Below are 144179 nucleotides of genomic sequence, written 5' to 3' on the forward strand. Positions count from 1 at the left end.
CACCAGGGAAGTGATTTAATGCATTGTTTACTGTTGAGCCCTGTTTAGAAGGCAGCTCTTGCAGACAGCATAGGATGCTAGTGTGTAGGAATCTCCATGGACTATGATGTCGTCTAATGATATTGTGATCTGTAGTGAAAGCAGGGAACAGGTGGAGGAGAATCTAGAGGCGTGGAGGTTTGCCCTGGAAGGGAGGGGAATGAAGGTTAGCCGTAGTAAGACAGAGTATCTGTGTGAGAAATGGAGGGACCCAAGTGGAAGAGTGAGGTTACAGGGAGAAGAGACCAAGAAGGTGGACGAGTTTAAGTATTTATGGTCAACAGTCCTGAGCAAGGGAGAGTGTGGAATAGAAGTGAAGAAACGTGTGCAGGCAGGCTGGAACGTGTAGAGAAAAGTGTCAGGTGTGAAGTGTGATAGAAGGGTTTCAGCTAAAATGAAAAGAAATGTTTATAAAACTGTGGTGAGACCAGCGATGTCGTTTGGTCCGGACCAGACAGTGCCACTGAGGATAAGACAGGAGGTAGAGCTGGAGGTGGCAGAGATGAAGATGCTGAGGTTCTCTTTGAGAGTGACCAGGATGGATAGAATCAGATAATGAGTTCATTTGAGGAACAGCATATGTTAGAGGCTTTGGAGATCAAGTCAGAGAGGCCAGACAGAGATGGTTTGGACATGTCCAGAGGAGAGATAGTGAGTGAGTATATTGGCAGAAGGATGCTGACTTTCCAAATGCCAGGCAGGAGGTCGAGAGGAAGACCAAAGAGGAGATTTACGGTTGTAGTTAAAGTGGACATGAATGTAGTTGGTGTGAGAGCAGAGGATACAGAGGACAGGGTGAGATGGAGGCAACCGATTCACTGTGGCGACCCCTGAAGGGAAAAGCCGAAAGGAAAAGAAGATGATTGCTATAAAACAAAAGAAAGAGTCTCTTCTTTCTTCAGGAAAAAAAAAAGTATATTTGCATCTGTTTCCATTTGGCAGCAATTAACATTAGAATATAGCTAAGTTTCGTGAGTATTCACATTCTTGTTGAAAACACTGGCAAAAGAGAGCATGTTGGAACATGGCACTGGCTGATCTCTTATACTCTGCTGCCACCTGCTGCCCGTTTTTTGTAATAGCTACTATTGCTCTAAGCCACCTCTTCATGTCAGAAGCTGCATCAAAGCCTTCTGTATGCTCTTGAATAAAAAAACATTTATTTTATTTTTTTAAACGTAAAAAGTTTTTGGGAGTGAACGACAACAAATTAAAAAACATATTTACACATTTTTGGACTTGAATGAGTTTTAAATGCACGATGAGCACTTCAACTAAAGCCTGGATGAAGCTGTGGCAAAGGTGTCTCTCAGCCAGATGGTTCTCTTCAACGAGACAGAAAGGTGGCGATGCCACGCCCGTATCTGCATTTCTGGCCAGCTGATCCTTACACATATGTGGATTTAGCGCGCTTTTTAAGTGGAGCACTTCTCAAGAATGATCAACCCGGGGAAATGTGGCTGCCCCATCCCAATACTCCAGCGGATGTGTGCATTATAGCTCCTCGTTGAGAAGAGCCAAGTGTTTTTGAAGACGATCAATACCGCAAGACCAGGCACACTGACCCAAGTATGGGGTTCAGCCTCGTTGTGCGCCCATGCAAAGTCTCCAGAGTCACTTACATCCACCAGGCTGGAACCAGCCTCATCCCTGGGGGCCCCATAGTGGAGGAAAAAACACTGTAGAGGAGAACAAATGAACAATAGGGGATAAAAGTCACCACAGTGATCCACTTCTGATAAAATGGTCACTTTGTTATAATTTACCTTTGTGATGATCACAGCTTCCACTGGTGCACTCTGTGGTAGTGCACCAGTGGAAGCTAAATCGAACCCGCACCATCCGCACAAAGGACAGCAGCATGTACCACTTTCCCACCAAATATGTTGTTACGTTAAAAACACTTATAAATGTCAATTATTATCCGGCTATGCCTTGATGCAATTTGCTACCATTTCAGGTGGCAATTTTGGTGTATCCTGAATTATAGAGTGGTGTCATATGTTTTGAAAAGAACATACCAAACTTCAGCAGATTGGAAGCTAACCTTATTAAGAAAAGAATGTCAAATGTAATTCCTGGTCTTATGTATGGCAAAAAGAAATTAATTATCTAGGCATGTGACCCGAACAGGCCTGCCTACAGTGTCTGGGTCATAAATCAGACAACCGATAGTAAAGAGCCACCTGGTCTTTTTTAACTGTCCAGTGCAAAGTCGCAAATCATATCCTCTTTTAAATGAAGCTTCACAGAAAATAAGTATAACATACCTTCCGCATACTATCCCATATAGTTTAAAATAACCCCCACAAACCTCAGGCGGGGAACTTTTGGAAACACTGTTTCAAGATGGTTTTAAGGATGAGACAGAATAGTTTCAATGTTTTATTAATCTCAAATCAGGGAAATTCAGTTGTGCCAGTATACAAGAACAAAGCAGTAAAAAGAAAATAAGAATAAATCGAATATAAGAACAATAAATAAATTAATGGAAAATACAGTGAACAATATTGCAATATTTATAATACAGTGAATACACAACAAATTTAATAAACTACTATCACCAATGTTGTGGCATTATATTTACAATTTTAATAAGTAGAACTTTCTGACTATAGAGCACAACTGAATATAAGATGCACCCACAAAATTTTAAAAAGTAAAATATTTTGTACCTAACCCACTTTGAACTACAAGCCTTGTTGTAATATGGGACATACACAGAAAGACTTTCTAAACTTTGGATTAACACACGATTAAATCGCCCTTCAAAAGACATTTTCTTTTTGCACTTATGTATTATACAGTCCCCTGACTTGATTTGAAATGGGACACCCCTTAAATTAAGAGAATTAAGAGCCTTAATTCACGTGAACATGTACAACTGAGGGCGGGTGAAAATACTGGCACCTAAAATTCCAGAAACTAATTGCATCATTGTTAAAGCTGCAGAGTTGAATGAGTGTGGGAAAAAAATAAAAAATATATGGTACTTTTTAGTATTTTTATTGGAAAACAATGTGTTGAAATATACATAGCCTTAATGCACCTTAATATTTTATTGAGATGTTAAAGTAAAAAGTGTAACTCAATAAAATAATATTGCCTTGCAGCAATGCTGCTGTTGTACAATGTAACAACTATTAGTATCAGGGTCAGGAAGCTGTTATAAATACTGTAGTCTGTCTCCACAGTCTCTGTTAGGGAATGAGATGGATGGTCCACAACTGTTGTCAATTACATCCTCCAAATTGGTGGTGCTTTTCTGTGGAGAGAGCACAACGGCAGAGTTACAAAAACAATAATTTCCCCATATTGTATAAGGGAAAAGCCGAAGAGGCACTTTTTGTATTGTTTTATTATAAGCACATTAACTGATCCCTTGTATACAGTAAATTGTATATGTAGGATACGAAATTAATACAACAGTATGACCACAAAGCTTTCAAGTTATTCTCGACTGTATGTCCTTGAAAGCAAATGCAAAGCTTTGTTTGCTGAACTTGCTTCCTGAGTTTCACAGGACACACACTCACTCTGCCTCCTGATGCCTTGAGGCAAAACTGACAGAAGAAAAATCATTGGCACACCTGCAACGAGTCATCCAGTTGGCTTGCAAAAAGAATAAACACATAGGTTAACTACAAAAACTTGTCTTGACAAATTCTGAATTGGTGGCCAACGTACAATCGTCTCATTTAGGATGAATTTCACTGACTTGACAGAAACATGACAGGATGAGCTTTCTTGGAAATGTGCAAGCCAGTCATTTTTGATGGGCTATGGTGAGTGATCAACACTCTAAGTGACAAGTGAACTCAATCACAGGTTGAATGCGACTTCTGAGTCACTTCCCACATTGGTTACTAACATGGAGATGTTGGTGTCTCGTCTGGAAGAATTCATCGCCAATTTGGCCAACTAATACTTCACTGAGAGCTACAGGAAAAGACTCAAGTCTGAGCAAAATTATTGTTGGCGTGTTTCTAAAGCAACCATTATTTTGGGCTCTTCTTCTAGGTGTTGATGCTGTGCCGAGACTGTCTCCATGGCAATGAGACGATATGTTTTATCATATCATATGATCATACAACGCAAACTCAACCCTATTATCACCGCCTTTGAATTGGCTCTCCGCAACAGCTTACCTGCCCCCAGTGACAGCCCAGGTGTCCTGTTAATGTGCTCGCCTTGAAAAAGGCTGCAACTGCTGGACAGTGTGTCAGGGATGTGACGTTAAATCATTAAAATGATTTGTTCATAGATCCATTCGCCAATTTGCTCAGTGCTCCATCATTCAGTTCATGATTCAGCTCTGAGTTTTCGCTCCGCGACACGTTCACTTACTGGGGGACAATTCACTCACGGACCATAGTACCCACTCAGTCGCAAGAGACACTGGGATGGGCTAGACTGAGCATTTAGAATGTTTGTATTTACTTTATCATTACTTATCTGCATCATTATTTTAAAGATATTTGAAATCATCATGAAAAAGAGCCGAGTAGACTTGTTGCCTACCCTACACATTCCCATTAACTAATTGTGCCGCCTGTCCTACTTATATGCTCATGAGTCTCACTCGCTCTTCTGTCTCTCGTATCCTTATCACTTAATGTGCAGTCTGTTAAGATAATGGGTTCAAGTCCTTGTTTTCATGTGGGTTGACTCAGCATCAACCGTTAGCTTGGAGAAATGGATGCCAGTGAAAGTGTATCCCCACAAAAAGGAAAGCATTAGAATGACCCAGGGCAGAATTATTCCCTGAGTGATATGTTGTTCATTCTCAGTGAACAAATCACTAAAAGGGCAGAATCAATAGGCGTGGTGGTTGACTGAGGGTTACATGTCGTTCATTTGAAGTGAATGAGTCACATTCGCTCAGGTGTCAACAATCCCTCCCATGCACACAAGCTGGCTGCGTCATTCGCAGTTTCAATACCGGCAGCAGAGCAACTGAACAGAGAAAGGGTCAAATCAGTTCATGGAGTGAGTTTATTCAGTAAGTTCAATCAAAATATTTGTTCATATAAATGAATCATTCATGAACTAACAACACGAAAACAGAGCCCTGGAGAGTTTTTATTGTGCCAAAATGTCAATAAGGAATTTTATCGATTATCACTTATTATAATGAAAAATGCAACCATTTGTTTTAATTATATGTGGGTAGTTAATGATTTATTTGGGTGAGTTTTAGATACCAGGGAGGAATCAAACATCTACGGCACCTCTTAACTCTTTCACTGCCAGACGTTTTCAGAAACGGATTGTCCCCACTGCCAGCCGATTTAAGCATTTTGAGTGATCTTTCAAGGTCCACAGAAAATGTTGTGTTTGGACTATGGAAACACACATACTACCAAATGAAAGATTGGACTCTCAGCTTCCATCAGAAAAAAAAAGTTTGTTTCTACCTTATTCCGTTTTTCAGTAATCAACAATAGAAAATGGTTACTTTCACCGAAATTCTCTCTTTTGAAACAAAAAACGGAGAAAAAGAGCTTTTTGTGAAACGATGTTATTTCATGCACTCTAGTGAATTGTACACTTCTTTTTGTCCATGAATGATGCCACAAACACCTAAATAGTGCTTTACTTCTGTAAAACGCTTTCACCAACAATGAAAAAGTGTTTTTAAATTGCAAAATACGTTTATTTCCATTCAACAGTGTAACAATTTGACAAAACAATTTTGCAAACTATTTACAAATGTGTGCAACTGTGGTACTACTTACAATTATGTGGATGTTTCAAATACAGTTTTTCCTTTTGTAACGCTCTCCTGCGTGCAAGGAGACGCCAGGACTCGCACAACAGTTTACTTTCACTTTCACGTTGGTCCGTTTTGCGTGCAAACGTTACACTTTCTTGACGGCCTTTTTTTCCGGGGAATAAAAAGCAAGTAGCAGACTGTACACACTTCCTCCGATGAATATGCATTGGACTCGGGGCACTCTCCGTCGTCCGATCGAACGTCCGCCTGTGCGTGCTCGGTTGTGTTCCGCGTTACGACACCGTCATAGCCGCCGCGTCAGCGGTTCCAATTTCGCCGTCAAGCTCGGATTCACCTTCATCATCATCGAGGATGATCACCGTCATCATCAATGTACTATTTTAGCGTTGGTCGATGCCTTTCGTCTTGTAAGTGTAGAGCTGCTTGCAAGCGCTCGCCATTGCCCGTTCCCTCCTCCATCTAGCTCCATCTAACGTCTTCTACTGCCGCGTCAATGCTTCTCAACCATGGAGTCACCACCCTCATCTTCATCATCGATGATGATCATCGTCGTCAACAATGTGCTTTTTCAGCGATGCTTTTGGTCTTTGAAAAAAACGTCTCGGGCGTGAGCTCCTCGCGACCGGCCGCCATTTTTCCTTTGTCTTCCATTCTCATCTCCTGCTCGACGTTCTAGCTCCGCCTCTACTGACGCCCACCCGATCTTGTCAAAAGAGAGTCATCGCTGCCCTCTAGGGGCCAAAAATAGTCATTAGGCACAACAGACAGACTGGAAACTTTCACCAGACATGCGGAAGGGTTTCCTCTACCCGTTTCAAAAAAAAATTAAAAAATCATTGGATGACGTCTTTTGACGTCATTGGCAGTGAACCGTAGGTTTTTACTTGACGTCTTTAAACGTCAGTGGCAGTGAAAGAGTTAACCATCATGTGTTGGACAATGATATATAGTAGTGTGAATGTCAATGCTAGATATTAACACAGTAAAGCATACATGAGAGTTTAAAGGAATAATTTCCTTGAATAGAGGCAAGAACTTTAAAAAAAAAATCACATAAGTAGAAATGTTATGACTAACTGGTTGAAAGATCCTAAACCTACGACACAAAAGCAAGGAGTGCTAGTTTCATGAAAATAATCCAAAAGTGAAATAAAGTCACATGTAATGTGAGAAAGATTTCTTTTTTCATACATTCAGCATTTGCTGCAAAAGAGCTGAGCCACTCTTATATAAACCAGAATGAAACATTCATAAGAAAGCCATCGTGTCACACTCAACCCACCGGGATGGTACATGAATGATCCATATGGTGGTTTGGCAACTATCAGAAACTCATCTACAGCAAATGGGGCCACTCTGACATATCCAAGAGACACTGCAATGTGATATGCAAGTGGGCAGCAAACGCAACATTTTTTTATTGATGTGAATAAAACAATGTCACGAAGCCAGAGCAACCAAGGTTAGATTCAAACCGGGTGGAGAAGTGTGAGAGGACAGAGAGGAAGCTGGCGCCATGCACATAATGCATTCCTCAACCCCTTCACAACAAAGTGCTTGACCCCCAACCCTTGCCCTGAGCTGGACCTAAGGCCAGTTGGAACCTTAACCCTTTCAACCTCATAACGCAAGTTTACTGAAGTGTGCACATTCACAAAGTCTTTAGCTCACAGGCATTAAGTGTACACACAAGTATAACCACGTGGTTATCTGTGTCTAAGTGTGTATCTGAGATCATAAGAAAGAAGCTGTGCTGCGGGAAGCTGTGGCCCCAAAACCACCACCCTTACCGCCATAAAGAAATGAGGACTTAATAAGCTGTGGGCTTCTGTTGTGGTCTCTTCAACTCTCTTGTGCCCTTTTTCAGCTCCTGCTTCTCACTCTATCTCACTTTCTTGGTCCAATGATCTGTTACACTCCCCCCACTTGACTGAATCTGCTTCCCTCTTTATCCATCACAGTTTCTCTCACCGATATCCATCCCCATTTATTTTACCCTCAATGCTCAAATAATAAACTTAAACATCAGGTTAACTCTAAATATGCTAATTCAGGAAGCTATAACATATTTAAGTTTATGTATTTTGCGTTCCTGCCCTTTTGATTTACTGGTGGTGAGGGATACTGTAAATTTTGATATCAATCTGATACCAAGTAAATACAGGGCCAGTATTATCGATACTGATATCGATGTTGATACTTTTCAAAAAAAATTGTATATATTCATGTATCTTAATTAGGGTCATCATCAAAGGTATCATCTAATTGCTTAATCACAATAAATGTTCTACCTTTAAGTGTTTTTGTTTCCTTTTTAAACAAATGACAAAATTAGGACACAGTTTGTTGATAAATAGAAATTATTTCATCAATGGGTTTTTTCAAGCCACTTTGTCTATCCCCATACATAAATGTATACTGTTTACATATTTTCCACAAGATTTTAGATCAAACTTTTGATCAAGTTTGATGGCCAAACTGTTCAAGAAAAAAAGTTGAAAAAAGTCAAAGAGATCAAATAGAACTACTGTAGATCTATTTGTCATGTGTTGGTTTATGTCCTCCAGGAGTAGTTTGGATAATTGAATGAGAACCTCCTGGAAGATAAACCACACTGCTGTGTGATCATGCCATGGAAGACTTGGTTGAGGTTTCAGACCTTTCTTGTGGTCACTTTGGTCTTTGGAGCAATTCTTCCTTATTATTTTTCCAGCACCCCTCCATGAGTTAACCCCCTGTATCCTTCTCACTCTAATCCATTTTTCCTTTGTTGAAGTGCGTAACTTCAATGGTTTGAGTGTGATATGAGCAAAAACTAAAACTTATGTCCTTTGCTTGCAAGTTTCTAACCCCCTCCCCTTTCTTCTCTGCCTTCTTGTCTCAAAGTCAGAGAAGAAAAAAATATCACAACTTGATGTTTTAATCTTAGTTAGTTAACACAAAGAAAGCCAGATCGCGACTATAGCATAATAATTCCATTGTCACAAACATGTGCACCTTTCTACATTGAACCGCACACGAATACTGTTGCACTTAAACACACATGGATTTTGTGCCTTCGTAATGACGCCGAACCCACAACTAGAGTCTCCTTAGTCTGTTTCCTCAACATCAAACTCCCACTGAGTGCCTCTTAGTCAATTAAAAACAGTCAAGTCTGGATTCTGACTTCAACTTCAAAACTTCAAAAACGTCTTTTGCCAGAGCCCTTCCTGCTCATTCTGGTAATGGATGGGTGACCTTTGACCTCTGAATACATTCTATGACTGCCTCTGGGCTCGCTGTCTTTTTATTTTCACCATCTTAATTTTTTCTCTATTTCCTGTCTATCCATCTCACTCTCAATTTTTCTTCCCTAATGAGATGGTGACTGTCTTTCCCTGTGGGGAGAGAGGTCAATGCCCCTTACATACACACACACACACACACACACACACACAAATTGCAAACATGCATACACATGCAGACATACACATTTTCATGCAGATAAAAGGACAAGCCCCTATTGCTACCCTTTCCACACACACACACGTACGCACATACATCAACACACATACTGACCCAGAAATCCCATCTCTATTATGCAGAACATCAGTTAACTGATGGCGGAGCTGATTATGCAGCTACCCTCCACTAGCCCCCAACTCCCACGTGGATAGCTTCCTTTAAAATCCTGATCCCAAATGTCTTTTTAGCATATCAATAGAGAATGATATATCTGGAAACAGTAGGATTTATACCCAATCATTTTTCCACAACTTTCTCATCAGATTATGTCAAAGAAAGAGGCTATGTCAAACTAGACAAAATTAGGCAAACATTTTAACAAAGAGTATCAAAAAGAAAAATTGAGCTGTTAAACAAATGCTGTGTAGGATAACCACCATAATGGACAATTTGGAGTGTTCAATTAACCTGCCATGCATGTCTTTGGAATGTGGGAGGAAACCGGAGAACCCGGAGAAAACTCACGCAAGCACGGGGAGAACATGCAAACTCCACCCAGGAAGACCGAAGCCCGGACTCGTCACCGTGCCGCCAGCATGTATACATAAAAAATAAAAAAAAACATTAATATCATTTAATATTGTATTTTTTGGACTATATTAGTCACACCTGTTCTCATACACTTAACAAAAATATAAACGCAACACTTTTGTTTTTGCTCCCATTTTTCATGAAATGAACCCAAAGAGCTAAAACTTTTTCCACATAACAATAGCACCACTTCTCTCATATATTGTGCCATATCTGACATCAGACATCCCTCCAATAAAACAAGACTGCACTTTTCAGAGTGCCCTTTTACTGTGGGCAGTCTAAGGCACACCTGTGGACTAATCATGGTGTCTAAACAGCATCTTGATACGGCACACCTGTGAGGTGGGATGGATTATCATGGCAAAGGAGAAGTGTGCACTATCACAGGTTTAGACTGGTTTGTGAACAATATTTGAGAGAAATTTTAATATTGCGTATGAGGAAAAAGTTTTAGATCATTGAGTTCATCATAAAAAATGGGAGCAAGAAACAAAAGTGTTGCATTTATATTTTTGTTGAGTGTAGTTTGGTTAGTTCTGCGATTTATACTCTGTGCAACTAGCTCAGGATTATTGCATTACTGCCGGTGACTGCTTTTTTTTACCATGATTAAGGGAGTGGCGAAACTGCACCAAAAGTATTTGACAACCACCAAAAGAAAGTCGAAGAAGAAAATGGAAGAAGTAGTACTCGTGGCAACTCCAGTCGTGGAGCTCTATTTTTTTTAGTCTCGGTTTTTGTAAAATAAATTACCCCCCCAAAAATGTGACGTATACTCCAGAGCGACTTATAGTCTGAAAAATACAGTCTATATCATAATTATTGTTCTAAAGTGTATTGTGGCCTCTGTCTGCATCTTGTCAGCGTACTTGCAAACTCCACACAGGAAGGCCGAGATTCAAACCCAGGCTATGAGGCTGACATGCTAACCACTACTAACCATGCTACCTGCTGCTTCAGTCCTAGTAAAGCTAATTACAGACACTTCGTGGGATGGGAGTAGAAAATGGGACTTGTATTTGAGGTATGTCAGTTATACAGTATTATTTAATTTAATTGTGGCTGACTATTTCATGAAAAATATACACAGTATATAGCATTGCATTCTGGTCAGATTTGTCACTTGAGGATGTATCATTGTGGAAGAAGCTTTGTACAAGACTGTTAAGTGGCTTTAAAGCTACAAAGCTTATGGAAAAGTATTTGTAAGAAATAATTTAAGTACTGTCCCAGATTTAGTAGTATTATAAAGATTATATTATGCCTGTCGTCAAGCAATTTTGGGCACATGGAGGCTCATATTTAAAAGAAATTTAAGCTTCCATTCTCAATGGAATGGTTTCCACATGCTTTTTAAGTGGTTAAGTCAACTTTTAAAGTGCATATGTAGAATGGGGGAAAAAAATCATTTGTTGCTCGCTTAGCATTGTGGGAAGGATGATTGGCGCTTTTGCAGTGCAGCAGTGTGAAATGGTGACCTCCACAAAGATTGCTTATTTGGCACATAAGCAAAATAAGGTGCATGTTTGTGCATGCTAATGTGCTTATGTATTCCTCTGCATATGATTTCGAGTGCGTGTGTACGCATGTGAACTCGTCTGCTTGCTAATAAGCAGCTAAGAATGCTCTTGCGTTCATTGATAATGCCATGCATTGCATTTCTGTATGTATTAGCTGGGTAATTGAAAGGCCATCTGTGGCCTACTGGGGAGGTTTAGTAAAGGGTAAACTATGAAGCTCATTATTTTTTAGGAGAGGTATGCTCCCCACTGGCCAAAACAAATTAGTTTGTGTCCAGTTTAACCTTCACAAAAACTTAATTACTGTAGGTAGGCTGTTTACATGCACATTATTCAGACATGTTATTTTGGAAGTAGAGCAAACCCACAAACCTGATTCGACTCATTTTTATCGCAGTTATAAATACCACATGTTTACAACTGGTTTACACTTTGTTTGTGATGTACCTGTACACTATGTTTTGTAAAGTTGTAGGTCTTGTGTGGGTACGTCAATCAGATGATTGCAAAGACATTATAACTGAATGCCTAAGCCTCATGTAAAAAAAAAAATAGGTTGACTTGTGAGATGGTAATATGTCCAACAGGAAAACCCTAAAACCGTGTCCACTATCCTTCAAAAGAAATGAAATCAATAACACACTTAAGACTGTGTGAGCTTGTGTGTCTGCTAGGTCCATAACTTTGAAAAGAGACATGAGCTGCATGTCTCAGCAGTTTCCTGTTGTAAGCTGAGCTCTGCTGCGTGTCCCTCTGGTTCTCCCGTCACTCGCCTGGTCTGCAGAGCAACGCTCGCCACGCTACTGCTTGTGAGCCAGCACATATGTGCCGGTCGTCACATGCATGCGTGTTTCCTCCTGTCTCCTGTCACCAGCAGTCCCCTCTGCACCATTAGGACCTGTTAGGGTCAAGGGCCATTGCTACAAAGGTCAAAGTTCACCCTTCCAAAGTTGAAATGTTGCGATGGTTACTGGTGGTGTGAAGTGACAATGGACAAGCACGCAGCTGCAAACATGGCATGGATTTTTTTTTAAGCTTTTCAATTACTTTCTATTTACTATTACATCATTGCTTTGAAGGCCCTTTTATCATTAACTCATTCAGTGCCAGTGACAGCTATAGACGTCAAGAATCCATTTTGACTGGGCTGGCAGTGAATGAGTTAAATTAGAGAATGGTTGTGTAGACCAGTGGTCCTCAATCACTGGTCACAGATACACACAAAAAATATTTGAATGATCATCAGGTTCTGAAAGATGTGTTAAACCTCTCGGCTGGGATACGGTATATATATATAAAAAAGTAAACCCACTAGATAGAAAAAATTGAGTAAAAAACAAATATCTTCCTTCTTCAGAGAGGGGAAAAGGCAAACTGATGAGACAGAACAAGACTAGTTCCAAGAAAAGAAAGCGGCATTTAAGAGACAAGATTGCCAGAAAGCATAGTAGAGTACATTCAGCATACTGGTGAGTTGTGTTCTAAATCATTTGCTTTTCTTGTTTTTGTGTGTGAAAATATTGTTTTACGTGAAGACCCCGTACACAAAAAATACAGTTTATTTACAGTACATGTACAGTATTAAAAAAAAAAGTGGCATAACTGAAGCCCTTATAGTGACATTCAGTGATCCCTAGCACCATCTAGTGGTCAAAGAGTAGCATTAGAAGCACGCAGGAGCATGCAAACTACGGTGGCTCAGAGAGACCACATTTTGCAAGCCTAACACCAATTCTTATTTTGCGTGAGCAAACGAGCATCTTGGCGACTTGGCAACCGTTATGAAAATCGGCGAGTGACGCCAAAAGACAGAGTGAGCCGAAATTAGCTGGAGCAGCTAACAAGAGCGGCTAGCGGGAGTTAGTCGGAGCCAAAGGCTGTAGTGGCTTACAAGAGCGGCTAGCAGGAAGAGCTAGTCCAAATAAAAAGCTATTAAAAGCCTGTGAGAGCAAAGCAGAAAGTGACAAGGTAAGCTGCGGTCGACCCACTGGGTCCGACACTCGATGCAAGCACCACCCGGGCTAACTACATTTGCGAAATTGTCCTTTGGGTACCCGTAGCAGGAAGATGGCGACGAAACATGGCAGCTCTAGAAAGGTGAGACTACAGCCTTGTAATATAGTTAGTGATTACTAGACCTACGATTATATGAAAATAATATATATTTTTATGCAATACAACATATTTTTTTTGCATACTATTGAAATAAACAGTCGGTTTTTAAAATGAATGAATTATTAGTTCACCACTAGATGGCGGTAGGGATCACTGAATGTCCCTTTAAAAATGGTCCTAAACCTCTAATGCTATTTAAGAGCAGGGGGGCGTGACATAAAAGTGTTTCCTAACAGTATTTGTTTTGAAACCAACACAATGTGGTTTGACCAACCGATCACATCGTTTTCAACATAGAGGCTTGCCAGATCATATTAAGGGTTTATGTGCTGCAGTTGCATGCAGCAAAGGGACTTTATGCGTGATAAACATCAGTGTGAGAGCTGAGTGCCTGAGAAATGACTCAGTTAAAAATAACTACTGTCAGTCTGTGTAGAAAGACTTGGAAAACAGGAACATCCAAGTTCACCCTGGATTTAAGGATAGGGGCTGTTTGGTGTACACAGATTTTTGCTGACATATGCACACTCTCACACAATCGCTCTTTGGCACACACACACACACACACACACACACACACACACACACACACACACACACAAAATGCCCAAACAAATATGTCAACCAAGCACTAAGACAACATATTCACCAAGCTCCAGCAGTAAAGTTTCCCCTCCAGGTAAACTCTAAAATGTAATTGCATGTCACCGTTGTAATTCGGTATTTTCTATTTTCCATAACCTGGGAAGTCTGATTGTTTAAATACCACCATTAAGCAATGAACTGACGACTAGAAAACTAAAAGCACATTGAAATTGTACAGATGCGTGAAACTGCCATTGTGGAGTAAACATTTTGACTGGCGAATACATTCAAATGCATTTGCAAGTACAATCGAACAGTATAACAGTAAATACTGTATGGATTTACGTATACGTGTTCATATACACGTTTGAACGTATTTGCAAGTATGTTTTAACGTATTTGCAAGCATGTTGAAATGCATAGCCCATGGTATTATGAGAACAAATGCTGATCTGAAGTCATGCACTGCAAACATAGTAATAAATCATCAAAGATATGTAAGAAATAAACAAATAAACAATTTTCATTTACTTAATTTATGTACATTGGTATAATGAGGCCAAATGCTAAAAAAATAAAACATTGACTTGTAATCGTCAATATGCTGTGGCATTATAGGAAAAAATGCTAGGTTGTTAACATTTAGCCTACAACTACGTTGTATTTGAAACGTATTTGAAAGTACTTTTAAACATATTTGCAAATACGTTTAATTAACATATGTGTGTAAATATGTTCAAATGTATTTGCAAGTATACGTTCCAACGCATACCCGCGTGGCTAATGGGAATGGAAGTCATGAACTGCAAAAAAAATAAAAAATATTAAAGATTTTGAATAAACAAGGTTTAAACTTACTTAATTTACGAACATTGGCATAATGTAGGCCAAATGCTAAAAGAAAAATCAACCTATTTTTTTTAGCTTTTAATCGTCAATATACTGTGGCATTATAGGGAAAAATGCTAAATTGTTAGCATTTAGCCTTCAAATGTATTTCAAAGTACTTTTTAAACATCTTTGCAAATACGTTTAAATATGTACGTATTTAAATACGTTTAAATGTATTGCAAGTATACGTTCCAACGCATACCCCGTATCATCGTGGGGGAAAAATGCCAAACGGAAGTCATGCACTGCGGACATAAAAATAAATTGTAAAAATTATGAATAAATAATGTTTACTTACTTAATTCATGAACATAATAGTATAATGTTGTAACCTTGAGCTGCAAGATGAATTCTCGCGGTATTTGTGAGTTCACAAACTCCTGAGAATACATCTTGTATCAAGCCAGTCGATTTCCACCGATCCGAACGGACCAATCACAGAACGACATTGTGTTTGGGGCGTGATATGAAGCTGTGACGAAACCAGGCCTAACATGGACGAATGGACGCTGCAATCAATTCTGTTCTTGCAGAATTTCTCACCGTTTTCTTGAGACGCTTCATGCATTTTTAGCTGGTAAATATGTTCGTGCTTCCCCATGAAAAATAGAGGGGGGGTGGGTAAATCACACTAGAAATAGATGATATGATGTCTTAAATTTACATTGAAGCCATTAGCTTCTTGTCATGACATTTTGCAGTCTTTTGAACACTGATTAAAAAATGTCTGGCAGAGCACTTTAAAAGTAAGTGTCAAGTTCCCCACATGTTGTGTGACCGTAAATGCGTTTAAATAAAAACTTTGCGGACAAACCGGTCGAGGCAGGGGTCAGGTAAAATCATTACGTGGTTTGAGTCAGGATCCAGGAAATGGATATAAGTCATTGCAATGTGCTCTGAAGTGTGCTGTGCATATGTATGAATTTATCCATCCTCTCCCTAGTTGAACAGGATGTCAGAGGTCAAATAAGAGGGGTTAGAGGTTAAAGCCTGACTAAATAATTACAAGATAGTGTTTCCAGTGTCAGTCACACAAACACAAAGCTCCATGACCAACCATAGAGGTTGTTATCTTTGAGGTGTCTGGACAGTGTCTTCCTCTGTGACCCCCCTTAGCAATACACAAACATACACTTGAACATGTTCTCCTTCCTCTCCGTCTGCGTGACGTCCACACACCCACTCCTCATGCAAACACACATAATGCCCCAGCATGAGAGCTCGTCCTTTTGACAAGCAAGCAGTCAGGAAACTGAAGGGGGGAAAGCAAGAGAGGCCCAAGCGGGAGCGGCAAGGTGGCTATATTTAGCCTGTCAGTCACAGAGGTCGAAGGTTAGCTGAAAGCCTACTGACACCTATACACTCACACAGCACATGTACACCTACACACACATGCTGCAGTGTTCATCAAAACAAGGTCAAGAGTGGAGGGCAGGCAGCTGGCAATAGGTTTACAGAGCGAAGGTGAGAGCAGACAGCTGCATAGTTTTACTGGTGTCTGCCCTTTAAATTAAAACCGGAGAAAAGTTTAAAGAGGACACGTTAAAATTTACAGCAGGGCAGAAGAGTATGATGTACTGAAAATATCATTGTCATCACCTGAAACCAAATGATTTCTTTTTATGGCCTGTTGGGGGCCTGCAGCATACATTGAGCCCTAGTTTTTTGTTTTTTTACATTGATCCTGACATGTCTCCTCTTCAAAATAAATCTTTGTCAATTACTTTTTAATTGTAGTTAGACGCTTACATACACTCATCATGGGTAGGCACGGGAATCAAAAAACTGTTATTTTAGTTCCCGGCAACTCGTTAACTAGTAATTGCTTGCTTGCTTGATTATCCCTCTTACCTTGCAGACAAGTGATGAGCTCACAAACAACAAGTGTACTTTGGTTTGCTAACATGATGTAATGAGCACACTAAATTTAGATCATTTCTCTTCTAGCTAAATATATATTTTCCATTCACGCTCACATTCAACTATGGGCAAATGCGAGTTTTCAGTGACCCTACCATTCATCTTTAGGGAATGTAGGAGGAAACCATTGTACCTGGAAAAAACCCTCAAAGACATGGGGAGTACATGAGAAATCCGCACAGGAAGGTGCAGGTTCAAGTACTGTAGATAGTCAACCACTGTGCTGCCCAGTATCATTATTCATAAATAAAGACAAGCAATACAGAACAACATGGGTGGGCAAGGTAAGCAGAGTGGCCAGGTGGGCTAGTGGAAAGTGGAATGCATTGTCAACACAACAGGAGTGGACATTTCATCCATGGACACACACACACACACAAGCCCAAACACAAAAGCACAGGTGCACAGACCAACTGATAGACCTAATGATAAACATGACGCATGGCCAGCCAAACATGGACCCAAGGCCACGAGTCACATGAGCCCGCCAAGCATTCAAGTGTAAAGAGAGTGATTATTTGATTAGAGTTAGTTAGTATTAGTTACCTATCAGGATTGCTTAAAACGTCCAATTTTGAGGACATTTTGTGGAGGGGTGGCACGCGTATCAACAAAGAACCCCTTACATTTTATCGGGAATCTGGATAAAAGTGATGACTTTATTTTCACCATTTCTCTGGGTTTAATGTTGCAAAAACATGCAGTGGAGGATAATTGACGACTTTGAATTGTTTGTAGTGCGTTTAGGCTTCAACACACCCGCGACCCTAATGAAGATAAACAGTACAGTGCATGGATAGATGGAATTACTATGGAATTTTCCCCATCCAACAAATGCAGTTGTACGGCTTCGTTCATGGATTCACTTCTGTCTTACAGCACACAGTGAAGTGGCTCCAGCAAAAACGCCAGCAAGGGTCAGAGAACCAGTTTGGCCTTGGCAGAGGTATGTGCTCCCGTCCAGTGAGCGACATTCAGATATTTCCTTAATAGATGAATGGGTGGATAGAAAAATATTGGTCCATGGAGGATGGTAAATATTGCAGCCACATGCAAGACACCCGTTTAGCCTTGAAGGAGGTCCCTGCATCACTCATCAACTGTACAGAACCAACTGTGACCCACGCAGCCTCCTGTGCTCATGGTATGCCTTAACTCCAGAATTCCCACACTAGGATTGCATTTTAAAAGGCAAACTCAGCATAGTGTGGCATTTTCTTTAAGATTGTCTGTGTGTAGAAAGTGACAGGAAAACTGGCCACATGGGATGAGCCTCTCATGCTTGCGGGTTTGATCATGACTAAATTTGGATGCTCTTTGAGTTCTGTCTTTAATGTTATGCTGTCTTGGTTATGTACTTCTTTTAACCACTCACAACGGCACATTCCTTGGTTATAGTCTTTACGTTATTTCTAAATCCTTGTGGCAGAAAGATGAATAACAACGGGAAATATATATTTTTCAAAATTTACAATGAAAAATGATATGAAGCTGTAGCTAGGGGTAGGTTACCAAAATCGGTACTTTTTTTATACAGACCAATTTGGGTCAGTATTACCATGTATCGATTCACGTCAAATCAAATGCTTTAGAGTCTAAACTGATCCTTGTAAGTGGTGCCTGTGCGGAAGTGGAAGTGCTTGCGATTTTCCATTGCGGACTTGAACGCAGCAGAGAACACACATCAGTGTAACGACATCGACCACTCACACACAAATGTAGCAATGTATGTACCACATCGGCTGCAATCAAGTGATTCTTATTAACTTTATTCTCGTTCAAATTCTCTTCCAACCGTCATTTTTTTTAGATGGTCTGGTCCAAGTTGGGTTCAAATTCATCGCGCAGCGTGCAATGGGCCATTGTGTTGTTGAGAAATAACTGCACAAGATAAATAAAAGAAGATTAAAAAAACAACTATGAATATGAATACGCAAATGCAGTTACAGTAGGATTGTTTGTGTTATACTTTCATTGTTTGTATTGTACTTTAATTATTTGAAAATTGTTAATTTTATATATTTTTACTCTAACCTTTTTTTTGCTAATTTGTTTTAAACTCACCAATCAATCAATGAATTAATCAATCAAACTTTATTTATATAGCACCTTTCATACATTAAAATGCGACTCAAGGTGCTGAGCAATTAAAACATCCATAATACAATAAAAAGAAAACCCACCCCTCGCCCCAACATCCCCATGATCATACCCACAAAAAACAAACAGACAAACAAACAAAAACTTATGATGTTGTTTTGGTATTTATATTATTATTATATATATTATTATTATTGTTATTATTTTTTAGATGTTATTATTAAATAAATTAATCTGTATTACCACAAACACACCATAGTACCAAAAAATGGCACCATTGATTACCGGTATTGATTCCCAGGTTTCGGCACCGTCCCAATTCAAATGTGAAAGAGACCAGTGCCTCATTATAGCTCACAATCTGGTGGGCAGGGAAGCGATCGTTATCAAGATCAATTATATTTTATATAAGGCGCACTGCAAAACCATTCATCTTCACAAGTAATTTCACTGCATGCTTAGTTTTAAGCGTGGGAGGGGGGGCTGTTCTTAATACAGCAGCTGCCCCGTCACAGTTTCTAATAAAACTAGGCAGTATCCCTCCCACAGGACACACATGGAACATATTGCTCTTGTGGATTTTTTTTTGTCATTTCAAATGCACATTTCACTAAGACACCAGTACAGCCACAGATGAACTTTTGGGTCAAGAAACAGACATTGTGATTTTCTTGCCACTTTCATGTCATTTCACTTCTTAATAACATAGTGCTATGCATAACTCTTGTCTTAAACATACGGTATATGTTTGTGTGAGTATATCAAATGTGAGCAAACATCTTATTACAGCAATATTGAAAAAATGTGAATCACAAACATCTAAACTAAATTAGGAAAGTAATGGAAACGATATGTATGCACGCTGTCGTGATGGTTTCATTCAGATAAGAATGAGACCTTTCAATAACATTTTTTCACATATTTTACATCTGGTAATGCACACTTGCTTTGCCCTAAATTATAGGACTCGAAAAGTGCAACATAGACAGATCTACCGTTTCGACGGGAGCACTGTTATCTGCCTATTCATGTTCATCTGAGCCAGACTATAATAGTGCATTATTACCATGTGGTGTCACAATCCAATCTGATGGCAGGAGAAACTCCACCCAACCTCAATGGTAGTAGAAAGATTGCACGCAAACGGCGTCTCTCTCGCTCAATCAGATGAGGGGGAAACTACACACAATGGGCCTGTTGTATTATTAGCCCCCTTAGAGGAAGCGCAGTTTGTCGGATCACACTCCCCCCAAAAAGGAGGTCTGGGAAAATATCAGCTTCCTGACTAAGTGTTTGCCGTTTTGCCTCTCTGGCTGCTGTAATCACTTTCTAACCCTGTTTTGCTTCTCTCGCTCGCTCCCTCTCTCACCACAGATCAATCTTCTCGGGGAACACAAAGTGATTTTAGACAAGCACGCACTCATTTACACACCAATCAAACTTAGCTGGCACTGAAGCGCCGTTAAACATCGCTGATTAAGAAATAAATAAAAATAAATGAAAAAAAAAGAAGCTGAACCAGTATCTGATTCTCACAAAAAGCACTAGAGATCAGGGGAGTTTATGGTGTCATAAATAAATCACTGTGTGCACACACTGAAAATTGGGTTAAAGATGTGAGGGGAGGCCAAGAAAAGATGATGGAGGAAGACAGCGTTTCATTTATTACCGCTTTAATATTATTAGCTCTGACATTTAATTTTCCAAAGTTTCTGCTTGGCCTCCATCGTTTAATAGGAGCAACATGTACTGAGACAATAAGAGCCTTCTCTGACTGCTGTATCTGCCTGACTCGGCACTCTCAGTCCGTCTGACCTCGACTGAACTGTTTGCCATCGGTCGACTGGTTGCTGATTTTCAGCTAAAGGTGCAGTAGTGGGTGCCAAAGACACAACAAGACAGTCCTGACTCTGAAGGAAAAGCAATCCTCCCTTTAAATTGCTTTCTTAACTTTTCAGCTTAAGTGGTACAAACTTTTTTTTCTACAGCAATCAACTCTACTACTTTCATCATCATTAATTTAGTCACCAGCTTTATACCTGTTAATAATAAAATTTCATCATTAATAATATAAAAAGGTACATTGAATCTATATTTATATTTTGCCACAGAACTTGTCTACAACACCAAACCTCAAGTCAATTATAGTGAAGACGATGCATTAAGGGCAGTGGGGGCACACTTCCACCAGATGGTGCTTTCTTTATTCTTCTCATGCATATTTTACATTGACTACAGACCAGTGATTCACTAGTGATTTTTTAATTGGGCTTTGGGGTACAAATGATTATGCTCCAAAAATTCTGCCCAGCCACATGTGGCTAGGCAAACGCGTGACCGGCTCTCGTTTATTTTAGTTGCTGCATAATGTTAAATAATGTGTGTTGCCTCTTCTACTTAAACAACAAATGACAGCAAAATTGGAATAGAAAAAAACACATTAGAAAGCAGTGTTGCCACAGTTACTTTAAAAAAGTAACTTAGTTTCTTTGTGGATTACTTGGTCTTAAAAGTTACTTAATTACTGATTGCGTGATTTTAAAATTTTAAATTAAAAAAATTTTAAAATTTTAAATTTTTTAGTAATTTCTCAACACAAGTGATCAATGTAGATACTATCGAGATCTGGAGTCAGGTTTCTGACCAAGATTCATGTTAGGAGCTAGTTGATCTCTTGAATAATATTATTAACAATAATCATAGTAAAATGAGGATGGTCTTAAACCTTTCCAGTCAGAAAAGTGAGATAACTTGTATGGTAATAAAATGTAAACATTACCATCATTAACCAGCTAGCTGGTTTAGGTCCAAATATTGTGTATGTGAAAATCTGTGAAGGCTGACTTGTCAGACATCAAGAGGACAGATTGACAGAATAGTGAATGGGCAAGAGAAGTAAAGGCAGTTAGAGCCATGAGAGCATGGGTGTTTATAAGCCATATAGTGAAGGGAATGATAGAGTTGGCACCTGCGAGCAAAGGTAGAGACGGGAGTGATGAGTTGGGCAGTAAAGTTCAAGAAAGGCCTTGGAGCTCATCAAAAAGTGTTTTGGGTCTAGTTTTTCAATTCAGCTAAAGTGATGTTTCACTAGATACTTTCTCATTGCTAAGCACCATCCTCAGTTTGAGATTGCGACTCGCTTTGAGGAAAGTACTTCTTTGTGGCCTTAGATGTGCAATTCCTGTGCAGCTGCAGCTTTTCCAAGTAAGTGGTGAAAAACAAGCTCACAAAAAGTTAGGGATGTTCAGCTTTGGGGTGAAAATTCAAGATGAACCTAAAATGCTCCATAAACTTTACAGATGAACTTCATTTGAGCTTCTTTAAACGATTGAATGCACGTCCAACTGCTTAATGTTTTTCTACAGCTCGCTTTTCTTCAACAAGGATGGCAAAATTTATTACGGGTGTTCCATTAATCGACCAAAACATTTACAAGGACGTCCATGTCTATGCCTTTCTGCGACTTTTCCAGTCTCTGTTTTTCTGTTAAAGCCTACTGATGAATCTCTGCGACACTAAGATCAGTGGCCACGAGAACATCCCATTTGAAGCCTCACAATGGCGAGGTAATGTTGCAATTTTTAGGTGCCATCTTGACCTCATGATGTCAAATTGTCCCGTTAAACCAATAAATGTATTGGTTATACATTACATACATTATACCATGCTGCTTTGGATGATAGAGTGACGATAAGAAAATATTGTATTATTCTCTTTCATTTGTATTTTAATGTGCCCTTTACTAACTATTTATACCTGGTCACGAGTTCTGTTTTTTTTGTCAAGTGTTGTTCAGTTTTGTTTCATCTTATGTCTTGTTTTTGTTTCTGTCAACCAATAAACTCCTTCAGGCCACTCGGGTCTTGTCCAAGTCTACATCCTTGTCTTGTCAGTTTGCTTGTATTTACTTCGCTGGTTTCTTTCAGTCTTTGCTTGTTTATTGTGCTTGTTGCTTCTATTGCTGTGCCTGTTTGTACTTAAGTAGCCTATTCATTGCATGCTCCTTGTTATATTGATTCTGGTCCCAGTATTGATTTGTTCCTTTATATAATTTTTTTTTTTATTAGGACTTTTGTCAATGTAGTATTTTCGATAATTCCATGTTCCTTGTTTGAGCTTTTTTTTCCTTCAACATAAATTATTTTTTTATTTTTTTATTTTTTTACTACTCAGGCTCCGCAGACTTGCTTCCCTGCTTCCCTGCTCTTGAATCCTCAAATATACAAAACTGTGACATTTTTACAATCTATCTAGACATCCACTATGGAGCTCTCTTTCATTTGACAATATATCCATCCATTTTCGGAACTACTTATTCCTCACAAGGGTCGCGGGGGTGCTGCAGCCTGCCCCAGTTGGCTTCGGGATGCACCCTGAACTGGTTGCCAGCCAATCGCAGGGCACACAGAAGACGAACAACCATTCACACTCACAATCAACACTTAGGGACAATTTTAGAGTGTTCAATGAAACTGCCATGTATGTCTTTGGAATGTGGGAGGAAACCGGAGTACCCGGAGAAAATGCACGTAGGCATGGGAATAACATGCAAACTCCACCCAGGAAGGCAAAAGCCAGGACTTTGACAATATATATAATTGTTAAATACACATAAAGTGATTTAAAAATATATATATAATAGTCGTATTAATAAGAAGGTGGCATTCATCAATGTTTGTTTGCATAGGCACACTCAAAAACATAGCTACCTATATTGGACTGTTGGGTTTACTCCCAATTTTTATTAAAGTCAGCATCAAAAAAGACCTTAAACAGCAGAATTGATCATGTGTAGATTGAGAATGCAAGTTTAAGAATTCAACATTCATTTCACATAGACGTCGGTGCTGCACTGATTAAAATGGTCAAATGTACTGTGTATGAAATTTTAAAAAGTAGGGATTTGGTGGAGTTGTCCAAGTATTCGATTTATAGGCCATTGTTGCAGAACAGAAAATCTGAAATATCCTTAAGTTGAACAGTCTGATACATCAAGTGATAATGATAATAGTGATTGAACGATTGTCACCGTATGCTAGGAAGACACCCTGATGATCTATCATAACTGCCTACTGGCCATCGAAATAATCAACTTATGCTATAAGCTATTTGAGCAAATAGGGGCTGACAGCTCTGCGCCGCCGGAAGAAGCGAAGAAGCAGTCTAACGTTCATTTGAAGTTTCTCAACAGCATTAGGACATCATGTGGAAAAAAAAAAACATTTAAAAAGTCATGTTGGCTCTCACATGTACACGTGCAGTGTGGTAAGCGTCTCCCACATGCAATGTATGTGGCACGTCGGCAAAGTCATTAGACCGCACTTCCTCTCTAAGCACAAGAAAGAGACATGAGGGCTGTCTTGCATGAAACATACAGGAAACGTGTGGGCGGGTCACAGCCTTTCAGTTGCTGTTTGGATTTGCACACGCATGTGTCCTGCTCTCACGTTCTGCCCTTGGGGCTTGCGACCAGTCGTTTTGTAATTGCTCCTCTTTGATTGCCTTCATTGAGTAGACAACTGCTACAATTACAGCCCATTAAGAATGTGCGCAGGAATTGCTTGCTCTGCAGAAAGAGCATTCATTTGTGGGGTCAGCAATTTTTCTAAAGCATCTTGTCACGTGTTTTACTTCCAGATGATAATAATTTGTTGTCAAATCCAATAAAATAATAATAATTGTCACAGTGGATGGAAGCGCTCAAAAAATGTGGAGTGGATCATAGTGCAGATGTGCATAAATGGAGTGGACTCTAAAAGTTTCACTTCTCTTTCTAGAAAGGTACAAACCGTTAGCACTTCTGCTTTTTAATCATTTGACTTATTTATGTGTTCCCTCCCGATGTGTGCTACACGTGTCTTCCCTCACGGGCTTAATGTTGTTTTCTATTGGGGCCCCCCAAACCAGTATCAACAGCTTTGAATACACAATCGTTTTGGATATCTACTGAAGTTCAATGACCCGAATGACAGAAGGCGGTGTGCTTTCTTGTATTTACTAAAACATCGTAACATTCACAGATAAACACAAAAGCAGATTAAACTGGACATAGTGTCTCAAAATAACTTCCCCATGGACACAAGTCACCTGCATTTGTTTTCTCAAATACTGACATTTTGTTTCTTCACCATTCTTCTACATCTCTTCTGGGGCAATATACAGTATTTATCTTTATATGTATAATACTCTGAGTGACCAGATTTTCCAAATGTAAAAACTTGGGCACAACAATTTTGCCTAAAGGATCTTTGTGCAGTTTGTCAATTTTTTTTTTTTTTTTTACTCGCCACTGCCACCTCTGGCCCAAAGCGTAACTGCAAGATCTGTGTCAGGGTCGTTCATGGTGCGAGTACGTGCACGATTTTAAAGCGACAGCCACAGTTGACAAACGAAGACATGACTTCAAATGAGGTAAGAAAAACTCACCAAAGAAACTGTGGAGCGTGAGGGTCCGCACACTCTACTATAAAGGGAAGATAAAAGCTGATAGGTGCAGTCACAGTAAAACATTCAGGGCTCTTCATACTCATCTGGGCATTGGTGGAACTGCACAATGCACTTTTAAAATGACTTTAGCTAATGCTAACTGCTATTTTGGTGGACAGTTCAACTGCTGCGCTAAATGCACTCGCCATTATCCAACCTTTACTCCCGGCAGCTATTGGAAGCTGGCTGTGCCGTTTACCTCGCGCCCCCTCTCACATTGTAACATTGGAAATATGCTGTCCGAAAACCTTAGTTTGCATTGGGCCTGACTGGCGACCACCGCATTAGGCAAGAAGGACTACTTTTCCCATGATTCTTAGAAATAGACGCAAGAAGTAGTTCTAGTTCCTGTATGACGAAAATTGATCTGCCAGCAATTAGATGCCGATTTGAATGAGAACGCAAATGTGAATGAGAAAGAAAACAGTCCAATTTTATTTTCATTGGTTTATTGTATGAATCGCTATGACAACTGTGTGCTTGACACACGTTTGGGCCATTTAAATGTCAGGCACACAGCTAGCTAGCTCCGTCCGTCCGTCCGTCTATATCGCGCACGTTTGGGACTTTAGTTATTGCTAGCTTTTGGTAATCATGGTTAGGTAGAGAGTAATAACGCAGCCCAAAAGTTAAAGCGGACATATGGAAAATGTACACAAATAGTTGTGTAACTGGTGTATCAAGTATGAAATTACACAAGATAAATCTTTTGAGCTGCCGATTTCCAAAAATATATCTGTACATGAGAGTGAATAGTGAATTTTACAGAATTTTTTAGTAATTTTTTTAGTTACAACTTTGTACAATTGTTTGGCGACACATACAAGGATGCTGCATCGCAATGGGTGATGTTTTTGTGGGGCCTGAGGTCGCTTTAGTCCACTCTTGCTATTTTTTTATTTATTTTTTTAGACTTGTTGCTCAGCAAGTAGTCATACCCCATCTCCATCATACCCCTAGTCGTAATGGTATTAAAATCCATTCTCGGCACTGGTTTTACAGTTGAGGTGAGAGGATGAGCAGTGACTCATTTCCATGAGTCAGGGACATCCCTTCAAAACAAACTGGTTTTAGCAAGGAAAAATATATTGGTATGTCCAATGTTCTGTAATTATTTTTCTTTTATACGTATAAAATATGCTAAATTTCATCCAGTCTTCAACTTGCTTCTTGTCACATTGAACACAGTTTCATATGAAGCTGATCCAGATTTCTCATTTCCCAGCAAATTCAAGTTAAATGGAAAACAGACAAAATGGCTGTGTTTAAAGCGGGATGCCGTCACAACTCTCCCGACTACAATTATGCTGCTTTTAAAGACATTGCTAGAAGACTATCAATTTACCTTAATTCCCTCGAACATTCCAATTGTCGGTCTGGAGCCAGCCAGGATTCCTGCAGTGTTAATTAAGCATCTGTCTTGGAGAAAATTAAGGTCGTGATCCCCCGGACCTCATCACTCCTACAGTCCCTAGGAGGAGAGACAAAAAGAGACTTAATGAAGGAATAAAAGGATGATATGACTTAATGAACAGCTTAATGAGGCCTGTGTATATTTAATATGTGCTTCTTAGAGCTTAATTAGAACAATATCGGTCTTCATTGGAGATGTTCATTGTTGATAGTTGGCTGGCGTTTCTGACAGTTGCAAAAACAAAAGCTATGTCATTTTGTAGAAAGGATCGTCCATTGTATACAATGACACAGTCTTTGTATTATTCATTTCACCACTGATTAAATCAAGAATGTACTAATTGAATAACTATGCGACTGTATGATCTAAACCCTACGATCATCATTCAGAATCTGATACAGTGAAATTGTTTAATGGACCGTAGCGAGCGAGTCATATGGTTTGTGTCACTGAAATAATTTCAGCTCCCCGAATGCTTCCAACGGTATTTCCTCTACTCATCATGACTCGCGCTAGTCAGAGGTTGAGGTGCATTATGCCCAGAGGCAGTGTTAGGGAAGACAATTGAAGAATCTGACACAGTGACATCATTACCCCTCAGAGAAATGACTCAAGCATCACAGCGTGTTGTTTCCCCACACAAGGGCTCTTTGTCTGCATGTGGGAGTCATTTATTTTATGACCGAAATCCAGATTGGTGATGCCCACAGGCCCTCATTTGCGGCTCAGGATATTCAAAGGTCCCAGTTCAGCAACCACAGAGTGACCATGTGAGGGCCTCAGATGACGCAGCCAAATAATAAAACATAATGAGTCATGAAGTTGAGGGAATCCCAGTTTCCAAAATAAAGATGGACATTTTGAAAATGCCAACCAAGGCAAGAATTATGAGATTAGCAGTTGTGACCATGACATTTTTTCCAAAAAGAAAACATATCGTAAACCATATGAATGGCAACATGATTGCCGAAATGGTGCTGTTCTGCATCTGGAATCATAAAATGCATTTTCCATGATTAGATATCTCACTTTGCCACCTGAGCTACACAGCCAGTAAATAGTGCATTTTGCAGCATCCTTCCTTTCTTTCTGTAGTTGAGGAATTACACTGAGGAGGTGCACAATAACACGAAGTCTCAGATAAATACATGGGCTGAGCACCGACTGAAGCACGTTCATGTCCGTGGATCGGGGTGAGTAGATACAGTCCGTCTCATTCTGTGTATTTTTGGAAGCCTTCGCGTCACAAAGCATTTGCCGAACATGTGGAACCACGCGCCGAAAGGTGGGCATCGTCATCGACGGAAATTCACGATAAAAGTGTCCAGCTCTGAAAATGAGTACACCTAGACTGCACTGCACAATACTTCAATTAAAGATAATATAAAAAAAAAATACTCTGACACTCTTTTAACTGAGTGTTATTTGACATCAAGTGAGGTGGGAGGAGCCTATTACACTTGGAGCCTTTCAATCCATATTGACTGAAACAATGTGAGACGACTCAGCAGTGCCTGTGTTTATGATTTGTTATTTGTCCTTTTAATGTACGTGCACTTTATTTCAGTTTTAAGACATTATACATTTGTAAAATGTATTTAAATTTATTGTATGTGTAGTCTTAGTTTTAATGACGTGTGTTGTTGGCCTCTTGTCCAGGTCACCCTTGTAAAAGATCTCAATGTTTTTTTTTATCTGGTTAAATAAAGGTATTATATAAAGGTTATGTATGGAAGTGTATTGCTATCACACTAACGTGATAATTTAAACCTTTTAAAGTGATAACTTATCACGTATTGTGATAATTAACACATTAAAATGTGATCAATTTGACCTACACGTTCAGCAAAACAAAACCAAGATGGCATTATCTTGGCTTCATCGACGTTTCTGTTAAGAAAATAACCTGAAACCACTTTTTTCCCCGATTCCTCAAGTTGTTTTCAATAAAGTTTGTATTTAAAAAAAAGCACAATCGTCTGCTCCATGTACTCAGCATTAAAACGTATCTTCATTCTCATGCTGGGGTAAATCTAGTCTACCGTGTTTGGGATCCCATCACGCCTCACTGGGCTGATGCAAGCATGCAAGCACTGTGTGTGCTTCCACTATCCTGATTTTAATGGGAATGAGGGGAGCCGCTTCGAACGGCCGGATGTCGGCTGCGTTCCATCTCACAATGGTGCAAATTAGAGTGTGGAATAAAGGGAAGTTGAATGAGATACCTAAATATATGTTTAATTGGGAGCGGACTCGTGTCAGCAGAGTCCTTCCATAATAATACAATGACTGAATATATCATAATAGTCCTACAACAAAACAATCAGTACATCAAATGTAAGATGCCCATTATGAATTGATTTAAAAAAAAAAAAGTGACCTCTGTCGAACTAACAAATGCAACGTAGCTGTGAACCATTGCCATCTACTGTAATCCTAAATGTGTAATCTAAAGAATACCCCACCATATTTTGTGCTTGTATACCTAAAAAAGTGGATTAATTCATTATCGGCTTGTGGTGGGTTTAAAATGGTTTAGCTTGGATGTGCACTAAAATCCACATACTCGCCAAGAAAATTATATGATCTCTAAAATGTATACTCTATTTTAACAGAACATGTGGTAAAACTATCTCTTCCTAAACCTAGTGGCGCATATAATGGAGACTGGTTGTGGCAGAAGGCTTTCATCACATTTATCTCAACACTGAATAAGTGAAAGACTTTTTTTTTCCTCTCAGAGGCACATCTTCTACCTTCCATACACGCAGACACGAGCTTTTCCTGGAAACTGCTGACTGCATACAAACATGTTTTTCCAGCACTGTGGTCATCATTTCCCACCATGCCCTTACTTTTAGGGTGGTAATCCATGCGTGCAACTCCAAAACACATCCACAATATGTTAGTCACTTTGCATGAGCACAGGCAATAACGAATGCTGCTCTTTGCTTTTAATTCAATGCCATTTGGAGGATTCCTTTGAGAAAAGGTGACAGCTCAGCCCGGCTTCCTCATTTCATTAATTTGCCCTTGCAAGTGAAAACTATTTGGGAGGTTTGCTGAGGCTTAACATGTTTGTTGCGTTTGGGGTTTTAATCTTGAGTGTTTTGAATTATTTTCCCCCTCAAATGTTGATCATTAATTTTAAAATGTGCTGCCCACGTCTGGGAATTTTGTCTGTGAGCCCGAGGGCAGCCTGAAATCAAACTCTAGAGGGTTATTAAATGACTTTAGTGTTGATTCTTGTAGAACATTGCACAGAAATGTGGGACAACGTTGCATAAGGAAGGTCTGAACATTTATAGTCGTAGTTCATGAACCGTGTCTCTGGTTCACTGCTGTGCAGAATCACTTTAATCCCCTCTCAAAGTTTATTTCGAGGAAGCCAGACAGCTGAGTGCTTCTGTGAAAGAGCCAAAGATTTCCACTGCTGTCATTTATTCCACTTGTGAAGACATATGTCTATCCCTTGTCAGGATTAGAGATTCTAGTCATTGTTCTGAAACATGAGAATAATGTCAGCCTTCCTTCTGGCCTTCTGTGACAAATTTGCAGAATTGCATTTGACAGATACTGCAAAATGACAACGGGTGACTTTGTTTTATGGTAAATGCTACTTCACCTTACAAAGCCCTCAAAGCGCTTTGCATTCGACTACTCATTCAACTACTGATGACACAGCATCAGGAGTAACTGGGGGTTCAGTATCTTGCTCAAGGATAGTTTGACGCGGTCTCAAGGGCATGGGAACGAACCCACAACCGCTGGGTTGGGAGATGACCACTCTACCACTGAGTCGCGGCACCCTAAAGAAAAGTGTTTCTATATTAAATTGCAAATAGGTCCGTTATAAGCAGGGAACAGAATGATGTCAACCTTCTAATTGGTCTATGACTACGTTTACATGCGGCCAGTAACTCTTAGAAAACAAAAATATTGGCAATATTCGGGTTTTGAAAGGCCATGCAAATGGCCAAAAACCCAACGTGCTCTTATTCAGGTTTAAACCCGGAAATATAACAAAATAAAGGCATACAATGTTGTGCAAAGGGGTCACTGTAGGACAATTTAGCAGTATAATAATGCATATTTGTGGGAGTCAAGTTGTAATTTACAATTTCAAAAAATGCGTACAAATCCACAAGTTGCTTTTTGTTTAAATATGAAAAGAAAAAAAATATGTCACTGATGTTCAACATGAAATGCTAATGCTATCTAGTGGCAGAAAAATTACTTCAGTGTTTCACACCCCTTTTTACTGTATAGTGCATCTTTAAAAAAAAAAAAACTTTAAATAACTTTATGAATTAGTCTGAAAATACTGTATTAATGAACAAAAAGACACAACCATATTTTATTAGGTTAACATATTTTTCCACTTATTAACAAATAATAATAAATAATCCTGAATGATTCAGAAACTGGAATTTTTACCTTAACCCAAATATTGACTGCATGTAAAGGTAGTGTATGAGGGTGTGATTGTGATGATTGGCAGTGTAGTCTTGTCGTGATAAAAGCAATGATGTAATCCCCCTTTAAGATGTTGAACAGGAGGAGGTCATGACTTTACTCTTTGCCGGAACAACCAGTTCTTGTACGAGCTCAGCAGATTTATCATATCTAACACAAACTAGTTTGCTGAGAGGAAGTATACAGTACAACAAAAATAAACATGTTTTGGGTTTGGAGTACAATCTCCCATCATTTTCACACACAAAAAAAAAATCACAAAAGATGCACTTCCTAAAAAAACACATCATCGCCATTGTTAATCCCATATAATCTTATTTGATTCCCTGTTTATATTGCATTCAGGTTCTTCTTAAAAAATGTTGCATTGCCTTTAGTGATCTTGCCATTTTATATAACTGACTAACTATAAGGACATAATTTTATCTTGCTGTGTAACTTAAAACTCAATTAAAAAGTATTCTAAACTTTTGCTTTCAGTTAGCACTATTACGATAATATTCAACTTGTATGTCCATCCAGCCATCCATCCATCCATCCATCCATTTTCTCTGCCACTTATCCACATTAGGGTCACGGTCTCGTCAGTCAATCACAGCAATTTTGTTGTTGTTTCATTAAATACAGTTTAATGATCCCTACTGAGAAAAGGTCTTTGGGTTCAGCATATTTTGAAACCCTTTCATATTATGTGGTGTTTTTCTTTTTGATAAATGTTGACATGTGAATCTATTTTGAGATTTTATTAGCATGAATGTTTGACTCCAGTATCTGCTTACTTTGCCCCGAATATGTGTTATACAACATATGAAATACTGACAAGGTTAAACCCTTGACTTTCATTGGAAGGGATCGTAAGCTGTTCAAGCTGTTTCAACATTAAACAGCTGACTGTGCCAGAGTGTAAAATGATTTTGCATGGAAGAAAAGCAATCTGAATCTTAAAATCAATTTCTTTGGATTCATTATGGAGGAGCCCATCAATACTGGTGAGAATGTCAGCATGACCGAGGTATTGTATTAGATGCAACATATAGTAATGTTGCATGTGCATATGAAGATGCTCACCTAGTTAAACAGTGGTAACCTCACAGTTCAAACACATTTTATAAATACGATCTTAATTAAAATTGTCAAATTGTCACAAGTTGCGAATTGCCACTTATTCCCATTAAGAAATATGGTGATTTTGTCATGTTTGGTTTCTGTTTTTGGTTATGTGTCTCCCTTGGTCTTGTTGAGTGTAATCCTGCCCTTCTTTTTTTTTTTTTATAGAGTATTTTTTATTAATTTTTTTGCAGTTTTGGTTTATACTGCCAGGACGAAATGTTATTCAAATGAGAGGGCGGTCCTAAGCGTGTACTAGGTTGGACTCCGTCAAGGCAAACTGCCTTTCATTTGTCAAGTGAGCGGGTCGGCGAACAAGGAATTCTCGCCAATTTGAATGTAGACCAGGGTTATTATAGTTTTGGAATTTTTCATTTTAGTTAGTTTTTATTTCGTTTTGAGTTTTGTTTTTTAAATTTAGTTAGTTTTAATCAGTTTTCAGGGTGGTTCTGTTAGTTTTTATTAGTTTGAGTTATTTCATAAATGCTTAGTTTTAGTTAGTTTCAGTATTAGTTTGAGTTTTTTATTAAAATGTGTATTACATGTGCGCAATATTTTAAAAAACACCATGGGAGCAACGTCATTTGAAGGTGCTTTTCTATTGGCTGCTGCTAGATGACGTCACTTTTGTGTGACACACTTTCAAATGTCCTTATTCTGGTTAATATCAAAATAAATCATCCCCAAAGGCTCATGCATTACATTGATTACTAAAGACTAAAACGAAGAACATTTTTGCTATAATTATAGTTAGTTTTGTAAACATAAAATGTCGTTTCAATTAGTTTTGTAAAAAGCATTTTCGTTTTTTTTAAATTTCGTTAACGAAATGTTTTTTAAATTTAAATTTTTGTTTTTTCGTTAGTTTTAGTTAACTAAAATAACCTTGATGGAGACTAGCTCCAGCAATGGACGACTATCTGATCCACTGTCACCTCGACTTGTTGTCGAGCAACTCAAGTCGCAAATTGTGGTGACAGTGGACAAGATAGTCGTCCATTGCTGGAGTTCTCCAATGCAAGCCGACGAAAAAAAGGCAGTTTGAGTCCAACCCAAGACACGCTTAGGACCGCCTCTTTATTTGAATAACATTTCGTCCTGGCAGTATGGAGAGAGAGAGAGAGAGAGAGAGACAGAGAGAGAGAGAGAGAGCAAGAGAGCGAGGGAGAGAGATATGTTTTTATTTTCGATTTATATATATATATATATATATATATATTTTTTTTTTTTTTTTTTTTTTCAAATTCAATTTTTTTTATCCGTTTTTATTTTCACAGTAATTTATTAATTTTGATTATAGATAGATAGATTTAATTAATTCGCTTTGGTCCTCTATAGCCCTTGGCATTCATCAGTACCCAAAAAGTAGGTCAAAGTTTTTAAGGGGTTGGTGACCCCTGCTCAACTAAATGTCTCAAGACTTCCATTTGTGTTCAATCAATAACGTGTTCTGTTAGCAAACTTGTTTAACTACTGAAGAATACTTTAAAAGATTCGAAGCACAAAGTGTAAATAATTATTATCAGTCCACTGGCACATGTTAGCTATTTTAATTGGTTTTGTTTTTAGCTGCCTCGCTCATTTCCTACATTTCCCTTGGTTCCACCCCAATGTGTTCAACTACATCCAACTTAACACAGGCCATGATGTAATTCTGCCTGAGGGGCTTTCCCACATCCATGGCTCAGCTGATAACACATGTGGTAGAGAATTGTAAAAACACACATGGGTGTGTAGCAGCTTCAAACTCAGAGCCCATATCGACCTTCCCTGAGAACCAAAACGAGGAGGGGGGCGATGGCAGTGAAAAATGTTCCACTCATTTTCAGCAACAGGCAGCTTTAAAGCTCATCTAAGCTGTGATTAAATTGGCTGAATACAACAACCCAACCCTTGTTGTTGCACGCTGGCTACAGCTGTGCTTCGCTACATTTAACCTCTTCTAAGTGTTCTCAATTGTTTTTCTTTAACTGGACTTATTAAAAGAAATACAAGTTCCACTTGAATAAATCTCCTGGATGCTTAGCCGGGCTTTTAAATGGTCAAAGACAGAATTCAATATTCTCAGAGACTGTTTGACATCAGCGTTGGCTGCGGTTGCACATTTACTGCACACTGCTGTGCAAACCAAACACCGCTCCAACAAGCCGCTGCAATGTCAGCTGCTTTCATTTAGTTGGACTGAGCAGTGAGTCAGTCAGGGCTGCTGGAGGAGAGTCTGCACATATACGATGATGAATCACATCTGCACAACTCAGTCTGGTCTTCACTGAAGCGGTATCTATTCATATTCTTTGGCGTAGCATATAGAATTGAAACAAAGACTATTGAAAAGTAAATAAGAGGCCAATGCAGCTGCAAAAAGTGATTAAAAGCCAATGCCGTGTTTGGATATGTGTGGGAGATGAGGGAACAGCAAAATAAGCCCTTCAAGGCCACTCGACAGGATAAGCTCAACCGATAAGGACTCTGGAGAGGAAGCCGGGGTTGTTTTTGAAGGAAATGACATCATTTGGTTGGATGGAATAGTGACCTCATGTTGACAAGATAATAGCTGTGTGTGTGTGTGTGTGTGTGTGTGTGTGCGTGTGTGTGTGTGTGTGTGTGTGTGCGTGTGTGTGTGTGTGTGTGTGTGTGTGTGTGTGTGTGTGTCTTTATAGATGAAAGGTTTCTTTAAACACCATAGCTGGTTTTTAAATTTTGTCTTATTTTAATTTCAGTATGTTGACTCACATATTATGACTGGATAATGATAAATCTAGCAGATGATGTTTTTCCTTTGTACCAAAACACAGATTATATTTAATATAATCTGTGAGTAAATTGTGACTTTTTTTTTTCTGTGACAATTCGTTTCCTTGTCTGTAGTGCCATGTTTACCCTATAAAGCCCAAGCCATGAAATATATGAGAGAAAATTCTGATTCTTTACAAATAGAGTATTTATTGGTCCTTTTGAACAAACATATTTTTGTTTTTTCAAAATTACAGTACAACTTTTGATTTGTGTCATATTTGATACATCCGGTCACAATGCTTTAAATTCGTACATTTATAACTGTCGAAAATATTATAATAAACAGACCAATCAAACATATTAGCATTTCCAAAAATATAAGTATATAAGTATAGGTGTTTCTCCTTTCTCAATTGGCTGGAAAAGCCATCAGATTGTGACACTGCCCTCTAATGGATTATCCGTGCAATACATGTATCAGATCATATACATCAGGGTTTTAATGGGGGGAAAATATTATATTCATGAAATAGAGGGCTCAAAATGTATTGTATTTACTATAATACATTTGGCGTTGTAGGGTTATTCCCAAATTTGTCATTGAATGACATATTAGCCATATGCCATGGTTTCATGATGGCGGCCTGTATCATGAAGTACAAGTTATAAATTAAAAGAAGAGAAAATTGCAATTAATTTCACTCACTTTTAAGGAAAATATTGGGATATATACAGTTGTGCTCGTAACTTTATGGGGTTATGTAAATTTTTTAGCACAGCAGGACATGTACAAAAGTTATAAGTCGCTTAATGACACAAAAATGCTCTGAATCATCACAATAATTCACATGTCGACTTCAACCTACTTAAAATATCAAAACAGTTGCCACAGTATTTAGGATTTTATGGGCAATTAGCCTTTTCTCACCATTCAGTTGTGCTCATAAATTTACATACCGTAGGGGTAGCACAACTGTAGGTCTGTCTTTAAAATTATGTCACTTTTTTCAAGAACTAGTGGTGTGAGTACTTAGTATCGGTGACTACTCGAGAGTTGAGTACTCATACTGGTATCAATCTGGAAAAAAAATCGAACATCTCTAGACTAGTGGTATACTTGCCTGTCTTTGGTGTACCTTTTAGGTAAATTTATCTGGAATAGACTCTAGCTCCCTGGGATACCAAATGAGATAAGCAGAAAAAAAACATAAAAAAGTAAATTTAAAAAACTAGCAACAAATATCCATTAAACAAATATGGGGAAAAAAATCAAATATTTTAATTATTAAAGTTAGGTGTGAAAATTATTCATATGGTGGCCAAATTGTAAAAGAAATAATTTTTCATTTGGTGAATATTTTAACATCACGATATTTTAAACTCTTCCACAGTTAACTATAGGCATAATTAACCTTACTTTTGACACCATGGCGATGTTTATTTTTATTTTTTATGAGCTATTAGGTATTTTTGCTGGCTAGTTTTCTAATGCGGAAGTAAAACGGCCGGTTCAATATAATCTCGCGCCCCCTCTCGCCCGAGCCGGCTGCTGCTGGAGCGCTGCGTTCGAGCACTCCTCTGAATGGCCATGCAAGCCATCAACTCTTCAATAAACAATTGAAACAAAACGACTCCTTGCCACAAGAAATCGTAGTGGAGGAGGAGGGGAGGAGAAGGAAGAAGAGAGGGGAACGAAACTGGACCTTCTGCTTAGAGGGTGAGCGCACTAACCACTACAACATTTTTTCAGTTAGGTACAACAGCGCAAAAATTGTACCTGTAGTTTACACAAGTGTCAGCCACCATTCTGGGAATAAGCGAAGTGCGCATCTCGACTGCACGGTGCATTATGGGTAGCGGCGTGGTGCATTGTGGGTAGGCTAAACTGCCATACGGTCATGGAAAATGAATTGGATCCAATGCAATTAGCTCTGATTTCTAACATTTTAATCGCGGAAGTTGCTTTTTTATTTATTTAATGTATTTTAAACATGCATAGCATGTGGTTTACTGACTTCGGGGGTTGACTTGCAAGCTTTAAGGTGTACAGTTACGCAAAGACTGTCACCACTCTAATCTCCGCTATTCAAATGACGGTTAGTTGGTAGCCTCGCTCTTTTTTTTCACGCATGCGCAAACGTAATGCGCACTTCGCTTATTTAAGACAGCAAATTGTCATTGCACTTTGGCATTGCAAATGTAAAGAATGATTGATTGCTTTGAATTCATTTGGACAGAATGTTTACTGATCAAGACTACTTGTATCACTATCCTGCGAGCATGGAGGTCTGAGAAAAAACTATTTAGTCGCAGGACCTAATGACGTCATAGAGTGAGCACCCGCTCGTTTTCTTGGATTGGGAGGGGCTGGTGCTTGGGGAGTAGAATGACCTAGATTTTCTCGTAAAGTGGTGGAATGGAGGAAAACACCAGAATTTGCATTTTAACATGGCTAAAAGCTCCAAAAAGTTGATTTTTCACGTTACTGTCCCTTTAATTGGAACGAACACAAGAAGCAAATAGAGGTGTTGTGTTCAGTTATTAAGTTCAGTCATCATTCTTTTTGAGTTACATGTTCAAAAAGAAAAAAAATTTAAACTAAAAAAAGACTTCCTTAAAATTGTCTTTCATATTACTCATTTTCAGAATGCAAATACATGAAAATGGTTAAAAATGTACACTCAATACCGCTAAAGCAAAATTATCATAATTGTTTTCTATAGCAAATTTTGGGAAAAAATTATATAAAAAAAAAAGATTTATAACTTTTCCATTGGATAAAAAAATGTGAACTAATAAAAATAACATTAAGTCATGAGAGTACAGCAGTCTCCTTTGTATATACTGTAACCTGATGTGTCTCTTGAAAAAGAAAAAAAATACAACAACCTGCAGGTTTAGTCTACTAACAAGCACAATTGAAAATGAGAAAAGTGGCAATTGTCTATGGATCATGAGAATTGCATGAACTGAAACTTCAGCTTCACAAGCTTATTTTACTTGAAATCTTCATGGCAGAAAACACATTATATGTTTTCTTTGCACTTCATTATTGCGTAGCATTATGAATTTAAATGAATCCAAACACGGACATTGTGTGTTCTTGGAAAAAACATGACTCCACATGGATTTTGGATGCACAAGGTTTTCTAATAAAAATTAAAATAAGTAAATAAATACAGGCACCTATTTTCTGTTTTTGCTTTGCAACTTACACGAGGGACCGTTACAACTTCCAAAACAACTTTTTGTTGCTGTGAACTTTCTTTAAACTGCTTTGTGATGACCTCAAACTGTCCCGGGGATTAGGACAGCATGATTGAAAATACGATTTAAAAATAAAATATGCCACAAAAGGGTCTGTTGGCGCTTCCAAGAGAAGAGCTTGACTGAAGCTCAAAAACAAAGCTTTCGCTTGAGTTGAAGAGCTTTAAATATATGCTGGATTATGAATTACCGTATAAGTACAAAGTTTTATAGGAGAGAAATGTTGATCATGTTTGGTAAAACTGCCAGCATTCAGAAAGAAAAATAATGATTTTATCAATTCAATTTCCAAGAATAATTTAACAATTTCCAAAAAGGCAGTTATACGGTAGATTGATGTTTCCCTGGCATTTATTCTTTAGTGTTGGCTCACATTACATTGAAATGGTTACTTTTGGGTTAGGGTTGGTGGCTTTTTTATTCCCCTCTAGAAGCATAAGGCCAATTTGTATCAAAATACAATAACTGTCAGAAAAGGGTTTGCTAGATACCATCCAAACTCACTAATGGTGGCCAGCTATTTCCTGGCTAGAGCATTAGCAAATGTGGTGAATAATGACAGTGTCAGTTGAGGCTACCGGCAGGTGTGCTAACAATATGCTTTTGATGACTTTTTTCTGTATACATTTAATAAAAGTAGTTGGAAAAGCACCAGTGGCAGTTTCCATAACTGTATGTACCCCCATATATTGTGGATTACAATTCACATTCAATTAGCTAACGATAATGATGAGATGTGTAACCGGAGATGTGCAAACTAAGTAACTATGGTGAAAAATAAAACTATTCAAGATGCACAGAACTTGCAATAAATGAACCACAATGTAATGAAGGTTGATTGTATTGCAGAATCATCCGGAAATTTTATAAAAAGTTTATTTGACATTTGAGGAATTGGGTTCAACAAAACCATACAGTTTTACACATTAATAACAACTTTGTGTTGCCAATTATATTAATGTGTGCAAAAATTGGACACAGTAACCTCAAACCGGCACTTTTAATCCAATATAAAGCAGAAATGTATCTTATTTTAATATTCAAAACATTTTTAAAGGGCCCACCAAAGATGATCCTTCCGAGTGGTGAGGCAATGACGCAAAGGGAGTTTTTCCACACAAACAAAAATGGTTCCATCTGGCCTGATTAGCATACTACATTGCAAATGCTAACTTTTAATGATGTGATGATCTCACACACTCATTTTCACAGAATCCTTAATGAAGAATTAGCATATTAGAACAACATATTGTCTCCCACTAGCTCAGGGGGAGGCTGACAGGGCGTGGCGCAGGGGTGAGGGGGGATGCAATGTGGTGAAATATTTTTGTTTTGTCTTGAGCTGCATTTTGATAAGTAATATCTATTAAGCCGAATAATTGGGGGGGAAAATCACATTCACTACTTATTTTGTATTTTAATATGGACATGAATGCTTTTTTTTAAAATACCTGATTGATGCTTTGCATCAGAAATTAAAAAATGTCATTGACAATTTATATGTAAGTGTAGGATTTTCCCTCCTCTTTGTCCATGTGAATGAATGCAAACCTGCTTTATTAATGGGTGATGAAAACCGTATTTCCCCCTTATAATATGAAATTTAGAAATCTAATCAACAAACTCCATGGAGCAATGACTGATCCGCCCCTGACACACAAACCCGCCCCTCCACATGCCAAACAAGGTTCTCTGGAGAATCTGTTGAACTAAATATGGCGCCAATAGCAGAGGAGACATTTTGAAATAAAAATGCAAATATAAACAACAAGCCTTTAATGTTACCACAAAGGACATTCCAAGGTAGCTTGTGGCTGATAGATAAATACATTTTTTAGGTGAGTAAAAAGTATTGGAGCAGATCGTTGCCAAAATACACCGAAATGAATAGGAGAATATTTAATCATCATAAAAATTGCATCAAGCCAGAACCATTGTTCCCTACTGATGCTTTTCCAAATATTCACCACTTTCAGTTGTTCTGGGGTGTTGCTTTGTTCAATTTTCTGTTTGGCAGGTGGTGAAATGCATGCTCTATAGGATTTAAGTTTAGAAATTTGACCGACTTTAACCAAAACCTTCCACTTCTCGCCATTTTGACTGTTTTGGGTTGGGTCATGGGGTCATTATGTTAATTGATTCAATTGCTCTACAGTTACTATGTCCCGTAGGATGATAACGTTTGCTGATAATGTTAGCAACTCTTAATTTGTCTAGTCTTGTGCCGTTATTATGCTGCTTATGATGACATTGTCAGTTGCTGTGCAGTTGCTCTGTTCCTTGTGATGACATCGTCAGTTGTTATGCAATTGCTCTGTTCCTTGTGATGATGTTGTCAGTTGCTATGCAGTTATTGTGTCCCTGTAATATACTTGTTTTTGTCTAGTCACTCTTATTTTATCACATTGGATTTTATTCGATCAAAGAGAATTGTGTGTTGCTGTGGTGAGAGTAGTACGTCAAGATCTCTTAGCCGAGGTTTCCCTCAGCATATTGAGGTTTGCTATCCTTACTCTTCCATGCAAGTTGTTCATCCATGCCTACAGCCATGCTTTCTCCATCTTAACCTTTCTTAGGTCAAGGCTTCTCCGTCAAGGCCATCTGAATCCAGCCCTGCTGTCTGTTGTTACTTTGTATTTTTGTATATAAAGACTCCCGTGTCTTGTCTGCATTGGGTCCTAATTCCGCACCTCACCTGACACTCCAAACAGACCAACAAACACCTTTATTATTTTGGCAGTCATTTTGGTTCATCGCCTTGCTGCATGACAAAGAATCTCCCAATCAGTTTGATCACATCTTTATTCAAAATGGCAGACAATTGGTTTCTCTGTCTGATTTAAGTTACCTTTGGGAGAATCTATGAGACGTGCGGTAAAGAAAACCTGTAGATGGATTTAAGAAAGGTAGTAGCCAGGTGGGTTTGGTTGGTTTGGGTAGGTAGATTGATAAATCTGTTGATCGTTTATGTTGTATTGTCAAGTATTTAGATTCGATAGATACGTCGCTAAAGACCGACCGACAGGTCCAGTGAGCATCAAAGAATATGCAGGTCTTTTCAATCCAGAAAGGACGGGGGTGCAGAGGATGATATGAAGAAGGAGCATATATATTTCACCCCCATTCACCTGCTGACATGGCCTTTCACAGGAATCTTTCATTAAATTGTCTGAACTGTCAGCTTAGTGGGTCCAAATGCTGTCAATTTAGCCGCCATATTACACTGGCTCAATTTATGCTCTTTCATCGTGGGGATTTTTCATCTCATGATGTTCTTGAGGGGAAATTGGCAAAACAGATGCATGAGCAGAAAGCCTCAGAAGTCGAACCATCGGTTAAGTGATTTATGGTCTGCATGTTTAACCTGCACACCCTAAGAAAAGCATCTAAGGAAGTTATATCTTGAAAGACAGCCTTTTATCACAAAAAAAAAAAATGTTTCATTTGTATTGTTACAGCATTTTATAGTCGTTATGGTCGTTCTTTTTGTAGCACCCAAAAGAATATATGCCATAACTCGACTTCTTAACTTTGGCCTGCCAACATGCTAAACCTCCAAACTCTATAACAACATTGAACTGAAGTTTGAGAGGTGGAGTGAAACTGAGTTGAGCTTTGCTGCAGACATCTGAGGCTCACATATGGGGATGTCAATGGGTCCTTTCAGAAGGTGATAATTTCATCTGCCAACACCTTTTATAAATCATTAACTTCAATGAAAGTTAACCAAGACAGCTTATTTTATCACATTGGAAGAGGGGAATGTTAAAAGCAGACGGCAAATGTGAGATAGTAAAAGAAGGTCTACAGAGACTAAAAGCTTTCACCTTAAAGAGCACATAAATAACAGTCTCGTGTTGGTTTAGGGACTTCAGAGAATGGATTTTTTTTTTTCTTAGACGACCACTTCTCCCTCACACGGTGAAATGTTTGAGCCCACCCACAATCATACGCATAGAAAAAGGCTATACTAAAAATCAATGTCAGCAACCTTTCTACTTATTTCTTTCCAACCTCACCATGTCATATTAAACCTTCCTTCAAGCTTTATAACATCTATACAAGATTAGCCAATAATGAGGGCAAATTATAAATAAAATCAAATAAAAAGTTAAACATTTTTAACAAGCTGCCAACTTGGGATCAATTTTAAATAAGATTTGCAAAAAATATATATAAACAAGAATGACGTCTAAATATAAATATGTATTCAGTATATATTAAGAAAAACGATATATATTTAGATCGTATCTGTAGTATCCATCAAACCAGCGTGGAAGTTTGTGGGGACTTTATTTGGCTATAAATCAACCACAGATTTGATCCTTTTGGTCGAGAAAGAAAAGTCCTAAGGGGTTAAATAAAAAGCAATTTGGGTCAGAGAAGGCCACAAAGTTCTGAGTGCTGCACACCCTTGGAGACTTTTGTCCGCAAAGAGGTAAATGAGCATAAATATACTAAACACGCACAAACGTGCAAACCTTGGCCACCCAGGATGAGAACAAGATGGAAACTTTAATTGTGTTTATAAGCCAACTCTGGATTATAGGGTAGACTGACAAGAGGGAGAGTGAGGAGTTTCAGTTGCTCAGCTGTAAATAATTAAAACGCAGCCTCGTCTCGCACTTCCTGCCTCCCACAAACACACTGGATCCTAACCCACATGCACAGGAGCCTCCATTATCTTTATTATAACTTCCCTTGACGGTGTAAAGAATATTAGCTGTTGATTTTACACAGAGGTTTTAAAGAGCAAGCACAGTATGCCAAATTTAAAGTGTTGTCTGTGTGTTTCAATGTGGTTGCTAAGCGACAAGTCTCAGATCCTTCAACAGAACTTTGATCATCGCATACCAAGGATCAAAAATGTTTTGCCGTGTCGAGCTTTAGGATCAAATTATTTGCGGAAGGAATGTGAACTGGGTTTAATGTATTTAAAACAAAATCATTTGGGAAGTAACAGCTTTAGCAATTGATTAACAATCTTTCCTATTTTCATAATCTATGTGAGACATTGTCAAATGACAATATTCCAACCACAGAGTGAATCACACCAGACCCGTCTGCAGAAATAAATTACAGGGGGGCTGGGGGGGCACACTTCTTCAACCTAAATCTAATGTTCTTCAGGCTGAATAGTGGCGTTGTGACAACTGCAAAAGTGGTCAGAAATATTTGCTGTCACTTAAAAGCGGCAGATCATTCTGAAATCTAAAAGAAAAACGGAAAAAAAATGTGTAGTTCTGTTTGTAATAAAATACAACATCAAAACTTCCTTCCTGATTCCTTCATTATGTCAAGTATCAAGGATGCATGTTTTATATTGACAGCACGCACTTTACCGTTGACAAAAGTATAAACGTAATGAAAAGTGGTCGAGAATTTTTTATTGTACATGAATTGCCTTTGATGGGAATGTGCCACCACCAACACCGCTGAGCTAGGCTGCTATTGGACACTGTCGTATCACAGCAGTTGAAGCACTTATGCTTTTGTAACAATAGGGTAGCTTGCTGATAACTGACATGAGTAGAAAGTGGGTTACAAGTGTCCACATTAGCATTAGCGCTTCGCTTTGTTATGCCACTCGTTAAGCCATCGATAACCGCAAAGAGTTTCACAATGGGCGGGGCTTGCTGACTGGGTCTGTAGCGGACATTAGGGTTTGGTCGGTGTGTAGTACTTTCAACCATCAGTCTTGTATTTCTTTTTGTATCCACTTTATTTAATACAGCTCAGTGCAGAGTGTTATAGTATTCATTCAATATGATACCAGATTTATTCTTTGTGCTTTCGTTCTTCTTTTTTTATGTATGTCATTACATGTTGGATTAAACGGTGGCTTTATCAGAACAAGACAACACACTTGTATTGCTAGAATTGGTCAAACGGTAGACATTCCTAAATTTTACTTGAACTACTGTTGTATTTGCAAATATATTGTACAACCACCTTATGTTGACATAGATGGATTTACACTAAATCTCAGTCAGCTTACTGTATTCCAAACAAGAACTAAAAAGTTCTTATTAAAAAATTTCAGATCGATTTCCTTTTAATGGCTTAACAGTACAGCTACTGGAGCACTCACTTGACAGAAATACAGAGGTTTGACAATTAGCACTAAAACTGTCTTGACAGGTTATGATTCACAGTTTTTATGACTTTTGGAAGGAGAGGAAATCCTCTGCATGACCATGTTATTATGTGACTTGCCGTTTGATGTCAGAACCAAGCCACATTCTCTTGCTATTGCCATTAAAAAGTCTGTCTCCTCTTGAGCCTACATAAACAGAGACTTGATGGCGTTGCTTTTCTTTTTTTTCTCTCTCTTTTTAATGAGTCGATTAATTACTTTGGAGGAAAATCGTTCTGAAATAATAGCACATGATAATGATGAGACTTGCTTTGGCTTCAAAGTTGGAGACACAAAGCTGGGTGGCTGCCATAATAGGGATTCTTGAGATCAATGAATAAATCTTGTTGCATCTAAAGTTATTTGAAAATATTTTACCTCCATAAAAGTCACAATGATAGGGACTGCAAACTTATAGCAACGTCTTAGCATTACAGATGAATAAAGTGAAGAGGCAAAAAATAAATCAATTAAAAAAATCTGACAATACATTTCCACTGTATAAGATAAAACAAATTGACTTGGACATACAGTATGTGACTTACTCCCATCTCTGACATTCGCTACACAGTAAATTCTGTAGAGTAAATTTTCATCTATTTAGAAGGGGACCAAATAGACTCAGTTTTAGAAGAGGCTAAGATTTTCACTTGGATGAGAGTAAAATTTAAAAAATGAAAAAAAGAAATAAAAATCACTCAACGGTTGAGGAACAAACTCATGACATTCAGCTTGGGAGACGCTTGGGAAACTGTCACACTACCACCTGACCTATGCCCCTCCTACTGTTTGATTATCTCCAAGCAAACACATCGGTTTTGGTCTCTTGAAGTTAGCAAGATTCCAGCTGAAACGAGTGATATACTAACACAAAGCAGGAGCTGCGTGGCTCAGGTAGTAGATCGGCTGTATCCCAAGCTGAAGGTTGTGAGTTTGTTCCTCAACCCTTGAGTGTCTTTTATTTTTATTTGTTTCCAATTCTCTATTTTACTCTCTTCCAAGTGTAAATATTACTCTAAAACAGAGTCTATTTGGTCCCACTCTAAATAGAGTCAAATTTACTTTACAGAATTTACTGTGTACATAAGATACTTTCATATTTGAAGTATTGAGGATAAGCGGTTCGGAAAATGGATGGATGGATGTATCGTGATGCATTTCAATGACATTCACAAATCTCAGGAAAAGTCCATGCCCCATGATTTACAGCCAGCCTCTGAAATCAATGAATCGGGCTTGATTATTTTAGAAGGTTCTATTTTTCCATCCAGCTGAAAGCAGACCAAGATAAAGTTCACACTTAGCAACACACAGCACAACAAACACATACACACCAGCATCCTTGCTGTTTCCCGAATAGCCTGCCAATAGCAATGTTCTGCCTCAGCCAAGTCTTTGCACTGCTGGAGGTTAAGGGTTCAGCTCATGTCAAGCATGCATTGTACCAAGCACAAGCACACACACTGCAACACACCAAGTGCAGAGTCCAAGAATGGTGAAAACCTTTTTCAGTGATAAACATTGGATGGGAGCATATCATTTGACCGCAGAAATATAAATCACCGACTGGCCATCTACTAAATCACAACCAGTACATTTAGTAAATTTGCAATTTGCCTCCTCCCTTCGCTCATTTACTGTCACTGATGTTTCTACCTCACCTTCCCTTCAACCAAAATGATGTCGTTATTTTGAAAAAGGTTTTCTCTAGTCGCTCACTTCTGCATGGGAACATAACAGCAGCAAAGATAATGAGGTAGAGGCAGTGCAAGGCAAACTGACTTTTTTTCTTCTTTTCTTTATCACAGAATCATTCTGTAGTCCTGAGTCTGCATCTTGTCAAATGTCAGCAAAAATTACAAGGAAGATCTCCTCCTGGGGCTGTATTACATTATTAAAAACATGAAAGTCATTGTTTTTCCTTCCCAGACTATTTGGCCAAGACAAAATCCAATTTATTTGGCATGAGGACACATGCCTATAGCAGCTATAATATTACTTCAAATGGGCTGACAGTATCTGATGTCTCTTACATTTAAATTTCATAAATGCAGTCAATCATCAAATATATTGTCCTAAATGCCAAGGTAGAAGATACATGTGTGCAAATAGCTTGCCTTGATTGTGGAAAAAAAACAGAACATAACAGAAAACACACACTTCTTTTGCTTACCATCTTCAGAGCAGTCATTGCGACACAATGTTGATATGTTGATTCGTAGCTCAGAAGCAGCGTATTATCCACCTAAAATGATAGTGATAGAGATCATCAGCACAAATAAAATAATAAAACACATTTTGCTTCCTCAGATGAAATATACTGAATGTTTAAGCAGTGAAAAATCCATCCTAGGTATACATGGTTTCCCCCAGTGCTTTCTAGGCCTGGCTGGTCGCCGGGCTTTTCATGCCATCCCGCCATCATTCGTCCTCCACCTTCCTCTCTGTCGACAAATCAGTTTTTCCGCATGTTGTTCATCGTCTGCACCCCTCAACCCACCCATTGTTCAATATTTGCCCAGGTAAAAAAAAATTCCCAGTTTGTCGCTGATCACCAGGCTTAGCCAGTTTTCTTAGGGAAACCCTGGGTTAAAAACTGTTTCACAAAGTAAAAAACAAAAAAGTCATTTTTAATAGAATATGCCACTGCCAAATTATATGTACTCTAAGAATGGTAGTTGCTTTTTGGAAGACAATACTGCCATGTTTAGTTAGAATTGGAACTGCAATATTCCTTCTGTAAAAAATAAAGTTTTTAAAGATGCCAAATATACCAACTCCTTTCCAGAGTTGGTAATAGAAGCATTCAACAAACAATGATCAGACAACTTAAGATGTCTGATGACCTGATCAATGTGACTGACCCTAATCTGAGCAAATAAATGATCCAAATTGTGACTCGAAATGGTTAGACACACACAGAGACTATTTCCCTTGAGGATGCAATACTGACGAAACACACTCGATCACAAGTAAGTGCACAACTCGCGCACACAATAGGAATTAGAATCACATCTATACCCCCACAGCATGGCTACAGAACTTTTGTTTTAACTTTTTCAATTATCAAGCATCCAACCATTTTCTACACTGCTTATCCTGAACCGGAGTTGTATAACAGCTGCATGTGGGCCAAAGTCAGACGACACCCTTGAATCATTGCCAATCAATTACAGGGCACATATAGACAGCAGCTCTTCACTGAGTCATTGAGTGGAAACAAATCCCAAGTCATTGAGCATTATATGCACAAATAAATAGTCCTAAACCTCAAGCCACTAATCCTAACTGTCAAAATGAAGTTATCTTGCAAGATACTAGCACGCATGTCATTTTGTGAAGAGTTTTTAGGTGGAAATGCAAACTACCACTAATCAAGCAAGCCTAGTGCATAATCTGTTGCAGAAAACCCATCGCTATTTTACTATCTGACATCCACAACAGCAATTATTACAAGTTCAATCACCTAAACGACCTTCTACATGAAATACTCATTCTCATTTAGAACCTTTGAATTTGCTTTCAATCACCGTAACCATTCATTTTGTACACAACAAAGGGGCTGTTATGTGCACACAAGGATTAGTAATTGACCGCATCATCACCAATAAATGACAATAATTGTAATTTTGACCTTTTCCCTGCATTATGAATTTGAGGGTTAATAATCATGATTAAAATGTGATTGTTCATTTGTGGTAATTATGTAAATGAACGCTGCATACAGGAAATGCATTATGTTGGGTACTGTCAGGAACTAACAAACTGGCCTTTCACGTCGGCCATCTTGTGTCATGTGATGCTATAAACTGCTAAATAAGGCTTTAACATTTGATGATGAGTTTAAAATTGCAACCAACAAGATTGTAGATCAATGTAGAAGTACTTTCCCTTAGTGGCGACAACAAAAATACAGTAACAGCCCACTGGGATTTCTAATAAATTGACAGTAGAATACACAGAAGCATGACCCACTTAATTGTTAGAACTGTCTTTGACAACACTCCTGGCCAAAACAATGGCTCTTCCTGCGGCCTCCTTATCGCCACTAAAGCTAACCTTATCTCACAAATGGTCCCCATATAGACACATAATCACCAACTACATCAATGACACCACACTGGACAAATACACGAAATGCACACATCAAATCACATTAATGGAGCTGCACTTGATCTTTTTTACTGCAGTCTATTTGCGGTGAATGGCACAACACATTAAAACAAGTGAGAGAACCTCTGAAATGAAAAGCTCACGTTACAGCAATCTGTCAAAGCAAGTAAAGGTTCAAAGTAAGGTCAGTCTTCCAAGGGGATTTTCTCACTATTCCGTCTCAAATTACATGGACGCAAAGAGGTAGATTTGAACAGGGTAAGGCAAAACTGCACAGACATACAGACAATATTGCTATATTCAGAAAGGGGTTGAACCAAAGATGAAGAGAGCTTGGGTACGTTTATGTCACGTCAGGTGGGGAATTTGAGCCCAAGCGCAGATAGGACACGGTAGTACAAAAGAACAACAGAGAGCAGGGCAGGAAAACGATGGAAAAACCTTTACTAAGAAATCTTGAGTTAATGGATGCAGAGAAAATCTTCACTTAAAAACCTTGACATCCGGGCATAAGTGTAATTCAGTAACTCTCGCTAGGGCAATTCTGTATGACACAATAAAAGCCTATAAGAATAAATAGGAGTGACTAGACAAACTAAGAGTAACTAATAAGCAACTGCATAGCAACTGACCACATTATCATCATAAGGGACGTAGTAACTGAACAAGAACTAGACAACCTAACAGTGACTAATAGCATAGCAACTTACAACATTCTCATCATATGGGACATTTGCATAAAACTAGACAAACTAAGATTGACTAATATAGGCACAAGCAACTGCATAGCAACTGATGATATTGTCATCATAGGGTACATAGTAACCACATCAGACTAGACGATCTAATTGTGACTAATAGCATAGTAACTGACGTCATTCTCATCATAAGGGACATACTAACTGCATAAGACCAGACAATTTAATAGTGACTGATAGCTTAGTAGCTGATATCATTCTCACAGGGGACGTAGTAACTATATAAGATGAGGCAGTCTTATAGCGACTAATAGCATAGAAATTGACAACATTCTCATCACAAGGGACATTTGCACAAAACTTGATCAACTAAGAGTGGTTAATACATCATCATCAAACATTATCATCATAAGGGACATAGCAACTGTATAGTAACTACAAATTAAAAATAACCCGAACCAAATAAGACTGACAAATACCTCATCATCATAAGGGACAACATAATACAAGACAATAGCAATTCAATGACCCAATGACCAAACCCAAAACACAATCATAACAGTATACCTGCAATCTAGGGTTTTGAAAAGTTTTGGGTACAGACAAGAATATGTTGCACAATTGTTGGTTATTATCGGGTGTATGAATAATCGGGGGCAGGGGAAACTATTCACAAGTAAACATTCATCAACTAAGATAAATGTGTCCAGCAGTGAATTTGTTGAAAATGAACACGTTTTTTTTTTTTTATGTAAATTAATTAGCAGGTTCCACTGTGTCACCCTGTTATGTCATGCACTTTATGACTGGTACAGCTATCACCTTCCCGCCACACCCTGCAGTAGAAATACGAAACAGATGAGGGTTTACCTTCCCAAACTACACCACGGCTCTTCTCATCTAACAACAGACTTCATTATCATGTTCTGTCTTTAGTGAGTGCATCAGAGCAGGTGAACAAAAGGTCAGTAGGCCACAATTAACATCAGAAGATATCTAGCTGTACAGTGCAACCCCATCGTTCTCCCTCTCTATGTCTCTCTCGCATCCTGTTACTCTATAGCCATGGCGTCATCAGCCGAGCTCGTTTTCCTTCTTTTCTATTTGCCCTCCTCCTGTTTTGAACACACACAAGCCAGTCAGTTCAGTCACCAACTGAAAATGACCGCAGGCAAAGAGAGAGAAGAAAAAAAGAGTATTGTTGTGAGAGAATGTCGGTATTGATGGTGGTGTGTGTGTGTGGGGGGTAATGAGACCGAGAAAAGAAGGTGGTGATGAGGGAGACATTGACAGACAAATAGGGAAGCAAATGAGAGCCAGAAACAGACATAGAGGGGGGGGACTTCTTCACCCAATGAACACCAGGGTTAAAAAGTCGAAGCCACCAGAAGTGTCTATTCCTCGCTACAGAAGACAACCTTGCATTGCACGACTTTCCTGGAAACATGACCTCAGAGCCAAAGACACATGTTGGACTTTTGAGGGATACATTTCAGAAAAGCATTTTATTAATCAGCCACTCCATTATGAGTGGGCATATGATATGGATGATGACTTTGTACAGGAATGCTTGCAGAAACAGAAACCCCGACACAACTGTGCACATCATGATGAAAAGATTTGTTGACTCCAGTTCTGACTGTCAGAGATTTTAAAATATAGAGTGCTTTGACCACATTTTCCATGATTTTTAAATAAATGTGCCAACCCAATAGGCACCGGTTTAGATTGCTTAGCAACCACCACTTGTTTAGTTACTCTTCAAGGACCTTTCTGAGGAAAGAATTCCATTTGAAATATTTATTTGCAACAACATGACCTGCGCTGTTGTCTGCTATGCATTACCAGACTTTTATTCAAGCAGTGGGCATGGGATGCAAGGCGGTGTTTTCTTAATTCCTATGCATAGCTTGGAATTATTGCAGCGCAAGGAATTGGCTCGGGTCAAATGGCCAACGAAGCATGTATAATTCAATTTTGTGCACAGAAAAAGTCAGCGTTGTAAAGCATGCCAGTGCAAGTAAAGTTACGGCTGGGAAAATGATTTCCTACTTCAGTTCTGACTCCAGATACATGACTGAAAACACCTAAATGTTAACACTCTCAAGATCAGATATACTTCTGATGAATTCCAAAATCCCCTTCTTCTTTTTAATGTGGATTGACTTCATATTTGGCACAAAGGAGTACTTCCTCGTGCATCCAATGAAGTTTTTTTTGGCATAGGGTGGATTATGACATGTTAAAATTGGGTGGTCTCCACCTTGCTGGAGAAAGGTTGGAGAACATAGGAAATAAGATGTTTTAATTAGGAGAAAAGTACCAAAGAATTAAATATACCATCCATGGATCCCAAAACTGGTACTGGTAATCCCACCAAAATTAATGAAAAGATGAGGAAAAAGAATCATTGACCAAAAAATTGGTACATTAAAGGAACCGCAGGAAATTCTTGCAAGTACAGGCTGTCTAGTACATGTGTCATCACAACAATCTCCTGTGTTCTTTATATACAGTATCTGGGCTGTAAAGGAGAGGTGGCAAGACAGAGGCCTCATCTTACAAAGAAAAATAAACATCCAAGCCTGGATACATTTTGCAAAAAACACACTTGAAATCTCTCAATTTCAGGTGGGGAAATGTCTACTCAAGCTAAGGTTGGTTAATCCATAAATGTATGTTTGGCATCAAATTAACTCATTCACTGCCATTGACGGCTATAGACGTCAAAAATTCATTTGAACTATTTCTATTAGTTTAACATTTTTTTTCCACTTTTGTTAACAAGAGTATGAAAACCTAGAATTTTGTTCATTGTACATTTAGAACAGATGTAACATTTGTGATTAATCATGAGTTAACTAGTAAAGTCATGCGATTAATTACGATTAAAAAATAATAATCACATGACGCCCCTAATTTTTGAATAATCTTTTCTGTTTCTTTTTTTAAATCGCATCACGCGTTTAAAATTTTTTATTATAATTAATTGCATGACTTCAATAGTTAACTCACGATTAATCAAAAATTTTACATCTGTTCTAAATGTACAATATTTTTTTTCTAGGTTTTCATACAAATGTTAAACTAATAAAAAATAGTCTATAGCCGTCAATGGCAGTGAATGAGTTAATGGTTAGCTTGGTTACTTTTGTTTTTTACAAGACCAACTCTACACTGTAATTCATCATGCTTTAAAAGGTTGCCTATATTTTTCTTCCCATTTTATCAATGGATGCCAGTGGAATACACTGTGGCAGTCTACCACCATGCGTTCTTGTTAATATAGCTTTGCAACATTTCTTAACACTCCAAAACAACATCTGCTGCTGCAATAGTCCTGCTCCACCTCTGTACAATTTATACTGACATGTGCATCATAGCCTTTCTGAACAAAAAAAAACGTACTTATCACTGTGGAATGAGGCAGTCACAGCTGTACCACACGGCTGAACCGACAGTCTGGGCTGAGTGTGGTGCTTGCTGTAGCAGCAAGAGGGAGCAGCAGTACAGAGCACACAAGCTGCATTTTTGACTGCAATGATGTCATTCTTCCAGTCAGTGCCAAAAAAAATAAAAGAACAGGTGAGGGTTGGAGCAGCAAATAGTGACTGAAAATTGGTCCTGCTCATGTTATGATGTTAAACATTTCCTTGAGTCTCTTTACCATACCCAGATTCAGGTAATACTATTATGTGTTTATTTGCCATAAACAATTATTGTAAGCTTGATAAAAACAGCATATATGTAGTTCTAAAAATTCATTCATGAATGCCATTTTTGGGGTGGAGTTTGTCACCTGAAAGTGAAAGTCAAACTCCTTACAGTCACACAGGCCAACTCATTTGACACACCTGGACATATGATTCACAATATTATCCTAACACATACAAATGTTTTGTGTTTTTCTGTGTTCAAATAAAAATATACCACTTTGCTGATAGAAACCCCGACACTGACATCAGGAAAAAAATCGAAAGTGAGCGAGGATGTCTTTGGTGAGATTTGAAAACTGTTATTTTCACTGGGATTTGTTGTGTGATGTTTCTCCAACAGGCTGCAGAGTGCTGCAGCGTGAGGATAGTCACGCTAGAGCTGCTTTGTATGAATAACATTTCATGTGCAATAATCTGTGGTTTTCTTGTCACAAAAATTGCACACCAGCACAGATGGGGAATGACTTCAACCATTGCCACAATCACACATCTGTCTGTTCATCCCGCTCATAAACACACTTGCGCCAACTCAAGTAAAAATATTGACGAAAGAGCAGCAGAATTTAGACATTAGTGCAAATTAAACAACAAATGTCACAGAAAGTTCATAGAATATTATATAATGTCATGAGTGAATCATTTGACTCGTACCAGCAGCCTAAATTATCATGTTTTTCAGACGATAAAACGCTCCAGTATAAATTGTAACAGTCAAAAAAATGCATCATGAAAAACATAAAACACCAGTGGTGTAGGGATATCAGGGTAAATTTCTGAACGCACGATTTCGCTTCTAACTACGAAAATGTGTTTCTTTTTAGTTTAAAATGACTTACCTTACCACAACACATTGTGGCCCAAAAATTCTGTTCAGTTATTGCGACTTTTGCTGCTCTTAACCTTTGTTGTAGTTTAACTGAAGCCACGTGCTAATATAGCGTTACATCACACATTATTTACCATGACTACTACTTCTTCTTATGCTTAAGCTGTTCCCCTGCAACCCCACCCCAGATAAGCAGAAGAATATGGGTGGATGGACAGTTATCAACTGAGTATAGGTTTGACTTATAGTCCGAAAAATAACCACCTGAGGTGGTCAGTAATACCGTGTCGTCACCAAGTATGTCAGTACAGAAAGTTCGTCAATCCTGTTTTTCTAACGGATGCTAACGCAAATTTTGAAACACTGACGGAATAAGCACGGACAGAAGCAATTTTTTGGCCGTCATCCGAACTTTCACTTAACCGGAAAGCGAAAACGAGGGACAGTTTGGGGAGGAGGAGTAGAAATACCATAAGGATTTATGTTTTACTTGTGTAAAAATGTTTCTAAATGAATAAAAGTGTGTGCTATTACGCTTGTAAAACAGTACTGAAATAGTGGTGATGAACTGTAATTTAGCAATGACCGGAGCGTAATTAACGTAACAATGACAGAATGACGGACTGATGAGTGACAGATTAGAAATACTGACAGGCTGACCAATGACTCCTCCTGACCAATAAGCCCTATATTTTCCATAAAATATAAATATAAATAAAAAATATAAATATAAAATAAATGTCAACATTTCCAACTCGCTTTGATTGCAGTGTTATATTATTCTTCACAATTTTCTTCTCTCAATGATTGATCAATAACAACTGCCAATTACGTAAATCACATAAACAAAGTGAAATAAAAACATAAAACCGATCACCAGTAAAACTATGACAAGGTTAAGGAGTGCATTGCCAACACAACTGGAGGACCCGATGCACATTTGAGGTTGAACAACCTGTTAATCAAGTAGGCCTTGAAGAGGTGTGATAGCCTTTACATGCAATGATCGTGTCACAACATGTGTTTACGCGTGTACAAGAGTGATTTACCAGCACTCCAATTAACAGCCAAACCTGGGAAAGAAGGTACAGTGGTACCTCAGAGTTTGAACATAATTCTTTCCTGCAAAGTGTTCAAGTCCAAATTGTTCAACCTCAGAAAAAATATTTTTCCATAGGAAATAATGTAAATGCAATTAATCCGTTCCCAAGCTCCAAAAACAGAAAATTCCTTTTTTAATTTATATTTATGTTTTTTACCTTTACAGTACAGTACAGTATTTAAACAATAAAAATACCTTACCTTACCTGTTGTGGTGTGATGGCATTAGTGGAGGATAAATGCTATGTTAATGCTAGCTTTAGTTCAGTGCTGAGTTTGTGTACTTTACATTGGGCATATTGTTAGACTACTAAGCGGTCCTTGCAAGCGTTGTTTAACGTCAGGCACGTTGTTCAACAGCTAAGGGGGGTCCTCGTGCCAGTATTTACAAAAGTAGTCACAGTAGTTAAATCTGCGAGATAATCTCCTTCCTAATTCCACTGTGGTTTGTAGCACTGTATGTTTTTCTTTGCTGCCATTGGCACTGTTGTCTTTCTTTGGGTCCATGGCAAAGAAAATTGTCGCGGAAAAATCAAAATGCACTCGCGAGTATGGAGCACCTCTTGGAGTATTCACGATCCTAATGGAAATGAGCAGTGCATCGTCTCAACTACCACAGTTTGAGCATTCAGCATTGCTCGGCTTTGCTCGGCTTCACTCGTTTACCCGTTTTCAAGTTATGTTCGGCTTAGCTTGCTTTGCTTGGGTATTCGAACTCCGAAAATGAGTTCAAACTCCGAGGTATTTTTTACTCCGATTTTTTGGTTGAAGTCCGAATTGTACGAGTTCCGAGACGTTCAAACTCCGAGTTTCCATTTTAATTACAAAGCTGCGTTGGAGACGTAAATTCACACACAGTGAGACAAAATGATACATAAACACACACAGGGGTTGAAATTGTAGGCACTGTGAAAACTACATGTAATTTAATCTTTGCTTGGATTATCAACAGGAAACTCGTCAATGACAAATCATGATTGGTGTAGTCCATGACAGAGGCCATACAAGAGCCATCATGAATAAATAACCAGATGACTGACGGAGAAAAAGCCAGTGTTCCTTTACTTTCTAACCTCATATGATGTGTTGTTTCAGATCACCATAACATCAGCTGAAACATGTCACCACAATAACTGCTGCTCCTGTAGGCTTTCACAACTTGTCAGAAGGTACTTGTTGAACAAGTTGTTCAACGTCAATGTCGTATCGGGCCATCCAGATGTGCGAACAGACAGTTTTGGGACAGGAAAAGGAGGCAGAGAAACCAGGTCAACTGGCGCAGCACGTGTGTCTGCAGGCGTCTCGAGATCAAAAGACAAGAGACCAACTGAACATCTGCACATGTCTTGACTTGTCTGAAAAGATGCAGAAATTTGTTGATTTGTGTCTTATCCTTAAAGTGCTTGTATAAGGGGACATCGATCATACAAAGTCCGTCTTTTGCTGTTTCTAAACATTTAAAGCAGCGTACAGCTCAGGCAGTTTGTCATGAATCACATAAAGTCACTGGTCCACACGTATGGGGACACCTAGGTGGTGGAGCTGTCATCTCTGACAAGTACAATAGCAGTAAATGGACACACGGTCTTGTTATCACTGCTCTTGTTTCATCTAAGGCCATAAATCAAATATGATATATGACATTTAACCTTGTGTTGACTAATTGAAGACATGGAGGAAGACTGAATAGCAGGTGCTTCATCATTTACAGTTCTGTCATCACAAGTGATTAAACAACATTATGGCAAGTTACCAGAAGTTAGCATACCACACAAAAGTTCCTCACAGAAGATGACCCCTACTCCTACCTATTTTAAGCTTCCATTCATCCAAAATGAGACCAGTGTCATATAGTTGATCACTGGTCCTGGGTCACAGTTTCTATTTTATCCGAGAAAGTTCATACAAAACCCCAAAATATTTTGGTAAAATTAAAAATTAAGACTCCACTGTCTCAGTAATGGCTTGGCTCAGCTCATGGAGCGGTAATTTTACCCCTTCAAAATATGACCAAAGGGATTTGCTATATTTAGGCTGAACTAAGTAGCATCATTCAGTTGAAAACGGGCGGCAATATTCTTTGGGTAAGACAAGAGTGTAATATAAGGTGCGGATTTTAGACACAAAAGACACAAAAATTGATAAACTGAGGGCCTTTATAGACAAAAATACAAAGGAACAACAGAGAGCAGGGCAGGATTCAGATGACCTTGAAAAAAACCTTGACCATGACCTGAGTAACCCTGAGTGTGCTGGATGCAGAGAAACCTCGATATACTGACAAAAGTGTCACTCAATAACTCCAGCTAGGCGCATCCTGAATTCTATATGACAGAATAACGGCCTATATGACAAAATAAGAATGAAAAATACAGGACTATAGTAACTGTATAGCAACTTACAACATCATCATCACATGGGGCAAATACAGGACATGACCATAGCAACTGCATAGCAACTGACAACATCATCATCACAAGGGACAAATACAGGACAGGGCTACGGAAATTGCATAGCAACTGACAACATCATCATAATCACAAGGGACAGATACAGTACGGGACTGTATAAACGGCATAGTAACTGACAGCAACATCACCACAAGGGATAAATACAGGGCGGGGCCATATAAAGTGCATAGCAACTGATGACATCATCATCACCACAAGAGACAAATACAGGACAGGACCAGAGAAACTGCATAGGAACTGACAACAACATCATCACAAGAGACAAATACAGGAGCATAACAACGATTGACCCTCATGAACCAAACCAAAACACAGTCGCATCTGACCCAATCAAAACACAGTTACACAGTTATTTCTTTGTCTCTTACTTTCTTCCCCTTGGTGTCCTATTCATTTGAATATCTTTAATATCAATACCAATCATATGTAATGCAAAAATATAAAATATATGTGCAAAATTTAAAAATAATAAGCTTTCCACCAATGAATATTTCACGATTGTTATTTGCTTCTTATTTACGCCACTCCGAGGCTGCTGCCGCCCCAGGAATGACAACCCTTGTTGGGATTCTGTCGCATCAAGCCAGCAGATTTGAATGCTAAACCCATTAGCCGAGCATCACTCACAGTCAGAGCTGGCGATGATAAATAACCCAAGCAGAGGAATCTGATTAGGGGAGATGGAGGCAGGAGATCTGAGGGAATAAGTAACAGCAATGTTGCTGTTATCAGGCCTCAGTCAGATTGGAAATCGTATACCGAGACAACATGAAATGTTCATCTGGAATGAGTTGTGGCGGCTTGTTTCCCAAAACATGAGTTGGGACACGAAATTGGGTCTGAGGTTTATCACTAGTGGATTGCAATTAAATAAAAACTGAATTGTGCACGCATGTGCGTGTTTAATCCTACCAATGTGCACAGCATGCAGCCTGTTAAAAAGTGCATTCCAAGTGGAAGAATATGGGGACTTTTTTGATGAGTGAATCAGTCATTTTTAAAAGGCATAGGCCTACACTGCTCATTCAAATACAGTCATGTAAATCTACACTTCAATGACGTCATTAATCACTGAATCTGAATTGTCTAAAGGTCCCTCATTCTCACATCATTTAATTATTTTTCGCTGACTCCTGATCTTCACGTGTTTAAAGGACAAATTGTTGTAAATGGGTAAAGCAGCCTTCTTTAACTGAAGTCTCGACATCACTTTTCTGTAAACAATAGAGGAAACGTCATGTTTGCCAAACGTTTATTATGCAATGGACTCAAGTAATTCGCAATGTCAAGCCATTAGTGGGGTTTCCATCCAATTGTTTCGAATTTTTTAAGTGAATTTACTAAAAATGCACAAAACAGACATGTGACTTATGCCCGTTTCCATACATTTTTCTTTTGCGAATATTGAGACCAGACTCCGCCGCAGTAAGTGGCGGTATATGCCAGAGAGATGTGATCCACCAGTAATTTAAAAGAAGAAGATGACCAGGAAGCGACTGCGCAGTGCGATGACGTCGTATTGAGTTTGCTTTTGTCATTCTTAATAAACCATAGCATTTCTTTGCTGTTTTCCATCTAAAATAGCATTAATATTTGCTTCTTTAATTAATTCCAAAAAGATTTCTATTTTGTCGTCCCACCAAACATACCTTAATTTATCATCCGACATTGCTTTGGGACTACAAACTTACGTGTGACGTAATATCCGGTCAAAACGTGCAACGTGTATCCGGTCTTTCCAGCGGTTATTTGCAAAACCTGTTCCGGAAGTGTTACCATAGCCAAAATTCACTTTTTTTCCGATACGCTTCAAAATCCACCCCCTCTAAGCGTAAAAACTTTTTTGCGAATTTAGAGTCCTTTTGCGAATTTCTGGCATTTCCATTCAATTTTATTTTCGCATTTCTTGAAATTTCGAATAAAAATGGGTAGATAGAAACCCAACTAATGTTTCTGAATTACTTTGCAGCCTCGCTAAATGTATGACATCAGGGGCAATCAACTTTTGAGTTACACTCCTAGTTCCTTTTTTCAAATACTGTTGCACTATTTTAAAAAAAAAAAGGAATCATACGTATTCTAGACAATACATTGAAAACTTGCCAACCAGTCAAATATCAACAATTATCATATTCCTTGAAGTCAGCTTGATTTTAATTAATTACATGATCTACACCTGAATCAAAATTACACATATGACTAAGGTGGCTGTGTGTAGGTAATTACAATTCCTTAATTGAATTTCAGGTGATAATGAGTGTAATAAATGACCACTGATGAAGATGCTATGATTAGCATGACCTAATCATACCATCTTTTAAATAAACGCCAGAGAATGTGGAGAAGCTACTTTGGATCCTAACACATATCGCACTTGATAACAAGAGCTCTATATCCTTTAGTCAAGGTGCATCTTGATTTTGGTGCAAGCCTCATTTTGCCTGTTTGAGGCTTTGACCGACTGCTCTACCCTATATTGGGCATTCTGCCGTATCGATGGCATTTCCTTCGATCTTACAATTTGGTAACTGAAAGTCGTTCGAACTGTTGGAATCACGTCTAAGTTTTTATGCAGGCAGTGTTGTACTTGGCTGAACTCGTTCATATTTTGGGCGAACGCAAACTAAGCATAGTGTATTTCTGCCTGATGAGTGTTTTTGTGAACAAGCTGAAACGGCTTTTGGTTCAAGATGGTCAGGTTTTATATGACTAAGCACACGGTAAACAAGCCTTCAAATGGAGTTGGATAAAGGCGGCCGGATGTGTCATCAAAATGTACGGTAGCCTAAAGCATGATGGCAGCTTGGCAGTGTACGAAAGAAACAGACCTGGTTTATTATTAAGCACAAATTTAATTTAGCGCCCCTAGTTCTGTGACGAGCACATCTATACCCCCTGCACAGAGACGCTAACAGGTCTCATAAGCCATCCCTGTGAAAAAACAAACACGTGCTCATATCCATTGATTGACCTTTCCCTCCAAGTGTTATTCATAAATGCAGGTTGCATTAGGAAAGGTTAACGAGCACTAGTGTCAGAAATGCTCACGTGGAACGCAAACAAGAGCGGTAAAGACATGGTCACATGACACAATTTATTTTATTTCTATTTTTATTTTTTAGGCATACAGTAATATGAACTAGTTATAAACACCAAAGAATGACTCCATACTTGTAAAAAAAAAGAAGATTGGTGGCTATTTGAATCTCTTTGTGCCTCACTCTCTCTTATACGCACACACAGACACAGACACACAGTATGTGGGTCATTTTTACGATGGTGTCAGTGTCTGGACTCAGCAGCAACATATTTGCATCAGTCATCCTAACTAGACCGTGAAGAGAGACGGATTTCCCTGCTCAGCTGTGCTCGTGAGTCAGAGAAAAAATACCCTCATAAAAGCCTGCTGGACTAAAGCAAGGCCCGAGGATAACTCGGATCAGTAATGAGCCAAACTTCAGGCCTTTAGCTTTTGGCAATGCAGATCTTTTATAAGTAGAAAGCAACGTGTCGCGAGGCAAATCATAAAAAAAAGGAAAAAAGCTGTAGTGTTGGTCAAGCATTTCCTCAGTACTGTATGAGTCGGTATAAAAAATGAAGCACTGTAATTAAAAGAAAAATTAACTACTGTAAAATCCCATGTAGAATACGCCACCCAAAAAGCACCCATAAAAATCTGTTCTTTCTCTTTGTGCATAATATGGTCCCTTGATTTGCTGGCATCCTTTATTATACTGGCCAACATTTTTTTTTTTGAGTGTCAAGGACATTTGAATGATTTGACTCACTATGGGCTGAGTCCAAAAATGACAATAATTTATTTGAATTGGCTCTCATATTTTTGACAATTAATTGATAATTCATTTGGGGATATGAAAAAGGCTTGTCATTTATTCTCCAATAAAAGTGAAACAATCTTGTTGTTTACTGCTAATATTGCCTCATTTTCTGAATTAAAAAACAACTGAGATTTTAGATAAATCTTCCACCATAAATTTTGATCGATGAAACAAAAGGACATTGGTAGTGATTTTGCCGGCTTAAACAGCACATTTAAGTGAGCCTGGTTTGTTAAAAAGTGATCCGACTGTGGCTGTCAGCATCAATGTGTGCAAAGTTGTTTTTGTTTATTAAACTGCCCTGGAAAAAGTATTCTGACGGCTCTCACCGTCTTGCATGCTTAGAGGTTAGCTAGCAGCTAGCCGCTAATGCTGGAGATGCTAATGCTGGAGCTAGCGCTGATTGCTGGCAACAGGCGCCTTATAATACAATGTCAGCGTAATTAGGTAGTTTTTTTTTTATTTTTTTTTACCATCGTTAATGAACTCTTTGCACAAATCCACTATTTCCTGAACTCAGTACCACTCTTTCATTTCCTGACTTTCATGATTGGACAAACTGATTAATCCAGGTGTGTCTGGCCATTGTCGTCGTGGTTACTGAGGTCAGGCCCACCTGGATTAATTAGTTTGTCTAATCATGAAAGACAGGAAATAAAGGAGCGGTACTGAGTTGAGGAAGTAGTGGATGATGATTCCAGGAAGAAGTTGTGTTGTTGACGTTATTGGCAAAAGTTTGCCACCGCAACCAGAGTGACTCAAAAGGAAAGTCAAATCAGCGGTCACGCCTAGACATGCTCCGGGAACAACTTGGAAGTAAAAGTGACCAAGGCACTACTGTCAGCGTATTACTGCATTTGGAAATACTTTTATTTTGAAATTGGACTCACCCCTTTCTGAATGCTATGTCATTGATAGCATAAATAGTAGCAACTTTTAGCTTGACTAGTTTTGCTCACAGTGTACACACGACCAATTTGTGGAAACAACGTACGTCCATAAATTTATAACATTTGACATTAAGAAAATAGATGGATAAATGTAAGAACGCTTTTTCTAAAAGATCTAGGTACCACTAAATGTGTATAAACATTTTTTGCTTTTTTTTTTTTGGGGGGGGGGGGGTAATTAATCCATGAATAGTACGGAGGGATGACTTTGTATCTTTTTATATGGGGGGAAAAATTGTGTCTCATTCAAGGGATTTTGCTGTAATCTAGTTAGGATTATTATTGTGGCTGACTGTAAGGCAATTTTAATTACAAAGTAATAATTTGAATACCGGTAATTAGAATTTTTCTGCTTGGTCCTAATATTAACATAACTAAGTCTTAAGTCTTTGACACCAATGAACATGTAAAGTACAAGAAAGCCCCAATTATTAATCTTGATCTCAGTTCTAATTGCATCACAAGAGGTGTGACCGGAAAAACATGCTGAGCTATGAGCTGTTTTGCAACACTTGTGATAGTATAAACCTAATTCTGCGAGGAAACCAAAAAAGGCTGCTTGTATGCTTTAGGCTTGAATGTGAGCTCACTTGTGCTGCCAATGCAAAGCAACCAAATTCAACCTCTAATTAGGTCTGCTCATCCCAAATTTAGAAGAAGAAAAAAAAAACTCCATGTAAAAAGCAGCCTCGGGGCATCCCGAAACTTGAAAAATTGGCTGTGATTGCAACTGTGGGCTTAATTAATTCAATAGGCAGGATTGTCAGGTCATATAAAAATAGTTTGTGATGCTATTATGGAATTATGATGAGGCAGGAAGGTGGTTAATTAAAGCCACAGAGAACTGTAATTGCAGCAGTCATCTTGACTCCTTTTCTCACATTTTTGTCATTTAAAGTATGCCTTTCTTTCTTTTTACAAAGTGTACAGAAGGGCTGGATACAAACACACAGAGGGAGTGATTCAAGTCGTTATGACTCATCACCTCAGTAATACTCCCTTCCTGCCCACAGTTTTCCCTGCCTCTGAAGTACCTCATATGAACTTGAAACTGGTGTCTGTAATATCTGTCTTTTTCCTTTTTCTTTTTTCGAGCTGGACTTGGGTCAGATGATAGTCAGCAAGCTGGGCCTTGATCCCAAACTCCCATTCTGGTAAACTTTCAACTTTTCCCCCCCGTTGCTACTTTCAACTTTTCATCTCGCTCCAGTTCACAAATAGCTTTGTTGATAAAGCCACTTTGGAGTGAGGAGATTTGATTCACCTTCTCACACTGTTTGGGGATAAGTGTATTTGCTTTGAGGAAATTCACGTGTCAGATGTGTTCAATTGAAATGTTGCGATCAGATCTCAATGCAAAAGCTCTCTAATGTCAACATGAAATTGCTATATTCGGCAGCAGGCATTACACTATTGATAAATAAGGTGAATGTTCATAACTGTCATTTAGACATCGTCATGGCAGGCCTCCGTTCCTCAGACAAAACTTGCTCAGAACAAACTGCGAAACACACATACACACACTTTATCAGCGATATCACTAGCTGTGCACAGAGAACAGTTTCTTTGCCAAGGCAACATTCTGTTGGCAAATGTAGTGAGAGTCCCCAGTAGTAGTCTTCTGCTCACTTTGCACTTCATGCAGTCTGTCGTTATCTGTTAACTCACTCATTGGCATGAGAAGTATGCACAGACTCGGCTCAAAAACGCCCTTGATGACATGCAGGCTACACAAAGCGAGTTGAAAACTGCAGTCGGCAGGCTGAAGAATAACCAGCGGTGAACCCGGCAGGTGGTACTTTTCCTGCATCTACATCCATCTTGCCAAGTTCTGTACAGTGTCAACCACAAGGGGGCCACTAATCCAGTGTGTAAGCCTTTTTAGTCACTGCACAGAGGACACTTACCAGCAGTCTTCACCGCTAGTGGAATATCACTACGTTTTCACTTGAGTTTGTGTTAAATGGAAAACAAAATCTGTCCTGTATGGCCTATTATGTACAGACATCTTCAGCAGGTCTAAATGTTTACAATGGTAAGTGATGATTGGAACACAAAAATCCAGCCTCACCAAAAGGAGAAAGTCCATTCTGCATCTCTCCGCAAAGTTGTCATTGTGACAGCATGCAAACCAACGGTACCAAAAACACAACCGCAGGCCATGCACTTTTAGTTACTTTTGCATAGCGAGCTAGCGAGAGCTGTATTTAGAGAGAATGGATCCTATTCCCGTGTAGTCTAACTGTGCGCATGGGGGGACTTTTCTTTCTTTTGGCATTTTTGTAGATGGGTGCAGTTAGAAATGTGCATTTGCGCCGTTGTGGGACTAAGCAGAGCAGACTAGGGTCCCGGCTTCAAATCATGAAGAAGATATCGAGCACCCATAACACAGTAAAAGCATTAATTGCATTTTCACTTATTGAGACAGCACTTCATCACCAAGCTGTCGAATTACACTTGTCATGGCATGTGGCTCACCAGCGGGCACCTCGGCTAACAAAAACACCCCGTCTTCCATGCCAACAACCTTTTTCAATCGGTTATCATAAGTTGATGCTGAGACAAAGCTAAGTGTCCAAACTTATTTCCACACTTTTTTTTAACACGTTAAAACAATCTATCAAGCAATTATATATTGTTTATATATGATAGTTAGCGCTTTCTGTCAAAGGTGATGAGGCAAAAAGCTGACCGTTTTTTTTTTAAGAAAGCTAACTAGGTTTTTCTAGGTAATTTATGAGCTCTAAAAAAAATAGTAGTACTGTAAGTAAGGCAAGGCAGCTTTATTTGTATAACACATTTCATACACTTGGCACAGGCACATCTAAAAGCATTTTAAAAAGCAACAACATTCAGAAACAGACAGAAAAAAAGAGTGTATATTAACAAAATTAAAAACATTAACATAAGACTTTAAAAACATTTAGAAGTAAATAATTTTAAGTAGATGCCTTAAGTTACTAAAATGCTAAAATTGATTTATTTATATTTTTTATTTAAAGGTATGGGGGTGGGGGGGGGCAATGTTTTTAATCCGGATTTAAAAGCATTGTCACTCAGGGCTGACTTCATTTCTGTTGGTAGTTTATTCCATTTGTGTGAAGCACAACAGCTAAATGCCACTTCACCATGTTTGCTTTGAACTCAGGACTCCACTAATTGGCCCGAAGAGTAGTCACGAGTAATTTACCTGTCAAATGTTATTTTTAGAATATGCACCTGGCCTCTAAAAATGAATGGTGGGCTGCAAATGGCCCACAGGCCGTAATTTGGGCATCTTATATAAATCAGCCCCATTTGTGCCACTGGTCAGCAGAATTTAGAATAGCTTGGTCTATTTCCAGAAATGTGCAGATCTACCAACATTTACTTGGTAGCGTAATGTCTAAATTGATGGGTAGTCAGGAATTCTAGAGACCCATGTATTTGCACACACTGCAAAAGCAATTGAAAAAAAAAACAATCTATCAAGTGAGCTGTCAAAAAGCATTAAAAAAATCTAAATGAAGATTAAGTATTTGCATATTTTGAGTATTAAAAACACAAATTTCCCTGAAGGCAGCTTTGGCTGGGGATGAATGGCCTGCATTTTTTAAATGAAAAGTGTAAAGTGAAAAAAAAAAATCATGTAATGAGTAACTATCCAGAGCAGGGAGCCTTGGGTGTTGTTTCCCCCAATTAAATTTTTCTTATTCATCTTACGTGGTTTGAATAAACTGAAGTAGAAGAAACAACAACAACAAAAAGATTGTTCTTATTACTTTGTGTTGCTATTACAGATGGTTAATAGCACTGGTTCGTATTTTGCCCTCAAGTCAAAGTGGAATAGAGGGCAAATGTGGAAACACATATAAGTCATATAAAGCTGCAAGTGAGGCTTTCAGTTGACCCCTTTGACCTGCGCCAAAACTAGAGTGGATGCGGGTAATAGCGCCCTGAGGCAGCGCAAATGTTTGCGTGGGTTAATGGGCAAATGAGAGAAATAGGTGTGCAAGCATGTGTGTTAGAGTCTTTTTGTGTGTGCTTGCGCATATGCATGCTTTCAGACATGTGAGAAAGCGCATTTGTGTGTGCGTGTGTAGCTGTCAGCGCTTGAAGCAACCAACCCCGAGGCTGTGACAGACGGGCTCTAAACCACGTTACCCACATACCCCAATGCCTTGCTTAATAGTGCATGAGATAAGAACGCTTGGATTTCAAAACATACACCCACCCACCCCACCCCGCCCCTTGAGAAAGTGTGTTTTATACGGCTCTCAAGTTGGAGACAATGACTCCCGTCCTGGATGGGTGGGCTGAGGAATTGAAAGTAAATTCAGCTGCATCAAAGTGCAGAATGTGTATAAAATAACACTTTTTGAGGGGGGTTGCACTTACACACAACGGGTGTGTGATTGTAAATGTCTACACAGAGACAACAAAACACGTGCATGCGGATAAACAAACACAGATGCAGCAGCAGATACACTGCTTACATGGACACGGACAGGCGGACTTTGAGGGATGCAAACAAGTTGGCGTTGACATTGGAAAAACAAGCACAATCTCATCCTTACTTATCCATTGGTATTCACTGGGGGGAAAGTACCTGCTCTACTCGAGTGAACAAATGCAACAAATGCAAATAAGTTGCGTACATTAAGGGACAAGAGATGTCACAGTCAGCTCCAACAACACTGGTTCATGTAAAGTGCATTTGGTAATTTGAGATGAGAAAGGTAATGCAAAATTGAAACAAAACAAATGACTCATCATCTCCTATAGCCTAGTTGAAGACCGGAAACCTTTCAAGCAGCAAGCTCCCACAAGGATCAAATTAAATTTGTAAATTTGCTTTGCATGACAGTGAGACAGTGAGCACACCTTTACCTACCTGTGCATACTACAGGCTGATTGTTGAGCAAAAAGCCTCTTCTTTTTTTATTTAACTTCCCATTTCATTGCGTTAAAAGAAAAAACACAAACAATAGACAAGTATGACATTTTTGCCCAGCTAGCAGAGGCAGCATTATATTTATTTTTTTCTTGCCTGTTGGAGAGCATAGAAAAATAATATTAAAAAAAAATTATGTTAACAATAATAATAATAATAACAACTGTGTCCCTGGCAAAACTGGGTATACAGTACTGTACAGCAGCAATTTTCTCCTTTACCGAGTGATTAGAAGTGGGTACATGGCTAAATTTTGCTATGTTTGTACCGAGCAGAAACAACAGCAGAAACAGTAAAAATTACATTAGGGTTAGAGAAATGGGGTTAGACAATGTTAGAAAAGATCATATTTGACTTAGTTTATGGTCAGAGTGAAGTTAGAGCCTAACCGTGAGTCAGCACACACCCGCCATCATTGAAAATGCCTCTCATAACTCCTAAATACATTCCAGCAGCTCTAGTAGGCTTTTTCGGACATTTCTTTACGTTCGAGTAGGAGTCTTAAAAGGTTTTCTACTAACACTGACTACCAATTTGAACTGTACATTTGTATACAATTGCATACACACCTTGAAAGTCGCCATGCAAAAGTTTTTTTGTTTTTTTTCTTCCTGTATTTGTATTATATGGTCCCCCAATGTACTGGTATTCAAGCTCAAAAACCTTTCACAGGTAAAACAGTTTTTTATGGTTTTTGCTCAAATGCTATTTCTTGATAGCACATTTTTGGTGTTGACAAAAACATGGCAGGCATGTCTGTTACAGTGCACTGGCATATCGAGTTTGTTTTTATTTATGGCCGTTCCGTGCCTATGCTTGTTCCTCGCCACTCTGCCCAACCCATTCCGCTCACGCCGTCATGATTCTTGGTATCTGAGTATGTTATTGGGGAATTGTCAAAACCACCACATTAATAAATATACATTTGTAATATTAGATATTAGATATTATATTGGAATGAAAGTACAGTTTTTTTGGGTACAGGCAAACATCTATACAATGTGACAATGTTTCTTTTTTTCTCTCCTTAAAACTATGCACAAAAAAACACCGCAAATTGAAAATGGGGTCTAAGTCAGGGCTGTGCAGACTTTTTATATCCACTGTGGGCCCTTTCTGCCATGGTGTGATAGTGCAAACCACTTCATCATCATGCTTGTGCATTAAACCATTGTAGAAAATGAGACCCATTGAACAGGGGAGAGGGAAGGAGACTGTCTTGCATACTTGAGGTCCACCAGAAAACTTAACCCACATGAACAAGGACAACATGTATTTCTTCCACATCTCAGCTATGAAAAAGTCTGACAGCCAACAGGATTAAGTGCTGTCCACAATGTAAAATATGGCCACGGTGAACCATCAACCTTGATGGAGTAATGGATTTTTCACAAGGACATTACAAGAGGACTTTGCAGGCACTCGGATTTTGTCCAGATTCAGTCTTAGCCACACAGGGATAAAACAATGAAACCAGTAAGTTTCATCAAATTATTTATTTTCCCTCTATTTTTAAGGCCATGTAGAATATTATTAGATTCTTTAGAAGCTCCTGAGACAGATGAGTCAGCACAAAGGGACTGCATCTATTCACTCTAACAGATAGAAGTTTCTCTGAGGCAAGAATTATACAGACGCTTGTCAAAAAGTCAGAAGTTACCCTTTCAAGAGAATGCAAATTAGTACTTGAAGTTTTTTTGTTGACGAGTAATGTTTAATATCTGCGTCTGCTAACTCTTGCTGTCACTGTCAAATTTGCATTTCTGTCTGACATCATTTCTGTCAATGTGGCGACAAGTGAACTGTTGGTGAACTTATTCAGGTGGGCCGACTTGTCTCTCTCCGTGTTTGTTTTGGCGCCGCATCATTCTTGCTTGTCATTGAGAGAATCAGACAGAAAAATGAAGTCAGAGAACGTGATAAAGAGCTACAGTGGTGGTTATACAAGTGGGAATACATTACGGCGAAACAAACAGATTCTGTTGGTGGGTGCGCAGCTGATGTGTGCTTGGTCTATATAGGTCTCTGGCCACAGTTTATTGTGTCAGCAGCTTTCATTACAGCAAACAGATAAGAGCATCGGGGATCTAACGAAGCATCTGGCAGGGACTCAACTGAGACTACAACAAACTCAACTGGCAGCCGGAAGAGAGAAGTGTGCATCAAATACACGTAGACTCACTGATCACACCTTTATGGCCACCTGTGCAATCTAATTAGACGGTCCAAAATGTTTGCTTTTGCAAGGTTAACAACAGAACTGCCAATAAGCCAACTATAAATGCCAGATAGCGGCGATATCCTAGATGAAAATGTGAACGTTCTAGTCAGTAATGTTCTGCAGTCCTGTGATACAAAGTCAAGCAAAAGTGCCAAAGTCTCAAGGATAAGATGTTATGTCTGCCATCTGTCCATAATATACTGTGACAGTGACGAGGCGGTCGTTACGTCTGCTGAAGTGGCAAGGGGGATCAATACCGCTTAAGCTGATACCACTAATATCGATTGCCAAACTTTAAATATCGATACGGTTGATACTTCAGCCATTTGAGGCACAGTTTTTGCAGTATCGTCCCACGAAGGCAATCAGTACTGGAATCAAGTAGCAGCAGCAATGAAAGTTATTACAACAGTTACATATTCAGGCTAAAATTCAAAATTGCAGCTATAATCGCTTAACCCCTTTTCACACTGTACTCCCTCAGAGAGAAATGAGAGTCGCATGAAAACATTGCTCATTCAAACCCAAAAACGTATAAATATTTTTTTAATACTTAATCCTTCACTCCCAATAAAAAAAATTATGCTACAGAAGGCTTCGATGCAGCTTCTGACCTGAAGAGGTCGCTTAAAGCAATGGTACAAAAAATGGCCAGCAGGTGGCAGCGGAGTATAAGAGATCAGCCAGGGCCATGTTGTAACAAGCTCTATTTTGCCATTTTGCAAAACGGAAACAGATACAAATGTCCTTTTTTTTCCTAATGAAAGAAGAGACTCTAATCTTTCTTTGGGTAGGTTCCATTTTTTTTTATAGCAATAGAACACAATATTCTGTGGGCCTTGCAAAATCAGTCAAAATCCAGTTGCTTCAGTGAAATTGGCTAGGAGTGAATGAGTTAAGAGTGTGCCCATATTTGGAAGTGCTTATGTCGTAACCTACCAAGAAGTACAAACTGAGATTTTGCCGCTTGTTAGACCGCAGCTCAACAAGATGTTGCAAAAGAAAGCCCTACTGCTCATTTAAAAAAAAGAGAAGAACACAAGAGAGCAGAGAAAAATGAATGCTTCAATGGCAACTTGGATAGTTTAATGCTGTTGCTTGTGAATAGATCCGCCAAATTAACACGATATCACTACACCAACTCCTCTCACGACGTTGCCGCTCTCAATTGTAACATTTTCCAATTCTTCAATGCCGCTGTGGCTGAAGTCCTCTTGCTCTGCTTCTTCGTACTACCCAGCAACACTCCATTTTGTGGTCCCTTCCCCTCACCACATACACAATGAATGTGCCCTGCTAAATGCAGTGCGAAAAGGGCTTTATTTCGCTGAGCTGATCACTTATGGATCTTTGAATTAAAGACATTACGGCTGCTCACACAAGCTGCATAAAAAATATTGACGGATCCAATCCAGTCGATCAGATCGGTGTCCGTCCGTCCGTCTTCTTCCGCTTATCCGGGGTCGGGTCGCGGGGGCAGCAGCTTTAGCAGGGAAGCCCAGACTTCCCTCTCCCCAGTCACTTCAGCCAGCTCATCCGACGGGACCCCAAGGCGTTCCCAGGACAGCCGAGAGACATAGTCTCTCCAGCAGATCGGTGTCAAGTCTATTAAAAATGACTTTTGCGTTAAAGATGAAATATCTTCAATAAACAAGAAGAGTCCAATTGTCTTGATTCAACATTTGCAGGTTAAATAATTAGCTTTAAAACTTTTGGTTGGTTTCCAACTTTTGCTTTGGATTTTTTTAACTAGAGTAAGCCTGTTTTTATTTTGCATAGTTTAACACAATATTCTGGATTTAGTGATACCACACCAAAGGATTACAAGATCATTTCTAAATCTAGTTTTTGACAGCTATCTGGTTAACCCTGCCTGTCTGTCACAATGTGCAGGATAATGCATAATTTAGAGCATGACTCAGGCTTACTCAGCTCATTTCTCAGTGGAAGATGAATCCTTGACCTTGTCAGGAAACCAATTTGAATCCGCTATGATTCAGCATCGAAAGGTTAGGCTTCCAGAACACCAAACAACATCGCGTGTGGGCTGGACAGTGCCCATGAGTCACAACCAGTTGACATGCAAATCTCATTTTAATGAGGCATGACATAAAGAAGTAACTATGAATGTGACCTTGTGAGCCACTGCTGGAAACAAGGCAAAGAGGGGCTAATAGCTTATGCATTTTAATTTAACACATTTTGATAGGACCGAGACAGAACTAGTCCTTATTCAGCGGCATCCCAGCACATGATTTACAACAAAAGATGCCTTAGTTTTATGTTCTAGCCTCATATTACAAAGTATATAGAGAGACTTTTTTTCAAAATAATAGTGTCATTGTTCCAATCGAAATACAAGTTGACTAAAATGTCCATAATAAAAGTGATTGCATGTAGCAATAACGCACATTTACACAGCTCAAATAAACTGCTTAGTCAAAAACAGTTTTCAGTCGAATGTACGTTTCACAAATGCCCCTACTGAACCATCATGTGCTGCATATGAACCATGCAGTAATGTGTCCTGTATCCAGTTGTATTGCAGCATGCCTCTCCTACATTATTTAGAGCTAGGCACTTACTTGGGTTTATTCATCCCATTTCCAGCCAGTCAGATTATGACTCGCACTAGACTGGAAAATCGTGTCAAGGCAGATTGTCTCATGGGATACGTTTCTTTGTCTCGGGCATAATCTGACCCCATGATTTTAGTTTTTCTTTTTTACATGACTTGATTTTATTTGATGATTGGAGCCATAGCAAATGTACAAAGATTAAAAGACAAACATGTCAACCAAATGATGTGTGATTATCCATCCATCCATCCATCCATCATCTACCCCTTATCTGGGGTCGGGTCACGGGGGCAGCAGCTTTAGCATCGAAGCCCAAACTTCTCTCTCCCCAGCCACTTCAACCAGCTCCTCCGACGGGATCCTAAGGCGTTCCCAGGACAGCCGAGAGACATAGTCTCTCCAGCGTGTCCTAGGTCGTCCTCGGGGCCTCTCGCCGGTGGGACATGTCCGGGACACCTCTCCAGGGAGGTGTCCAAGCTTGTATCCGGGATCCTGTTCTTTCGGTCACGACCCACAGCTCGTGATCATAGGTGAGTCTGGGAACGTAGATCGACCGGTAAATCGAGAGCTTTACCTTTCGACTCAGCTCCTTCTTCACCACAACGGACCGATACAGAGTCTGCATCACTGCAGACGCTGCACCGATCCGCATGTCGATCTCCCGCTCCAACCTACCCTCACTCGTGAACAAGACCCCAAGATACTTAAACTCCTTCACTTGGGGCAGGATCTCATCCCTGACCCGGAGAGGGCACTCCACCCTTTTCCGACTGAGGACCATGGTCTCGGATTTGGAGGTGCTGATCTTCATCCCAAATGCTTCACACACAGATGCGGACTGCTCCAGTGTGGGTTGAAGTTCACGGCTTGAAGAAGCCAACAGCACCACATCATCTGCAAAAAGCAGAGATGCAATGTTGAGGCCACCAAACTGGACCCCCCTCAACGCCTCGGTTGCGCCTAGAAATTCTGTTCATAAAAGTTATGAACAGAATCGGTGACAAAGGGCAACCTTGGCAGAGTCCAACTTTCACTGGAAAGGAATTCGACTTACTGCCGGCAATGCGGACCAAACTGACATTGGTCGTATAGGGACCGAACAGCCCGTATCAGGGGGCTCGGCACCCCGTACTCCCGAAGCACCCCCGACAGGACTCCCCGAGGGACACGGTCAAAGCACATGTGGACTGGTTGGGCAAACTCCCATGCACCCTCGAGGATCCTGCCGAGGGTCTAGGGCTAGTCCACTGTTCCACGGCCAGGATGAAAACCACACTGCTCCTCCTGAATCCGAGATTTGACTTCCCGACGGAACCTCCTCTCTAGGAGGCTGAGGAGTGTGATCCCTCTATAGTTGGAACACACCCTCCAGTCCCCCTTCTTATAAAAGGGGGACCACCACCCAGGTCTGCTAATCCAGAGGTACTGTCCCCAATGTCCATGCGATGTTGTAGAGGCGTGTCAACCACGACAGCCCCACAACATCCAGGGAGTTTAGGAAGTCCGGGTAGAACTCATCCATCCCCGGGGCCTTGCCACCGAGGAGCTTTCCAACCACCTCAGTGACTTCAACCCTAGAGATAGGGGAGCCCACCTCAGAGTCCCAGACCAAAAGATGTGTCGGTGGAATTGAGTAGGTCTTCGAAGTATTCTCTCCACCAAGTCACAACGTCCCAAGTTGAGGCCAGTAGCATCTCCGCTATACACAGTGTTAATGATGCACTGCTTTCCTCTCCTGAGACGATAGTGGACCAGAATTTCTTCGAAGCCGTCCTAAAGTCGTTTTCCATGGCCTCACCGAACTCCTCCCATGTCCGAGTTTTTGCCTCAGCGACCGCCGAAGCTGCATTCCGCTTTTCCATCAGGTACCTGTCAGCTGCCATCGGAGTCCCACAGGCCAAAAAGGCTCGATAGAACTCCTTCTTCAGCTTGACGGCATCCCTTACCAGTCTTCTAGGGGGCCGTTCTCCCAATCACGCCCCTCCAGGTCTTACTGTTATTGCCCACCTGAGCGTTGAAGTCCCCCAGCAGAACGAGGGAGTCCCGAGAGGGAGCGCTCTCCAGCACACCCTCCAAGGACTCCAGAAAGGGTGGGCACTCTGAGCTGTTGTTCGGTGCATAAGCACTAATCTCTTTTTGCTGTAAATATTATTTTTCTGTAAGCATTATTATGTTAAGTTTTCTTTCATTAATAATAACATTATTGTGACTGTAGTAGGGTTGCTCGATAACAATTTTTTCCAGACTGATTCCAGTACTCACCTCGTAAGCAGTCAAGTGGGCCATTGCAAGAACCGATACCTTGAAATAAGGCCTGGTATCGTCCCGATACGATACCTGGTATTACTATTAAATGCTATTACTATACTGAAAGTAATTAATATCAACATTAGGAGTGGTAATGTTTGATTAAATGGCTAACTTTGAATGTTACGAACGCCACGTTTTTCATGCTAGTGTTGTAATAAACACAGACACAACCTGCCTTGAGAAGTAGCCAATCAAAGGTCTGTGTGGTACAATTCATTGGAGTTTTTTTATTATACTTGAAAAGAATTGCTGGCACTAACAATAAAGAGCAGAACTCTTTATGCAAAAATGTGTGAAAGAGCAAGATATTAAAAGAGGATGAATGGAAAAAAAACAGTGTGTAAAAGAAAACAAGTTTGGTATTCAAAGGCGAGAGAAGACCAAGTCCCGTTGGTTGAATACATAAATTCCACATTGTGATATGAGTGTAAAACCACATTGCAGGGTTGTCGGAATGCATTTACAAAAAATGAAAACAGTCCTTTTCACACGGAGAAGTCTGATATGGCGAGTTAGTGTTGCAATATTATTCAACACCCTATTCCCAGGTAAGTAGTATTAAAAAAATATCTCTAACAAAACAGAATCTGATTCAATACTATTCAACCATAAAGCCCTGTTTTCGATTAATCTGCAGAAGGATCAGTACCTTGACCATGGCAAACATACAACAACACAACACACACTCCTTAACGCACGACTCGAATCTGCTAGCTGGATCTGAACGAGCTCACTGCAATACCAAATGAAAACAGTGTCAGCAGTCACAAGACATCGGTTAGAAATTGTATTTGTGGAACCATATCAAACTATAGCACCTGTTTTCAGATCTAATTTGAAATAGGAATTAACAAAGTAACACAAACATGATGTTAGCATAAAAGGGAAAAAAAACATATTGAGAGTAATATTTTTACTTTGTGTGATATCTTATTTTTTTCTTGATTTTTTGGTTTCTGGACTGCAAAAAGTAGAAATTAACAAGAAGCATTTAATGCTGCGAATGACTCCAATCCTGGGTGTACAGCGCTTCTCCCCCAAAAGTCAGCTAAGACAGGCTCCAGCTCACCTGTGCCCGTTGAGAACAAATGGTAGATAGAAAATTGATTGGTGACGGAAGCACTCAATGTCAAGCTTTCATGAACAAAAATATGTAGGAAAATAGATATTGCTTTTGCTTATTTCATCTTCTTTCCCCAACTTGTACCGAACCAGGAAAATCAATATTTGTAAATGGGAGCTCCTGTCAATTGAGTGTCAAGGGCAGCTTGTACTGCGCAAGTGTTGTTCCACATTCCAAACTCATAACATAATCCAGAAAAAGGAGATACCGTGTCTCCTCTGCGACTATATCAACAGCAGCTGAAGGTTGATAAAAGCTACCCCCACATGTTGGCATAGGGCAGAGGACAAGTTGACTCAGGGTGCTAACACTAGCCACCTCACCGCCCACACTTGGGAAGAAGTCAAAAGCTCACATAATGTGGCATATGTGTGCACACCCTCATAATGGGATTTGTGGATGTGTTCAGAAATAACCATCACATTCAAACTAATCCTAAATGTGAGTCAGCAACTAGGGATGGGCTAGTACCGATACCAGGTATCGGTATCGTGATGATACCAAGACACATTTCCCAGTATTGGTACTCGCAACATACATCAATACTGGTATCAGGAACTAAAGGCTGAAATGGTTATTTTGCATTTATTGACCGCTACAGGGGGGTAAGGGAACACACGAGTCTTCAGTTGTACTCAACAATGTAATAAGTTCCGAAGCACAGACAGCTCTTTGTATAATATATAGTATATCGTCATTGACTATTGCACTGCTATGAAATGTATGACGAACGAAGAACGTGAAACAGGAAACGGAAATACAGAGCAGCCTTCCAAATTAAAAGCATGGATTTCAAAACAAGATATAATTAAACATCACACACTAAACAGCTTGAGGAATTCTTAACATGGTAAATATTACTAAATTACTTGATACGGTGTTGTATTGAATTGAATTATTTGCACTTCGCTATATTCCTTAAAAAGAAGTTGTACAACCACAAATTTGGATAATTGGCACTTTTTTTCCCTGGCTACTGGATTGTTTGTTTCGTTTTATATTTTTTTTTTAAAAAATCAGTTTATTGTGCCCTCTATGCAAAATGACTTTTATGAGCAAATTGAAAAAATAGAATTGCAATTCAAGCAATTTTAAGAAAATTTGCTATTGGGATATATAGGTCTTTAAAAAAAAATCTGTCATTGTTTTTTGGGAAATTGTATGTATCATAAGTGCTAATGGTGTCGCCACTTGGTATCAGTAGTGGTGAGTACTGAAGATTTGAGTATCAGTATCAGTATCGGTCTAAAAAAAAAAGTGGTATTGAACATCCCTAGTCAGCACATGCGCCACTATTTAAAGCAGGGATCACAAACTCCAATCCTGGAGGGTAACTTGTTTTAGCACACCTGATTCAAATGACCAGGATCGTTATCAGGCTTCTGCAGAGCTTGCAGATGAGTTTGAATCAGGTGTGTTAGGGAACGGAAGGGGCCCTTGGGGACCAGAGTTGATGACCTTTGATTTAAGTGTCTCTGATAAACCCCAACTAAAGTTTTGATATTATAGTAGGCTTTTCCTGACACTTTTGTAGCCACATCTTAGGCCCTGTCCACACGAAAGCCAGTTTCAATGTATCCTCACAAGTTTCTTACCATTTGGGCCGTTCGTCCACACAATGGCGCGTCCGTCTGGACACCATATGCAGGATACTCTTCCAGTGATGATGTAATGGTCGCAGCTCGATGACGACGCATTGTCGCAGATTGATGACGTATAAGCCAATTTTCGTGTGACTGCACGCGAACCGTCAGTCTGTCAACAACAATGGCGGATAGCCGTGTCGTAGTCGTTTTGCGCAGCCTCCTTAGCTTGCTTATGCTTTTACAGCAAAGTATTTTGGTTCTTTATTCCCACGTTCAACACGCGGTGTTGTACTACGCCATTGTCACTCTTCCTGTGTTTGGCTTTTTCATGTTGTTTTGATACATGCAAAGCCATGTTTGTTCTGTAGATTGCAATAAAGTTAGAAAAAAAGTGTTCGTCTTCTTCACTGATTCTTCTTCTACGCTTTCCCTTAACTCCCTGTGGCTGCGCTATAGCATCACTCCAGATTTGGCATATACATTACAGCCGTTTAACGTCCTCAGCGTCTTCTTTTGGACACACAAGTCTTAAAATGGTTCTGTGTGTACGAGATTTGTTTGAGGAACAAAGCTGGCTTTGCTTCCGTCTGGACAGGGCTTTAGAGCACAAGCTATAGTCCAGAGACAGCTTCCACAGCATTAGAAAAATCTGTAAAGGTTCAAGGTGTTAATCAATAGAAGGATAATATAAAACATTATGTTAATAAAATATTTCCAAAGCATTACATATACAGTACCATAGAATACAGTGAAGACCGCCATCGTCATGTCTGTGTGGCAAAAACACAACACTGCTAATGAACAGAAGACCACAACATCATGGAGATGGCAGCGTCACTTTTGGGTTGTTTTTCTCAAGATGGTACTGGGACCTTCGTCAAAGTAGAAGGAAATATGAACAATTCTAAATACAAGTCAGTGTGAGCAAAAACGTTTCAGGCTTATGCTCGAAAGCAAATTAAAAAAAGTCAAGAAAAGTCTACTAGAACATGTGAACTTTATTTAGAGTTAATCAGATCACTTTTAATGATGGCAGGTGTGTGCTGACTCCCATTAACCATGAATTATGAGAGGTTTATATATATAACTCATAACTGTACAGAATTAACAATTGCATAAATACATACATAAATAGGCGGCACGGTGGCTGACTGGTTAGCACGTCCGCCTCCCAGTGCAGAGGACGTAAGATCGAGTCCGGCTTCGGCCTTCCTGGGTGGAGTTTGCATGTTCTCCCCGTGCTTGCGTGGGTTTTCTCCGGGTACTCCGGTTTCCTCCCACATTCCAAAGACATGCATGGTAGGTTAATTGAACACTCCAAATTGTCCATAGGTGTGATTGTGAGTATGGTTGTTTGTCTTTGTGTGCCCTGCGATTGGCTGGCAACCAGTTCAGGGTGTACCCCGCCTCCTGCCCGAAGCCAGCTGGGATAGGCTCCAGCACCCCCGAGACCCTTGTGAGGAAAAGCGGTCAAGAAAATGGATGGATGGATGGGACATACATAAATACAAATAAATCAAATAAATCCATAATCCAATAATCCTTGGCTACTCAAGCAATAATGCAGGAAAGTCATGCTAACTGGCAAATGGCTAACACATTTTGGGGGGAAATCTGACCGAATAGATTGTGGTGGTGCAAAATCTTGTATATAGTTGGCATTAAATTACCCTAGAGCAAGTAGTAATATTAAAATGCAAATGCATGCTCTAATACTTGTGATATTTTTAATTTTTGTCACAAATAAAATGGGTAACACAAGCCATAAAGGGGGAAAAAAATGCAAGAGGATAGCATGCTGGTAGAATGGCCATGAATGAATAAATGAGTAGTAAGAATGAGATGTAAAAACACAAAGGAAAGCACACTATAAAAGCTGTCACCCATATGATTTACTGAATCACTATTAAAGTATTAAAGCACACCAGTCCTGATACCACAATGCAAGCTAGTGTTCATCCTCTAATGACACATGGCTGGATCTGTTGGTGTCTATAAATCACTGCTTTATAATCTCCTAACGACCAGACAATAACAGATTTATCTGTGATGAAATCCTGGTATTTACACCATGTGCCTGTCTTTTAAGTCGGTCTATCTACATATCTAAGTCTCTGTGTTCTCATGTGACATGTAATGTATTAATGCATGATATATATGTATGTATATATATATATATATATATATATATATATATATATATATATATATATATATATATATATACATATATATGTATAGTGTGTGTGTGTGTGTGTGTGTGTGTGTGTGTGTGTGTGTGTGTGTGTGTGTGAGCAGCAGATTTAGCTTTGACAGAAACCTAGTCTTTAGAGGGATTAGCGATTACCCAGACAGCAGCATGCTGTGCATTTGTAGATGTAATAAGTTGACCTGTAATCGACAGACAGCAGGATGAGTCTGTCACTAATAACAATGTGTTTATTTCTACTATATACCTGGACAGAGATGGGAAAAGTACTGACATTCTGTACGTGAGTAAAAGTACAATTACTTGCATACAAAATGACTTTGACAACAGTAAAAGTACTCATTCAAATAATTACTCAAGTAAAAGAAAAAAAGTACAGGCTCTAAAATGTACTTCACGAGTAAAAGTAGTGAAGTGACATTTTCAAACAAATTTGTTTTGAAAACGCACCACCAGGTATGGGCCAGAATTAGATTCTGATAGTAGGATAACATGACCAAAATTATCATGGTACTAAAATAAAAAAAATCAAATGTCCATTTTCAAAATATTTGGGTAAAAAAACACAACAGCATTTTCCTATTGAACTCTGACTCTCTATTTTATTTTTAAACAAAATATCCAATATTTGGTCAAGATTTTTAAAGGTATTTGGTAATTTGGTAAACAAAGAAAGAAATAAAGAAAGATCAAAGGAAAGAACGAATGAAAGAAAAAGAAAAACATTGCTTTTAATTTGATTTTAATTTTTAGTAGTAAGTCACAGTGTCCCATCACTGACAAGCTATTTTTTAGAACTGAAAGCGTGTGATTGGGAGTAGAGTTTGGTCCACATTGCTGGCAGTATGTCGTATTCATTTCCACTGAGGGTTGGACTCCACCAAGGTTGCCCTTGGTAAACGATGCTTTCAAAAACTTTATGGACAGAATTACTGGGCAAAGTCAAGATGTTGAGGACTTCGAGGAGTTTGGTGGCCTCAGGATCACATCTCTAATTTTTGCAAATGGTTACTGTTGGCTTCATCACATCACAATTTCAAACTTTAACTGGAGTGGTTCGCAGCCGAGTGTGAAGCTGTTGGGTCATCCAGGAGAGGCTCAGATTAGAGTCACTGTTCCTCCGCGTTGAGAAGACCCAGATGAGGTGGCTCGGGCATCTGGTTAGGATGCTTCCTGGACGTCTCCCTGGTGAGGTGTTCTGGTCTGGACACGTCCCACCAGACCCAGGCTTGACCCAGGACACACTGGAGAGACTTTGCCTCCCGGCTGGCTTGGGAACACCTTGGCATTCCTCCGGAAGAGCTGGACGAAGTGGCTGGGGAGAAGGGAGTCTGGCCTTCTCTGCTAAAACTGTTAAAACCCGCAACCCGATCTTGGATCAGCAGTAGTAAATGTATGGATGGAGGGTGAATCTAAATACTCATTCAAAACAGCACAGACTTCCACCAAGGATGACCATTTTTTCTTTCTTTCTTTTCCTGACACTACTTTCATGTCATTGCGAAAAATCCTAATTAATCCTGTCCTTGCCCAATATGGCTAAACATAGAGGACTGTAATTCCATAATCACATTCAAATGTAAATTGACAACTCCACTTAGTCACTGTGAAAGAATAACTATCAACAGACGAGAGACCGATAGAAGAAGCTCTATGTAACATTCAGTCTATCCTAATCTCGTTTTACTCATCCTTTTTTCACTTTTTATCCCATCTTCTTAGTCCCTCTCACACATTATTCACTTTTTCCATCCTTTATTTTATGCCCACCATTAACACTCATGTTGTTCTCCCTTTCTTCATCTCCCTCAATTCCCTCCTTCAAATGCTCTGCCTGCTGAACAGTCATAGAAAAAATCATTTATCCCTGTCCCCCAGTGTGGTGATGTATTAGCATGCCAGCGGAGCATGCTACGTTATCTCGCAGCTACAGGCGCTGAGTGGTAATACTAAGCTCTGATAATTTGCAACAGGATGAGAATTAGAACTGTCCCTACAATTCGTTGTGGTGAGACTAATGCTATGTTGTACCACACTGTATAATTTACTGTACTGTAGCTTTTGAGTACAGTAATGTCCTGCATGACTCATTGATATGCACAAGAGGGAAAATCAATCAAAATTCAGCTTGCTAGAAAAATTAAACAACGTTATTGTTGCGACTTTTTTTTTCAGTACTGGTGTCAATCACTGCAAAACGCATCTTGGAAGTTTGTTTGAGCTTGATAAACCATAAATGTCAAAATATTGCTTTGAGTGGGGAAAACAAGCCACATGGAAGATTCCTTTCTCCATTTTGGCCCTAAGTGTTTTCCACAACACTCCAACATGAATAAGTCATGCTAACAATGTAGCTAAGAACGTGGCTTGTCGGCTTGTTTTACGAATGTGTATGCTCACATCAGTGAGGGGCATGACTTTGGTCAGAGATGTGAGGGAGAGGGGTGGGAGGAGAGAAGTGAGGATACATACAAATCTTGCTAGTGGTTAGAAAACGACAAACTTATCACACTTGTCAGATATGCGCAGTCAATTAAAAAAAGTATTTTCTTGAAGTAAACATGCTTAAATGGCTATTAATTAATCCTCATTGATTTAGGATTCAGATTCAGCAAAATCCTAAACTTAGTCTAGGAAATGAATTGGTACTTAACCTGGACAATAATTCCTATGACCTTATGGGCCATTCTAATGCTTGCCTGTTTCATCTGGAATGTCCAATAGAACACTTTTGTTCTCCTGCAACCAATGACATAAATAATGTCGTGCTCTTAAGAATATTTGACACTCTTATTAAGTTTTGATGTTCTTGTATTCAGTTATGTATGCTCTGCGCCAACACAGCAATATGTGTTTTGTTTTGTTTTGTTATCTTCAACTAGATGAAGATCTTAAATTTGTGTGATAGTAAAACCAGATGGATGATATGCTACAAAACCACTGCCCATTTTAATGAGCATTCCATCTTAGTCACACATTTAAGCTTCATAGCGGGTAGATGACACAGATTAAAGTGCTAATGCTGTCCTGTGTAACTCAGTGGATCAGCTTTACAACTCCTCTCCCACTGAGACAAGGCACAACGACACTCCCTCAAAATTGTAAACCAAAATGTCAACGTATTTGATAATGGTATCACAGATAAGCAATGTAATTAAGCTACACAAAGTGGAGCAAAAGCATTAAATGCCTCTATAAAGATTTGTTCTTTCTGCTTCAGCCAGAAGTTCAACAACTACAAATTGCATGTAATACATATGGAAAGCAGTCAGAAAAGCATGCACCTTACAGTAGTTACAATACTCACTTCATTGCTCATTTGGTAATTTAGCAATTTAGCAAATTAATTGTATCTGCTGACATGGATATTGTCACGTAATGTGCGGAATTAGCTGGCATGACACGGAAGTTGTAAAACAGAGTCTTTATATACAAAGTAACAAGAGAGCAGGATTCAGCCTGGAACACATGGAATGACTACTTGCATGGAAAAAGCTCGTATTAAGGAGTAGGGACAGGAAACCCCAACATGCTGAGAGAAAACTCAATGTACTGACAAAGTGTCACTCAGAAACTCCAACAAGGGCACAGAATAATTCTATATGACAGAATAAAGGCCTAGATGACAAAATGAGAGACTAGACAAAAAAGAATGACTAATACAGTACCATAGAAACTGACAACATTATCTATAGCGTCATAATAAGGAACATAGAAAACTGACAATATCATCATCACAAGGGACATAGCGACTGCATAGCAACTGACGATATCATCACAAGGGACATAGCCACTGACATCATCATCATCAGGGGACAAATAAGGACCATAACAACACAATGACCCCATGATCGAACCCAAAACAAAGTCACAACAAATGTGTTGTATTGTATGTGGTCGCTGATGATGATGATACATACACTTGACTTTAGTCTAAGCAGCTAAGTTCAGTTCCCACTCGGCCGACATAGCTCAGGTGGTTGAGTAGTTGTTTCCCAACCCGACCTTTGTGACTTTGTCAAAGTGTCCTTGGACTTGATGAATAGTAGGCGATGAGGAGACAGCGTTAAAGTACTTTGATTACCTTGAAGGTGGAAAATCGGGAAGCAGTAAGTGAAAGTCCATTTTCCATTTTTCCCAATTACCCAATGGTTTGCCATCCTATATGTGCCCTGCGATTCACTGGTGACTAGTCCAGGATGTAGTCCACCTTTCGCCCTAGACTCTGTACAGGATAAGCAATAGAGAAAATGGAGGGAATTGATAGTTGGATGTATTGTATGTGTGATTAAATACCAACATCAGAGTAACACAAAGCTAAACCTTATTATCTTCAAAAAGCTCTTTTATTTCTTCTAAACTAAACTGTGTTGATGTACTTAATAGTGAAAATTTAGCTTGATAGTAGAACCATCATCATGTACAGATTTATAATGACATGAAACTGTACAAAACTGTAAAGCAATAAACACAAAATCATTGTTGGGCCCAGTGGACAAGAGGTACACTACAGACACACACCTTTCCTCTTTCAACACATCAACATCTTTTTTTTTTTGGAGCACACGGGCAGACACACGCATGTCTCCTATCCCTGCTAAACCGTCTGCATGACTCATCAGCGCCCATACAATGCCACTGACCTATATCTGTCTCACCTGTGTGTCACCGTACCGTTGACTGACCCACATTCCACTGATCCAGCCACTTCCAGGCAATGACCCGCATCAGATCCACACGAACAGCAGGAGGTGGATGAATGCTGCTTTCCCAGAGTGGTGAAACTCTCTCACATTAACAACTACGGATTAATTATTGATAAACTGCAAATACATCAGTATTGTCACTCTTGCCTGCTGTCCTGCTGAGCCTGACATTTTCAATATTCCGTGTTTTTCAAACGCTTGCAGGTTTTACTATTAACAGGGTTTGACTTATTTTGAAATTTGTGTGACAATTAAGAATTAAGGAAATAATTCGAGAGATACATCAGGCGTATCTGAACATTATGTCTTTTAAGACGGGGTGCTTTATTGTCACTCACTCCCAGATATTTTCACTGAAAAGCAACCCCCTTCGCTCCCGGCTGTTTTACTGGATTTTGACTGATTTTGCAAGGTCCACAGAATATTCAGTTCTATTGCTATTAAAACATGGAACCTACAAAAAAAAAAAAAAAAAGATTAGGGGAAAAAAAGTATATTTGTATCTGTTTCCATTTTACAGCAATTAGCATTAGAAGATAGCTAAGTTTCATTATTCACAAACCTGTTGAAAACACTGGTAAAAAAGAGCTTGTTGCAACATGGCCCTGGCTGATCTATTATACTTTGCTGCCACCTGCTGACCGGTTTTTTATAATAACTACCATTGCTTTAAGCGACCTCTTCATATCAGAAGCCGTATCAAAGCCTTCTATATGCTCTAGCATTTATAAAAAAAAACACATTAAATACGTATAAATACGTTTTTGGGAGTGAAGGACAAAGCATTACAAAACATAGTTAAACATCTTTGGGTTTGAATGTGTTTAAGTGGACAAAGACAACTGAATTTTAAGTGTTTGTATAATAATACAGGTCTACAAAGTGCCTGGCCACCCAAGTGGGACATCAAACAACCACGTAAAGCTTTAGCTAATTGTCTATTTTTGAAAATGTGTCAGTGATCGAGCCTTTCTGCATTTTCACTCTACTGTTACAAAACAGAGGGACTGATTAACTTAATCACCTCCGCCAAAATTAGTGGATCAGTCAAGGATATGTCCGCTAGGCTGGACTAAATTCCAAAGTCAATGAATCACTTTGATGCAACGGCCGAAGCTCAAATCCAAAAGGTAAGCAGCGCTGCAGTGTTGGCAGTGATTAGCATTAGCTAACAGTCTTAAATGTTCTGATAATAATGTAATGACAGTTTTAGGCTAAGTTGTTGGCGCGTGAGGGACTTTACTGAACGTACTGCTGTGCTGTTGGCATTCACAAACGAGTCAGTGAGTGAATGTATTGCTATTTCCCTTTGCAAAGGCCTCACTGAATGAAAATGACACAATTGGGATGAAACCTCCCATGTCTAAATTTTGCCAATGTTATATTTTTTCACAGGAATGTACTATTGGTCAGTCCCTCCTGGGTTTGTTATTATTATTATTATTATTATTATTATTATTATTATTATTATTATTATTATTATTATTATTATTAGTATTATTATTATTATTATTATTACTAACCAGTCTAAAGTGTTGGAAATGGCAAAACATACCAGCTTTATTTTCCTGAGAAGTGAAGTTTTGGGAGATTCAAGGATTTTGCCCATTGCCAAGTGATATGTATATGTTCTTGTGCCAAACAAGTCTATTTTTGTTTTATAGCTTAAAATACAGAACACAAAGTTAAAAAGGTATCCATGTTGTGTTCCTCTACATCCAGTAATGCACAGCGGCAATGTGATGCTGCGGAACCACATGGTATGCAAAAATCTGAGTTAGGAGGTGGGGCTTGGATGCTACTACTAGCTCTCATTGGTTCTCAATGACATCATTGATAGGGGCTACAAAAAGACTGAAAGTGGCATGAGGCTCTCTCTCTCCACTCTAACTCTCCCTTACATGCATTATTAGCACTGGTTGAAAATAATAATTGAACAACTTGAGGTTTTTGCTTCTATCTGGCCTGAATTAACCATGAACATATTGCAAATAAATGATGCTTCTTCTCACCTGGCGATCACAAACGAGTTTTGAGTCCAGCAAAGCAGTAACAACAAAAGCTGATATGCCACTTAACAATTATGCACACAAAGCTCCAAAAGTGCTTTTAAATAAAACAATCACATTTGTTTCATGTTGCCATAATGTAGATACAACTCGTTGATATGTTTGGAAAAACAAAAAACATGTTCATGTAGTTGGCCGGCTATCTGGCACTTTACAGCACAGTCACTTGTGATGATGCTTAGCTGGTCATTACGGACAATCAAACTTATCTCCAAATAAACATTTATATCCATTTGTACTGAAAGCTGTGTGTGCATTGAAGAGAGGCTCTCTGACTGACAAAAACAATGCAATGGAAAAGTTGTAGAACAAGTATGAAGTTAGGTCACTTACTTTACCACGTAGGATCAAAATCCAATAGTCTGCCATCCTGCTGAACATTTAATCTCCAAAGTATATCCAGGTTTTTACATTTCCAAGTATGTCTTGAACGCATCCCTCAAGGGAAAGCTGCTCCAGGGGGTTTAAATCCTGAGTCTTCATATTCTCCAAAAATAAAAGTGTTCTGTCTCTTAATCCTTAAATCTTGCTCATAGATGACTCTGGAGTTCCTCCATCTGACTCCCAACATTTGAAGAACATTTAGCGGTTGGAGTGTTAGGTCCATCTGAAATCAAGAAAGAAATGGGGGGGGGGGGGTAAAATATAAATTAACACCAGCAAAAACTTTTCACTTTTAGATTTCACAATGTGTCAAAGTTTGCAGGTTTGGGAGAAAGAAATCATTAAATAAAGTTCAAAATTAGGTGTTTCAAAATATATATATATAAAAAAAATGCAGTCCTGAACTGACTAATCTAAATCTAGCATAAATAGAAATGTTAAAAACTTCAACATAAGGGATGGTGTATGGAATGTAGAGGATTCAACCACACCTATACTATTTGATAAAGGAAAGTTTTTTAAAAAAATAAAATAAAAATACATACACAGTACTGTTTATGTAAAACATAATGGTGGGGGTGAAAACAACAAAACTCGAGTAAGCGATCGTCTGTTTTGAGATCCTGAGGCATCATTCGTTTTCTGTGCTCAAAAGTAAATGTAAAATTTACTTGAGGTCTAAAAATGAAAATAAAATAACTTGCACTCATTGAAAATCATTTCCCGCTTTTAAAAAAGTTATTTCCTGGTGGATTTGTGCACCTTTCTTTAAGTTTTCTTTGTATAGACTGAGAACAAAGGAGCCTTTACTGTAACAAAGAAGCTGCTGAGACTTATACCTGTTGATCTGTTTCCTGTAAACAAATGTGAAGCTTTCAACAAATATACTAAGCTTAGCCTGTACTGAAACCTTAGCATCTCAGTTTATTCAACATTGGTTATTAATTCATGCAACAAGTTTCTTCTTCTTTTCTTCCTCACTTTACACCTGATTGCATTGTTCTAAATTCCCATAGTGCATTCGGAACCTCGCAGGAGAGCGAATAAAAAGAATTAGCAGACACATCAAGCTTTGTAATAATATTTACATGAGCAAGTACTAAATACAAACAATAAAACCACTTTAACACCCCCCCCCCCTTTTTTTCACGCACACACATTCACTGTAAACTTCTGACAGGCAGCTGCTTTGTCTTGAGTCGCAACATCCCAAAGGAACAAAAAAAGGCAACTAAACAAACTCAGCCTCACTCCCATTAAAGTTTACAGTCATTAATAGAATTACACATACTTTACAATGAGCACGATGACGTCCCTTCAAGTAGTGTCCAAAAAGCTCGAGACAGCGCATCAGACAAAGGAAAAGAGGGACCGCTTCTCTCTCTCTCGCTCTCTCTCTCCCCCTCTCTCTCTCCTGCTTGCCACTGTCTCTCTATGTCGCTCTACCTTTGCTGCTTTGTGCTCAAGTTTGAGCGCTGACGCACCAACAAGAGCGGCAACTTTTACTGGAAAAGAACACACAAAATCTCACACGCACACGCAAGTATTCATCTGTGGGGCAACTTACCTGAAGGTGCTTTGCTCCGTGCGTGTGGCCGTGCGTCCTGCACGGGGGTAAAAAAAAAATAAAGTTTGTTAGGACACATGCAGCTTTGTGTTGTGGAGTCCCCCCCTTTGTCTACACGTGTGATAGATGGATGGGGCTCGTTTTGGCCGCGCCTAGTTCATTGCGCTCTCCAAACAAGAGTCCCGCCCTCTGCGAGTCAAACTATGCACATTTCAATATACACTCCGCTATACCAACAGTGGGCATTGTGCTCATCGGTGACCAGGAGACTTTTTGTGATTTTTTTTAGCCACAAACTTCATATTATCTAGACTAATGACTCGTTTTGACACTGTTTCCTTCCTCTTAATAAAAAAAATGCACAAAAAGTCTCCTGCATTTAAACCAATGCACTTTTTGATTTGTTTTAATTTAATTCCATAGTGCATATGTTGCATTCTACTGGAAAGGACCATTTAAAGAAATAGACGCAAGAAAGTAGTCTCATAAACGTATTTGCAAACAAAACGTTCCAACATTGGCTACTTGTAGGCAAAATACTAAAAACTTAGCATTTTCCCCATAATGCCACTGTGTATTTACTTGCGCACACAGACATAATAATCATAAAATTACGAAAGAACAATGTTCACTTAATTTTCAAACATATTGGTATAACATATTGGTCAAATGCAAACATTCGATGTTTACTCCACATTGAAAAGAAGCTATTTTCTTTATTCTGCAAAAAAGGACATTTATCTACCCAGGCATGCACATTAAAAAATAATTTACTGTTAAATAAATTCACAGTCAGTCTGAACATGTTCAATAATAATTGATAAATCTCACCATTCTGTCATGATCTGTGTTTTTGCTGACTTTTTAGATTAGATTTAGTTTTATTACTTTGTCATGTGTCATGTTTTTCTGTGTCTCTTGTACATGTCTTGTCTGGGATTGTGTTCCCTCCTGTTTTCAATTAATTTTGAGCGTCCGTCATTCGGCAATCGTCAACAGTCAGGACACCCTTCCGTCATCGTCAATCCGTCAATATTTCAAGCCGAACCGCCAATTCGCCATTCGTCGATTGGTCGGCAAACGTCAATGTTCCCGTCATTTGAAGCAGGCATCCGTCAATGTTCTGTCTTTGACGGATTGCCAAATTCATTGACGATTACATTGATGGGTGAAAAAACCCTTCCGTCAATGCTCAGTTTGTCAATTTTTCAAAGTTTACCGTCAATCGTCAACAGTGTGTGTGTCAGTAAGCCAACAAAAACAGCATTTGCTATTGAATTTGCTAAATCGTAAGCTGCTTGAATTCACTAAAATATAAGGGATATCATGAAATGCTAAACGTCAAGGCTTGGGCTCGGGCATTTGGAGAAAATTAATTTAGGATGCCACCATTTGGCTTTTTTATGCTGCTCTCACTGTGGTTGGTTGATACAGTTTGACGGAACCCCCCCCCCCCCCCCCCCCCAAAAAAAAAAACTGACGTGGTGCTTATAGCAGATTGGAAAGGAAGTGCAGTTTTCAGCAAATTTTAAACAGCGTTATTGTGTATCTTGACATGTAACATTGACACAGCACAGATGAAAGAATACAAAATGGAATGGCAAAATCCTTTTTAATTGCCATTCACCGCGTTTTGTCATCAACTATTACCTGCTACTATAATTGCCTTTTGTAGTTGTATAAATCCATATCCAACAGCAACATGTCAAACGTAATAGCTACATTGATTTTTTTTTCTCTCTTCTGTTTTTCTTAAGGGGATATTGAGGGTCAGATGTGAAGATACACAACATTTGTTACATCCGAAACATCTAATAAGCATCAATATGAGAGTTACATCAACAAATCTTATATAATAATGCTCAATTTAAACTGACACAGTCCAGGAGGTAATTGTGTGCATTGGTGTGCACAACCGCCTGGTAAGCTGTGTCACTATTTTCCTCTGTGCCCGGTATTTCTCGTTAACTTATTGCTATTATAGGTTCAATTGTGCTTAAAAGTGGACATAAAATATTGTAATTTTGGAAACACACGCATCCAGTAGTGTAGATCACGCACGATCATGCAAGATTTCCGCCTCAGAAGGCTTGCTTTGAGATTGTGGTGGAACAGGATTTTTACGTTTAGTGTTCTGTGTTTAGATTATCAGAGCACATTACAGCACAGTGTGACCAAAACTGCTAAACGTTTTTTATCTTTATGTTTGGGGTCTTAAAAAATTTAAATAAAATAAATAAATCCAGATTTTAAATATCCTTATGTTCTTAAAAAAAAAATGATTTGAAATATCCTTATGTGTGTACTGGGCGTTAAAGAAAAAAAGACAAACAAGTGAACCTGCCTGTGTCAACTGCTACTGTTACTCCTACAAAAATTCAACAGCGTACACAATACCATACATTTTTTAAAGGTCAGTGTATTTTTTTGTAACACTGAGTATGTGAATTGATAAAGCAATATGACGAATACATTTTCTATATTAGATGTTTGTTTTTTAATTAATAATTTATTTTACACATAATTTGGTAATAAATTAATTCAAGCAACAATAAAATTGAGGGGCCACCGCAGAGATGAAAAGAGCCTTGCTGAAAGCGTTGTCAAAAATTTGTCATTCCATGTAAACCTGAAAAAGCTGAATGTCTAGTCACACATATGTGACTTGAAACTGATATATTCCAAGTATCCCTACATGGAGATATTTTTCTAAAGTATGGGAATTTTTGAAACATTGCTTGCAATGCAGAGAAATATCTCTTAAAAGTATATATTTTTTATCTCTTAAAAGTTATGTTTATCTCCAGCTTGCAGTGTTCAACAATACACATCCGTGTAGAAACATTAGATGACACACATGGTTCCGCTTTATATAAACGAGTAAATACGTGCTTCTGGCATGTAACGACGAGAACCACACTTCTGGAGCGAGTAGGAAACCGACTACAGTGTTCCCTCGCTACAACGTGGTTCACTTTTCGCGGCTTTGCTGTTGTGGATTTTTTTTTTGTGCAATTTTGCATGCTTTTTTTTTTTTTTTTTTTTTTTACTTATGAAGGTTTAAACATTGAGAATATTTAAACAAGAGAGAAATGTGAGAAAATGTAAATGCCTCGATTAGAAATGTGTATAAACTGTGTGGTGAGGGGTTTTAGAGCCTTAAAACATTATAATACATGTAGAACAAAGTTATACCTCCTGCGCGGATTTCCTTTATAGCGGGTATTTTTTGGAACCTAACCCGAGCGGAAAACAAGGGAACACTACTTTATTTACCGTGGTGAGTGACATGAATAATATATTTTATTTATAAGTTAGAAGCGGAAATGACGTCTATTTCTGCCATGATGTCGTCCGTGCTTCGCCCCCTTACATTGGGTTATTCCGAACGCCATGTATACAGAAGTAATTTTGTCAACTTGTGCATGTAAACGTGTTATTCCGATTGTTCCAGAAACCCAAATTCTGACCATAACCTGAATATTGCCTGCATGTAAACGTAGTCTGTGAAATACCTTAGCCAGGTGAAATCACCATTTACAACTATTTCCTCACAAAATGAGACACTCATTTTTTAAGATTTGTCTCCTCTAGTACAGTGGTTCTCGAGTCCAGCCTGTTTTCCATGTCTCTCTCAGCCAACACAGGTGTTTCAAACGATCAGCTAATCAGCAAGCTCTGCATGAAGCCTGATAACGATCCTCAGCTGTGTTTGCTGAGGGAGAACTGGGGTTGAGAACCGCTGCTCTAGTACACTGTTTATTTGGGGGAAGGTATGCACTGATAGTCCTCTTCACCATTGTTTATTGTTTACAAGATTTACGTGAAACCTGTAGATTTGCATGATAATACTAAGTCCCAACTCCTTTCACGCCATGACCACACTATGTATGTGGTCATCCAACCTACCGCCGACCCACCACACACCAACCCCCAATCTCACACTCTTTTGGAGTTAATGTTGGTCGGCAAACCAGCTCACTTATCGTCAATAACTGGGTTAAAGTGTGGAGCCGAAGTTTGTCAGTCAAAACAAATATTTAATAATAATAATTTAAAAAATTAGCAAATCTACTGGTCACACCACATCTGGTGCATCATTTTGGGTGCAAAACGCAACCATTTAGGGACAGTCTGCAGATATATGAATAGAAACACTGAAAATGGAGCAAAAACATCAAACGTGCAGATTCAGTCTGAAGCCAAACCTGAAATAAAACGAGAGAAATACTGATTCCACCACTGCTTCAGCCCCCCGGGAAGAGAGCTGAGCAGATAGGCTCTCTTTACCCACCCACTAGCACAGCTCTTATCCCCCCTGCTGTGGTTTTACTGGACCACTGACTCCAGCAGCGAGCCTGTTCCGCTCCACTCTGCTGTGCCCCGGCTCATGCCTGCATCTCTCCCACTGAGGAGTCAGCTGAGCAATGCATGAGCCATGCATGAGCCTGTACACTGAACAGGCTTCATACAGCTTGGAGGAGCTTAACACATACACAGAGGTGCCTGTGCTCTTTGGAAACGTACAAGATTATATGGCAAACTGGTGATATTATGTGCACGCATGTACATGATGATATTTATCATCGGGGGGCTGAGGAATAAAGTATTAAACCACAGCTAACACAAAATGACTGCTGAAAGGAATATGAAAATATTTATAGTCACTGTGGAGTCAGTAATTACACCCAGCTATGCACTGTTGGGATAAAACGGATATATCAGCAAATTGGTGTGACTCTGCAAGGGCTCATACAGTTTCTTGGGGGGGACAAAAACAGTTGCAGATTCATCACTTATGCTATGAACATATAGTACTAGCAGCGGTATATCTCGTACACAGTTTGAAAACACTGCAATGCATCAGCCTTTTTTTAAATTGGTGGTTGAATACATTCCTCAGCTACTGTGCAATGTCAGTTAGGTCTTGCTCCTTACTCAGGCTACTACAGACTTTGACTAATTCAAAACCTAATGATGTTGATGATGAAATGTGACAAGTGTCACAATCAAACAGGAAAGGACCATCAATGTACATAATAGCTCTATATTGACAAACTGTTTACCATTTCATATAGCTAGTTAAGCTTGTAGTATAATACACAAAAATATTACATTGATGTGTGCTCATTTAAACCACTATGCCTGATTGAAGACCATGACCAACCATCAAAAAATAATCTGCACCCCATAAATCATCACAGAGGAGGCAGACATAGAGTGTCTGCTATCGCTGTGGGGATATCCTTGTACTGTCATTCATTTCATGCAATAGAATTTTAGCCATCACACAGACATGCACGTGTGCGCACACGCACACACACTGTAGATATTCACAGACCTAGACAAGCAGACATGCTTGTCAGCGCGCTGGAGGGCCCTTGGCTGACTGCTACTAAACCAGCCCTTCCCCCACAATAAAGATCCGTCTGGGAGAGGGGGAAGGGAAATCATGAGTGTCTGAACATCAGACAGCCACCATACAACATAATATGCTAGAATAGAATCTCTTGAAATAACAAGCAAATATGAATCAAAATTGGCCCTGAGATAACAGATGTTGACATTTAGAATTAAACCAATAGCACTTTGTAATTCTGATTTCATAATCATGCAAATAAACAGCATGCAGCATTTAAAACGAATTCAAAGATGCAATCTCAATGGCTGCACTTAATGTACTGTAAACTGTGCTTTTCATTTATTTTGTGTGTCTTAAGGGCCTGAACTTTTTCAGGGCTGATCCACGGTGTCTTGCAGACAGTACGTGTCACTCTTATAAGCAGATGTGACTATGCATCACATTCTCTTAATAAACAGCAATTGCATTCATTTTGAATACATTATGATGTGAATCACATTTACGTTAATAGGCAGCATGAATCTCATACACATTTTTAAATTCAGGTTCATGTGTCGTTGTCAATGTGAATTGACATAGGTAATATCCAAACGAGTAAATACGTGCTTCTGGTTAGGTTGTTCACCTAACCCTAACCCTAACCATTTAGCAGAACAATCATTATGAGACATTAAAGTGATCATTACCATTTAAGTTATCCATGCTCTTAACCATTAAAGTCACACATCAAAATAAGAAGTTATTGAATTATTTTAGAGGAATTTACAGTAAATTAAAATCTGTCAACCATTTACATTTCTGAATGTACACAATATACAGTAAAGTATTGAACCATATGAATCGCTGCTGTATTCATGAAAGTCAATGATTCCTTTTGCCAGATATCGGATGCAAATAAGTACGGTACTTGTGTGTAAAATCACGCTGTATCTGTAATCGCTGTCCCCTCATTCTTTCATATTTTGTCAAAGCGATATGAGCGTCAGTAGTTTTATGTACTGTAATCCAGTCTGACTGCTGACTTGACCTTTATCAGCCAAATAATGTGCATTTCAATTTGGACTGAAGAATGTTTGATATAAGCAGATATATGTTCAGATTAATTTAAATATAACATTTCTATTGGTTGTCATTCATTTGGGGGTTATTTTTTAGTAGTGTATTGCTGATTCCTGTCTAAGTTGTTTTTTTTTATTCACATTTGTACATTTGACTGTCTAGAGTCTAGACCAAATGTGTAAAAAGAAAAGTTCAACAATCAAGAAAGAATCACAGTTTCAGTTCCAGCTGATATTTATTTCCTTCCTTGAAAAAAGTTCTGTACACAAGTTTATATCAACAATCTGACAGGCAGTGAATGAACACAATTTAGCTGGCATGAGTTCTCCTCCCTTCCTCTGAGTCTCAAAAAAAGGTGGTTCCTTTGTTTATGGCATGATTAGAGACAATAACATGATAATTCTACACAGCATATTGCACAGGATGGATGAAAAATAAAGTTAATATACTTAAAAACGCTTTTATTTATATATATATATAAAAAGTCCTGAACTGACCACCTTAAAAGTAAGGATGTGTAAAAGATAGTCGTTCTAGACAGTGCCTGTCCTTGATAGCAACAACATACATAAACACACAATCTTTTTGCTTTATGATACAGTCAAATATACAAAGATTGAGTTTCATTTTTTCCATTTTTTTCTGAAAAACACAACAGCTAGGTAACCTGAATCCGAAATACAAATGCTATTCACCATGCCATAAACATACTAAACAATTATCTAATAGTTAGCCAACAAGTAGAAAAGATTATATATTCAAATACAATGAGAAACGCAGTACAAGTAGACGTTGCGGAACTCAAGTCAGAAATTTGAATATGCTTGATCTTGATCTTTTGTTGTTTGCTGTCTAAAAAGATTGAATCCAGTGGCTGGTGGATGAGTTTGACATCAGTTCATGAAAACATCAAGAATTAAAGTCAATTTTAAAGCTACAATCTCCTCGTGTGTTGTTGTAGGCAATATGTCAGAGAGAAAGTGAAATAAGAAGGAGTGGCTGCTTCAGAGACTGACTGTTAAAACCACAAGCTCCACATAATAGCTTGTGGCAATAATCAGCTCATTTGTCCTAAAGAAGCCTGTAGACTGGCACTGTAAACTGTAGAAGGTAGTCTGCCACAAAAGGCTGGTGCTGCGTTCAAGGACTATTTAAAAAAAAAAAAAACATTACATGGCCTGCATTGTTAAACATTATAGCTCTAAGATTACAATATGCTATTGGAGTCTTGCTAGTGATACTGTGACAAAATTAGCCAAATGAATTATCAATTACAGATCACTGACTAATCAGGATATCTGAAAACAGCCAAAAGTAGCTGAACAAAACTTTACATTGACCACCACAGTTCACTCTGGCTGTTTTGCTGGTTCCCACCGCAAAGAAACTTGGGCAGGCAACAACAAATAAACAATTGAGTTTTCTAACAGACCTTGAACGCAACATGAAAGCCAGCCATCTGAGGTTTCAAAATCAGTAAACCCAAACGTAGCTGAATTACTAGATTGTTGACTCCTCCTTCTCCATATAGATTTGTACAAAAATACACTGAGAAAATAATCAAACTGTTTCCTATATTTTAAGTGTCCAAAAGTGTGTACATTTAAATATAAAAAAAGGAATCAAAGTTATGTGTTTTTTTAAACTCTAGCCCTTCGCCTGAGAAGAAAATGAGACAGAACAACACATTTTGTGTGTGTGGGGGGGTGGGGTGGGGGCAAACAAAAACAGGACTTAACATGAAAAAAAAGACAAAACTGCTTGGCCCAGTATATAAATACAACATCCCATATAAAATGGAATCTGAATACATGTACAAAACAAAGCTCTGTGGATGAAAACAAAATTTGATGAGGATTTTAAATAAGATGCTATCTGAAATGATAATTTTGGTCCTGAATAGTAAAGAACATGTGTATAAAGTTCAGCACTGATTTGTAGTTGCGTTTGAATCCTGAAGTTTGAAATATTAAAACAGCTGGTGATTATTTCAGTGTCATTTTATCCCAAAAAATAAAAAAAGACAAACTGAGGTGAGGATATCTATACATTTAAATAACCCTAATACTGTACTATTTGTAACCGCTTGACAGTCTCACATAAGATGCCAGCACAAAATAGAAACAAAGTAAGCTATCATGCTTCAAGGTGTTTTTTTGCTTTTGAGAAATATCAAACTTGGAAAAAACAACAACCCACCTCGGTTTCATACAAAATCCCTCTGTGACCACATGTCAGTAAAAACGTCGCACGGCAGTCCAAAGTTATGTACCTTTTAGTGGTGAAAATCACTTGGCAAATCGGTAAAAAGTTGTGAAATGTCCCTTTAAAAAAATCATCAGCAACAACATTGATTAAGAGAACGGCGGACCGCATTAACGTGCAAATCAATCACAGTAAAGTTGTTGGGGTCAGCCAGTTCACCGCCGAGCAGGAACGCGAACCAGTGTTTACGTTTCTCCCCTTCTCGCTTGTTTTACGCACCTCCACGCTCGCCTGTTCCACAGTCATCCGCGGTCCGCACATTCAATGCGTAGCCGCCCACGAAAGGGCATTTTCGGCTTTAAAGGTTGAACTTTCCAAGCACTTGCAGAGTGCAGACGAGAAGATGGCGCTAGTTTTGAATGGGTAGTAACTGGTCTGGTAGTTTGTGCCCACTATGTTCTCAGTATGTGAAGACCAAGTTAGAAATAGTGGACTCCAGCCAGTCCCCGGAGATCATCTCGCTGACTTCTGGCGTGCAGTAGTCGGGGAACTCGAAGTGGGAGCCCCCAGAGCCGGACTCAAAGTTCAAATCCAAGTCCCTGTCCAGCACGGAGGAGCCGAAGCTCCCCAACGACATGCTGTCAAAGTTGGGGCTCGGGTTCATGTCGAGCAAGTCGTCCTCGAACTCTTCGTCCTCCGAGGAGGAAGACGACGACGAGGAGGAGGCGGAGCAGTGCGAGCCGGAGGGTGTGGGTGAGGAAGCCCGCCGACTGCTGTACGTTTGCCCGCCGTGACGCTCCGACGAGCCGCCCGGGCTTCCGCTACTGCTGCCCGGGGACTCGCTTCCCTCCTCCCTGCCGCTGGATACATCCTCGTACAGGCTGAGCGGGTCGCTGGAGTCCGCCGAGGTGCTCAGCGTCGGACTGGCCGGGACTGTGACTGACGACGCGGGGCTGACGCTCAAGCCGCCCCCGTAGACGTGGTACACCCGCCTGGCTCTCTTGCCCTCCGGTACCTGCTTGGCTGTAGACGACACCGACTTGGACTTGTAGAGGGAGTTGTGGTTGTGGTGCTCCGGTGGCTGCTCAGAGGCAAACTGTGAGGCTTTGGTGCTACTGCTGTTCCCGAAAAGTGATTTGTGGGCTTTACTGCTGGGTGATTTGTGTCCATTCTTCCTCGAAGATGAGGACGACTTAATGCTGGTGCTGTTGGAGCTACTGTTGACTTTCTCCCCCTTCTCACCGCTACTTCCCGGCTTGGAAGCGCTCGATTTTACCTTCTTCCTGGGCCGGTACTTGTAGTCGGGGTAGTCCGCCATGTGCTTGAGCCTCAGCCGCTCCGCCTGCTGGATGAAGGGAATCTTATCGCTGTCTCTGAGGAGCTTCCACCGCTTCCCCAGCCGCTTTGAGATTTCAGCGTTGTGCATATCAGGGGACTGCTCCATAATCTTCCTCCTCTCGATCTGGGACCACACCATGAACGCGTTCATGGGTCTCTTGATGTGGCCGCTCGGAGTTTTACACCACGCCGGGTTGTCGCCCAGCTTGTCCCCGGCGGTGGAGGAGGCTGTTGAGGCGGGGGAGAGAGGCGAGTCAGCGGGGTCCAGATCCATGCTCGCTCCAGTGCTCGAATCCCCGCCAAAGAAGGAGGAAAGCGCCTCCGCGGTGCTCTCTGCGTGGCTCATCTTTTGCACCATGCTTCCGTGGGCACTTAAAAGCAAACTCAGCTCTTTTGTCCCAGAGTGTGAGTTCTGTTTAAAAAAAAAAAAAAACTCGTGTGATGTGTGGTATTAACTCAGTCCAGTTTGGCCCGATATGAAACAACTTTAACTTACAGAGCCTTTTCAGTGTCTGATCCCTCTCTTCCTTCTGTGTAGTTTAAAAAAATCAATAGAGCCGAGTGGTGCACGGCACAACACAGTCTATGCGGCCCCCAAAAGGCTCCCAAGTACAGTTATGTGTTTTTTTCCTCGGCATCAGCCTGTGTCCCCTCTCCTAGAGACAAAAGCCAGACATGCTGGTGAGGGAAAGGAAAAAAGGAACTTAGAGTGAATAACACGGTCCGCCCTCCATCTGTAGACTTGCAGCAGAGTTTCAAGCAGCCCTCCAGTCGCGTCTCCCTTTGCATGCATTTATCCCTTCCCGAGATACAACGGTGATAAAAAATAAGCCAATGGGAGGCTGTCGCTAGCCTGCCTCGGCGCCAAACCGACGCCCATCTCAGCGCTGATTGGTCCAAAATGGAATCTAATAATAATCAGCGCGTGCAATGAGCAGCCTCGTGTCTGACCTCATTCCAGAATACAAGAAGAAACTTCAAATTTTTTAAAGAGACACTGGCTTATGATATCGCCCCCTCCCTTCTTTTCCTACTATTACAGCAAGCCCATGTGTATATCATTAACATATAGCTATAAGGGAAGCAACGTATGTTTTGCCATATGGAAAGTTTGAGAACAGTTTGTACCAGTGGGTAGAAGTGAATTAAAGAAATGTGCACCCCATTGAATTAACCTTTTTCCCTCTCTCATTCTAAACATATAACACATAAACATAGAGTCCCCTGGGCCATTTTAGAGGAAGCATTTAACATCTGCTTGAAAAACAAATACATATATTCCCAATAATGGTCATAGAGGGAAATATATGTCATAGTCACATATAGCTAACCTATCATAATCTGTTCAATATGAGGAAATGATGTACTCTATATATTGTTGTCTCTGTCTCTGTGTGTCTAGCGTGTGTGCGTGTGTGTGCGTGTGTGTGTGTGTGTGTGTGTGTGTGTGTGTGTGTGTGTGAACATGTTCAACATCATCATGTTGAGCAACAGAGCAGTTGAGCCTCTCACAGTATAATGTCTCACACATCAGATGATTTGGACTGATTTGAAGCCTCCCTCCCTCTCTTATTCTCTCTCTCTCTCTCTCTCTCTCTCTCTCCCTCTCTCTCTCTCCGATGGGCGGTCCTTTGTAGGAACACAACAGACCAACCCTCTGCAGGCACACACTAGTCAGAGAGGAGAGAGTGAATCGAGACGGGTGTACAATAAATGGGTGTAGAGTGTGCACAATCCCACACACGCACACACATCAAAATCCATACAGATTGCTCAGAAAACGTACTTATGTACCAGAGAGAATTAATGCTGTGGGTAAACAATTTGCACTCTTATCCATGTTTACAGTTTTAATTGATACAAACACAAATTACATTTAAATTTCTGTAACTGCTGCATTGTGGCTCCAACGAATTAAGACGATAAAATGGCATTTTTAAAGTTTTTATTATTATTATTATTATTATTATTTTTACAGCTGCGTTACCCTGGAAAGAAGCTGCAAAACATAAACAAGCACATGGACAGCCGCTGACTGCCGCTAGATGGCGTCGCAGAGCCAGACTGGGCGCAGCTCTACTACTGTATGTTGCAGAGAATTTAGGCAGCAGAGAACATACCCTATCCTGCATCAAGAACATTTAGGGTGTATGTGGGGGTGGGGTTACATAATGCCTCTGCAAGATAACCATGACATTGGGCACATTTGTGGATTTTAAAATTTGGACTGGGATGATTTGTTGAATGTTCAGTTTTGACCCACTCTCATTTTGGGACAGTTTCATCATGACTGCAAATATGAGCATGCAATAAAAATAAATAAATAAAACAATGTAATCGCCTCTGAGTTGATGTCCTTTCTCACCATCAAAGTGATATGAAAAGAGTGATGAGAGAGATTAAATGAGGTGGCCACACATTCTGTTTCTAAATGAGAGTCAGAGGTGACTTAGTCCACCGGTGGGAAATTAGTATGGAAGTATAGTCACCACTGTTACTGGATGCATTTCAGTGGTTACAATTATACTCAATATGGCCTCATATCTGCAGTGCATCCAAGTAAAGCAATGGGTAATTGGGCTCCAATTTGTGTGTTCATGGAGCAGAACAGCAATGGAAATAGGAATGTTAACTCATAAGCTCACTCTGCTTCTAAATGCCATTTTAATAAGAGACTGCGGGAAAATGTAATGGTACATAAATATGTTCCATAGAAGTGCCTTGATGGAGTGCTGGCATCATCGTTGGCAGCCTTGGGAAAGGTGGACCTAATCAAGTGGCCAGCCAATATATACATATCGTCACTGTCCTGTGAAAAACACTTGTGTATATTATTTTTTGCTCATTACAAACATCTATCTATCTATCTATCTATCTATCTATCTATCTATCTATCTATCTATCTATCTATCTATCTATCTATCTATCTATCTATCTATCTATCTATCTACCTATCTGAACTAACAGTCAATTCAACATTTCTAACAGATGCTCTGTCTTCTGTTCTATTCTATATATTGTATCATATTTGAATGTATTCTCGCACCTGGAGGCTATACAGGGTATTTTGCATACCTCTTGCCTCATATTCAGTTTGAGCACATGTCTTTTTCTTGAGTAACAGCACCCTGTCGTTTTGTTTCTTCCACTGTGCACACATTAGTATGCCTTGCATGCAGGCACACACACACATACACACGAACTGAAAGGATAAGTAGTGCTTTCAAACTTTCCTCTTGCTTTTTCGGTCACTCTCTTTTACTGCCATTGTTCTAATGTGGTGCAGCTGCCACGCGAGTTGGAGTGGGTCGCGTGCCAACCCTAATCTCAACAGGTGTTCTTTTGGAAAACTCCCACCACCCCTTACAACACCCCTCTACTTCTTTGTCATCCCTCACGCACACCCTCCCAGTGGCTAAATCCACCCCCCTCCCTCCTCCCCCGACTTGGGTTGTAATCATTTTTTTTCTTCAGCAAGTTCAGCAAATGGCATTTGATGGAAATTTTAAAGCTAAAACTGTGAGGTATTGTAAAACTAAGGTACACCTAACGAAACCAGTCTTCTTGAAAGTGGACTATAGTCACGGAGAGGCCGGTCAGGATTTCCCTAAAATGCATCACAGTTTGTTGAGTCCTTTTTTCCAGCAAATGACTTGGTGTCAGCTTTCATTCAGCAAGTACATGCACTATATGGACAGAAGTCTTGGGACATACATAAACACAAAATATACATAAATTCATTAATCATTTATTAGTTCCCTATTTTACTAAGATGTTTTAGATAATTATATGCTTCCAATCGGAGATGGGATAAAGTCAAACGTACAAGTTTCAACTAAGTCTGAAGTCACAAGCAATCCCAAGTCTTTTTGTATTCGACCGGTAAAGTCAAGTCACAGGTGATTTTAAATTGTAGTCCAGCTGTCCGTTATCTTTGATGAACAGATTTTGCACACTTTGCTCTTTTACATTACACTTGTAGTTTTTGTAGCCGGAAGGAAAAGCTCTCTGCATCCGTCCCACTTTGGCTGACATGACGTTGTGGCTTTGATTGATTGACAGGCTTATCACCCATTCCCAGCGTGTGGTCACATACCAACATGTTACATATTAAAGCCTAAATAATTTTATATTTGATGTTTAAACAAAGCATATAATATGAACAACAATCAATTCTGTCAAGTCATCATGTCTCAAGTCAAGTTAAGTCTTGAACTCCCAAGTCAAGTATCAAGTCTTTTAGTAATTGCCAAGACATCACACACTCGAGACCACTTTTCTGCTTTAATAGCGACACCAACTGCGTGGTCAACTCAGTGTACTTACTGTACCACATGCAGTCAGTTTGATGAAAATTTAAAATATTCCCATATTAAATAATGATAGAACAGTCTATTTAAACCAGATTACACCACACAAGATGAATGGGGATTTATTTCCGTAGAGAGAGACTAATCTGCTTTTAACTTTTGAGAAAAGAGTGTTGATGTGTGTTTCAAATGTACAGTAAGTGAACTGTGAATACCAGATTCCTAGGAATTCCTAGCAAGTGATAAATTGAACAGCAAAATGATTAAGAGACAGAATATTGCTGGAGTGGTCGTTTTGTGGGAGCTTCTGTTGACGATCTTAACAAGGCAGTGTGGAGGGAGGGCTAAAAGTATAAAGAGAGTTACCAAGAGAATGGGTTATATTGTTAATGTAAATATTGAAAAGTATGGGGCCAAGTATAGAACCTTGTGGAACATCTTTGAAAAACGGTTAATGGGTCTGAGAGAAGACCCTCCACCTTTACTGACTGCATGTGACCAGGGCAGTAGCTATAAAACAAAGTGACAGAACTCTTTCAAGTATGTGGAAGGTTGAACAGAATGATCTTCCACTCTTGCTGGAGCAATTCAGAGCTGAGTGTGAAACAGTCGGGATGAGAATCAGCACCCTCCAAATCTGCAGGCCACGGTCGTTAGTTGGAAAAGGGTGAAGTGCCCTCTACGGGGTCGATGAGGAGATCCTTCCCCAAGTGGACAGGTTCAAGGGCTCTATTTTCATAAGCAGTTCAAGTCTGACACGGGGAGCTGTGTAACTCTGTGCAGAGGCGGTTAGACCGAGTGTTGGTAATTCAATAGACGAATGTCAGGCGGCACATTTAAAAAAGGTGTCCGGTCTGAGGTCAAAGCTTCCGGTGTATGTTTAGAACCGCAAGCAAACCTCCATGGAAAGATGAGAACACAGATTTGCACTGTGTAGTGGACACTTGGAGATCACCTTTCACTTCAATATAAAGAAAATGGATGGATGGATATTAGTATGTGACAATGGCCTACAATTTACCTTTATAGGACCTCCAGTATTTAACAGCTTGTGACAGCAAGATTGCATTCAGCAATAAAAAAAAAACTACTTTTGCAACAGAAAGTTGCATTTGGGAACAGATTGTTGCAGACATCCAAGCAAATCAGGAAAACATCGTTGTCTCACAGAGTGTAGTCGGCAAGGCAACAGGTTCTGTGGCGAAACATTTACTGCTCCAACTATGCCGCATGCGGCTACAGTACGGTCCTTTATTTATTATATTTTGATTGTCATCAAAGTCAGTCCTCACAACACAGATCTTTACAACCCTCTAACAGACGGATGGCTGGTTACTGTATATATGAAATGTGTTTATTTAGTCGTATTTCTAAAGCTCTGTTTGAACAGGTGTTTTGGGCCACAGATACAGACAATGATACAGACATAAATACACATGCAAGAACACACACTCTCGGCAGTTATCTTATCCAGAAAGAGCAGCTGCAAAGTATGACCCAAGCTGAGCTGTTAATGATTGGTGTGTGTGTGTGTGTGTGTGTGTGTGTGTGTGTGTGTGTGTGTGTGTGTGTGTGTGTGTGTGTGTGCGTGTGTGTGTGTGTGTGTGTGATCACTTCGCTTTGCCAACTGACATGAGCTCATTATTAGTGACCGCACTTTGATTTGTGAAGTTTAGCAAGTTGGATTTGAACATCTGCTGCGTTTCAAGGTGTTTTTTATTTGAACTACAACTACATGCACATACATTCTACAAGAGATGATCATTAATACTAATGATAATCTGAGTATACTACTACTTTTACTAGTACGGTATTAATTATAATAATGATCATTATCTTCATCAGCGTTGCACATAAGTGGTGCACAGAATGCAAAAGTGCAAGTGCTCAGAAAATATTAAAAACTGACCAGATTTAAGTGTGTTACTGCACATTTGAGTACCAAACATTTTGCTGTGCATAAAATGAGCTCCTAGCCTGCTTTAAGATAAGGAAGTAGCTACAGCTCAGATTTCATTAGATTAATTCATTTTAGGATAAACGATATAACAGGTTTTTTTTAAACAAGAATGATTCAGCAGGGTGTGAAGGGTTTATGCTGATGACAAAATAAATGCTAGCCTTGCTCTCATTGTGGACATTAACAACACTTCACCTCTCATTTGGTACTTGTGAAAGTTCTGCCTGTTACCTCTTTGCTGCAAGTGCCACCGTGGGAGAGCTGCTGTGGCACGTCATTGCAGTTACAGCAGGTGACAGTTGAGTACAGAGACAACTTCAATCTGCCATGCATGGTTGAAAGGTGTCTTGAGAAATGAGTGTGTCTGCATATACGTTGCCGCTTTTGTGTGTGTTCATGTGGTCAGCATGGCTAATTTGCATGTTCATAAGATTGTGTGTGCGCGTGTGTGTGTGCGTGCGCAGTGGAAATGTGAGTGAGCGAGTGAGAGGCGTGATAAGTTGTCAGTTGGCTTTGACAGGAGGCAGGAATCATACGACATGGCGTCAGCTTGTCACCTCCAACCTTTACGTGTGTGTGCAGAGATGTGTGTGCGTGTGTGTATGTCAGTGTCAGTCATACTTCTCTAGGGATTTCTCAGTACTCACCCAAAAGAAGTCTGCATGGATGACACTATGAAGGGTCCCTGGAGTGACGCTCAGGTGATGAGGCAGCAGGCCATACTTGTGTGCGTGTGTGTTTGCATCTTCACATCCCATGAGACTCACTTCCTCCTTTTGGGAATAGATGACTCACATGATGGTTTTGGCATAGCAAAAGTTGAGCTATGATCTGGAAAGGGAGTTGATGGTTCAGTCAGTTTATATCGGGGTCAAACATAGAGAGTGAGGTCGCGAGTTAAAAAGAGAAAGTCATAAATTCATTTCTTCAAAGTATGTTGTATTTGTGAGTTGTATAGGACTGCACTGCATATACTGCGAAGTGTTATTAATACATAATATTTTGCTCCTGGGGTTCTTCAATAAAGAAAAGTATAAGTGAAGACCCTGTAAAGCAAAAATAAATATGTCTTGTAAATTTAACACACCGCAGAGAAGAGTATCGTTTACAGCCGTGCTGAAATGTCAATGATTAATGGAAAAACAAAAACAAACAAACAGCATGTTAATAAACCGAGGCTTCAAAATTATGAAAAATCAAGCCCTGGTCTCTACTCTCAAATACAGTGAGCGCATATACTGAAGCCACTGAAACCATTCTCTGCTTAAATGTCAACTGTCAAATAAATGCCAATAGTGTAGATAGCAGTGCCTATGTTATGATTGTGTTTTGGGTTGGGTCATGAAGTAATTGTGTTGCTATGATCCCTATTTGTCCATGATGATAATGTTTTTCTTCTTTTTTTTGGGATAGTCACTCTAATGTTAATATATATACCTTTATTCTTTCATGGAATTGTACCTTGCCCTATCTGGAGTTTCTGAGTGACACTTGTCAAAACGTCGAGGTTTCTTTCAGCACATCGAGGTTTCCCATACCTACTCTTCCATGTATATAAGGGTTGCCCACCCTTCCAGACCTGCTCTCTCAATCCAGGTTTCTCAGTCCAGGTTTCTGCGTCAAGTGTATTCCTCGAGATCATCAAGTCCAGCCCTGCTTGCTGTTGTTACTTTGTGTATTTGTATATAAAGACTCTCTGTTTCACAACTCTCAGGTCTTGACTGCATTTGGGTCCAAATTCCGCACCTCATGTGACAGTATAAGCTACATACCATTTAAAAATGATGTAGCTTATGCAATCTATAATCGCATTATTGGGGTCCCCTACAAAAATGAATAGCTACTGTGTAATTTAATCATAAAATAAGCATACAAGCCAACTTAGTCTTTTTGTTTAGAATTTTTTTTCTTTCTTTCAAGATTAGGGTAAAATAAGATGAGACTTAATTTTGAGTATGCCTTGAGTTCCCTAGTTTCCTTTAACAAGGCTAAGGTATTATTTTCCATCCGATTAGTAACATATCAGATGAACCCTCCATTCAGCAAAGTGGCAAAGTACTTTCTCACCAATTATTGACTACAATATCCTCTTCACACCTGGCAGACTGAGGAAATGTGTTTGTGTGTGCGTGCAGTGTGTGGATATCTTAACTCAGGGAAAGAGGTTTTAAAGGGGTTGCCACTTTCTCTCAGACTTCATTAAGTGATTGACATGGCATGAGTTTGATGATATCACACTGCCACGGATAACTCCAGCCATGATGTCATAAATATGCCGATGGATCAGATAGATACATGCACGTGTGAGAGGTTAAGAATGTGTCCGTCATCCGACTCTCCTCGTTGACAGAGAAATATAACAAGACATGAAATGACTGATATGTATGACCTTGGAACAAATCAGACATCCCTGACTTGCAACATGCAATCTGTAATCACTCCGCACAAAATCCGAGCTAAATAGTGCAGAATCTTTCTTTGTCTCCGCTCCTCACCAACACTCTTACAAACCACTTTTACGACTGAGCTGAGTGGGAGAAGTAAAGCGCCTTTCTTTGGAAATACGAAGGCCTACATTGGCAGAGGAGGGAAGAGGACAGCTACGAGGGTGAAATAACAGGTTTGGCTGCTGTGAAAGGTCTGTCTACCCATGTTGGATGCTTCAGAATCAAGGGCAAAGCAATTTGTGGCTGTCGCGCGAAGATAAAAGGCAATTGTGAAAGCATACTTCACTTGGATACTAGAAATATTCTCGGGCATCATATACAACAAGGATGCAGGAGACGCTTATGTGTTTATTTATTCCCTGTCGGCAGCTTACACAATCACATTTCATAATTTCATAATCATCAACCGGCATGACCTCATCCAGATTGAAATGGAATGAAATGAAATCCAATGTATTAATCTCACGATTCCTGAACTATAAGGAGCAGTTTGTTTTTTGGACTTTTTGTTAGCAAGATCATTAAACCAGAGTTGATAGTTACATGTGAATGTTGCGTATTGGATCAGAACATTGTAACTGATCAGAAAAAAAGAATGGGGATAGTCTAGCGTCCCCGCTTTTTATGAAAATGATTCTATCGCGGTTTAATGGCAGACCAGGAAAGTGTGCTTGTGCTATCCCTTCAGTTACACAAACACTTTCTGCCAGTCTGCCAGCCCGGAGTTAGCAACAGTGTGTGCGTTTTGCCTCTCTCACTTCTCCAAGCCAGTCGCTCTGCACTGCGGCAGGCTGGGGAGGCAAACACACACTCTCACACACACATTTTCCTTCACTCCCATATTTTTGGGGAAAGGAAGCGATGAGGAGCGAGCGAAAGGCTCACAATTTTCCTGTGTTTTATTCGATTTCGGCTGCGAAAACAAGTGTCGCCACTGGCCAAGGAATCTACAAGACTCAACCTGCCAAACAAAACAAAAGAGACAAAAAGTGGGAAGCAAGAAGACAGATTGTGGATCTATATGTTGGAGAATTGGAAGCAAGCTTTTTTTTTTCTTTTCTTTTTTTTCAGGACAAGTGAGAGAAGCTGTTTTTTTTTTTACTGCCCTGCTTGGAGAACGTAACCCCTTGGCTCTGGTCAGTCTTCGCCTGTGTGTCCTCCTGCTGATAAAAACGATGGAAATCTCCCACTTTCATTCCAGGATACAGATGCAATCGGGCCTTGTGCAATATAAAAGCAATATAAATCAAACCTGGTGCATCGGTTTCCAGCTAGGCGTGCTGTCCAGCTAGCGGCACCCAGCCCAGAGAAATTGCAGCCCCAGTGGGGGAGAAGAGCTTGGTGGAATAGTGGAGAGGGAGAGAGCAGCTTCCAGACAGGATGACCTACATTCAGCACTGTCTAAGAGTTGAAGACTGCGGGAGAGGGGGGGAAGGGGGGGGGAGAAGAGGGTGTATGAGGAGACAGTAGAAGAAAGAAGAAGGATGAGGCAGCAGGAAGAAGCAATGATGGTACACAACCAAATGCAAAGGAAAAAGAAACGATCCATAAGGAGACGCCATATTAATTGGACGTAACACTTTTTTGTTTCTACACCTCATTCCAGCTGCTTTTCCATTTATCACCACTGCTGTGCAAGCCACAATGCTAATTTTGCTTATGCTTTCTTTAAAAAAAAAAAAATACTTTTTCCAATATTTGTTCCACTCTTCCTCTGTCTAAACCGAACCCTAAGACCCTTATCCCTATAGATTCTACCCCCCGCATTTATTTCTTTTCGCCTCTTCTTCTATCGTCGTTTATCTGACACAAACAGTATTTTTATGGTGGATTACTTTGTCTGGCTGCATGCTGTTATCTAGGACAGTGTAGGGAAAGACACAGCAAGCAGCAGCTTCATCTTTCTGCCTCATTATATGAGTCAGACTGGTTAGCAGAGGTGGGCACGTCGATTAATTTTGATGGTCCGTCATTCGTCAACGGCCAGGACACCCGTTCGTCATTGTCAATCTGTCATTATTTCAAGCCAAAACAAACTGTGATTGTCAATCCGCCATCATTATTTTAATCTCATTTCTGTCATTGCTAAATTAATGTAGCTTTATTAAGTGACGTGACTAGCTCAAATTAAGTATTAAGAATGAGATTTTCTTACATTTTGCAGTTCTGGAGTTCTCCTTTATCTCTTTCTTCTTTATCCTCTTCTTCTCCTCATTCATCTCCTTCATCTCTCAGTTTATTGGCAGATGTTGACAGTAACAGAGGCAACGCAAGATGGCTGTCCTCTCCATTCATGGCAGTCCATCTTGGTATCCAAGCGGAAAGCTAGCAGCCCGGTTATTGACAATTATGCTGATGGACAAAATACCACTTCCGTCAATGCTTAGTCCGTCGATTTTTTTCAAGTTTCCTGTCAGTCGTTATTTGTCAAAAAAAATGGGTGCCCGTCATTGACGGATAGACAGTCCTTCATTCAATAATGACAGAATGCCCACCTCTGCTGGTTAGTTTGTCTCCATGTTTGATCTACCAGAAGGAAACATGACTGCGTGTGTCTTGAAGCCTGTGTTCACTTGACTTTTGTGCATTTGTCCCTCTTGCCCTGAGGCCTTTGCACTGGCATGCTATGGGGTTTCCCAATTGACAATGACTTTGTTTGGTTGACTTTGTAAACAACTTGACTTCCGCTTTCAGTTTTCATGCTGCCTCCTCACTTTTTCCTCCCCTTCCGTTTCCCGTGCCTTGTACCCACTTCATAATTTCTCCCCACATGCATGTCAGTCCTTCGGGAGCAGTGTTAAGGACATGAGAGTGGATTGCAGCTGAAGAGGAGGAAATGACATGGCTAATGGAAGAGGACATACAGCCACCTGTCAGGAAAAATCAAGGGTGCAGAGCGAGAGGATATGAATAATTCACGAGACAAAATTACGCTGCTTTCACCTTCTTGAATGAGATTAATCAAAAATCTACCATCATAAGTGCACATTTGTCTTTCCAGTACCCATAATTTCTGACTTTTAAAAGCATTTGCAAAGCCAAGTTTTTTTTATTCACCAGTAAAATCCATATTTTTGTATACATGTTTGTTGAATGATATGATGCTTCAACATGTTGAATTGAAATGCATCATGCATTTATCATGCTATTTCCATATGGTTTCAGTCATATGGACAGTTTATTAAATTGTCTTTTTCTTATGTATATTAGATGCAAACCTATATTTTGATTAGGGAGGGTTTGAACTCCCTGGGCTCTAAATTTTAACTTTGTTTTGGTATTTTGGCAGACACACGCAGCTTGGCTGTTGTGGACATGAACACAGCTGACTTGATTTGACACCAATAGAAGTGGCTCCTCTCATTCCCTTTAAAACTGACTTGGAGATCAAAGAAGGAGGTCAAAGCACACACAGTTTGTAGAATATTGCAAGCAGCCCTCCACACGTGGATGATGTAAAGGAAGATCACAGATCTGTAAAGTTGGCACTTTCAGACTGCCTTCCACCCCGATCATACGTGTCCACTCCCCGTCCTCCATAGCTGTGCCTCGGTCAGTGGGTGATTTTAAAAACATATGATAATCATGATAATGCATTCAAATAATTTATTCCTACAATGATTCAAGGGGTTTGAAGTGCACTGTTGCCATATTTATAAATGAAATATGATAATTTTCACCACATATGTCCGTGGACTTCAATCAATCAAATTGATCAAAACTGTGTTACACTACCTGCGCCATTACTTAGGTGAGCAGCAGCAGGGGCCGCGCTCGGGAATCATTTGGTGATCTAACCCCCCAATTCCAACCCTTTAATGCTGAGTGTCAATCTTTGGTATGACCCCGGCCGGGGATTGAACCCACAACCGTACAGTCTCAGAGCAAACACTCTATCACTGTCCACTGATCTGGTAACTGTGTTCTTAAGTGTGCCTGAATTTGCAATCAATAATTGCCACTCCTTCCTATATCAGTACTGTTATGTACAATATTTAGGAATATATTTATTATTTATTTATATTTATTTCTCCAGAAAAAAATAAAAAATAAAAATAAATATATATATTTGCATTTGGTGATGCCAATGGAAAGCTGTCATACTGTTTACCATACAATGTATGCAACCAATGTACACATTTTCTTAAATGTAAATCCAAAAGTCTCCTTTTTTCCCCAGCGTGGAATTCACAGCAAATCACAGTAGCTGTTTCAGTTGAGTGTAAATCCTTTTCATTGCTAACAAAATGTTTGCACGTAAAATTAGCTTACTTGAAAATGCTGGACAATCAAGAAAAAGGGGGGGGGGGAGCGAAATGCAAAACAATATACACAGCTCACCATCCCCACCAGTTCAAGTTTGTATCCTACTAAAGCGACATGATTTATAATTTATCACTGTAAATAAAAAGTGAGCTAGATGTGTAAAAAAAAAAAAAAAAAAGGGCAGTCACTGAGTATATGTTACCAACTATGGCTGCTTAAAAAAGGCCTAATTGAAGTAATCTTGAAATTTTGCCGTCGTAAGCATCAACATTGCTTTTGCAACTCTCTAACACTCTTGGAACAATGGAATTGTCAAACCAATTTTGAAGTAATATGACGTCTAGCTGCAAGTAGAATGACACCTACAGCCATCCATTTTGTTTTATCAGTACCTCCCAAAGATGCTGGCTTTTAAATGGAATCTTCTATTTGTCTGCACTGGAGTCCAAATCATGACTAACTGCCTCCATCCAGTACGACCCTGACAGATACTTGCTTGTCGTTGGTGACAGCCTTGCTTAGGTCACTCTGCTCTTTCGATATCAGCGTAATAAGTTTGACCTTTATATAAACATGCATCCAATGAACCACTATCACCCCAACCCTCCCTCACACACTCATCTTTTCATACGGTCTCCTTCCCACATAATGTGACAGGTCCTGAGGTCCATTATTTTCAAATGGCAACTACACAGAACATCTTTCGTTTTCATCTTGCAAGTGCTGCTGTTGACGTGCTTTTTCCTGTCATTCAATATATGCCTTGACATTCTTATATGTCTTTAATTTGATTTGTGCATGTCTTGGAAATCTCGGTGAAGTTGGAATAACTGCAGAAATCAAGTCACCTTTACAGAGACCTATCATTAAGTTTGTTCCAGTTGTCCCGAGTGCATGGCAGACCATCTCACCAGTCAATTACAGTTAAACAATGTGGAGATTCTCCACGGGACTTTGTAATAGCCCATGAAAGCTTTCGCTCGCACATTTTAAAGTAAACAGCACATATTTGTTTGTGGTGAAAGTGTTGTGTCCTTGTAAGTTTTTTTTCTCTCTCTCTCTCTCTCGCTCTCTTTTTAACCTTCATTTCTCAGCTAAATTAGCTTGTTTGATTTCTCTTTCATCTCTCATATCTAAAATGTTTAAAATAAAACATTTGTTCCAGTTATTTTTCCGTCTTGTGATTCTTTCCGGTAATGTATCAGATACGTCAAACTGCAGTGAGAATGAGCTGAGGTGAATTTAAATGTTGTGATTACTACAGTCCGTGCAGTCGCTTTGGCCATTAGCGACTGTGTGAAGTGACGCCTGCCGCATTAAAGTGGGCCACAGATCAGAATGCATTGAAGGTACAGTAACAAGACGAGCCATTTTAAACTAGAATTGCCATTAGCTGCTACTACGCTGTTAACTTAATTTCTGCCTTTCTTCACCGAAGTGAGCATGTCAGAAGTCTCTCAGGTGTTTTTTTAGCATTTATGAGAATAAGAATAATGCATCCAGTTAGGTGAAATATACGATACATGCAGCAAGTAGGCCTTTGCAGTTCTAATGTGCTTTATTTGACATAATTTCCAATTTATAAGTTTTCTGTGAGGGATTAGCTGCTGATTTGTGCATTTGACACCATATGTTTGTCCAATATGTTTAAATCTTTTCCACAGTTTTTTCCCAGTTAATCGTTCACTTGTTATGCATTCAGCATATTTTGACTACAATTTAAAAAGCAACTCAGCATGTATCATGATTACAAGATGGAGGCAAAAAATGTATTTTCATGATTTAAAAACAAATTTGTTGTTGAGGTGAATCTTCGTTAAAGGTCACAAAATGGCATCACAATGTTTGCTTACATAATCTACCTACTCTTAACAATTTTTCTACCCGTTTCTTTGACTGTGTTCCGTGAAATGAAAAGCAGGTTTCATATTCCAATCTGGTCAAACCTGCTCCCATCCATTGACTGCACACAGTACTGCATGTTTTGCCAACAGATACGCAGACATGAAACATGGAAATGTACAGTATGAACACACAAATGCATCTCACACCACTTTGAAGTGAAGCGTGTGCACCAGGCATGTAAATGATCTGTTTGTTCAGTTTAACTGATGTAACTGCTGTATGCGGGCATGCTGGAACCTTAACACGCTCCTTAGTGAGAACTTGAAAACTCTATGAATCAAAAGACAACAAAAACCCTAGTTAAGTATTTTTGTCAAATTATGTTTGTAACGGACAATTTGGTTTCAGATATTACTGTTTTATTAGGTATTAAGTTGGGGGTACTCGTGATTACATATTGTGGCTTATGTTCTACTTACTGGAATCATTACTCTTAAGCTTATACAATAGATCACGCAGATTAATAGGTAAGAATACAAAAATCTTTTTACATAATAAAATGCCATAATCAATGTGCTGAGCAGTTTCGTTTCACTTCATTCGCATGCGGGCAAAAGGTCTATCTCTGAAAACACATTTACTGTATCTGCCTGTACTTTTGCTATAAATATGCCAAACCCATATCCTTCTCCTCATGCCTTGTTATTGAAATGAATATGAACCGGGTGACACAACGCCACAGTGTGTCCTGAGGCCGCTGTCACAGAATGAGCACACAAGCAGCCTGCGCACGTTATGCAAATTATGCTTTAATGATATGCTTGTTATATGATATGATCTGACTTGAAGATGCATACCAGAAGGAGGCCAAGTAACATATTCTTGTGTGTTTAATACACTGTATGTCTCACTGAATATTGTTTTGCCATGCAAACAATACATTTTGGAATGTTTCTCCTTTTTTGTGGGAGCAATTTGGAGAAGCAACAGTTCACAAAACCAGAAAATATAATTGGCTTAATGGCATGCCTAGATTAGTTTGTTGCGGAATAAGTTGAAGATATCTTTGGAATCTCACACATTGGCAGTAGGAACCTTATAAGGACTCCAGTGTGTTTGGTGCTTGGAACTATTGCCCCCAAACTGATTACAAGTTTACAAATTATTGTTTGGAAGTCAAAAGAAGATTTTTCTGTGTGTTGTACTTTTGAGTGGACCAGGAAGCTTTGGTGCAAAGTCTGCAGCACTAAACATATCAGACTGGAAACGATTACCAATTATAAATCAAGATTTAAAAGCTCATGGAAGGTCTTTGGATTGTGGCGGCATGACATTCGATATTTTGAGGTCATAAACAGCACATATTGTGTCACGTGAGGGGCAGAGTTAGGACCCAAATGTAGACAAGTCACGGGAGTTGGGGAAAAGAGAGTCTTTACATACAAAAATACAAAGTAAAAACAAGAGAACAGGGCTGACCTCAAAGAAAACACTTGATGGAGAAACATTGACCTTAATGGGGCTAGATGCAGGGAAACCTAGTTTGAGAGAGCCGGGTTGGATGCAGAATGCGTGGAAGACATCTTGCATGGAGCAAAGCTTGCATGGCAGAAACTTCAAGGTGCTGAGAGAAACCTTGCCCAAGGAACTTTTTGCTAAGAGACCCCGACATACTGAAAAAAAAGTGTCATTCAGTAAGCATCGCTAGGGCAATACACATTTCTATATGACAGAATAAAGGCCTCTAGGATAAAATAATATAGGCAAGTAGCAGCATCTAATCACATTAACACATTATCTTCATAAGGAACATAGTAACTGCATAAAACCTGCCAAACTAAGAGTGGCTAAAAAAAAATCACAATCATCATCAAAGTATCCAAAGCGACATAGTAACTGCATACAACTTGGCAAACTAGGTGTGGCCAAAACATCTCGTCATAAGAGACATAAAAAATTCATAACACGATGATCAAAGCCATAGATAAGAACAACAACTCATCTTAAGGGACATATTAACTAGCACAATAGAAATAGCAATAGCACAATGACCCCCTGACATGGATAAGAATAATAAACCATCTTATGGGGCATAGTAACTGCATAAGTATCATACGTCCACAATGACCCACCCCAAAACACAATCATAACACATTTTGCTAATTTGTGTAGCATCAAGAATACAGTGTCACAAGACGTTAGCGCTAAGTTATGATACGGGCTGTATTTCATTTCATTTTTGTATTTATTGTGTATTTTTCCTACAAATATTTATTGTAATAATCACTTTTTTACTGTGTTAACGGATGTTAACGATAGATCATCACTCATTCCAACGCATGCAAGTTTTGGTTACTTTGCCCAAATAGGAATAGAATGCTGTCGTAAACCAAGGACATACTGAAAATGCGCTTCTCGGTTAAGGCATGAAAAATCACAAAAGCCACAATCCAAAATAAAGTCAAAAGTCCTTTACAGTTGGAGGTGTAAAAGTGTAATAAAATCCATATTGTCTTCTAATTTCTATTCCAGAGTATAACATGGATACAAATATGGCCCAAATCTGGTTAACTCACTTCAAGTTCACACTCACAAGGTGACTTATTCTTATTTACATCCAGCAGAGTTTTTAACCACTGAAACACACAATTAGCGCATCAGTGCATTCAGTGCACACAGTCATGACCAGTGGCGCAAACAGAGACACACGCACACATTTCTCCCAGACAGTCCCATATGGACTCATTAGGGGCCAGTCTATCGCCACCTGTGCACTGAACGGCCCAACGGAACAGCTCTAACACTGACAACGGACAGGAGCTGTACAGGGAATACTTTCCCGCACATGCAAACACTCACACACATTCACAGGTGTAGCCTATCATGCATACATATGGATGCGTATAAGCCTGTGTACACATATGGAAATGCAAATGAAGACAGCTGAGAGACATTGCTTGAGGCAAACTTGGAACTTCTTTCATACTTCTTATTATGTCTGCTTATGAAGATACGGCACAACAGACGGTGGAGGTTTTGGGGGGGGATTGGTAGCAAAGCATGGTGACAAAAATGTTGACGTCTCAGAGGTTCGATTAGTGGACATTTTTGTCCTTCTCTGGCTGACATTGGGACAAACAAACATAATGTGACTCGTCTTTACACACACTTTGTCGTTTGGTCTTAAACATTTACACTAGGGTGATCCTAAAGGGTAAAAAAAATCAATAATAATAAAAAATAATAATAATGTAAAAATAATAATATATAAATACATAATAATATATAAAAAATAATAATCAATACTGGACTGTTCAATCAAACCAATGGTGCAGTCAATTATCATAAACAGAAGTGCAAAATAAATATTATTAGTAGCAATTCAACATTATACAGATCTTGGAATATTTAATGGATATTTTCATGAATACCCTCTTGGTTGGCCTCCAGTTGTTTTAACAAATTCTGAATCCGAGCTCCGCGGTGTGAAGTGATTAAACTGAAGACCCCTCAGGTCTGCAACTCCGTGCTTGACGATCAAAAGATTGGCATCCTTTTAATTACTTCTCTAAATGTATCTCTATGAGTTTGCCACTCGCATGTAATTGTGATGGTTAAGATTAGCAACTTAAGTATAACAAATTATCAGCAATTATTTAGGGAATGTAGGTAAGATAAAACAATTTCAGCACTGTTGTCTTAGTCAGATACATTCCTGTGGTTTAACCTTAACAGTTAAAGAGTAGATTCAAGATAAATAAATAAATTTCAAACTTGACTTTTACTCACTTTGCAGTAGTAAATATTACCGGGTTGCCAAAAGTTAAATTTCCCATTAACTTACACCAGTGTAATGGATGGAGTTTCCTTTGTTTTGGTATTTTTGCTAGACTAACGCAAATAGCAGCGGGCATTTGCGCCATTGTGAGAGTGAACACAGCCGACTCCTCGCCAATCGAAGCGACTCCCCGCTCATTCCCTTTAAATTCAGTGCAGAGAGAAGCGCAAAGCGCATTTACAGTAAAAGGATGATGACACCCTCTTCAAAATTTGAGGAAATGTATGTTTCAACCAGTGCTGTTCCAATACCGATAGTGGTATCGGCAGAGGCCCCGATACTGCATTAAAACAGTGGTATCGGTGAGTACTAACAAGTAACATGCCGATACCATTAATTCTGACGCTAATATAGGATTTTGGATGCAGCATCTTGTGTCTTGCTCATGCACGACATTCACTGATGTGTGACATGTTCACTTGCATGCCGAGCTAAGATATCCTATTAGCCCTTGAATGCTCTCAACCAATGGCAGAACAGCTTTTTCATGTTGAGAAAAAACTAACAAACTTAGGTATCACTATGGTATCGGCCAATACTGCAAAGCTGGGTATCGGAATCGGTATCGTGGGCCAAAAAACGATATCGGAACAACACTAGTTACAACACACCAGAAGAGAAACACAGATACGGTATGTCATGTGTAATACTAAGCAAAGACTTCCATCATGTTAGTGACCTATCAAATTCACTTCATGGTCTTCTTGGTCCTTTCAGACTCCATCACCAATGGACCCAGCCATTGCAAGCAGTGTAAACCCTATGGAGAAAGAAATCATAACTCACACATGTGGATGTGCGTCCATGCAAACACACAATTCTGATAATAGCCTAACCTTTATGGTGGATCAGCTCCTTATGTCTCAAGATATTTCATCACACTGAAGTGAGGTGAAAGCTCTTATTTTCTCATTTCAATCTTTTCCAGCTCTTTTCGCCTCCGCTTCCTTCTTGTTTGCTTCCTGGCCTCCCTGCTTTACCCCCGCCAAACTGGCCTTTATCTGTGAACTTTGCTTGACCCTCTACCACTAATCTGCTACGCTCTGGGGAAGGCGGCATCAAAATATGGAGCTGTATAGATTGTAGGAGCTAAGGGCGAAAGTTACGCAGTGAGTGAAGGGAGATGGGTGTTGAAGGCATGACTAATGCCGGGCTCCATGACAGCCTCTGACTTGGCTTGGCTAGATTTCATCAACTCCTTGCAAGGTGAGAGAGGCCCGGCCATTTAAAGCGCAAGCATTCAATTAAATCTTCCTTTACTGCTAAATTTGTAATGTTCAAAGCCCACATCAACATATGGTTTGTCATCACACTGAGGAACTGTTATCCCCTGTCGGGTTGCATTACAAATATGCCAATCAAGACTTTTCTAAACAGAGCCAACGGAGTGGAAAATAACACTATTTACACAATGAGCACATTTATTAACTATTATTTACATAGCCCTTTTACACATGGTTAGTTGGCAAACCTAAAGTACACAGTAAATTCTGTAGAGTAAATTTGGCTCTATTTAGAGTGTGACCAAATAGACTCAGTTTTAGAGTCAATTAGTTTTAGTAAATAAAAAATACATATTACATTACAATCGTTAACATGCAGTTTTCAGTTTTTTTGTTTTTTTAGGAATGATGCACATTTATTAAATAAATTCACCCATTAATCAAGAAAATAGTATGTATTTATTGTAGACTTAAGACCAATCTGATCGGCTGGATCAGAATCGGACGATATTCAGCATTTTAATTTAGCATTTGGCTGTAATGTCTTAATTTTCCAATCAATCAATGACATCATTGATTGGCATATCAGCATATACATATAAGCATTACTTAAAGATCCCCCCCTCCGACCTTTTTTAAATTGTAACATTAAAGTTCACCCCCAAAAATGTGATCCGTTGTTTCCCGTCGCTTCCCGTTGTTGACAACGACGTCCACCTTTCACCGACGCTTCCACATATTCCGGCGAATGCTTTACGACGCGAAGTCCAACAAAAATGCACGGAATGAGAGGGACCATCTGTCCATGCTTCAGTCGGTGCTCAGTCTGGAGTTTATTCGAGGCTTTGCGTCATCGTGCAGTCGCCGAAAGGTGGGCGTCGTCAACGATGGGAAACGACAGAAGACGAAGTGCCCGGCTCTGCTCATTTGTGACCGCAGAGAACATGTTGGTGACCCCAAGTACAAACATTCTGGCTTTTTCAATTTTGTGTAAAAAAAAAAAAAAAATCTAATTAAATTACATTGAATTAAAATTACAAAAATAAATAAATAAAGTAATTCGGACATAAAAATGCTGCCATACAGTTGAAAGAGATGACAAAAAAAAAAGCTCAACATTAAGAATTGCTTTGTAAAAAACAATTGTTAAACTCTTTCATTCAACAAAAGCATGTCAAAGCATGAATATAAAATACTTTATATTTAAATTGCGAAAAGTATTTTGCATTTGGGTCAAGTAAGACAGTGTCCCACCAGATGCGGCAAATGATGTTGTGGTGAAAATGTGACCGTGTTTTGGGTTGGGTCCTTGTGACTTTCTCAGTCACTATGCGATTGTTATAGTCCTGCATTTGTCCTCTGTGATGTTGTCAGTTGCTATGCAGTTGCTATGGTCCTGTATTTGTCACTCCTATTTTGTCATATAAACCTTGATTCGGTCATATAGAATTGAGCATGCCCATAGCTGGAGTTGCTCATTGACAATTTAGTCAGTACGTCAAGGTTTCTTCATTAGGTTCTTTTTTCAAGGCCACCTGCATCTAGTCCTTTTGTGACTTTATTTTTGTTAAAAGACTCTGCTTTTCATCTTCCGTGTCCTGTCTGCTTTTGGGTCCAAATTCTACACCTCACGTGACAGAATATTAACACAATATTTTTTTTATTATAGAGAAGTGTGTAAATAAACTTTACTGTGCTCCTCGAAATCTGTTAAGCGTCAAACATTTGGTGTAAATGAAAAACTGAGCGTTTGTTTTCATCTATGGGGCTGTTTGTATTGAATCATACTCATCTGTGAGGTTTGCTACATTGCCATTGGAAGGAGAACTACAATAAGAAAATAAAATAAAAAATCTGATTGAAGGAGAGAGCAGTTTTGGGGCTATTTAGCCTTGCCAAGTGGTTGCTGCCACACCATTGTATTGAATGAAGGAGGGAATTTAACACTGCTGGACATGAGAAAACATTACTGAATCGCTCCTTTACACAACCGTGCCAATATAATATGAAAATACTTACACACCAATATTAACAGAAAAGCTTTAAATGTGTATGCATGTACATGTATATATGTACATGTGTATCGTGCTGGTACATTGCCAGTGACTCAGTCATTAGCATTCTGCCTACACGCACACAAATTGGCAGCCACCACCCCAACACACGAGCAGCAGTGAAGAACATGCACATTGTTACACGCACGCACACACACGCCATCCCATTCAATTTCACACATGTCAAGGGAGGCTCCCCACCAGGCAGTCATATTAAACCAGCTCATTATTTATGCAAGGGAAGAGATTGCCATACCCCGATTTGCCTCATAAATGTTAATATATTCATCGGGAAATTGTAGCCTTTTAATCTGCCCCACCAAAAAAAAAACAACAACACTTTTGCTACTACATTACAGCTCTATGTTATAAAGCACTATACAGCATTATAGTACAATATTACATCATCTCCCTCCTTACACTTAACACTCATTTGACTCCTTTCTCTGCCTCGCAAACCATTCATTAATTCATAACTGATAGAGAAAGAAGAACCCGGTGGAGATTTTGACCAACATTTTTGTGTCTCTTCCAGGCTTGAGACATACAACTAAATAAAGTTGAAACAATATCCACAATGCTTCAGATGGTTTGATCTTTAAACTGTAATTATTTCTTTGATTAAATTATTGTTAGCCTGCTATAACGTGATTTGAATGGATATGCCCCTTATAGCACCCCCCCCCTTCAACAATGTGTAATGTATTCTTAATGCATTCTGCATAGGTGTCAAACATTTTTTTCATAACACACAACACACACTGATATCACCTAAAATGAAACAGCTCTAGCTAGCTTGAAATTACCTTGGTTGCTAAGCAACCACAGCATCTGTGCAAAGCTCTGTCATTTCCCCAGCCAAACTAATATCCCCTAATGCCCTCAAATAAGCCCACTTTGTGTGTTTTGTACTTCATGTGTGTGAAGTTCACACAAAAGCCAAAAAGAACTGAAGAAGTGATTTTATGGAAATAAAAAATGGCTTATTCTTAGTTTGTTAGCAGCGTAGATTCAAAATGTGGTTTCCCTGGCAGCAGGCCGAGTGGTGTGACCCAGGTGTCCTTCTCCCGCATCAACACACTCCAGCTCCTCCTGGGGGTGATCCCAGGCCAGATCATCCCTCAGGTGTATACTGGCTCCACCCCTTGGGCACCCCAAATGTAAATCAAACCACCTCTATGGTGAGCACATGACTTGTCAACTATTTGCAAAAGCTGGTACAAACAATCAGCTTTTTTTTTTTTGGTTCATTTTAATTATTATTTTGTTTTTATAATGTTGATTGACTTAAAAAGAATTATTAAATTATGTTTTTATTTTTCGTGTAATAATAATCTTTTTTTTGGTTCATTTTGATTATTATTTTGTTTTCATAATGTTGATTGACTTAAAAATAATTATTAAATTATGTTTTTATTATTATATATCAAATTGTTTTTATTGATTTTCACCATTTATGCACAAACCTTACAAACAACATTAACAATGTACCCGCAAACCCCCAACATACGCACACAGAAAACATAAGAAAAAAAGATGAAGACACAGGAACAAAATATAGATTAAAAAAACAACAACAACAATAATTACATCATTTAAAAACAAGTAGTTGCTTGACTGAAATTAAGAACAGCTTAGCTGTCCAGCTTTTGACTGAAATAGTCCAGAAATGGCCGCCAGACCTTGTAAAACCTTTGAACCGAGCCTCTAGTAGAAAATGTAAGTTTCTCGAGTTATAGGTGTGCCATCACATCAGCGAGCCAGCGTTGATGTGAAGGACTAATGGCTGACTTCCAGTTAAATATAATGAGCCAACAAAGAGGAGAAGGCAATGGCATCAGATTGAGCAACAGATACAGATCAGTTCGTCAGGAACTACTCCAAATATTAACTTGTCTTAGCCCTAGTCTAGCCCATGAATTAAATGCTGCATCCATGAGCAATAAAGGAAATAGAGCATTTGATGCAATTATGTTTTGATTATTGAATTGGTATTGAATTATATATTTTTTCCCGCTACAGAAACATAAAATAACAGGTTCAGTTAATTTTTGTTTTGCTTTTTTGCGTTTTTTTTTGTGTCATTTCTGGTACGGCATTTTCGATGCACCAGCAAGGGAACGTCAACAAAATAAATAAACAAATAAATACTGAAAAAGACACAAATAAAGGTTAGATGAGCTGATACGCTTAATAAGCATTGTGTCATCTACTTAAGTAATGGCTTGGGTAACTTTTTATATATATTTTTTTACACTGTGAAGCTTTAAGTCATCTGGTTATATGTTGGTTATAGTGTTTTCATTAGCTGGAGAGCCGTCAGCATCTGCCATAACTATGACCTCATTCAGATTTATCACAAGGTGTTGAGTGTGGTGACAAGGTTGTCTGCCTTGTGCAGGGTGATACTGTAGCTTGTGCAAGTGCAAGCCACTCAACAGCTCTGTGTTGCTATGGTGGCAATCAAAAAAGCCTGCTAGCAGCACATGAATTGAAATGCTGTGCTCATCATTGCTGTTCAATGTAAGGTTAAATATGTAATTAAAACATATATAAAAGTGTATGTAACACAATTTTTAATATAACAAAATTGCAAATTATTTAAAATGAACTTTTGTACAACATTCACATTTATTTAGCTACATCTGTATGAAAATGTCTGCCTTTATAAAGCAAATAATACTCTTCTATTCTTTGATACTGTTTAATATTATGGTTGTTTGGGGTGGTAAAGAATTGCAATGCATCATACCGTTTGTGATATTTCTCCCCTTTAAAGTATCTTCAAAATGTACTGAAACAATAGTCACAATGATGCAAACTACAACCACAGTAATTGCTAAAAGTACATATATTTGATAGTGTCAATGAAAAACAAACTGAGCAAAATTTAAAACCATGAATGTATCGGATCTCATTTGGTATAACTAATGTTGTGACCAGGTAATGTTCATAAATGTCACATTCAACTTCCTAAAGGTAAGACAAAAACATTTAAACAGAGCTTTAAAAACAACAACAAAAAAGTTATCATAAAATGTGCCAGTCTCTGCTATTTGAGTTGAAACCAATTCCTATCCACTTATCAAATCAATCGTTTGAAAAAGTCATTTTGGCTCTGAAATAACTCACTGATTTACGTCCAAGTTCCACATTCATTGCAAACTTTCTTGTGAGGAACAACGTTGGCCCTGACAGCATGTAACAGCCTGACCTTCTGTACTTTCCAAATATCAAAAGACTCATTTCAACACCCATTGATTCAATTTCGCACATTAATATCACACATTCTCTGGTACAATAGGCCAACATACAAACACACGCAGATGGCAGGCGCTGGGACCAGTCCAGTGTGTGTACATGTGCTCGTTTTGTGTGTATGTGTGTGCATGACTTTGGCTGTGGGAGGTTGACAGGCAGAGTCTGCGTGATTGTATGTCAAGTCCAATTTTGTCTACACCAGCCTGTGCTTGGCTTACAAGTCAAGCGAGTATAGGAAAAAGTAAAGGTTGTGAGGTGTGTGCGTGCGGTAAAGAGGGCGACGCATGCAAACGTACTTGTGTTGACGTGTCAAACATCTGCATCCAAATGGAGGCACAGATACAGAAACAGGCTTTACTCACTTGCTGGCTATTGGTGGCTCAGTGATAAGCTTCTTGAAGGCATGACAGTGAATAATAGCCACCAGCCTGCTTGCATTCGCCATCCAGGCCTCTCTGCTTTGATAAGACGGTGTTAGCCGCAACCTAGCTCTGCCTCACACTTCAAACACTTACATATTGCCCTGGAAATTGTCGAGGGCTGCGCGTCAGGCAGATAAATTAATTTCCGATCATACATCTCCTTCAATTTATTTATAGTTCAGCAGGCCAGGCGGGCAGAAGTGGAAAGAGAATGAGGGACGGCTGGCAGAAAAGTCCAATGGAGCACGGTTAGGCTAAAAGTGTATATAATAATAAAAATAGCAATAAAGGATCTTATACTGTATATAATATACTGTACATGTTGGAACCGCTATATAGGTGTTGCCTATATGACGTTCACGACTTAGACAATGAGTGATAGTGGGTTGAGCTACATTAAGCTAACTTGGCACATTGTGTGTATTTTCACACTAAAACATGTAAATAACAGCAGGCAGTCACACTCCAGTGGAATCAAGTGAAGAGACTCTAACACTTTCGCACATTGTAATCAACACTTGTTGTGTATTAACCATGTCGGTCTATTTTGTATTTCCCTATTGTGGAGAAAGGTGTTCTATCCAAGTCTCTTTGCTGAAAAGTTGTCAGGAAGCTAATATTTTAGCCCACTCTTATAATCAGATGTTCAATAGGATTTCCATCGCTGCAGCCATCTTGATTATTTCCCGTGGTGTGTTTTGGGTCATTTTTAGTGTACTTGAGAGCTATGATTTCTGACACTGGGCGTTTTGGTCCAGGTTGTCTTTAGATTTTGCCGTACAGGGTAACCCTTACCAAAAAGTAATATACTTTAAGTACATAATATAGAGTATACTTAAGTATACCTAAGTTTTTTTTTTCAAGTGTACTTATTCTTGCATTAAAAGTAAACTAAGTCAACTAAATGTGAACATTTTAGTACACTTAAAAAGTATACTTAGGTATATTAATAAGTATACTTAAGCATACTTTATAGTACTGTATATTTAAGTACACTATTAAGTATATTTCAAAGTATACTTTGTGGTACACTTATTCAGTTCACAGCAAAAAGCCCAGTGCTAAATTGACAGGGATCGAACCAGGAAACACAGATAGTAAAGGTAGCAATCATAACCTCTGGCTATCTAGCCAAATGACCTTTAGGGCTGTATAAATAAATGTAACCTATAACTTTGGTTCCTTAGCGAGTGCCTTCTAAGTATATACAGTACTACTGTACATCAGGGGTGCCCAAGTTCGGTCCTCAAAAGCCCCTATCCAGCCTCTTTTCCATGTTTCTCACCACTAACCCACCTGATTCATGATCAAGATCCTTGTCAGGCTCCTGCAAAGCTGGCTGATTAGCTGATTATTAGATTCAGCTGTGCTGCAGGAGGGAAACATGGAAAACAGGCTGGATAGGGGCTCTCGAGGACCGGACTTGTACTACAGTATGTAAACTTTTAATATATGTTTTAGTATACTTACAAGTATACTTAACATTTACTTGGTGCAGTACACTTCCAAAAAGTACAAGAAAAAGTCAACTGGAAGTATACTCTCCTAATTTTGAGTATACTTCAAGTATACTTAAATAAACTTCTTTTTGGTATCCTATGTTAGCTGAGAATATTTGGGGTGCCATCTTTGATTTGGAATGTTCTATTCATCCATTAGCAAGTGGTGCACCTCATCATGTGCACCACCTATTCTTGAAGCATTCAAGCCACCGTTTCAAACATGCCTGAACAACATCCAACAACATTTCAGGAATCACGGAGGCACAGGCGTTCCTGATCCGTTCTTCAAGTTTAAGGAGATCCTGAGGCCCTGTTCCATACACTATGGAGAAAAAAATCACATGGTTTGAGATTGGGTGAAGGGGGAGCCCATTCCACGGGAGCACGGCAATCGAGAATGCAAAAAACTCACGCTAATAATGCCAAAATGTGTCCCAAATGAATTTTCATGACTTGCAAAATGTTTTCCAAAGATGTTATTTACATTTGTTTTTCAGTACTATGATATTTTTCTCCTATTGCTTAATGTGCCTTAAAAAAAGAAAGAAAGAAAGAAAGAAAGAAAGAAAGAAAGAAAGAAAGAAAGAAAGAAAGAAAGAAAGGAAACCAGTGCAAATACATCTTAGTATTTAGTTACTTCCAAAAGAAGTAACAAAAAAAAAAGTCTCTGGACTGCCTGACCACCCATCAAGTGTTATATGTTGGGATGTTCTCTAACATTTTTTTTTTTTTAGAAATCAAAAATTTTCAGTACTTACTGATATTGATACCAAGTGCAGATACCATTAGTACTTATGACACATAACATTTAAAAAAAAAAAAACAATGACAGATAAATATATATATTTTTTAAACCTGTATATCCCAATTATATAAAAATTTCCTTGCTATATAATATACAAAGATCTGTTTGCACTTCCAATTAATTCAAGTTAATTAAATTGTTGAGTACAACTGAAGACTGGTGCTCTCTTTCCGGAGCCCCCTGTGGCGGTCAATAAATGCCAAATAACCATTTCAGCCTTTAGTTCCTGACCAAAAAACGGCCACAAGAGTGGGGGTCGATACCAGTATCGATATCTGTCAGGAGTATCAATAACTTGAAATGTGTCCTGGTATCGGCCCGATACGATACCTGGTATCGGTACTCGCCCATCCCTAGTTATATTACACAAAAAGTAGTTTTTGTTTTCTGCTTATTGTGATTTTGTTTTAAACACATATCTGTTAATTAACATAATACAGACCCCCCCCCCCCATGTAGACTGCATAAAGATCCGCCATTTTCAAGATTCCATGGAAATATTATGATGCCAAGCGAAATGGTAAGCAGAGCTGCAGTGTTTGCACAGATTTGCATTCACTAACAGTGTTGTAAGATTTAGCTACTAACGATTGGTAAAGTTGTCAACATGGGGGTCGAGGGCTGAGGTATTTTTTGGGCAGGGCACTTACACTCTTATTGGCAAGTGTAATTCGAAAGCTTGTGGATGGGTTAGTGCAGCCTCCGTGAGTGAAAATGCACCCTGAAGTTTCTTTGGTCCACCAAACAGCCTTATTTAAACGAGGCAAAGATAGAGGGTGGTCAAGATGTTTTGACAAAAACATGTTTCAGATTTTGTTAAGACACCTGGAAACAGTTTTAGACTTTGGAGGGGGGATGCATGTCTCCTTTTAAAATTCGGAAGTATCCGAGCATCTTCAAAAGTGAAAATACAACAGTGATTTGCACGCTTTTCATTTTAAGAGGATGAGTTGTCACATGTCTAGCAAAGTGCACATTCGAGTTTGCATCAGGTTGGCAGCGAAGAGATTTGCAGTTGCACTGGCAGAGAATGGAACACGCGAAGCTCGTGTAGTGCTGACAGCAAGCAGGACGGACAGTGACACATCTGTGCATTAAGGCTGCAAACTCTCACTTCCACACATGTGCTGGCACCGTGACCTTTTCAGCGCTGAATGTTCTCACCGCAGTGCAGGTGACAGCACGTGTCAGCTGACATGCCAGGGAAGCAGCACCCTATATAGGTTTAATGAATCCATTAATGAGTACCGTATTAGGGCAAACTACAGGGCTGACAGCTGCCGAAAGGAATGCATGCCGAGGAAAGAAAAGTGATGTGACTTTTAGTTTTCATTGCGACCATAGTCAAAGAAAAGCAGTGAGACATAGAAACACGGTAGAAGAGACGAGAGCACAAAGGTGGAAGCAAGGTTATACATTTAACCACACGTCTCATCACTTACGTATAGCAGCTGAAAAAGCTTCTTTGTTGCCTTCGATTCCAAAGAGTGCATGCATGGAACTCACCTTTTAGAATTAGCGCCATTCATTGCTGGAATGCTAAGACTTTATGGAAAAATGAAAAGAGCTTTTTCACATTCAATACTGTGTATAATTGTCAAAGGCCAAATTCCTTATGTGTGTGAATAAAAGTATAGTGTTTTGAGCATAAGTAATGGGAACAAACCACCGTTGGACACTAGAAAAAAGAACAAAATAGAGTACTTATTATACAGAACAGTGGATCATAACGTGGGAGGGTTTGATGAAATTTCGGCTCAGGGTTTTGTCAGAGGGCAAGACATACAGACACACTTCAATTGTCACACACGGACACATAACAGGTGGTCTTTAAGCCTATAAAGCCTGAACCATGAAATATATGAGAGAAAATTCTGATTCTTTGTAAAAAGAGTATTTTAAAAAAAAAAAATGTTGTTTTTTTTTTTAATCAACTTTCACATATGACTTTTGATTTGTGTCATACTTGATACATCTGGTCAAAATGCTTTAAATCCGTACATTTTTAACTGTGAAAAATACAATAATAAATAATAATCAAACATATTAGTAGTCCCAGAAATCAGAAAGAATATTTCCCAATATTAATAAGTCTAGTATAACTGCTGTCATGCACTATTGTGATTTGAGAACTCCACCAAAGTAACTGAAAACATCTTTATTTTTGTGGGTCACAATTTTTTTACATTTAGAATAGTAGAAAGTCTCAAAACAGTTTCTGTTCTTGTTCAGAAAAAGGTCTACTTTGCATTTCTTACAGTAGACATAGGCAAAGTGGCCTGTGCAGAACTTGCACCTCTGTTGTGGATGATGTCGTTGATTATGTATGATCAATTATATAATTTATACATTTTATTAGTTTGGTTGATTACATGGCAAATGCAAAAAGTAGCAGTTGACTGATTCAGCATAAAATGACTTTATACACCTACTGTTTCTAATTCTATACACTTACTTTTAACACGGTTTTACTAAAACATTTAGTCAAAAATATTGAGTACTTTCACATCATATCCACCCATTAATTTCTTTTAATGTTGTCTAAGTAACATTTTTCAACTTTTTCTTACCTTAACTACTCTATATTTGACAAAGAAAATCTTCAGTCAGGTGTCGCTCCTTTCTCAATTGTGACCATCTTGCAAGGTCGAAGGAAAAGCCATCATTTGGGTGATACTGCCCTTTAATGGATTATCAGTGCAATGCACGTATCAGATCATATACGTTAGAGGTTTAATGGGAAAAAAATATTATACTCATGAAATAGAGGGCTCAAAATATCTTGTAGTTAGAATGATACGTTTAGGTGCCCATTTTGCAGCGGCCAACTTTATCATCTGCAAGTGGAGATCTTCTGGCAATTCTTTCTAAACTTTACATGCAGCCGATGTCCGTTATGCTTCCATGATGCGCACGCCTCTCCTGCGTCGATGTGGTGGGCTTCAATTGGCCGGGAATCAAGTCGGCTGTGCTCAGTCCCACAAAGGCGCAATTGCAAATTTCTAACTACGAAAATGCCAAAAGAAAGAAAACTCCACCCATGCGCAGTTAGGCTGCAAGAGTCCTTAATGTCAACATGCTCTGCTCTCTCATCTACAGTACATCTGATCTCCTTTTTTCTTCCATTTGAGCCCTCCCATATATCCTCATCATTCACTAATCCCGTCCTTCAATCCCTATTCCTATATCTTCCATGACATTGAAATGAAAAGAGAAGACAAACCGTAGAAGTTAGAAGAAATCCTCCTCCTCGTAGTTTGTCACCCGTGTTCCTTCCCTTCTCCAATCACGAGGCACTCCTACTTTCTATCCCATTCCCATCTCATTCAGGAGGGATTTAATAAAAAAAAGAAAAAAGAGCAAGTAGATCACGGATCTTATTGATATGATTCCCTGGCTTTAATCTCACTGATGTTAAAGAGATTATCTTTGGAAAGCAGCGTGTATGCATCTCTGTGTTATCTAACACAATCCCACTTAGCATGCATGATAGTCTGTGAAAAGATTTGATTGATATCGGAAGTGACAGGCACGCACTGGCGAACCAGATGTTGAAACAGGCAGAGGATATTTGCATACACACTCCAGGTCATGAGAAAATGATGCAGTGGCAGAGAAGGGATAGAAAATAGGAGATAGGGTCAGAGTGAGTGTAATGGGAAAAGTCTATTAACAGCTATAATATAAAAGCGATTTTTTTTTTTAAGCTACAGTAAGAATATGAATTTGAGTTCCCTGGCATCTACTGGAAATGCAAGATTTGGTTGGTCTCAAAAGAAACAAGTGATGACCAAGCAGTAGACTTGTGTTCACCTGATCAGAGGCGCTGCCAGGAATTTGTGGCCTCAAGAAAAAAACGACTGTATTCGTTAGGGCCCCATCACGAAACTTGACTCATTGAGCGACTTTCAACTGTAAGAAGATAATATCTTGTCAATCATTAATGTGATGACTTTATTTTTTTTTAACTGCCAATCACGGCTCACCTGTTTTCTGGGTTTGGTCAGCAAACTGAGCCATGATTGGTCATTACCTATTTGCTCAGCACAGGTGATGCCATGTTCAGTCGAAAAAGCAAGTGGATTTTTTTTTTAAGGTTTTAATTGTGCATGAAAAACAATGAAATTATCACATTAATTATAGACAAAATATTATCTTCTTACTGTTAAATGGGGCTCAATGAGTCAAGTATCCCTTTAACGCCAAAAATGAAATGAACCCTTGTCAGTCATGACGTTCACATCGCTATGACTTCAATTGGCTATACAGTACTGGTAATTGGATGGGAATGGCAATCCTGTGTTTCCACCACTGTGTATTATAACAATTTGAGCATAGTAAATTGAAGAGGGAGTCAGTGGCCTGTTGCAACAGCTACAATAACTTTCCTCCTTTTTTTATACTAGTCCAGGTTTTTATCATTTACAGTTCCTTTTTCATTTGGAAGTATTCCAAATCAATTATTATCATTTCGACGACAGCTGGGATAGGCTCCAGCGCGCCCGCAACCCTCGTGAGGACAAGCGGTTCAGATAATGGTTGGCTGGATTATTATTATTATTATTATTATTATTATTATTATTATTATTATTGTAGTTGTTGTCTTGATGTTATGGTGATGTAAAGGTGCCTGTTCAAAATTGTGGTTGTACCGATACCGATACTGGTATCGGCAGAGGCCCCAATACTGCATTAAAACAGTGGTATCGGTGAGTACTAACAAGTAACACGCTGACACCATTCATATCATTCTGAGGCTAATATAGGACTTTGGATGCAGCATCTTGTGTCTTGCTCATGCACGGCATTCACTGAAGTGTGACATGTTCACTGCATGCCGAGCTAAGATATCCTATTGGCCCTTGAATGCTCTGAACCAATGGCAGGACAGCTTTTTCATGTTGAGAAAAAAACCCTTAAGTATCGGTTTGGTATCGGCATCGGCAGATACTGCAAAGCTGGGTATCGGGGGTCAAAAAACAGTATCGGAACAACACTATTTTAAACATAGTAATCATGTAAAGTACTGCTTCTGCAAGTATATCCAATACCAAGGAAAGAAAAGTATATTGTCTACAGATATATGTATCATTATTATAAATCTACTGATCACAGTTAAAGTCAATATGTTCTCAGTGAGTAAGCGGTACTGTAACGGTTTAGGATGTTTGTGTGACGCGAAAGAGAAATTAAGACAATTTGGGGAAAATTCACAGGGTTAACATCGCCTGGAAAAAAACAAAAACATTTTGAGCCTTCAAATATATGGTAAATGACCCTTGAAATAATTTAAATGGATTTTGCATAAAAACACTCCCTGGTGGAGGTCACACTAAAATCCAAGTACACATAACAGAATATCAAACTGAGCACAGTAAGCAAAGCCAACTGAAAGGAAGAAGTGAAACGAAACAGCCATAATAAATGCGTATATTATTAATAAGAACATCATTATGGCTGCTTAACAATGCAGTGTCCATAAAAGGACACGAGTCATTAAAGCTGAGTGCTGACTGGAATGAAAAGGACAAAGTAGACCGTTAATCACCTGACGGTACGACTCCCACAGACCTAATTGACGCGCTAACTGCTGTCAGTCAATCACAGAAGTGACATTTAGAGATTATTATTCTAGTTGACTCAGTAAAGCCATAAATATTTAAAAAATATATATATTATTTTTTTTATTTTGTATGTAGGTGAGCATGTGTATGTGCGTGTGTGTGAGTGTGTGTGTATTCATTAGTTCACCTAAAACCTATTAAAAAATCCCATACCGTTCACCTAAACCGAACACTTCCAGTCAGAGTCGTGAGGCCATCAGGAGACCTGAGGAAGGACCAAAGAAAAGAAAGGAAAAGTGAAATCCAGACACCACCCACCAGGCCACCAACCAGAGTCCTTCACCAACCCCAGAAACATCTAAATTCCAACAAATCAGGGAGACCTCAAGAGACCAAAGGAGAGACTGAGGAAAGGAAGAAAGGACAGACGAAGCAGAGAGAGATTCACAGACACCAGCCTCCACCGATTCAATGACCTGAGGAAGAAGCAGATTGTGTCTGAGTTAAAAAAAATAAATAAATAAATAAAAGTAAAGCCATAAACAGCACACAAGGCACATATGGAAGTGCAGTGATTTGTATGAGGAGATTGCAGAAGAAAACTTGCTTTGTGAGGCACAAAGCCAACTGAATAACACAGAGCAGTTCTGTATAAAGCAATTTGATGGCCATGAAAGTAAAAAAGACGGAATGTGGCACCTTAATCACTTTATCACAATACCCCCACCATACCACGTCCTTTTTTCTCTTTTTGTATGCTTTCCGAGACACTTTCGTCACGATAATCCGCAGAGCGGTCTTTTAATCACATCTTCGTGGGTCTTCACTTTTTAATTAAGGTCCGTGTTTCAGCTCATTTCACTGCACATATTTAGAGAGCCGGTGGGACGCCGAGGCATTCATTAGACAGATAGTCTGACAGAACAGCATCAGGCTGCTCCTGAGCACGGATCTTAAAGACTCTGATTGGGTTTTGAACCAAGGGCACATGAAGGCGTGCACACACAATTATAGACATACAAAAAATTAACGCATAGAATTGTGTGTGATATATTTAGCCAATGTATGCATCATTTTTTTTCCATAACGCTACAGTAATAAATTGCATGCTAAGTTTATTTCTTTCCATTAGCCTTTAGATTAACCACACTGATTAAACAACAGAACTGAAAACACTCCCTCTTGAACAGATGGACAATATTATTGCAATGACTTTAATTACCGTATTTTTCCGACGTATTTTTCCTAAATATAAGTCACACCGGTCAAAAAATATGTCATAAAGTCCAAACACCCAAGCAACGCCGAACGTATCTTGAACGGGTAGCTGAGTCAAGCCGAGCGATACCGAATGCACACGTCACGGTATTCGAAACAAGGCGCTGCTCCTTTCGGGCCAGCAAGAAGAACAGAAAGTGCTACAAACCACAGTGGATTTAAGGAAGGAGATCTTCGCTCCATTTTATCTACTGTGACTACTTCTGTAAATACTATGAAATATGAAAATGTATCATGTGAAATTTGCCAAATTGTGACTTATGAGGTTTTGGCCCGACGCCAGCGATACATAAGTCACACTGGACTATGAGTCAGAGTTTTGGGGCAAATTTAGTTTACAAAAACTGAGACCAAGAACAGTAGAGCTCGGACTCACACCCAAAAATCCCTATTCCCTAAATGTATTGACGGTTAGATTCAAAACTTCCGTTTCTAACTATAGAATTTTTTTTCCTTTTAGGTTAAAATGGCTTACCTTGATTAGAATCTTGCATTGTGTGGCCAAAGATAGAATCCTGGTCGGTTATTGCGCCTTTTGGTACTGTATTTAGTAAATCCTTGTTGAAACGAATGCTGCATGCTAAACTAGCGCGCTAGCTGGGGCGAGGGCCCCTTTGTTTGCTACCATGAGAGGCGGCAGTAAACTAACAACATACGTCACCCATTAGTTGCCATGACGTCTTCTTCCATTTCTTCTTCTACTCTGTTTTATCGGTTTACAGATACTTTTGTGCATTACCGCCACCTACTGAAACAGAGTCAATGTTCAGTTATTCATATGATTTAATGCGTTTTAGTTTTTTGTTTATCTGCGAGTCCAAGCTCTAATTTTATTATAAACAATGTGCAACTTCAAGTCCAGAAAATACGGTAATGTTCATATGTTTGTTTTTAAGTGTTTTAACCATCATCGTTACCTCCACATACCAAATTAAAGCGTACCCACACAAAGCGTACACTCATAAAAGTGCGTCGGTGTTGCTGCAAGCATGTAAAACCGTGATATAACTTGATCTTAGACTTATTATTAGCCCCCTTGAATCATAACCCGAATTTCATATTGCTGCTTGCACACACACCTCCACACAATAATGCTCCATCAGTGATCATCACACACTCTTCCATTAACATCACAGCAAGCTCTTTCCCATCTCCTCCGACTGCTCTTGTTTGTCATCCTAAGCTCTGCCTTCAATCATGTTTGCCCACGCCTTTACAGCACATTGCCCATTTAATTGGATTGAGAACCCCATTTTGAATATGTAAGAGCAGGAGCCGCATAGTAATCAGTTATATTCAAATGAAGGACGGTGCTGTTAATTGACATTTCTGGGTGTGTTGAAAGGACAAAAAGTCCTCTTTTAATGGTGGGTCAGCGGCGATGGCGGCTTTGTGAGAGGTTTGCTTTCAAATGAAAAATGTGCAATCATAATTCGCCAATGAATTATGTTATCTAGAGATGCTCTCACACTGGTAGAGATGCTGGTCTCCTTATCACAAGTCAGCATACGATCATTTGTACAGCATACGTAAGTCTTAATTTTAAGGTAAAATGACCACATATTGTGACTTTGAGGACAAAAAAGAGAAGGCAAACAAACATTATTTAAGGATACTCAGAAATGCTACAGAAGTATATCATTTTCTATAATTTCGTGGGGGGAGTGTTTCAATTGCTCGAGAAACTTCATGGTGCATTACTAACAATGGCCATCTTGCCCTCACATTTTGATATTTGACAGAAGTATGAATAAGATAAGATGTGACTAAAATTCTGCTTTAACAGTACATTATGTAGATGTTTCCAGCAACGGTGAAGAAAATAACTCATTTGCATGCAGTTTTAAAAGTAAAGCTATAACACTCGACACTCAGCACTCAGCACTCCCGCAGTGCCCAATTTGAGTTTAGATTGTTCTGAAATCGTCAATTATTGACCGTCTTGGCAAGACTGAATATTGACATCCCCTACAGTGGCCACATGTTAGTGTTGACTGAGTGAAGGTCAGGTCTATGGAGTCATAGTTCACAACTTAATGACACAAGAGCGTTCTTGGCTTAATAATGAAAGAGGCCCATCACAGTAATCACTGGAGAGGGAACTAACCAGCTCGCACAGAATAGCTCTCTTCATTAAAAGACAAGGAACTCCAAAATATTCTATCATAAGTGCCTTTTGTTTAGACAGTGATGACATATTCGGGGCTTGAATACGTAAAAATTTGACGTGACCTTCCCATACACGGCCCCAAACTCCGCTCAGATCTGCGTTTACGTCGCATGGATGTGCCAGTGCAGGGAGTTACATCACAGCACCACCTAGCTGCCTGGCATGCATACACAATAGAATTCCACACACTTATTGCGTTATTGTATGCATGCCTATTTTGCCTGATAAACACTCGTCTAAATAAATAATAAATAAATAAACGTAGCCCAAGTGAACATATACTTCATTAAGTTTACAGGTTGAAGTTAACTAATTCTATTAAGTAGTTCTATTTTTAATCATTCACGCAATCAATTATGTCATCGACTAGTCAATGTAGACTTGACTTTCACCACATTATAGTCAACTGCAAAAAAATCTTTAGTCATGCAACTCCTGATGGGTAGAATTGGATGAATGAATAAATTGATGGATGGAGATAGATGAATATGTTACCCCCCTCCTGGTGACAAATGGAAGGAGAAGCAGCACTTGGATCTTCGCCTTGTGTTTTGAATCCAAACACTTTCAATGGTGATCAGAGCTTCAACCTGTTAAGGGACCAAATGTATCGCGCGTGCGTGCCATGAGGGAACACCTGCCGCCTATTACAATTAAACATTTGAGAAGCACAATTGAGGCCCCGCCCACACAAAAGCCAATTTCAATGTATCCGCACAAGTTTCTTACCGTTTGGGCAGTTCGTCCACACGGCGGCGCCGTTTCGGAGCTTGAAACTGATCACTTTTGGAACCCGGCCTCCAGAGTGGAAAGATTTCAAAACGCAGCCCGTATGTTCGAATGTGGACACCATATGCGGGATACTCCTCCAGTTTGATGACGTATGCTCCAATTCTCGCCGTGCCGTAGTCGTTTTGTGCAACCTCCTAAGCTTTTACAGCAAAAATATTCTGCGTGATGTCGTTGTACTGGAATCACCCGTTCTCCTGTGTTCGTCTCACTGATCTGTATCTACCACTGGATAGCCCATACACGCCCTTGAAGCGACAGGCTGGCCATCTGAATGGGAAATAACCATGGTTTGATATGTCCTCATGTAACCTCTTATTTAAGGATATGTTGTTGTCCTGAACTGTTGTACGAGTCCAGGTGCCCAACAATCTGGGATTAAAGGGCGGAATCAACCTGGGAACTCTTCCTTGTTTATACTATAGTCCTCCCCGCTTCGGAAACATGTTTTCGAGGGTGCCTGGGAGAGGGCTAGGCCAGCCCGGTTTCTCACGCTCACCCCTTTTTGTTAACGAATAAAAGACGGAGCGGCACACGGTGTGGGTAGAGTCAGCTGTGGGATACGTACGATTGCCCAGCCGTTTTGCAGCTTGTTCTACCCGAACCGTCGGCTCTCCAGTCTAGTGTCAAGGTAAACGCTGATGATGATCATATTATGCTGCTTAGCGTTGAAGTATGTTGATTGCTGTTTGCGGGGAATAAAGGCCACATTTGTTCTAGCACAGTATATCAGTCTCTGTGTATTCATTGTTGCCGCCGATCACTCACGATCCTACATAAAAATATAAAAGTGAAGTAGTGATTTCCACAAAACACCATCTTACTCCGCCCATCTCACAAGCAGACTACTGTATAAACGATACATATACGTACAGATTAAACATTTACAGCTCGTATACGAGCACTAGCCTAGAGACTAGTATATATATATATATATATATATATTGATACTGTAAATGTATAGGATCGTAGGCCGAGAAACGTTTCTTGGGAGGAGTAATATGGCGGCCTCGCGGCTTCAAAAGTCTTGGCCTAATGGCTATTCAGATTGGTTTGTCTTCTTTGCTGATTCTTCTACGCTTTCCATTAACTCCCTGTGGCTGCCCTACAGCGCCACTCCAGACTTGGCATATACATTACAGCCATTAAGCGTCCTCAGCGTCTTCTGTTGGACACACGCATGCCTTGAAACGTTTCTGTGCGTGCAGGATTGTTTTGAGGAACGTAGCCGGCTTTGCTTCCGTGTGAACAGAGCCTTAGTGTGTTGCTCAAACTGTATGAATTCACTTAAGGGAGCGGAAAACTTGTGGAACAGGAAAGGAACATTTAATAGGAAGCTTCACAGGGCTCAAATCAAACAAGAATACAGACAAGCATTAAGCAGTTACTTACAACAAAGTGACACAGTTCAAAACCGCGTCGAGGCCTCTACTCATCGCACACACATACACAACATGGATTGAAAGAGAAAAGGGTGATTCCATTCCTCCAAGCTGACATAAAGATCAGTGTTTCATAACCCAGGCAACCTACTGAGCGCGCTCACTGTCAACTCCGATACTTCCCTTTGCTGCTGCTGCCTGGGGGACAAGATCACACACACATGCACACAAAACTCTCAAAGCCATAACGTGAATGACAAAGACCTTCGATCCCCCCGTGCACGGTTGTGCGCTATTGCAAACCCATGTCAAACTGTGTGTGTGTCCATAGTGGGAGCGGCAGTGTGTATAATGCTGGCCTTCCACCTCATCGGCAAATGCCAGCAAGAAGCAGAGTGTCAGTATATGTGCAAATGCCAGTCATGATAAGAGAGAAGGCCAATTACCACCATAAGGGCTTTGGAGACAGACCACTTTGTGCCTTTTCAGAAGAGATGTGAGCACATGAAAAGCAAAAACTCAGCTTTAGGAAAATCTCCTATCATACTCTTATGTACATAAAACAGTTAAATCTCCCAAATCCAGCTCAAAGAGAGTTTTTTTTTTTTTAATTAAAACTAAAGTTGGTCAAAATCGTGCTATGTTGTCCTTAATGTCTTTGAGAGATTCTTCTTCTATAATCCTAGACTTTCATGTCCAGACACAGACATGAGGATTGTTTGAGGTGTAAATGTATGTCAAACATCTATCATGCTTTTGTCCTGTTTTAATTAAATCAAATTCAAAAAAATGAGAGAGAAAAATTGCTTTAATTGGCAAATATTGAAGGACAAATTTAGCCAGTGGGAGACCGGATTATGTAATGTTGGTTTGAACATAACTTGTTTTGGCGTTATTATCAACTGTCAAACTAAAAAAAAAAGAAGAGAGAATGTTCCCGTTTTTAATAGGTTGTTGTCACAAAGTGACATACTACAATGAATTAAGTGAATTTCTATCTATCTATCTATCTATCTATCTATCTATCTATCTATCTATCTATCTATCTATCTATCTATCTATCTATCTATCTATCTATCTATCTATCTATCTATCTATCTATCTATCTATCTATCTATCTATCCATCCATCCAGAATAAAAAAAACTTGTGGATATGTGTTTATTTTTGCACATACTATCATTTTGTTGTTACTATGTGAAAAACACTTATGTCCATTTTCTCCCCAATTTTTTTTCAATTGTTTAAAAAAAATTTTTTTTAAATACATTTGGACAGTTTTGGGATGTCCACATTCAATTTCATCCCAAAAACATAACAATATAAAAAATGAAAAAAAATATTTTCACAAAACAGCGTCAATTTGATAGAATTTCAACACAATTCAGCATTTCGGATTGTCCAACTGACTACATTTGTTGAATTAAAAATTCCAAATATTTTGTTTCCATGACAGTGTAGTGAATTCTCATGGGAACAACTATTGAAAGAATAAAAGCCCGTATTTGCAAATCACTGGCATAGTTTATGAAGTCTTCTCATTTACATATGATTTCATTCTGGAGTTTTCACAGCAATATACAAGATGATGTCATCATCTTAAACATGCACGTCAACCAAATTGTACACTATGAATCATGTCGTAAGCCACATTAACTGTACACTTCCTATTGTATGTTCAATGCATTTGGATTAAGCGGTATACACTTAAAGCCTCTCCCCTGTAGGCCTATATTTATTTATTACTCATTGCTTTGCGTAACCACACACATAAAAACCTGGTACACAAGTAAAAATGGTCTTAGGGTTGCAAGCGTAATGAGCTCTGTTGTGCCCACATGGTCAGTGGGTCGCCTGTTTGGCTGAACAGACGGAAACACACACGCGCATGCACACGCACGCACGCGCAGGTCCCCCTGGAGCAGCGTACATATAGGCGACATGTTGGCACTGATTAGGGCAGACAGTTCGCCCCCTACAAATAGACAGGGCCAGACAGGATGGCGTGGTGCCAGCAGTGGCTACTAGCATTCGACGCGCGCGCGCGTGTGCGTGTGTGTGCGCGCGTGTGTGTCAACGCCGGCCCCTCCAAGAGTCCTTGCGGGAGTCATGCTCGATAGTATAAACAAACACAAGAGCAATGATGACAATAAAGATTATGTTCATATTTGCTTCTCTCTTTCAATAAAGGGCAAATGATCAAGTCATGAGAAGCTCTCTCAGCTTCACGTTGCGCCACGTGAGAAATGCTGTGTTTGTTTCTGGGAGCGTGTGGTCGCCTCGGAGAAGGCGCGCTTTTGAAGGCGCAAATGAGATTCAAGCAGCAGTCAGAAACCCACAACGCGACACAACGGAAGAGCAAACGAGGTAGAAGAATGACATTTTGTCTTTTTAAAGCTCTTTTCTCTCACGTGCGCGTGCACACACCTAAGTGGCGTATACGCGCCTCGCAGACCCCCTGTTGTTCGTTGCGCTAGCTAGTTATGCAAATGCGTCTCCTCACTTGGATTGTCAAGGCGTGGAAGTGGATTAGCATAAAGATGATTTCAAAACACTCACAGACTCCACACGTGCATCCGGTTTATTTAAAATAATCATTCCTATCCTATGACTACATAAGTACACATCATAAATAACCTACATGGGGCATATGTAAAAGCAATGCTATTCTTACATATTGATCATCAACTTAAACAGCATGAGATCAATCTTATAGTTTGCACTTTGCAATAACATACGTTTTGGTAAGGGAGGGACGGTAATGTTGGATGGTAAGCTTTAGAGTTAATAACGTACTAAAGCGCCTACAAAATGTTAACACATATATATATATATATATATATATATATATATATATATATATATATATATATACACACACACACACAAAATTATTCACACTAATAATTTTGACCGCAGCTAATCCTTCATCTTGACAGCGGATGGTTACGTTAAAAGTAGCTTATAAACATAACTACATGCAAGTAAATCATTTAATAGATAGCAGCGTGGACGACATTCAGAATATTTGTTCTAGTCTAAATACTGGGGTCATTTCTTTCTCATTTTTATTTTATTTTATTTTATTTTATTTTATTTTATTTTATTTTATTTTATTTTTTATTTTTTTATTTTTTTTTATTTTTTTTATTTTTTATTTTTTTGGAGAGCTCATTATTGTTCTTTCGGTAATTTTACCGAATGTTAATGTCATCATCATTGCTCTCTTTTTTTTCTCATTTTAAATCATGCAAGTAATGAATTTATTAGAAAAAGAAGAGGATGGGAGCATGCAGTCAATCAAAAAATGTGGATGACATCCTGATAACATTAAATGTAGAAAGAATTAACACATAATAAGCGCTCTTCAAATTTGGCGGGCAAAAAATGTTAATAAAAAGTCTTTTTAATTCAGTAATTAATCACGATTAACCAAAATTCTAGGATGTTATTATTCTGATTAAAAATAATAATTTTTGCCCGCTCTTTGCTTTGTCCGATCAAGTGAAGCTTGTGAGAGTACAATTTTGAAAGTACGGTTGCTAAATTACTCTTATCGTGACTTGGTATGTGTATTTGCATGGCAGAATTATTGACAGAACTGCTGACGAGCTGCCACTGACTAACGTCCTAAATAAGCAGAAAAGGCCACTTCTCATCACTTTTACACGCGTTACATTCAAATGCTTTCAAGTCATGTATGTACTGTATGCATGTATCCTCTGCTGTGTGTATGTTGGCAGACTTGGCAGTTGTCACTCAACGAGCAGATTGTGTGAGCACACTTTGATGGCGCAACCGGAGAAGCCAACGAAAGGCTCGTATTAATCCAAGGATTGTGAGTTTTCGTATCGAACAAGTACACATGCACGCTACAAAACCAGATTTGCAGACATTTACAGTTGACAAATAACCGTCAAAAAGAAACATTCGTTTTAAGAGTGGATGGTGCTTTTATTTTAATTTTATTGATTTTAGTTTTGTTATTAGTCATTTTTGGTCTTTTTTTTTAAATGTAATGGAATATTTATCTAGTTCAATAAATTAAAAAAAAAAAAAGTCACAATAAGTATTGTAAGGTGAAGTAAACTACAATTCCCAACCAAACGACTGCTGGACCTTCCTTCTTCTGTATGCCATACAAAAATACAACCCCAAAAGCTCATGTATGAATGAATGAATGAATTAAATTAAATTAATTATTAATTAAATTAATTGACAAAAACAAAAACGAAAGACATCGCCTATAGAATTAATTTTACAAACATAAAATGTAGTTTTAATTAGTCACCTTAAAAAACACACTCGTCTTTATTTTATTTTGTTTACGAAAATGTTTTTCACTTTTTGCTTTACTTATATAGTATTTTTCTTTACCTAAAATAACCTTGGCTGTGACGGAATGGTGCACAATTTTCCATTTTCAGTGCACATGCGCACCACTTTTGTGCACACCTGTACATAAGGCACTTTATAAGGTATGAGGTCAAATAAAATAACAAACATATTGGAGAAACACGCCTACTGCTATAAATATACACAACACATTGTAAACGTTGAAAGTAATTATTAAAACTCCGATCCAGTTTGCTCAAAATAAAGACAGGATGATGCGCTCAGGTTAAATGTTCACATGCACAGTTTGCTTGGCTTTGGAAAGACCAAGAGCAATAAAACAGAAAGCTTCCTTACAAAGAAAGAACATCTCGTTATATGAAGACAACCTTTTTTTTATTTGGGTAGAGGGGACGGGCCAGATGGATGACAACGCGTGTGAAGGAGAGGAAGAAGAGAAGGAGGTGAGGGTGGATGGAAAAGAAGAAACAAGCTTGTTTACTTCATTCCCTCCTTCCTTTAATTTGAAAATAAACCGCGATTGTGTGCCACCATATGTCAATCTTTAGGGGACTACGCCATATGCTTGGAAATTCAGTTTATCGTACAACAAGTCGTACAGCAACTTTGCAACGGCTTCTATGGAGCAGTGAAAAGTTTTACCATCCGCGCATCTCCCAAGGTGAATATTTCACCTCTTTTAATGAGTGAGCATACAAATTAATTACAGTATGGTTTTTTTTGTGGATGCAAATGATGGTACTGAACAATATGTTCAAGTTAAGAGATTAAAGCAAACAGACTGCAAAACGCAAAAGTGTAGAGTAACACCATTTGGTCATAAATCCTACTTTGCAAATAGCCAAATTGTTTTTAAATTAGATTTAAACTGCCAAACTTGCCCACTTTTGAATGTTTGTACATTTTTCAGCAAAATAGTTCTCTTTGCTTATATACTAAAGTATAATGCTACAGGATTTAAATGTCTGCTGCAACATTGTCTCTGTAATTAGAGTGATAAGTAGGGGTGGGAATCTTTGAATGTCTCACGATTCGGTTCCGATTTTTGGGTCTGCGATTCGATTCAGAATCTATTTTCGATTGAGAACGATTTTTGATTCAAAATGATTTGATTGACAATGATTTTTGCTTCAATCTATAGATGTGCAAGGAATTGTAATGATCTACTCCAGAAAGACTCGCTAATGCTAATTACTTGCGGCACTTTTATCACTCAAAAGGTCCACGCTGAAAAAAAAACAAAACTTTTATTGGAATAACTTGATTGTGACTTTTTCCTTCTACTCTCTAATGTGACTACAATTTAACAGTGTATTAGACCGCGTGGAACAACACTGCCCCTCAGTGGCCAAACCGAGTACAACATGAACCGCGCTCCAAATACAGGCACACAGAGACAAAGGCAAGACAGTATAAAATCATTTAAATAAAATCGATTTTGGGACATTTAAAATCGATTCTGATTCGTACTAAATGAGAATCGCGATTCTTATGAGAATCGATTTTTCAAGTTCAAATGAACTTTATGTAGGTCTTCATTAACATTAGGGCTAAAACGAGTACTTGAGTATTTTTGAGTACCTTGGTTAAAAAAAAGTGCTCAATGCATTTTTTTTTTTTGCCTCAGATACCCATTTATTTACACGTAGAATGTCAGGAAGTAGTAGGCAAGACAATTGCAGCAACAATTGTTCATGCCATGCATGACAGTACACGCCGCCAACGAAATGACAAGGCCAGCTTCAAAATAAACCTTGAACCGACTTGACAGCTGACTTGACTTGTCTTTCAGGGTTTGAGGCAATTATATTGCCGTCACAAACTGTTGCAACCGACGTCGACGCCACAACTTCCTCCTGAAATCACGTTCAATCAGCAATTAAGTGTGCTGAAAAAAATACTTAATTATGCCGACATTATATTGTACATCGCATAGGATTCAGTGGCGGCTTCAGCGTTTAGCGGCTAGCAGTGCTAACTAGCGGCCCTTGACTGGCGTGAGCTGTCGGATTACTTTTCAATGGCAGTTTAGAAGACGTATGACTGAACACTTTGATGCTGACAGCCTGATTCAGTTGCTGTTACCGATCACTTTTGATCAAACCTGGCTTACTCAAATTTAGTTTAGTTTTAGCCGGCAAATTTGCTACTGTGGTTCTGACGTCACTTCGTCTCATAGACCAAAATGATAGAAAATGAAGACATTCAATGAAACTGAATATAAAAAGAAGAGCATTTTGAATGCTGATTGACTCCCAAAATGGCCAAGACAAGTTTCCAGTTGTCTTTTAAAATACAATTAATTTTCAATGTTGTTAAAAATTAAGTTACTGATACCTATTCAGTATCTGCATCTCTCATGCTCATGGGCTCCTGCTCCTTAACTCATTCACTGCCATTGATGGCTATAGACGTCAAAATTCATTTGAACTATTTCTATTAGTTTAACTTTTTTTTTCCCATTTTTGTTAACAAGAGTATGAAAACCTAGATTTTTTATTTATTTAGAAATACAGATATAAAATGTGTGATTAATCGTGAGTTACCTAGTGAATTCATGCGATTAATTACAATAAAAAATATTTAATCGCCTGACGCGACTTAAAGATTATTAAAAAATCGGGGCGTCAGGCGATTACATTTTTTAATTGTAATTAATTGCATGACTTCACTAGTTAACTCACAATTAATCACAAATTTTGTATCTGTTCTAAATGTACAATTAAAAAAAAAGGTTTTCATTAACAAAAGTAGAAAAAATGTTAAACTAATA

At 39.1% G+C, this 144179-nt stretch overlaps 1 protein-coding gene and 2 long non-coding RNA genes across 5 annotated transcripts; 1 reads left to right on the plus strand and 2 right to left on the minus strand.

The window, feature by feature from the left end:
• Positions 1-2494: 2494 nt before the first annotated feature.
• Positions 2495-108263, minus strand: LOC144057529 (uncharacterized). Of its 3 annotated transcripts, none has more exons than XR_013295281.1 (8): positions 107905-108263; positions 104853-105036; positions 87972-88008; positions 87696-87879; positions 86354-86627; positions 46744-46815; positions 26780-26905; positions 2495-3304 (listed from the first exon to the last, which is right to left on the minus strand). It is a non-coding gene; the product is annotated as an uncharacterized LOC144057529 (long non-coding RNA). The 3 variants fall into 3 exon arrangements; XR_013295280.1 differs by adding an exon at positions 83330-83470 and having other exon boundaries at positions 87696-88008; XR_013295279.1 differs by having other exon boundaries at positions 87696-88008.
• On the plus strand, positions 83183-100267 carry LOC144057530 (uncharacterized). Its single transcript, XR_013295282.1, has 2 exons — positions 83183-83354; positions 99914-100267. It is a non-coding gene; the product is annotated as an uncharacterized LOC144057530 (long non-coding RNA).
• On the minus strand, positions 94609-98808 carry sox4b (SRY-box transcription factor 4b). The gene is made up of 2 exons (XM_077575208.1): positions 98432-98808; positions 94609-98347 (listed from the first exon to the last, which is right to left on the minus strand). Exon 2 carries the CDS (start codon positions 98291-98293, stop codon positions 97058-97060), a length of 1236 nt encoding a protein of 411 aa, XP_077431334.1. The 5' UTR covers positions 98294-98347; positions 98432-98808; the 3' UTR covers positions 94609-97057.
• Positions 108264-144179: the final 35916 nt, after the last annotated feature.

This window comes from Vanacampus margaritifer, chromosome 9 (genome assembly GCF_051991255.1).
Source record: "Vanacampus margaritifer isolate UIUO_Vmar chromosome 9, RoL_Vmar_1.0, whole genome shotgun sequence".
NCBI classification, from domain to species: Eukaryota; Metazoa; Chordata; class Actinopteri; order Syngnathiformes; family Syngnathidae; genus Vanacampus; species Vanacampus margaritifer.

Bases quoted from the DNA above. Each gene is read 5' to 3' on its own strand.
- sox4b (XM_077575208.1), bottom strand. From the start codon at position 98,293: ATGGTGCAAAAGATGAGCCACGCAGAGAGCACCGCGGAGGCGCTTTCC.